This window comes from Phaenicophaeus curvirostris, chromosome 8 (assembly GCF_032191515.1).
Source record: "Phaenicophaeus curvirostris isolate KB17595 chromosome 8, BPBGC_Pcur_1.0, whole genome shotgun sequence".
Lineage (NCBI taxonomy): Eukaryota > Metazoa > Chordata > Aves > Cuculiformes > Cuculidae > Phaenicophaeus > Phaenicophaeus curvirostris.
This window is the reverse complement of record NC_091399.1, coordinates 39,679,191-39,823,369: the sequence shown is the minus strand read 5'-3', so window position 1 is coordinate 39,823,369 and position 144,179 is coordinate 39,679,191. Positions and strand designations below refer to the sequence as shown.

The following is a 144,179-nucleotide window of genomic DNA, read 5'->3' as shown; positions in this document are numbered from 1 at the left end:
GACTACTTACGCTTCCTGAGGATTTGCGCTTATATCCAAGGAGTCACCAGGAAACCCAACATCCCATCTTGTATTTTAGAAGTGCTGTCTTTAATGGCCCTGAATAGTCAGAACCTCAGCTGTGCCCTTGGGTGCATGACTGACTCAGTCCTGGCCCTGGGAGGAAATGCTGTCAGCTCAGCTGACTGTTCTCCTGCAGCGGTCAGGCGGTTTGGGAGGATCATTCTTCAAGACTGGCTGTTAATGAGCAAGAGCTGGAGTCAGTGAGATAGTCCGTGGTTCTTGATCCAAATGTAGGTACAAAAGTGTGCAGTGAAGTGTCCAAGGCAGTCACTATTAATTCAGAAAGATTAAACTGCTCTGGAATCATTTTTCTGTAGAATAAATAGCGTTTCCTGCCATTCACTTTTTTTGGGTCAGCATTTCTAATGTCTAGTGTTTTAAATATTGACCTTCATGCAGTCCAAGTCATACATCTTCGTAAATTATCCCAGAGAAAACTTGCAGGGAGTTTCTCATTTATTAGACAAACAATGAAATTCCATCCACCACACAGTGAATAAGTCAGGAGTGTCTTTTCCTTCTAGAACAGGGGTTTATTGCCCTCTAACATTTCTCCTCAATGGCTTTGTTAGATCCTGAGCTGACTTACATGCCTCTTGCTTGTCATAATGTACCAAGACTTCTCCATTTACTGCTAGTTTAAAATTAATTGCTTTATCTTCCTTACATTTGAGAGTCGTATTGTGCAAACTGTTTCTCGAATTAAATGGAAACGTTACTTTCACATTTTTGTTTCCCGGTGAATTAAATAAAGGTAATATAACTGTTTGTGAGAAGGTTGAGGCTGCAAGAAAGATGCAGTCTTTCTATAGAAATTCCAACAGAAATTCAAATGAGGTTTGAAAAATCCTTGCTTATAAAATCACTGCAGTGATCGAAAATAATCTTAATTTATATTTTCTTGTGATTGAACACAAACTGCCTATGATCTGCGATGAAATAGGAGTGATGATAGGAATGGTTGGACTCGATGATCTAAGAGATCTTTTTCAACCTAGTGACTCTGTGATTCTGTGTGATTCTGTGATCTTTTATTCCTTTTTCCTATTTGTTCATTTTTAGTATTTCCCCCTTTGTAATAATATCTTGTTGCGTTAACTTTTTTCCCCTAGCACTGAACAGAAGAGGTGGAAAGAAGGCATAAATAAGTGTGGACTTTTCCCAACTGAGACGTGATAATAAATTTATTAAAAGTGAGAATTTGTTGGTAATTTTGAGTGCAAGAGGATTGTGCACCTTGCAGAGTCTGGTAGTGGTGTCAGGACTAGCATAAGTAAGATGTCATTTCATAAGCAATTTAGTCCACAAGATGTGTTCATTTTAAGTGCAGGTTTGTTTTGCATCTACTCATGGAGTCAAGCACAGCACACAAAATGCGTCATTGATGTCCTCAGTGCTCCTTCCTGTGTGATGGAATTGATGTTGAGGGCCCTTGCAGATCCTCCAGCATCCAATGCTGTGCATGCAGAGCATGTGCTGAGGGCAGGGAACTGGTGTGAACTTAATTGTCCGCTGAGACAGGGTGTGGAAGTGTGATCCTGAGGTTGTAACAGATTGCAGCGAATCCAGCCTTGGTCTGTCCCCCTTTGGTGGCGTAGCTGTACTCATAGCGTGCATTCAAAGCAGCCCTGCTGCTATCTTTATATTCTGTTTCTAGCTCTCATCTGTGTTAAATCATGCTAGGCACATGAAAACTGTTCTGGGAGTTCCTTAGCTGTTCTATTTCTTAGCCCTAAAGCGTGACGTGTTTCCCATTGCTTTAAAACTGAGTTGCCATCTGGACTGGCGAGGCTTATACCTGGGTGCAATTTGCCAACTTTGTATAAGCGTAGTTACATAAACACCCTGTGACTTGATCTCTGCAGCTAGAGCCGTGTCCTGTCCAGAGGGACGTTTGCCAGTTTGATCTGGCAAAGTAGGTCTTCATGGGAAGCGTTACTGGGACATTGTGCTGTTGATAGTAACTTGTTTTCTCTTGGCTTGCAGGGGATAACAGAGCTGTGCTGTTTTTTAGATCTGTTACCTACAGAACCTACAGTTCTGTCCTAGAGACAAACACAAACCTATGACCACCTGGAGATTACCTGCGCCCTGTGTCTCTGTGGAATTTAACTTTAACTGCTGCTAGCTTCAACTTTCATCTCCTTGTAACCTGAAATTCCATGTGCTCCGTGCATTTACTGTGCCTTGAATTCATCTGCTGAGCCTTTGACCTGTACTTTTTTTTTAAGAACTCCCTTGCTTTCACTTGAGCTCGTGTGTTAGTATTGGTGGACCAAGATTTTAGACAGCAAGCTTTTGGGCATACACACTATGTTTTTGTGTTTTGTATCCGTAATCGGTGCACTAATCCACTTGTAATAGGTGAGTGCTGCTACGGTAGAACTGACTTGCTAATAGTAATAGGACCTGGATTTTTATAAGTATATGCTGTGGACAGATTCTGTTTCATCTTAGTTCAGTGTATCGTTACACTTGGTCAAGACTATCTGAGTTCATTAGGCCCCTTGGGTCAGTTCAGCACAGTTTTGGAATAATACTCAGGTGCCAAAGATGTTATTTTTGCATACAGTGTTATGAATCGGACATGAATCAAGACTGTATAAGACAGACTTTGGCATTCAGATCCCCGTAGGCCATAAGCAGGTGAATAAATTGGAAAGAATCACTGACAATTCCTGTAGTACAATATGTAAACTGCATATTTGAGTTGTTCTGTCACTGAACTTGCTTGTTTGTATGCTTCAGGAGTGATGGTGCTTTCTGGGAGTCTAAAGATACGTCTCATTAGAACAGAGGTGCAAAGCCAGTAAAAGCTGGAAGTGCCTGAGATTCGTAACTGGGTGTTGGCTGCCTGGTAATTTGTGCCTGAAATCCATTGCAACAGAGATCCTAGAGGATCCTGCATTGGGTACAACTAGTTATCCTTGCTGCCAGTCTCCATGATGATGATTAAATTAGAATGAGCGTATGCCTGATGACTTCCCCGGAGATGTAGCTTCTCCGCCCCACCACTGAAGTGTGCTGGGAGGTGCAGCTGTTTCTTTTTGCTACTTTTAAGGAAAATTGAGTTTTCTTGAACTGAAAGCCTGACATCTATACAAGGCAGTCCATTAGTTTAGAACTTCAGTTTCCATTGAAACACACCTTCTTTGTTCTTGTTTTAAAATTAATGGGAGTAGTTGTCATATTTTAGGGAAGTTTTAGCTTCCATATTTGATTTTTTTTTTTAAAAGCAGTCCTGCCAAGTTTTTCTAATACATTGCAGATGCAAACAATAATTTAAAATGCTGCAAAAAATGGCAATGAGCCTTCCTCAGATCCACAGAGGAAGAAGAGGCATAGAGGGTGGAAGACTGCAGCTGTAGGAATTCTGGGCCTGAATTCTGCCTCTGGCCTTTAGGCAGCAACGAATGCCAAGGAAAAATATAAAAGAAGGGCAAGAATACTGTGATGCTTCTGCACTGTGTCTTCCCACCCCTTTAATTAGCTGGTGTCCAGGGTGGTCTACCAATTTGGCCTAAGCAGATTTTCCTTCCTTGAGTTTGACTAATCTTTTCTTGAACCCATCTGAATGCTGGACACCAGCAGTGCTGTGTATCACTAAACTCTACTGTTCAGCCAAATGTTCGATGAAGAATATTGCGCTTTATTTTTTTCCTCGAATATTCCATTTATGAAATTCATATGATGGTCCCTGTATGTTTTTTAAGAGGAAAATGTAAAATTCATTTCCCCTGCACCTGAACACGAGACACCTGCTGTTACCAATGAAAATGTAAATGTAAATGTAAACGTTGGCAGAAATAATCAAAAAGCAGCAAAATCTTTGCCGACTTCTACAAGCTTCTCAGTCCAGAGCAGCCGCTGGTCTGAGCTCTCCTGTGGCCTGGCTCGGCAGAGCCCAGTGGCTCTTCCAGTCTCCACTTCTCCGAGTGCACGAAATGCCTCTAAGAACACAGCTGACTTCCCGAGCAGCCGTACGGCAGGGAGGAGGCTGAGGGGAGACCTCATTGCTCTCTACAACTACCTGAAAGGAGGTTGTGGAGAGGAGGGTGCTGGCCTCTTCTCCCAAGTGACGGGGGACAGGACAAGAGGGAATGGCCTCAAGCTCCACCAGGGGAGGTTCAGGCTGTACATTACGAAAAAAATTTTCACAGAAAGGGTCATTGGGCACTGGAACAGGCTGCCCAGGGAGGTGGTTGAGTCACCTTCCCTGGAGGTGTTTAAGGCACGGGTGGACGAGGCGCTGAGGGGCAGGGTTTAGTGATTGATGGGAATGGTTGGACTTGATGATCTGGTGGGTTTGTTCCAATCTGGTGATTCTATGATCCTATGAAACACTGCGTGGCCAAGCAGAACCAGATCCCCAGCCCTAACCAGGAGGGCAGTGTGCTGGCACGTGTGACATGCGGAGTGCCAGGTGGAGAGGCCAGGCTCCTTGCAGCCTCCTTCCACCACCAAGAAGGCAGAGGTGGAAAAAATTACCAGGTGGCAAGCTCTGAAAAACAAATGGAGACACTCTTCACACTGCATACAATTTTTCTGGAGAACTCATTGCCAGTGTGGCCCTGGGTGACAAATGCCTCCTTACAGGAGGGGCAGGAACAAGTTGATCCAGCAGAAAAACTCAGTAGATGCGTATTTCCTCTATGTACGTGTGGTTTAGGAATGATGCGTTCAACATCCTAAGAACGACCCTTCTGATTTTGCTGCTAGAGTCCAGGGAGATGCTCTAACAGTGCCACCACGCTGAGCAGCGACATCCTGGCCCCCACAGATCTCAGCCCCAGGTTGAGAAAGGGGATGGGAATGATCCATCCTGAGGTGCACGAAGCCCCTTTCTGTTCCTGCTGTACCCCCAGGAGGGAGCAGCGCCAGGCAGCACCACACCTGGAGATAGTGGGGCAGGAGATGTCAGGTCCCTGAGAGCCTGCATGCCTCCCTGCCCCTTCATTCCCATCAGTCCCACACCCCCATTGTCATCTCTCCCTCTCCTGCACACGGGCATCACAGAAGCATCAGCTCTTCATCAGGCAAAGCCATGGTGTGATTCCTTCATGTCGGGCTGGTCTTGAAAGCTCTTACCTATGGGAGTAATTTCAGTCTTCAAAGGGACTATTGGTATGAATAAAACCTGCTCCTCGGGATTTATAGGACAGGCCCCATATTTTGCAGTCCATTGATTCAGTATTATTCCTTTGTTCCCATAGAAACGTGGGGGTTTTAAGGAGTAGTTTGAAGCTAAGTCAATGAAAATAAACCAAAACAAAACCCTATCAAACCTTTGTATATACATACATTAGAGGAAGAAAATACAATCCTTGACTCCTTTCTGCATCCTGTAAGGCAGAATAATTTAGTTGGGGAAAAAAAACCAACACCAAACCCTCTCACAGATAGGATTCTTTTGAATTGTTTGCTTTTTTTCTGATGCAATTTCAGCAAAATGCTTAGCAACACATATAGAAGGAAGCTGCTAAATGTCTGTATTAATTCTAGAAAGCTTCATTTCTTATTAAGTCACAAGAGATAGCTCTTACTTTGTTTCCAGCAAAGGTAATTTGGGCTTTATTTTATTTAGAATGTTGCCCACCGCGCTGGAGAGGCGAGATTTCTTAATTGCTTTGTTGCAAAAACAATTTATGTGGGGTTTTTAATGAGTCTAATTTTCTTTCAAGTTTTCCATGTATAATTGTGACAGCATTTTGAAATCAAATAAATTATCCACATAGCTGCCTCAGTGCTCCCATCATTAAACTAAACACATGAAGATGCTTCCTCCACAAGGTTTATTGTACAGAAAATGTGTATACAAAGAGGGAGTTTGAGTTGGCATTTCAAAAAACCCACAATAAGCAAGAGAGAAAAGGAGGGAGTTTATTACCTGTATCGTAGAAGCTGTCCTCCTACTACAGAGCTGGGAACTGAAGACAAACATGGTGAGTTGAAACATAGAAATGAGTCTTTGAGAAGAGAGCAAAATGTCTGATCACGAGAGGAAATAATCACACTGTGCTTTTCCTGAGATCCACCTTTAAAGCAACTAATAAAACTAATGCTAGGCAGGAATGGTGCACTGGTAAAATGAATCTTGGTGGCCTACATCTGTATTTTCTTCCATTGCCGTGACCAAGAACGATGACAGTGAGAAACACACCAGATTATGCCTGTAAAATAAATAAACCAGCAGTGTGGGGCTCAGTTACTGAGGTCAACAGTTGCAAAACTGAATGCAAGCTGCAGCCCTGGGGCTGGCAAAATGCGGAATCACACTGCCCAGTTTGTGTTTGACTCTATGTACGAATATCAGCTTTTCTAGTAATTGAGTAAATATTTGTGGATATCATATTCTAAAATGATGGCTTGTCTGCAGTTTTGCCTCTCATCAGCACTCTGCTCTAAATACATGCTCTGTAGTAATGGTACCAATGGTGACAGTACAATTTGATCCTTGCTAGAAGGAACATTTTGTCTTCAGGTGGAGCAAGGGAGCAGGCGGTATCAGCAATTGAGGGGCAGAAGGCTCTCTGAGAGAGGACATGGGCAATGTGATCCTGTTCACAGTCCAGCTCAGCCAGAACTTCTGGATTGTTCTAACTCCTTCAGAACCTCAGTGGAAAAAGGAGATGAGAAATTGCTGACACTGATATCAGGTTCAGGTGGAAGAGAACCTCTCTCCTGATTCACCGGGTACTCTCACCAAAAGAGAGAAGAGGTTCATCACAAAAAAGAGGGAATATAAGCCACAAAGTGACGGAGGGTAGTGTAAAAGGAACTATTGCAAAAGAAGAGAAAGAACAGTGCTCCCAAGTGCACCAAGCTCATGGTGAGGGTCCAGGAGAATATGTCTCTCTATTATTTAGTGCTTGATGGTATATTGTAAAGAAAATATCAGCACCTCCCACTAGGATTCAAGTAAACAATATGTGTAACCTGGAGTGTCAGATGTAAAGGGCTATGAAGTAATTCCAGTGTTTCAGGGAGCAGTTATGACAGACTGCAGGAGGAACATTTATAAAATACGTATGTTAAAATCCATCACTGAAAGAATCCATAGAGATAACATTAGTGATGAATCCCTCAGTTGAGTTAGAACACGGCATATGAAGGACATGTTGAAGCACGCAGAGGTAAAAGGTAAGTCTGAAGGAGCAGTGGACTAATAGCAAGCAAGCAGGCAGTTATTTCTCTGCATCAAAAATCCCCACGAGACTTCATGAAGCTGAATTCTTCTCCAAACCAACAACAGCCTCACACCTGGATGCACAGCATGCCATGTCTTGGTGAGGTACCTGCCTGAACAGATGACTTATTAATTTTATTGAGCTCTGTGATGATCACAGCGGGTACCTGAGTGTTGTCCTTGAGGAAGGAGCCAAATCTAGGGCAGTTCCGCCTCTTCCCATGGGCTTCACCATTTAAATTTTTTGTCTGTCATCATGTGTAGGTGCCTTTGGCTTACTGTTGATGTATGGACCTGCTGCTATAACTGTATATCTCATGCCATATTTCAGTGAGGTAATGATTTATAACTTGCTATTGGGGCTCAACTGAACAAACAGTCAACTCTCCAAGCAGCTCTGGGACCAGCTACTGATGGTGGGCAGCATAAGAATGAAGCGTGAACACGAGCTTTCACTGCCTCTGCGGGTCTGAGTGCTCTCCTGCCACAGATGTGCAGGACAAGGAGGAACAGTGCCTTGAGGTTGAGGACAGAATTGCACTCACACAGCCCCAGGTGCAGGGCAGCAGGGGCAGAGCCTGTGGGTCTCCCCAGAGCCTCCAAATCCTGAACATCTTGCCGGCCCCAGGGTTTGATTAGGACAGCTGATATGTGTGTCACTCCTGGTCTGCATCCTGGAGTATGGCTGGACTCAACTATCTCCAGAGGTCCCTGTTAACCTCAACCAGTCTGGGAGGCTGTGATGTTTCACCTTAGTCTGTATCCCAGACTCTCAGAGGCCCAAGAGCACAACAAAGCATAGAATCATAGAATCATAGAATCATAGAATCATAGAATCATAGAGTCATAGAATCATAGAGTCATAGAATAGTTTGGGTTGGAAGGGACCTTAAAGATCATCTAGTTCCAACTCCCCTGCCATGGGCAGGGATACCTCCCACTGAATCAGGCTGCCCAAGGCCCCATCCAACCTGGCCTTTGAGACCTCCAAGGATGGAGTAGCCACAACTTCCCTGGGCAACCTTTTCCAGTGCCTCACTACTCTCACGGTGAAGAAATTCTTCTTTATGCCTAGTCTAAATCTGCCTCTCTCCAGTTTATACCCATTGGCCCTAGTCCTATCACTACAAGCCTTTGTGAACAGTCCCTCCCAGCTTTCTTGAAGACCCTTCAGGTGCTGAAAGGTTGCTATTTGGTCTCCTCAGAGCCTTCTCTTCTCGAGGCTGAACAAGCCCAACTCTCTCAGCCTGTCCTCACACAGGAGCTGCTCCAGCCCTCTGATCATCTTTGTAGCCCTCTTCTAGACTCATACCAACAGTTCCATATCCTTCTTATGTTGAGGGTTCCAGAACGGGACACAATACTCCAGGTGGCCTCTCACGAGAGAGGAACAGAGGGGCAGAATCACTTCTCTTGACATGCTGGCCATGCTTCTTTTGATGAAGCCCAGGATATGGTTGGACTTTTGGGCTGCGAGAGCACACTGCTGGCTCATGTCAAGCTTCTCATCAACCAGCACCCCCAAGTCCTTCTTTGCAGGGCAGCTCTCCGTCACATCATCCCCCATCCTGTATTGAAATCAGGGATTGCCCCAGCCCAGGTGTAGGACCTTGCATTTGGCTTTGTTGAACCTCATGAGGTTCTCGCAGGCCCATTTCTCCAATCTGTCCAGGTCCCTCTGGATGACATCCCGTAGTTCTGGTGTGGCAGCTGCGCTACTCAGCTTGGTGTCATCTGCAGACTTGCTGAGGGTGCACTTAATCTCGCTGTCAGTATCATTAATGAAGATATTGAACAGCACTGGTCCCAGTATGGACCCTGGAGGGACACCACTTGTCATGGGTCTCCATCTGGACTTCGAGCCATTGACCACTACTGTCTGAATACAACCATCCAACCAGTTTCTTAGCCACTGACCTGTCCACCCAACAAATCCTCATCTCTCTGATTTAGAGACAAGGATGTTGTGGGGGACCTATCAAAGGCAGAAGTCCAGATAGATCACATCTGTTGGTTTATCCATGTCCACTGCTGTGGTTACTCCATCATAGGAAGCATCTAAGTTGGTCATACAGGACTTGCCCCTGGTGAAGCCATGCTGGCTGCCATTAACCACCTCCATGTGCTTTAGCATGTCTTCCAGGAGGCTGTAACAACCCAAATCTACATCTATGTCTCCCCCATCCAGGTCCTAGGAGCCCACCTCAGCCCAGGACAGGGCCCTTGGTCCTGCCTGAGCTCCATGTCCCAGCCCAACTCAAGACCTGGCCTGTCACCTGCCTGGCCATTCCAACACTCAGAAACACCTGGTCCCACAGGGGCATATACAGCAAATGGTCTGAAAAGGTTACAGCTGAATGAAATTTTGTAGAGGCTTCAGGAAGAACAAACGATTCCAGCTAAAATCTCAAAAAGTGTCTACATTTCCTCACCTGGCTGTTGATCACAAGCTCTCAAAGGTGCAAGGTCTAACCATGAAATACACACACCACTCTCGTTTGTAAGCTGCAGGCACTAGTGGTTAATTTACATGATATATAAGTTCTAGCAATAAAAAATTCATGAAGCAAGGGTTGAATCCCTCTGCTGCCAAGCAAATGGGAACATTTCCACCACCGCAGGCTAATGATTAATTTATACACACGTACCGGGACAGCAGACAAAAAGTCCTGTTTATTGTCTAGACAAGAGCCGGTTCCACCTTTCTTACCCTAAAGAGCATTGCCACTTCTAAAAGTTGAGTAAAAATCATCAATAATTCTTCAGAAAGGGCATTAAAATTAACCTGCCTATTCAGTTATACAAGACAGGAAGGGAGGGAGGTTTAGCTGTATGCAGTCACATGTTTGTCTTATAACTTCAGGTATAAAGTTCATAATGACACTATCGCAATTCCAAAGGTGTAAAATCCTAAAAACCGTCCCCAGAGGAACAAGGATTAGTGACAAGAGGAGTTTTTGTCACTTCCTGGTCATCTCCATCCCTGAGAATTGTGTTGGCAATGTTTTGACACTAGTGAACTCCCTGTGCTCTTTCCTCTGTGGCGCTGGAGGTGGCAGCAAGCTCTCCCCATGCCCCTCTTCCCTTCCCAACGGCACAGCCACCCAGCCACCCCAAGCCCAGATCGCAGTGTTTGCTGGGTCCCCTGCCTTGGCTGGCAGAGTTCAGGGAGGCATCCCATGGGCCGGGGCACACAGCAGGGCATCAGGGAGCTGTTCTCTACCCTGAGGACTGGTGGCAGATGGGATTTCTCAAAAGATTTGGTCAGGTAGATTAGAAGAAATTTTCCTTTGTTATTGGAAGCCCAGTGCCTAAAGAAACTACATGCAGCAGTGAGAACTCTTGATCAAATAGCACACAGTTTTCAAGTCAATTTTCTTGCTCCCTTTCTGGTGACCTCTCATTCAAGCAATGGCTAGTATTGCACCTGCTTTATTTGTAGAGGTCTGAGAAGTCCACAGACCAAATTATAAACATTTCACTCTGACTGACTACACATTTCATAATTACTTTGAAGTCTGGCATTTCTGGTTTAGGGGAAATACGCAGAACCCTGGCTAAAGTATTGTTTGGGTAAAAAAGCCAGAAGATTTCACTTTAGAAAGGAGCAGGGAAAGGGGAATTAAAATTGTGTTTATTAGACTAAAAGTCACATTTTCCACCCACAATTTTGCAAGCAGCCTTCCACAGAAAAACAAGAAGAAGATCACCAATGCTGCGATTCTGTTGCTAATGCTAGTCAGCTGCCACCCCTTACTCATTTTTTATCCAGCACGGCAGTCCACAGAGCACATGTAGCATTTGGGCTCATGACTCACAACAGGATAAAAAGAACCCTGCACGCTGGCCTGTGAAGGAGGAAGCATTTTGTGGAGGAAGGAAACCAAAAGTCAGCAGGTTTCATGTTTTCTCATCTCTTCTCCAGCACAGCCAAACATTTCAATGGTAAAACAGCAGAAACAAGGTGTTCCTCTTGAGCTACTGCTTTCTCAGGTGCTTCTGCACACCAGCACCAACCCACGTCTTCCCGACAACAAGGGTACTCTGGCTGCTGATGCTTCACCTCCTCTCGGATGTGTCACCTCCATGAGATGACAACTCTAAGAGTAATGTGGCAGTGACAGCTTATTGGTGTTGTATGACTCTGTAACGGTGTCATTCCTGAAAGTACAGCTGTCCAAAAGGATGAATTAACATGATGGCTCTTGTATGGCAAGAGTCTAAATACTGACAGCTCGGTAGTCGCGCAGGTCACCACGTTAGACGCTCTGGTGCTCATTCTGTTCAGCAGTACCTCACTGTTTCAGAACAGTAGGGATCAATTTTTCATTCGTAATAAGTGAAGTTCAAAAGCCATGGAGTTTATCAGCCTGTCCGAGACAGCTGTGAGCATTGCCAGGTGTTTTACTTGTCAGGCTGTTACCCACAAAGTGTTTTTTCTGCATAACAATGTTACAGCTGGAAAAATGTTGTTTCCTAAGAGTCTATTTCCAGATGAAATGTTATTACTTATTTATATGCCCACGACATGTGCCTGGAAATTAAGAGGTATTCGCAGAAGTGATTCTCCAATGACCATCAAGTACATGATGCTGCCAGTGCTTATTCCTTACATTTGGCTTTCTCTTATCATGAGCAGTAAGTATGAATTTGATTCATTTCTTACATGGCTTCTGGTGATTCATCTGAACTTCCTTTCATTCCAATAATTCTGCACGATGCGCTACATGAACATGAACTGAGCGATCAACATAGGCTCTGCCTGACAGTGAGACCTCGTTTTGTCCACACATCAAAGCCACAGGGTAAAAGTTCATACATTTGTTTACACCTGAGACATGTACTGCAGAGAAACACCCTCTGCCCTCTACCCAAGCACAAGGATTGGCCAGAGCAGTGGTAGTAGGGCCACTGAGGTCATCCCTCGATGTCCTCTTCGTGGCAGCATGAGAAACGTCACAGCTCTTCTCCAAGTGCAGACAAATGATTTTATTTCCAGTCTGAGCAGTGTGTCAGGCTACAGCCAGCAGCAGGTTCAGTGCCACAAATGCTGCAGGAATGACCTCAGAAGGGTCTGAAGAAAATAAACTCATCCTAGGCTCCTCATGTTATTTCCCTTCCCCAGTTTTCAGGAACGCACAAGATGCACAGCCATGTCCTCTGGGATACGACAGCATCCATGGAGAGTCCAGCAGAGCTCAGCTGAGCAGAGAGGGATGCCTGGGCAGGGCGAGAAACAGCCCAGAGCATCTCCACTGCTCAGCCAGCAGTGTCCTGGCCAGGCAGCTGACACCCTCTGGCCCCACTGCGACAAGCGTACGGCTTGCTCACTCACTGCAGGCCATCCCTCACTCTGTCGAAGAGGAAGCTGGTTTTTTATCTCTTCCTTTGTGAGATAATAATGGGGTTTTTTAATTGAAACATGTTCAGCTTCTCCTTCTTCCTTCTTGTTTCAAGAAGTTCTGCCTCTGCCAGCAAAATAAGAGCCTGTGTTGCTGGGGTTTTTTTTCAGAAAATGAGAGTTTTCTCTTCCCCTCTTTTTTGCAAGATTTCAGCTCTTTGACTTTGGAAAAGAAATCATTGTGGTGAAAGTATTTCTTGAAACGATGACAGAAGCAAAATTATATTCCTTTGTAGAAAACAGGGACATTTGAAGACAGGCTTAACGTCTTTGTTCTTTGTTCCGGGAAGTATGAATTCTCAGGCTCCTGGACCATTAATCCTTCCTCGTTCTTAGTTTTTGAAGATGAACATTTCAGAGGATGAGGCATTGTGCTTGAAAGGTCTTTTCAGAAAATAACTTTTCCCTCCACAGTATGTTCCGGTTCTCTGATAATATGTAGGATAACTTGGCAATTTGTGGCTTTTCCTCATAAATATTTATTTTCCCAAGACACCACAGTGTGAATGGGCTCCCAGAGCTGCTGCAGCCTCTCCCTGTCATACACAGCAGAGCGGATTTAGCAACTGCCCCAACCCCAGTGCCTGTTGGGCTATCTCCTGAAAGCTCTGCTCTACTGGAGGATGCTCCGGCCACAGCCGTACTGCTGAGGGCTGGGGTACCGAGCATCTCCTCCTCCCTCTATGCCCCCAGTCTCCTGAAGGTGAAACCATAGAATCATAGAATTCTTTGGTTAGAAAAGACCTTTGAGATCATCAACTCCCACTGTACCTGTCCACTACTAAAACATATCTCTGAGCACCTCATCTATCTGTCTTCTAAATACCTTCAGGGATGGTGACTCAGCCACTTCCCTGGCTAACCCATTCCAGTGCCTGCTAACACTTTCCCCCTACTTGGGACAGGTCTTCTTTTCTCTGTAAATATTAGTTCTACGTCCATTTCTCACTATATTGCTGACTCCAACAATTTTCCATACAAATTTCCTAAATTTGCTATCATGAGGTTCAGAAACTTAATTTACTAACTCTCTTAGCATCTTAGCAGGAATGCCAGATGAAACTAAGTGTTTTCCGATTATTTCCTTTATCGTGTGCTGTTCTTAAGGTAACTTTAAAAATTAAACTTAAAAATTCTTCAAATACATTCATTTTAAGTCAGATCTTAAAGAGGACAGCAATATTTCATGACTTTTGAGTCAGTTTTAAGTTTAGTTGATCCCATTCTTCATTAGCACTGAATCTGCTTTTCTTTTCACAGTTTTTCAGTCCTGGTATATTAGTCCATGCTTTTTAAGATACTCATTCCGCAGTGTATTACCCACCAAAATTTTTAATGTCACCCATGTTGTTCAGACTAGATGTTGCTCCTGGTTAGAAAGAATTGATTCCCGCATGGAAAAACTCAGGCTCCCATGTCACAAATCCAATTTGTCCCTCTTTTATTCCCAGGCCTTCAGCAGGCTGAAGGAAAACTATCTGAGTCTCCACAGGGTTTTCAGCAAGTTCTGGCATCACCAAAAGCTTTCACAGAACTGTGTGTCACAGAAAGTAAAAGAAAAATGTAGGGAAATGTGCAGTGTTTGCAGAAAGCATGTGTTTAGACTTCATTCCTGCCTCTGGAACTTTTTCCTTTAAAACATATTATGCAATTTTTCTATCAGTTGGAAAAAAATATTGACTGTTCTCTGGAAAAAAAAAGAAAAAAAGACATTTGGCTGGATTTCTTTTTGGTGATCTTTACTTAAAATACCCGATACTTCTACGTACTGCTGCAGAGGCAGAAACCCATCTTCAGCAGAAACTTGAGTGTGTTGTACGTGCACAAGAAAATGAGAAAAGGTCAGAGCTGCAGTCACGGTGCCGAATGCCACACCAGAACCACAGGGTAGTCCCCAGGCCATCCTGGCACCACCGGGGCATGGAACTAGGAAAAGCATTGGGATGGGCCATGGTGAGCACCTGCTCATGGACTTTGCTCCAACTGCACCAAAAAGCCCTTCCTGCCACTTGCTGCCTATGCCAGGGTGCAGGAAAACCTGGTCTGCTTCTTCCCAGGGACAGAGAAACGTAACAGGGGGAAGAGCTGCCCAGAGACCAGAAGTAGCACCCACTTTACAGGCAGGTATAGGATTAGTCTTTCCTGAAGGCAAATTCTTCACTGCACAAGGTGCTGTGTCATCCTACTCCTCACTATGGATTTTATTTAAAAACAATAATCAATGAAATTGAAAGCATCCCTGGACTGACGAAAGAAGGCTGGTTGTGCTGTTGTGCAGGCGTACCTTGTTCAGCATACAATCCTGCACCAACAGCTCTGTGAGGTGGGCTCTTGGGCATGAGGGAAATGGCTTCTTTTGGAAAACTTATCTGCAGAAGAAGCAACAATTTCCCTGTGAGGATTTGCAGGATGATCTGAAACAACTTCAAGCTATTACTGAAATTACCTGCATCTCACATTCCCTCTTTCCTGCATTATTGTGTGTCTCTCGCTCCTTTACCTGCATTGATACTTTTGGTTAAAAATCATCCTTTATTCAAATTTTTTCAGGGCTTCCATGCCTACTGCTTCCTCTCCATATTAAAATTATGGTGAAACCATAATATTTACATTAAGATCTTCCCTGTGCCTATTAGAAACTTTTTTTGTTCCATCACTTAGAATATTCTTCTTGTGTAATTTGGTTGCATCTTTTTCTTGTCTGTATTTTCTTTTTTAATGGAAGGATTTAAGACACATTTTCCTTTTAGAGGAATTGTAAGGTTACATTTCGTTATGGAAGACTGTATTTTTACAGTTGCCTTTTCGACCTGGCTGTGCTGCACTGATGTCAAATATTTTCTCAAAAAAAAACCCCATTTCCAAAGTTTTCCGTACAGAATTTACCCAGAGTTGTTAGAAACATATTACAGGACACATCCAACTCAGGGTGATGGATCTGCAAGGTTCACAGTCCAAAAAACCCTGCTGGGATTTTTCTCTTGCCCCATTTAAAAAGGGAAAATGCCAACATCACAGACAAGCTTTACAAATGGAAGGAAGGTGCATGAAACGCAAGCACCATACACGTCTGGCTGAAGGGCCTTTTCTGCAGGTAATAAACTCTCTGGTGCTAGGGCAGCGCACTGGCAGCTTTTGCACTCTCTGTTGTTGCAAAGCTCTCCATCACTCTCAGCGAGGTGAGAACCCCCAAGACAAGCAAACAGCATGGACAGCATGGGAGAAATTGGCAGGGTTTGCTGCCCAGCCAGTACGTGTTCATGTTTTATGTTATTACTCAAAGTATATTAACACCAGACTATGACACATGTGGAAGTGTGAATCTGAGGACCATTCAATACTGTGAAGTTTCCCACTTTATCAGTTACAGAAGCATCTCTGCGAACTTTGTGCTGTGAAAATTCAGCATTTGAGACGCTTACAATTTCTCAGCTCTTAAATGCTGTGGAGTGGTCTCAATAAGGGTGTGCTGAGTGGGTACAACATACCCCTCGTGCTGCACCTGCGTGTGTGCATGTGCGCTGCCCATTGAGGGCTGGTTCAGCTCTCCCTCTCAGCAACGTTCGTGGACCAGACTGTGTATCTCCCTCTACAGAAGAACTAGCCTTGGGCTTCCTAATATCCCAGTTCTTCTCCTCTTCTGCTACTGGTATCAAGCCTCTCTGACAACAGTGCATGCTGTAGACTCTCAAAATGTCACTGACGATAACTAAAGCAAGTACAAAATATAGGGATAGTAACAAAAAAATGCAAACTAAACCCAACAAATCCAGGCAATTCTCTTTTACAGAACCACTTGAAACACCTGTGATGAAACAGTTACAATTAGATCAAGTTCTTTAGCAAAACCAAAGAGTTTCAGTGATTCATAGGACGAGTAGTGAAATTTGTAGGCAAGCATTATGTGTCTCTGCTCATTACAAAGAAAGAAAACTGGGAAATGTGACCAATTGAAAACTGAAAAGGATGCTTATAGAAGTATCAAAACCACTTCTGGAATAGTCATACAACTTAATTTTAGAAATTAAAATTAACAATGAGACACCAGCCTTGCTGGTCTGGTGAGATGTTGGTTTGGACATAGAGAAAGCTCCTCTAAAAGGAATTTCAGAGCCCTTGGGCAAGGTACTAGTCACAATATGGTTCATAGGTTTGATTCAGTTTTCATTCCAAAGTCAAATTATAACAAAATCCAAAACCTTGAAAGTTTTAACAGAACAAAACTAATATTTCTTGCAGCTTTGTGCAATGCTAATGAGTAGATGTTGAAAGTACCTTCCAGCTCCTGATGTTTCCCATTCTCTATTTCTTAACCTGAACAGAGTATGGATTTCAGGTTTCACACTCAGCACTACAATCCGAAGATTTTTCCCAGCCTTTTCCTGCATGTTAATGAACTCCCTCAAGGTCCCAGTTGCAGTGAGAGATAAAGATGACATTTGATGTCAAACTCAACTCAAATTTTTTTTTATGTAATTTTAAATAAAAGGCATCTGCACCTTGGCTGCATCCCCTGAATGCCAGGGAATTCTGGCATGAAAGTAAACCTGTGTCATGATGCCAGCACATGTTGGTGCTAGATGTAGCAGCAAAGCTGATTTCTGGGGTGGAATCCATATCTTGGTGTCATCACAGAAAAGGCAGTTGTCAGATTTTTTTCCTTCAAAATGTGGAAACAGAAAAATAAAATCTGTATGCCCCTAATCCTCCAATTTACACATGTGAAAAAAAATGAAGGCTGGAGCCTTCTGGAGTGTTAGCCATAGTCTACTCACAGCAGATGTCTTATTTATTTTATCACATGTTACCTGACTAGATAATCCAAGAACCAGAGTAGGTAAGACCACTAATGGTAGTGGAAAACCACGGAGGCTGGGCAGGACAACACATCATATAAAATCTATAGTTTAATAAACATATAAATCTATAAAAAGAATCAAGACACAAAGTATGCTTTAGCCTGCAAATTCCTCAAAATAATGATTAAGTCATACAGGATGTAATACAGCAGCAGAAATTATGAATAAGAATAATTAGGAGTGCATTTAGCTGCATTAATGCAGTTAAGATCAGAATTTTGCTCCAGACCTTTTTCTGTTTTCATCTGGACTTGCAGAGCCTCACAGCGCACTGCTGTCCAGGTCAACCAACGTCAACAGTCATTGTTTCACCAAATCCACCGTCTCACCAGCCTCATGGTCGATCTGACAAAAGTTAGATGTGAAACTGCAGGTAACATCTTGAGCACAGGGTGTGGGACAGAATCCCCAAGGTGTAGTGCTTGAAGCCCCAAGGGCACAGCGGCAGGAGCAGCCCTGTAGTTGGTAGGATGGCTTGGGCAGGTCAGACAAACACAGCCAGCACCAGCCTGGCCCCTCACACCTTGAACCAGCAGCAGAAGGCAGCAGACATCTTTGGAGGCTGCATGAGAGCATGGATGAGGAAACTCTTAAACTGACAATAAATAAAAGCACAAGGAAGCTTTCTTGTTAGACACTTCCCATACACTCCTAGAAAACCTCTCCGGGTCTGACCAAGACCAACGGCCAGGGCGGCTCACGTGGAAACTGCCCAGGAGGTGCAGCTCAATGATGGGATGTAGGAGCATCCTCTGATCTGGGAGAAGGCAGCAAGACCAGAAAGTGTCTTGCCCTAAACACAAGAGGAGAGACCTGGTCATTGTGGATGGTCTCAACAGAATATAAACCATACTGTTGCATTAATAAAAAAAAATAGAAATCATATTTGGTATATGCAAATTCTATAAATCAAATAGATATGGGCCTGGCTGCCTGAGAGTAAAGCCCCATTAATTACTTAGATAGTCTCAAACCAGATGTCTCAAATCCAGTATACACCTTTCATACACATCACTTCCCTTAGGGGCAGTAAAAAAAGTACATAAAATAAAACCCAACATAAAACGTACAAAGAGAAAACAAGTCAACATCATCTCTGAGGAAGAGCACAGACCAGCACACCACCTGAAGAACCAGCCAGAAAGATTATTTGGATTAGTCTTCCAATTATACAGCATAGAATGGGGAAAAAATGATTTTTATAAGGCAATGACTCCAAACTTGACCGACTTCTCCAAAGCTTTTCTGAAAAATCAAAACAACCTCATGATCAAATCTGTGCATTGCTGCCAAGTTTTGTTTGTTTCTCCTCCTGAAAGGATTCTTTAAACAGCAGCAAGGCAGGAAGCAAAGAGAAAGGCACCACACTGACATCTAAAGACATCAGTGTACATACAGCATTGTACGTAAAATCCCTGAATGAAAATAATCTGTTCATCCACCCGTTCATCTAAAGCAAATTCCTTCTTGCTCTGCCGATGAGAGCAGCAGTGGGTTATCCCAGAAGCAGGTTATCCTGGCAGCTGCTGCAGTTTGCAGCCACCTAGCATGCTCCTGCGGCTGCTTCAGGCAGGGGGTCTGGGTGCTGGGGCAGGGATGGGCACAGCAAACCTTGACACAGCAAAGCTTAGATCTAGTCACAGCCCGTACTCTGAGAGTCGTAACACCAGTATGGTTGTGACGCTGCTCTTGATTGGTCCAGCAGTTACGTACCTCATCATACTCCTCCAGAGGCCACAGGCTTCTAAAATGGTGTTTGGGCCTGCAGATCTCACTGTGGTCATAGCTCAACATCTTTTTCTATCCAGTTTTGAAAAATAAAATGAATCAAATATGATTTGCTAGAACATGGGTTTTACCAATGAGATTTTGCACATTGCTCATCCGCACGTCTTGGTCATAACAATCCCTACAAGTGGCATCATCAGCACCAAGTTGGGGTGAAGGCAGAGGGGACAGGGAGGGTGAAATCACTGCGTCTTCTCCATTCTCCCTGGGGCAGATACATTCTTCAGGGTTCCCCAAGGGCAACTGCTGCTGCAGGGGTCACTGAGCTCCCCAAGACAGAGAGCAATAATGAAGTTGCAGGAGTACAGGCTTGCACTCAGAATTTTGACACGGAAAGGGCTTCATCTGGCAGGCAGAGTCCACCTTGGTCTCCTCTGAAAGCACAGACAGAACCTAGCAGAGGAAAAAATTCTGAAGTCAACGCTCCTCAGGTTCTACCCATCTCTGTCCACACCTGAGAGGCAAGCTCAAATCAGAAGCAAAAAATTTACACAAATTTGCAAGAGTTTAAGGGAAAGTGACTATAAACAACGCTAAAACCCCAGTTACTTCAAGTACGGCATCCTGCAGGAACTGCTGAGGCAGATGGATTCTGAACAAAGATTATTTTATGATAATGCCACAAGGCCAAGGAGCTTAGCGCAATTCAGAGCTCTGTCTGAGCACTGATAAATTCAAAAGCAAAGCTCACGATATTCTCACTTAGCCCACTATGAAGGTGGAGCACTGAGAGGAGATGTCAGGGAGAAAACGGGCAGTATCAGAGACAGGCACGATGCAAAGGGACCCTTCTGTGAACCCGGGACCCTCTGGTTTTCCTCTCTTCTCCATCTTCTGGGGCAGAGATCCACGCTGCAGGAGGGATATACATGAAGTTAACCCCCGCTTCTGAAAATTTCTATATTGCAACCAGACTTCTATATTATTAACGTTCTAGATTTTTAATTTTTTGCATTTTACTTTGTTACATAAAAATAGGATGTGGGATGTAAAACCAACGTCCATGCATCACGTTCTACAGTCTCATTGAGGAAAATACAAACACCTGGTAGGTGCTGGTGATAGAGGCAGACCCTTCGCTGGATGGTGTGCTTTGCACTCAGATCCCAGTCGTTGCTTCAAGACCACATGTGGAAGAAGCACCTGCAGAAATCCCTCAGAGGCACTTTGTAAAGCTTTGCTTCCTCACCAACACACCCAGAGCCATGAATAGTAAACAGAGTTGTGCCACATAAGGTACCAGTTACAGTCACAGACTTCTTACACTTCAGTGTTAAATCCCCACAACAAACAGCTGCTGTGGCTCCTCTGCAAGGCAGAGTATCCCCCTTCACTCACAGCCACATGGAAAACGAACCAGCCCAGTGTGTTTCCAAGCCAGCTATTACTTATTACCTACCAAATCTGAAATCTAAATACAGGTTTATTTGCATAGCACTTACCAGCTCACCACTTGTCATCTTCCTAGCATTTCAGTACTCCTAACTTTGAAGGGCCAGTGTCAAAGCCTTTGAACTGGTTTGAATCTATAGCAGGCATCTGCGTGTATGTACAGAAATATATACAATGTTTTACAGAAGTATCTGACACTACCCTCTAGTTCAGAAACTGTGGAAAATTGTGCTACGAGCATGTGTTTTTTAAGGTTTGTGGCTTAACTTCCACAGTTATGCTAGATGAGACCTGACAGTTTATCAGCTTGGAACTGGTATTATATAGCCCCTCCCCATCCTCAGAGCAAACAACAGACTGTGTGTGCAGGACTATACAGAACATAATGCAGATATTTCTTACAGTGCAAACTCAAACAGGTGCACATTGCAGCACAGTGGTGCTGTGGACTGTAGCAGCTACAGAAGCTGGAGCAATTCACCGTGCCAGTACCCACTGCTCTCACCACTCATTCACAAATAGTCCTTGGCAATGGGAATGGCGTGAATGTTAGCCGCACAAAGGCTGTGCAACTCTGCTGCAGAGGCAACAGCAAAACCAAACAAGGAGTTCAGCTTTAAAAGAAGGAAAAGTGGTGTCTGGGTTGAGCAGAAGGGGGGATGTCACTCTCTGTGCCACTGAAACAGAAACGTTGTTACCGTGAATAAATAAGAAGTGATCGTTTTCTCCTGTGTCTTGGGCTCTAATTCTGGCATTAGATGGGCAATCTCCTATCACCATATCGCTCATAAAATCATTTTAATAATTACTTTCATGCTTGATCACACCCTCCTATCATTAATAGCACTGGCCGTGTGCAAATATAGCAAATAGTGAATGTCGGAGGTTATTTGAGCATGTTACTTTGAAGCTGAACTGCCACTTACCTATTGGGGGGGTGCATTTTTCTGGGGGAAAAAAAAGCCTATAGCGTTTTGTTTACGGAACATAAAAAGAACTGTGGTACTGAGGAAGAGAAAATGAACCATAAAATGCTGTTGTTTTGCCTGTTCTTTATTTCCTTCCTAGGGTAGCCAACCCCTCTTGCTTTCTATTGTATGCATCACATTGCGTTGTCTTTGTCATAAAGGGGCTTTCTACGTGTCACTCTGTTCTGGAGCTTCTTCCCCTCTGGACCTTGGCTGCACGACAGATATGGAAGCCACTTGTGAGGGCCCTCAGGCACTCCAGACACACTTGATATTTCACAATAAGTCTGTATTTATCTAAAAAAGAGCTCCCATGTACTTGCACCAAATTATTTACACCATGCTCGTGTATTTGGCTTCTATGCTCTGCATGAGCTGCAGTTTCAGGTTTCTGACAAAGAGTTTCTGACAAAGAGTTTCTGGAAAGTCCCTTTATATTTACATGGAGGTCCCAGCATAGCTCGTGTAAGATCCACTAAAAGCAAAATTGCACTGGAGGAGAAAGCCCTCTGCAGAAATAATGACAACCTGTAAATGTGAAGAATGAACTGACAGAAGTAGTAGCAAAAATTTTATCACATCCAGCCAGTACAGGCCCAGGGAAATTTATAGAATAAGGTTAATAAAAACAGGATGGAAAATAAATAGTGGAAGGCAGGCTCAAAGCAGCATTTATTTATTTATGTTGAGTGCCTCATTCACTGCTGACCTACTAAAGAGATATCCAGAGAAATACCAAAACTGTGCAGTGCTCATCCAGTGAAAATCGTGCAGGGCTACGGCAAGTTCCAGGTGCAAAGGCGCTGCTGATGTAAGCTCATCATCTGTCCAGGTTTTAAAGTCAACTGGTAATACTAACGTCATCTAAATGTTCACATTTTCCAAGCCCTCAAAACATTGTCTTTCCAAATACTATTCTTATCAAATATAATTCTTGCCATTCACGGCTTTTGCCTGGCAGTTTCAGATGACTAAAGAGTTTGCTAACAATGTTCTCACACCATCTTTTTGCTCAAAATATACTGAAATGTTCTGGCTATAAAAACTATGGTAGTTAAGATCAATTCATGGTTATTGCTACTTCTTCTAAATGCATTGTCAAGCTTCTTGAGACTGTGGGCTTTCAAGGTTACCACAAATCAAAGGCTATTTTGGCTTGCTCTTCAGAAGTCCAGCTAGAGTTGAGCCACACACAGTAAAACAATCCTTGAAACACATCTGCACAGCAAACAATATGTGGACATTTATTTGCTCCCATCAGCACCTCAACCTGGTGCGTGTCCCCCAGACAGACTCTCCTTGGTCAATAGTTGCTTTTCACAACCCAGCTAAGTGAACTGTAGTCGAACTGGATAGAGAACAAGGAGGAAAGTAAGAGATTCCCTATCAGACTCTTCTAGAAACTCATTTTTGTTCCTTAATAAGAAAAAGCGTCCAAGCACTGACGGAGGAAATACTTTCCACTTGTGCCAAAATAAAAATAAAGATTTTTCTCAAATGTTAGCACCTCAGGTCAAAAAAAATTACCCTTCAGGTGAAATATTGTAGAAGCTTGCTGTGGAAAAGGCACCAATCCAAATTCATTCTATGTGTACTGGCTTCAGCCCTTTTTCTTCTGCCATCTCTCATTGTTTCACATGCTCACCACGCTCAACTGAAGAAGTCTTTAAGGTGCATTCACGCCAGCTGGAGTTCAAGGAGTAACTGAAGGAAAATAGTGAATTAAAGAGGGTGAGGTTATTGTAAGTTACTTCTTCCTCTGACTCCTCATCTGGCAATTTAACCATCGTGGATGCCAGCAGAGTTCAGACAAGCTCTCCTGGGAATCCAGCAGCAGTCCACCCGTGCATTGCCTCCAAATGTAGCCCAGTGCACCAGCAGAAGTGGATAGCTGTGGGTAGGCTGGAGGTGGTTACATTTCAGATGACAAGAGATTCAGTTGTCCTTACAGCCATATTTAGTAATGGTTTGGTCACCTGAGGATCTTTCTCCGGCTCTCCAGGCACTGCAGTAGCATGGGTTTGCCTGCCAGCTGCCTGCAATGTCTCAAACACTTTTGGATGGGAGGAAGGTCCTCAGATGCCGATGTTTAGGTAGATGAGTCACAAGCCAAGTACCACCAATAGTGCCTCTTCCTAGACTTGCTGAGATTCACATCAGTATTTTGCCCTTTCTCTCTCATCATGATAAAGCTGTCAGAGTACTGCCCATAGCGTTGCTTTAGGAAACCAGTTTTCAGGACAAGGAACTAAGAAACCATTTATACAGCAAATTTTAAAATGCAGCAGCATCTTCTGCCATGATAGAATCTCTTATGTTCATTTTCAGTCTCATAACATGATCAACAGTCAAACAATTTTTTCGGCTCCAGCTCTCATGTACGTGTTAACTTGCAATTATGCTCACAGGGTGTAGGCGCAGAGTACAGCATTGATAAAAACTGAAATACCTTTCTAACCCTACTAAAATACCTTTCTAACCCTACTAAAATATTTGCCAACTTCCTGCTCGTTTCCTCTTCTTAAACTTGTTGAAATGTACACTTCATCTTTAAAATTATGCAACAAAAAAATCTGTACAATTTGTTAACCAAAAACCTGTACAAGGTAGTGAAAAATTTTTCTTTATCAAGCTGACATAAAAAGCAAGTAAACGTACGCCAAAATTCCTGTTCCTGCTCTCTGGACCTTCCAGCCTTTTAGTAATGAATCTGCAATATTAGAAAACAGTGTTTTCCTCAAACTTATCTTTCTTTTCTATTTCCACTTTACTCATTTCAGTGCTCTGCTGAGCAGCCTTGAGTATCCTGGGAATCCCAATCAGAATCCACTGTGCTGCCCCATTTTTGAACTTTGCTTTGAAAATCAACTTTAATTGTCATTGCGTTGGCTTCCAAGTCTGGATAGCCTACAGCTGTCCTGGCTGCAGTGGTCGGCATCACCAAGAGGGAAATCACCAGGCTGCAGGCAGCAGAAACCCGCTCAGCCTCTCTCTTGGCTGCAGTACTGCATCACCATCTTGCTGAACAGTTTTGGACTGTGTTAATGTGCTGGGCAAATTAGTCAGCCAATCCGTTGGTGTCACCCAGGGTCTTTCCATTAGTTTTAATGGGCTTTGGGTCAGACCCTTACACAGGAGTGGCTAGCAAATGACCAATCATAAAAACCCCTTCTGGTGACATGCTAAATATTCTCAAACATATAAAAATGTTCTCAACGGTTTATGACAAAGAGCAGCCACTCCTCATGACACTGTGCTTGCACAAAAACTCACCATAGACTAACACAGCCACCAGATTTTTATGTCATTCTGTGAACATTCTGCATGAGGAGTGCTGCAGCGACCATTTCAGAAGCTCACTCAGACATACCATTAATAGAAGCAGGTTTGAACCTTGGAATGCATTCAGACCCCAAAATATCCCATTTGAAAAGGACCAGCAGACAGGTAACAACTTGGCTGCTGTCTCCCACAAAATGTCTATGGCTTTGGATGAGAAATTAGAGCTGTGATGAATGAAGTGCCTAAAGTGACAATGATCTCCATCGAGATGAGGTTAAGTTTGTGAGAGAGACCTTCTGCACAGCAGCGTACCAACCACTGAGCTCAAGCAGAAAGTAACCGCAGCTGCTGCATCTTACCAGGAGCATGCAGGAACCCAAGACAGCATTGGCACTGCAAGGCAGACACAGCAAATGAAGCTCCTGAAAGGAGGGCAAGCAGGGACAGTACACAAGGATAGCATGATAGGATCATTGTAATGATGCTGTTTGGACAAAGCCTCTGCCCAGACAGGCTGCTGCTGAAGTGAGTCCTTTTGGCTTCCCCAGCACTACCTGGGGAGGGAGGTTTCTAAAAGCAGAGGCAGCACCGCTGGCTGAGAGAAACCCTGGCTCTCTCCACTGCTGAGACCAGGAGATGTCAAACTGGAACTGAAACACCAAAACCAGAGCTGTATTTCTCCTTTCTTGTCCTCCTCCTTGTGCATGTACGTAATTGACTTTAATTAAGCTCGCATAGCATCTAAACCGTGAAACCTAAATGTCTCTGGGATCAAACAGCAGCATCAGGAGAGAAATTACTGCAGCGTAACATATAAATATTATTTCACAAATGAGAAAATCATAGGCTGTTTTTCTTTTCCCTAGATCATTTTTTTAAACTTTCTGCCTGCTCACTCTTTTGCTTCCCCTTTGGTAAGAGATCACCAGCAACAGATAAATAGTACCCAGGAGAGAGCTGAAGTCAGTTTTAGAGGAAGCCAGGCTGCAGACAATATAAATATTGTATTAGTCCATTTCAGTAAAAGGTCTTCCCAGCTGCTGAGACTGAGTCACATCACCAGGAAACCAGAGAGCACTGTGCCATGATGACCCACTGCAAGCAAACAAACTATACTTAATGCATTTAACCAATAAAATACAGAGATTCTGGGATTTGCCAGGCTCTCTCAGCCACATACACATCCACACCTTGTTACTGACAGCAACAGTGCCTCTTCTGAACAGTTTCTCTTCCTTGTTTTGGATAGACACACAACCTTTACCAGAGACACCATTTCATTTAAATCCTCCAGGCTCTGCTCCTGGAGGAGCAAGGCAGGACAGTGGGCTGTTATTGCACGTATTTTCTGGTGCAATAATTAGTACTTTGAACCTTCTAGCTTGGAGTCGAGCCTCAACCCTTCCCTAGCCTGCTGTCTTTCCTCCTCTGCAGGAATATTTTCCCCTGCCAGGGTGCTGACTCTATACAGGTCACCCACACCCCATACCAGACCACGCTCCTGCCCTGTGCTTCTGCAGTGTCAGGATAACCTGGATGTCAGAAGTCTACATGGGGAAGCACGTGGAGAAGAAACCCTTTCAGCGTTACCCAGCAGGGACAGAGACAGTTTCTGCCTCCCTAACTGGCAGCTGGCAGGGCAGGGTGTCCAGAATAATGTGGCCAGAGCAGCACAGCACTCGCCTCTTCTGCCCTGGCATCCACCAGTTCTTGAGGCACTGGGTATTGCTGACCCTGCAGCACAGGAGCAACATAGACATGGATCTTGGTTCACCCCAAGCTTTAACTAAACTTCCTATACTCTGGCAAAAGCAAAAAACAGATGACTGGTTTCATAAATGCGGCTTTTTCCCAGAGTTTCTAGCTAGCTATAACCACACCAAACCCAAACCCAGTAATCCAACTGATTGCATACCTGCTGCAGCAAACAGCCACTAGACTTTTCATGTTTTCTTTTGTTAACTACAGAACCACTACTGCAATGACCACCTTTGGAATAATCAGGGCCAATGTTCAGATCCTCCTCATTAATCCCACACTCATGATCTTCCTTCTCTCCCACAACGAGCTCCTCCCACTATCAGAAACCTGATTAGCAAATGAATACCAACTATTTGTGCAAAAGGAGCCCTAACTCTCAATTAAGGATTTAATTTCTTCCATTTTTCATGGATTCCTTACTGTGTCAGATCCCTCCTTTCTTGCTGTGACCAGACTCCCACTGACTCATGATCAGTAATTACCTGAAGTTCACAAATATTTCATACAGCAGAAATGATGTGGACTAATTCACATCTCTTTTATGTTGCTAAAACACTAAGCAATTTCACCAATTTCAGCAGTAACCCTAGTTTACTTTCAGTGCAGGGATGATCAGATGTCAGCTGGTAATTAATATACACTAATTGCAAGCCCACTGTGTGAGATTCAGATATTTACCTGTCCCTCCTGACATCCTTAAAATATTTAGTAGAAGGTAGACACTAAGAACATTTCAAACTGTGCAGTTAAAATTAATCATAACTATGACAAATGCAAATAGAGGAGTTATACTTATTTGCTTGGTTCAGCTATGGGAGTCACTATATGCACATACAGAAGAACTGTATGCAAAAGAAAGTTATTATTTTGCTATATTTTGACCTTCCTCTGTTCAAAAAAGTCTTCAGAAACTCCAAGCAGAGGGTGTTAACAATTTCATCACGAGGACTAATTGCTGTGGAGCTAGTGCAGTGCAAATCCAGCAAGCAACTCAGGATCTTTCTTTTCTCCTTAGAAGGCATCATCTATACGTGCAGCTGTAAGCTTGTGGAATGCAAACAAATGAAGTATCAGTGTGATAGCTTCAATTTCAGTGAATGTAAATAACTAAATAATTAATCATTTAAAATATTAATGTTGATATCTGATGGTTTTTCATGTGTAGGTATTGCTGCTTGTAAGATGAGCAGGAACGTTGAAATTTAAAGGAAATGCTAAGTTTGGCATCAGCTTTTTGTTGGTTAGAAAGAGACAGTACCTGGAGGTAATTGCTTGAAGAAGCAGCACTAATTTTGTTTTCACATCCTGCTTACAGAGTAAAGACTTATTCTAATTTGTATATTTTACAAAGTCATAAAGTCTGATGCTGTAATCCTCATTGTATTTTAACATGGGCCATTAGGATAAACGGCAGAACTTGCATGCTGTGAATGCAATAAACAGCCCCAAATGTATCTTACCTATCTATATATTTTTTAATTATGTTTAATCTTTGGAATATGAACTATATAAAGGACAGGTGAGGGGAGAAATGAAAAGGAATATACATACTGTGTGACATCGTTAGTATTCCAGGGTGAGAAAGCAGCAAACAGATAGTTTACCATGTGCCCTTTCGTTAGAAAGGCCACCTGCCAACTCGTTCCCATTTTCCCTTTACTGAGTTATCAGATGCATATAAATGAAAGTATTCCTGGGATAGGCAGAAACGCTCATCTGTAGTAAGAGCGCGCTGCCGTTTGTGAATGAGCCTGGCTGCAGTAGCTGCTCTTCAATATATGCTAAATAGAGCACCTTTTAGAGCAAAACTTTGAACGTTTATTGTCTATGTGCTCTAAATTAAGCAGCCCATGAATTAAAAAAGCCCTTTTATTCCGACAGTAACAGCAGCCTTTGATATAGTTCTGAGTTTAACTTCTGGATGGTTCTTTGGCAGCAAGTGTTGCTCTCGTTACCTTGCAGGTGTGTAGACTTAGTCACAGCAAGGAGAAAGGATTTTGCTTACTCCAGTGAAGTCAAAGTAATACTGCTGCAGTTCTGGCCTGGGAGCCTTAACCTCCAGTGCCAACCTGGGGCTTCTGCAGAGAGGGCAGCCGGCCACCCGGGCTTTTGCTGGCAAAGTTGCAGAAAAGGCTTTCACTTCCTATCACACTACAAATAGCCAGAAACTGGATTATTCAGCATTGTTTATTCACTCCAAAACAGGGATTGGTTGTGTTTATGGCACAGAAATATAGAAGGGCTCAGAGAAATCCTACAGAAGCCACTGAGTCCCCCTGACACGCACCCACACACATGTATTTGCACATAAACTTACATGTGTGCACATACATGCTTGCAAGCACGTGATGCACATTCTTTGGTTCAGTAAAGCTCTGGAAGACTCTCCAGGGTAAGAGCAAAACACCCATCTCTCTTTGTCTTCCTGATCACTTTCTTTCTCTGTGTTTTTGGAGACATAACATATGAGGGTAACATATGAGTTACCCTTTTCTGATGACAGTAAATTACTGCACTTGTTTCTCCTGGGAAAATATCTTTGTGATAAAATATCATTTGGAGTGCCATAACTTCACTTCAGCTATTTGCAACAGGAAGAAAAACACATTCAGTGTTGGCCTCAGGTGTGACTTAAAAGCAATTCTAAAGCATATAAAAGTCATCACATCAAGGAAAATGTGGGTTTCTCTCAGAGGCGTGTGTTTGTGCATGCATATACCAAATATTTATCCCATACCTATTTGATAAATGCCTTACTTCTCAAATTGCAGGTAAGGGAGTTGATTCTATAGTAATTTTGTACTTTAATCATGACAAATTTTGCTTTTATACTAATAATATTGTCATCCCGTTGTTGTTGTTTCAATTTCTTTCTCTACTGCTGATAAATGAAAGTTAATTGAATTTAATAATGTAAACGGTAGGAGCAAGCCCATTAGCTACTCTGAGCTACTTGAATTGTACTCGTTGTTATCAATTAACTAACCAAACAATAAGATGCTGACTCAGCAACTGGAGACTAAGATCTCCTCCCCAGTTTTTTACCAGCTTCAGTCCCAGGATAGGGAGTCTTTGTCATTGGTACATTATTCATGAAATTAATGAAGCCTTGTCACTGAAAGATATAAATTTTTGGTACTCAATGTTCATGAGATATTTTGCCTCATGTTGTCGAGAACAGAGATGCCATGAAGGTTACTGTGGACTAATGAAGCAAAAGGGTCTGGATTTTCTGCAATTGCTGGAATTTATAACTTCCATTTCCATTAAACAGTATCTTCATGTGGGAGATCAGATTTTCAAGAAGGGAGGAGAGTGGGACCAATTTCCAAAATTTCCCCACGGTATCTGTAGCCTGTAATGCTTTTATTGTCTCCACTAAACAGGTACATGCTTATGACACACAGAAAGTTTTTTTTTTGAGAGTATTCTTTGAAACATTACCTTGAAAGGAACCAGCTCATGCCTGAAAACAAGGCTTTTGATTTCTTCCCTTATCTGTGGGCTGGAGAGTGGTTAGCACATGACAGGGTCCTTCATAGTAAAATCTTACAGAAAGAACAGAGTTTCTTGCAAGTCATGCTCTGTCTTGACAAGAATAGCATTTGGGCAGAGTGTTTGGATTTGAAATTTCAAGGGTGAAAAAAGGGTGTTAAAATTCTGAGCTAAAGCGTGTTTATTCTTCCAGCATAAATTACACAGTTGCTTAATATTGTTTACTAGTGTAAAAAATGCGCTTATAACATTCAGACAAATATAGCAAACACCCAAATGCACATATTTGATAGATCTCTCAAAGAAAACAAGGTAGGTACCAGTATCCACGACAACAAAGCCACTAAGATCCATGGGAATGTGAGCAAGATACTGTTTAGCATTATGTAAATTTAAGAAAAAAACAGTACTACGAAGGGCAGGGGGTGTTGTGCATACATGTTAAATTTATTACCTATCCCCACTCAGACGTCTTGATGTTTTGGGGCCGCAATGCTGGGGGGTTGTCAGGAGGTAGGAGAACCTGATCTCACTGCAGAAAGAGCAGCCCCAATACCTTATCAGGCAGCCTGGGAGAGCAGTGGGCAGTCCAGAGCGAGCTGTGGGGATGATGCCAGTGTGGGTCTGCATCCCCTGCATCCCACAGCGGCACGCAGGATCGAGGTGGGAGAGGAGTGGTGGTGGCACAGCTCTGGAGTTCTTCTGGTCACCTGCCCACCATGGGTGGTTTTGTTGGACATGCTCTAGAATGTGAAGTCCCATAAACTGCTATTTTCAGTGTTTGTTCTAGAGGATATGTCAGCCTTCATCAAAAGTTTGGCTATGCTCTACATCAGCATGAGAAAGACTGGAAGGCAGAATTCGTATAATCTGTTACTCAAGCAAGAAACTTCCGATACTGCTGAATACAGTTTTAAGGGTTAACAGTTCATTCTACTGCCTCAGTTTCATAATTCTTTATTTCTGACATAGCAAATTATCAAGAGCAAAAGTGACTAGAAAGTGGGTAACTTTGGGACAGCAATTATTTCATTTGAAATGAGGGTCACTGGATAATGCACAGTACAGTTTCTCTATGAAAGGTTTTTTGGTTTTGGGGCGGGGGTGGTATCCACAAATACCTTTATATTTCCTGAGAAAAAAGCTGTGTGAACCCAGAGTGCCAGCTGAAAAATCTGTTGTTATGTTTATGAACTATACAACTGGCCAGATTTTGTGACATGAGCAGCAATTTAGCAAAGGAACAAAACCAAAACAATTTGTGCCTGGGTGAAAACCATCTACACAAAATGTCAGCTCAGGGCAACTTCTTACAGATAGAATATAGTAATTATAACTCCTGAGAGCAAGTTCATAATGGAATCGTTGGCACAACCTTAACTACAGTGATAGGAACAAAATGGTGTTAGGCGTTTGCTACGGTGAATTAAGGAACACAAGGTTCTGTGCAAATCTGCCAGCTCTCCAGTGTCCGAGAGATGAGGGCGTGAATGCCAGTTGCCCATCAATAGCTGGAGGAGTGGAAGAGCCAGCTCTTGGAGTGCGGGGGCCACGCTCTCCATGGGCAGGGCTGGGCTGGGACCCCAAATCCAGAGAGGGTAGCAGCTCCCTGCCACAGTCCTGGCAGAACTAGTGGTCCCACGGAAGGATGAGAGCCAGAGACACAGCTGTTTACTTGGGCCACCAGCAGAGAGCTGGTAGTTGAATTCTCCTCCTCCTCCCCAACATTTTCCCGTCTTCACAGTGCGAGATTGGTACGGGGCCATTTTTCAATGGCTGTGAGTACCACACCTCAGTGCTCAGTGGCAGCACCTTGGATCACGGGGTAACATTTGTGTGTGAACATCACCTTGCTTTTATGCTACCACAAGAAAAAATCACATATGGGAACCGTAGGCTGATGGGGAGGCGCCAATTACCTGTGTAGTCCTCTCTGTGATGGGATCAGTGAAGGCTTACTGAATACACACAACAACCTTTTTGACTGAATCGATTGCCTCGAGGATTTTCCTCCTGCCTCCAACCCACTAACACAAACAGGAGCTCCGGCACGGCCCTGGCCAGACCCACCAGTCTGCTCGGTGTTGTGCTTTGGGTGGCTCACAGCCGTGCCAACATGAATCCCTGCCCTGACCCCACTCCACCCCCAGCATTGCCCTTCTCCCCAGCACATCAGCCTGCAGTTCTTCTGCATGCTTACTCTGTTCAATGAGAAGGGAAATCAACTGTTTCGCAGCCTGCTTCACTGCCTGGATAACACACCCTGCGCTTTTGTATCCAGCGGGGCTGAACATTTTCAGCTTGGCATAAATTAATTTAGCCTGCAGTAGTAAAGTGCATTACAGAGATGATTATATTCCTGTACTAAAGCGTGTGCACCTTAATAAAAGCCCAGCTAGGCTACATATGGAAAAGGCAACACTGCGGATTTATCTTTTTCTCTGCATTCTTTTATAGCCTCCATTTGCTTTTGTTCTCTTTTTTTATCCTTTTTGCTTTTATGTTTGCAAGTGATAAGTTTTTCCATGTTTTACATTTCATATGTAGTTTATCTCTTTATTTTGTACTCATTTTGCATTGAAAATGGAATGAGTCTTTAGAATAATACAGTCAATATTGAATTTTTTAAATTGCTGTTGAGTATATACTGCATAAGGTGGTTGTCTGATCTCTAACTTAATCATTTGAAAATATTGCTGTGGGGAAAGCTGGCTTGGTAACAATGAGACCCCTATGCTTTCATAAAATTTATTTAACTATAACCCATTATAAAGCATTAATATAGATTTCTTTTACTTTCTGTCGCATTCAGGTCAAATTCATTGTATCCCATTACTGAAATCACACCAAAAATGAATTTGGAAACATACACTTTCTATGCAGGATGTTATTTAAGCTTATCACAATATACTACTGCACTCTGGATTTCCTAGTTACTAAAGTCAGTAAAAATAAACAAAATGAGGGGTTTGTTGTAGTTCAAAAGTTGAGGCTCAGGGCCCAGATAGAACTTTATGTATTTGTTCTACTGGAAGTAATGGATGTCAAAAGCAGAAGGAAAGCCAGTTAAAACCCTAAACATTTCCAGTACCTTGGAAAACCCTTCCCACAGCACTGGAATTTCAAATGCCGCAGCCACATCTCACTCCTGTCTACTGTAGCTGTAACAAGAAGCACAGCACCTTTTCACAATAATAATCAGTTGCTGGTATACTATTAGTGTTGTTTTAATGCTTTGCATAAATATCTGTCTCACATTCTTTACTGGCAGTTCTGCAATGTTAGCACAGTGCCGTGCAGTGCACGGTCTTAACTCGGCGCACAAGCAGCAATCCTGCTGATGGAAACGCCCCATTCAGTGTCAGTCTGGATAGATCAGCCATTGCGTGGGGAAAGAGGTACCATACATCTACTAAACGCACTTCTGCCAACAGCCCGCATTGCTGCCACAACCCACGAAATTACTTCCCAGTCCCGGATTTGAAATCCAAGTGCATCGTGGTGACTGTAATGAGGAAAATCCAGAGTCACTCCACTGGCAGTAAGGCACCCATCTGGCCTCGCACCAGGCTGACTGGGCACAAAACTCTGCTGTGTGGGCTGGACTCACAATTCCCAAAAGTCTGTCCCCCCAAAGCAGCGATGCCTCGTGTAGATGCAGCAAAAGCAGTTCAGAAGAGAGAGTCCTGCGAGGTGAACCAGGGCCAGGGCTCTGCTCGGTCCCAGTCACGTCAGAGCTGACTATGTAAATGCCAACAGCAACTCAGGCCTGAGGCATCACAACTGTGCTGGCTTGGGCACCCATTGCTTATTGAGATGAGCTGCTGCTGAAGAGGTTTTCCTGCTGGACATGTTTCTGATTTTCACTGGACCGGATCTACCTACGTAGCATTCAGCCTGCAGGACAGTTTGGTACGGATGATAAATCATGACAAGGCGTGTTGCCCTTGCTTAACGTCTGCAGGCATGGATGCTTCAAAAAAGCTTGGAAGCTGCAGTCTTGGAGAGTTCCTTGTGTCACAACTGTGTTTTTACTACTACATTAATTCAGGCTGCTAAAGGGATCTAAATGGAATTATTTCTTCTAGAATTTTTACTCAGTGTTACAGTGATCACAATGCAGAATGAGGGCAATGTTAAATTGTAATCTCCACCAGAGCCGACCCTTGGAACAACATTCGGATCATACCATCTGCTGAGGATCGTGCCAAATCGGGCAGCTTTGGCCCTATCTGACTACGGTGGAAGTAGAGGAGAGGAAGCAGCTTCCATTGATAAGCACCCAGATGGACAAATCCAAATACCTACAGAATCAGGGAAAAGGAGAGAGTTTGACTTGAGATATTCTTACGTTGATTTCTCTTCACATTGCTAAATGTGAGATATTGTACCTCAAGGACTGTATATATGAAGTTAGAGAATTATATTTAAATAATGTGAATCTATAAAGTCCATTTTCCCATTCTTAACTCACCCCGAAACAAATTTTGGAGGCATTTATGTCAGACTGCAAAAGCAAGCAGGGATTCTTTATTTTCAGTGTAACCTAGTCATTCTGGTTTTTATGAGTTTATCTCTATAGGACCCACAGATTTTTCATGCTTTATAAGCAAATCCAACGCATCTGCTCCAGCTCCCCTTTCCTCTGGTGTTCAGCATCAGAGGTTTAACAGGGAAGGCGACAAACTTTCATAGCTGATAGCTAACAAATGCAAGATGCACAACAAAGCTGCTATAATGCCATGTTAATCTATGCTCTGAAGCTTCTAACTAATAAAATCAAATATTTTAAAATATTTTCTGTATTTTGCGTAGTTACAGTATGTGGAAGTTCTTAGTATTTATTATGAATATGACAGCTTTCAGCAAGTTGTTCATTGTTCATAGTTCAATAGTTGTTCATTGTTGATGTAAAGTAAGGGCAGTTTTAAGTTGGTTGCCGCCTCTTTTATGAGACATAAACTTGTGCCTGACTGTCCCTGGATCTTTGAATTTCTTACTCTACCAAAAGAGAAGGTGAATACTTCTCTTCCTTTTGATTTCAGGGGTCATTCTAGTCACCAGTGCAAGTTGCTAAACCTCTGACACCAAAGTCGACTGCAGCATAAATCAGTGGATGGATCTAGTCTGTTAGATTCTTTATGTATCTAGGGGAAGTAGATATCAGGTTTGATTTTTCAGGCAATTACATGCCTTTGATTTCAAAGGCATTTCTCTGGTATAAAACCAAGGTATCAGAGTGAAGAATTAGTCTGCCTGAAATTAATATCACTTTCCATACACTGATGTGAGGGTACAGGTGTTTCAGTAGAAAGTAAAGGATTAAAAAGATAGGATGCTGAGGAAAATGAATACTTGCACAAATGAAAAGCAAGTAAAGCAGACTTTGAATGTTAACTTTCCTTCAAGTGTAATTTTTCTTGCATTATAAAAATGGTTAACATAAAAGCATTTCATATTTGTTTTTCTGGAAATTCTTGAAGGAGTACATTGTGTATTCCAAATAGAGAAAAGCAGCACCGTACAATTGATGAAAACACTGCAGAGAGCCAGGCTCATTCAAGTTTCTGCAGCTGTGGTATACACTAGGATTTTCTGCACCTTATTTCCCTGTGCCAGGTGAGATCCACAGCTAAAGTTGCCTCCTGAATTCCTAGTTGGATCAGTATTAATTTGAGGAAGTTATACTGATTATAACTAGTGTAGCCAGCCACACTTTGGAACGTATTAGATCTTGTCCTGCACACTCAGCTGTGTCCAATGAAGCTGATTTCCTGCACAACCATGAAGTGAGGATTTGGTCCTTCATATTAATTCTAATTTGATCATTCCCAGATGAGTCCAAAAGGTCACCGAGTCTTTCCGAAAGGGATGAAGTGGTATGAAATCCCAAACTTCACAATGAGGATTCTCACCATCAGAGCTGCAGGAAAGCCTGACCAATGCCTTGCACACTTGACCTTTAAAGTAACGCATGTCTTGACTGCTTCTGCAATGTACCTCATCTCCAGAGTTTATTGGGTTTTCAAGCAGTGAGAAGAAGTAACCCACTACTGATAGAGGTAGGTGCTGCTTTTCTTATAGACAAGAATCAAATTACAGAACATTTAGCACAGAGTAGTTCTAATGTCACCCATCAGAAGAAATACAATATGTCCAAATTCAGATTTTTCTTTCAGGATTGTTAAAAATGGTATTGAGTAAAGTTTGCATGGGCCTCCACAGTGATGGACTGGAGGCATGACACCTTTCCCCACTGTTGCTCTGATGACCTTCCCAGGCTGTTGGGAACTCAGAAGGTTTAACACAGATTTTCTTATTCTGTAACCCTTCAGGAACATCAGATAAGGCTGTGGGTGTCTGTAGACTGACACACAGGCCCCAGGAATCACTGTGGGTAGGACATGCTTAGTGGCAATGTCAGCAAATTCAGACTGTGCAGCAGCCTGATGGAGAGACGTGGTATGTCTCAAACGTGGACCATGACCCATCAACGTGGCCTTAGGGAAAGGAAGCTTGAGCTACACCATGACGAGTGCTGACAGCACATCCTTCCCCTCTACCCAACACTGGTGAGGTTACATCTGGAGTGCTGGGTCCTGTGCTAGGCTCCTCACTGTAGGAGAGACATGGGCATACTGGGAAGAATCCAGCTAGGGGCTGCCAAGTTGCTGAAGCATCTCTTCCATGAGGAGAGACTGGGAGACCTGGGACTGCTCAGCTTGGAACACAGCAGGCTCAGGGGGATCTCTTTATTTATAAATAAAAATAAATTAAGTTACAAAGCAGGCAGATTAAATATAAATCATTATTTCAGCAATTCTCAGCAATATGCTTTCACTATTATTACCACAGGCACTACCAATACCCTTCAATCCTGATGATCTTGCCAACAAGACCTTTTTGGCCTCCTATATCTTGATTATATTAATTGGAGTTTAACTACTAAATATAAGAAAAGCAGCTACATTTGTAAATCAGTTTTCTTTGACTGTCCAGACCTGCATGTCTCTGGGAATTGTCTGTACATAGAGGCTAGGGATAAAATTAATAGAAATGTTCTAGTAACAATTTAAGAGGGAAAAAACGTCACAACTGAAAAACTTTAAAGGCAGCAGAATTCTTGCCGTTTTATTTAGCAGGCTGAGGAGTCAGCCCTTTGTATTTCTCAGCTTATTCATTTAGGACTGAACAGAATCTTGCTGAAAACCTCTACCATTAATGCCATGTTGCTGAGGTGCCCACATAGTCCAACCACATTCGCCTACCTATCACACATTTTTGATGATGCAGGTACCCGTATGGTGGGCATCATTGCCCTGCTTGGGATGGTCAGCCCCTTCCCTGGGGCCACATGCCACTCTCCCCTGGGAAACGGCACGCTCCTTGCAAGGAACACAACAGCTTCGCTCTGCACAGCAAAAACTGATGTTTCAGCCACGAGGAGGCTTGGATTGGGCTTTGGAAATCATGCTTATTCTTCTCAGTCTGAATTTCAGGTGCACCAAGCATCAATAGCTCCCACTGACAGATAAAATGCTGCCTGTCTGCAGAGTTTCTTAGAAACGAATAAGTGTTTTGTTTGGTTTTTTTTTAAAAACAACAACAACAACAACAAATTGCTGGTTAACTAGTGGTGGGATAGAAAGGGAAGAACTTTTCCAGCTTTCAGTCAACTGAAAAGTTAATGAGTGAACTAGATCCCCTGGCTCTGTTAAGCATACCTTGGCACAGATGTAGAATTCACCAAGGACTGTGGATCCATGGACCAGTCTTACCTAGAAAAGTCTGAGTGTTACATACTTTAAGATAAAAGACCATTCTATCTCCCACCTGTGCTCTCTGCCCTCACCTGCTATCAAGCAGCCACCCTGAGACTGGAGCTGGGCACGAGACTGCAAGCTCTTCATGCATGTCATTCCTTTTGTCTCCTCAACACCCTTGAAGAAGTCTGCGTGGCTTCAGTCACTTTTTGTTCAACAGGCTGTATGTAAGCAAAGCCGTACTTATCACATTTTTTATGGGTCTGAGTAGAGGCTAGTGCTCTACCTGCAACGTGGCTGCCATTAATGGCAATTACCCGTCTGCATCAGGAAGGGATATTCTCAAAGCCTATGATCAGATATTTCTCAAGTAAATCACACGAGATCAGAATTATGTATTGTTTGTCAATGAATCAAGTGAGATGCAAATTGAAACATAAGATTTTTCTCTGTAATGTACAATATAAATTCAATGGTTAGCAGTTGATATGAAGCATATAGATATGTTTTCAAACAGGTACAACAGCTATGAAATTAGGAATCGCTAAGTCATAATGCATTTCAGCACAATACTGATGAACCCATTTTTCTGGCACATGTGAAATGACTAGCTCATTTTAATTCTTTATAAATAACAGATAACAGCTTGAGAGGCATGCTCCATGTAATTCATTTTTATGACTCTGTTTCCTCCACACTTGATGCTTCTGTGACGTTGGGGTCAGGAGAAGAGGCTGTATTATACATTCTCTTCTTCCTTTCCTCCTCTTTGCTGCTTTATAATGTAGCTATCGTAAAAAAAAAAAAAAAAGGCAGCAATTTAGGGCATCAGAGTTCCGGTTGACTGATGTGGCCAGAGATCATGTCATCAGTAACTTTTCATTTATCTGTGCTTTATATCTCTACTGTTGCTTTCTAATCAGCACTCCCACTAGGTACTGGTTTTCTATTGAAACAGTGACTAAATGAGCTGAGAATTAGATCTATATTACATCAGCAGTGGGCATTGCAGATATTACCAACACATTAAAATAGACATTCAAATGAAACAAACAAGAACAAGTTCTTTCCTGTTCCAGAAATTGATCCTGATTCCACAGTTTAGTGGCTGAATAGCGTTCAGGAGAAAGCAATGAGTTCTGTCACAAACAAGCTATTATATGGGATCATTAACTGAAATAAGGTGACTGTTACTCTACAATTTCATGTTTCTTTGTTCTTAGAAGATTGACTAAGCTGGAAAAAGATGGGTACTTTGTTGTGACAACAGTTTAAGGCTCAAAACCACAAAATTCTTGGTTGTCAAGGGATTATAATTATGCATATAAGGAAGGCCAGAAAAAATAAACACTGACCCACTACTGATAAAGGTAGGCAGTGCTTTTCTTGTAGACAAAATGCTGTGTGTGCGCCCCCGTCCATTCAAGAGGTAGCACCACCTTAATGTGAAAACAAGACATTCCTCTCCCTCCTCTGGAAAGGCACTAGCCAAAGGAGATGTCAGAGCAGCTGTAGCCCCAGCAGTATCCACAGGGCTGCCTTTGCCATTTCTGCAGGGCAAGTTAAAAGGACACTTTTGAGCCTCCTGAGTCCTGTGGCGGTTTTTGGGCAGGAAGGAAGCTTCTGAGTGTCCTAATGAGGGTCTGACAAGGTCTAACTGAACATGATGAGCAGCACAGCTGAATGCAGAAGCCGAGTATCTTTATTTCCCCACAAGGAAACGTCTATAATAATTAAACCAGATCTTCATTCAGAAAGACCTGTGTGCCTATGTGGCAAAGATGGCCAATGGCATCTTGGCTTGTAGCAGAAACGGTGTGACCAGCAGGTCCAGGGAGGTTATTCTCCCTCTGTACTCAGCACTGGTGAGACCGCTCCTCGAATCCTGTGTTCAGTTCTGGGCCCCTCACCACAGGAAGGATGTTGAGGCTCTGGAACGAGTCCAGAGAAGAGTGACACAGCTGGTGAGGGGGCTGGAGAACAGGCCTTATGAGGAACAGCTGAGTGAGCTGGGGTTGTTTATCCTGGAGAAGAGGAGGCTGAGGGGAGACCTCATTGCTCTCTACAACTACCTGAAAGGAGGTTGTGGAGGGGACGATGCTGGCCTCTTCTTCCAAGTGACAGGGGACAGGACAAGAGGGAATGGCCTTGAGCTCCACCAGGAAAGGTTTAGCCTGGACATTAGGAAAATTTTTTTCACAGAAAGGGTCATTGGGCACTGGCAGAGGCTGCCCAGGGAGGTGGTTGAGTCACCTTCCCTGGAGGTGTTTAAGGCACGGGTGGATGAGGTGCTGAGGGTCATGGTTTAGTGATTGATGGGAATGGTTGGACTCAATGATCCGGTGGGTCCCTTCCAACCTGGTGATTCTATGATTCTATGATTCCAGCCTTTGCATTGTTGATATTTTGGTGAATCACAATATAATGTTTTTTTTTCCCTATGTGTTATCTGTTAAAAGATTTTGAGACAATCAGAATATTACTGCAAATATTTTAAAATGCAGCAATCAGGAGTTGAGGAAAAACACAACAAAATATTTGGGATAATGTTGGACATCATTCTTCTGTTTCAGAAGTTTCAGTCCCCCCGTCACAGGAGAAATAATATCATCTGAACTACTGCTTGCTGAAATAATGGGTAGTAGCTGATTATCAGCTCATCTGATGTGTAAATATTAGTCAACTAAATTTATATTTATCTGTGTACTTTCAGCAGAGTTTAGTCCATGTCCATATTTGCTTTGAGCTCCCTTCCCTTTACCACGCCCTTTGATCTCTCTTGCCTCTCCTCACTGTCTCTATGCCCTGGAGAGGAGGGAAGAGCCAGGAATCCCTGCCCCACCAAAACCTCAACATCCCTCACTCTGCCCATCAGAGCTGCTTTGTTTATCCTTTCACTAGGCAGCTTCTTTTTGCAGCCCTGAATATGTGAATTTCTATGTTGTATATTGCTCCTGGTCTCCCATTTGCAGTGAGCAAGAAGCCAAGGGCGAAGGAGCGGTGACACTTTGCTCTTGGTCTGTTCCCTGGACAAGAGCAAAACAACCTGCTTGTAGTGGCCTGAGGAGCAGCCTCCTGCCAACCTCCCCTGTCCCTTCAGTGCTCGTGTAATTCTGGAAATGTATAAAGGCTGCAGCCCAAAATCTCTGCAAATATTTGCTTTAATGTTTAATGAATTTGCTTCAGCAGTGTTTACCTTGCTTTTGTATTCACTTTCTCAAAACATTCATGCATGAAAGCCTCGTAAATGCAATCCAAGACTGAAGCAGTATTCAAAGTAAGAATTTCCTCCCCACTTTCATGCACAGCACTGCCACAGCATCGATGACCCCTCCAGTCACAGAAAGACACATTATTCAAACTTCAGAGGACTGATCGCTCCTTCCGGGAAGGAAGAGAATGGGATACAACACTGTTACCCATTGACACAACAGTTGTAAAAGCAAGATAGGTGACGTGGTGGCTCAGAGTGGCCATCTGCTCTACAGCCTCCCGTTCTGAGTTTCTTCAGTAACTAGCTAAGAGGAGCACTTTGCCACACATACCTCCCCAGAGTGAGGAGAAGCAGAGCTGGGCGAGGCTGGCATTCATGGTTTGCTCATGGCACGGCAGGCGCCACTGGAACCCCGCACAGGAGAGGGCTGCAGCAGTCAGTCCTCTCTGCTGCAGCTAACCTGGGCAGAAACTCCACACAACTCAGCTCACAGCTCACTGAGGGCTGTAAGAGTACCTACTCTCTGCAGAGCACTTGAGAGAAGGCAAATTCCTCTCTATTGTTAGTACCTTCCAGTGGACAAAACCAGGTGGTCACAGGAGACTTCATCTCCCCTTGGGCTGGGTTCCCCCACTTGTTTGTAGTCATCACTGAGGGTCATAGCATCTTCCCAACATAGACTAACCCAAAAGGGAACTTAATTATACAGGTAACATAGTTTGTATCACAACCAATCAGATTTCTTGTTACAAAAGAATCTCTTATGAAGTGAGAGGTTAAACACTTCTGTTTTTTCTGAATGGCAATATGCGCAGCTGCTGAGAGTAAAATTGTCTGAAGTGGGTGTTACACCCACTCCAGAAATCTTTTTTTTAAAGGAGCAAGTTAAATTGAACCACTGACATTCTCAGCTCTAGAAATGCAAAAAAACCAAATTATTTTTGCCTGGATTTATAAGCAAGGACAAAATCAAATTCATTGAACTTCAGTGTATTTGAAAGTGATTAGAATCCATATCTCATCACAAAAAAGGAGTCTACTACTTTTTCTAGCCAGAGGCGATTGTAATTCCATTGTTGCACTGCTGAGGATGATGGTGGCACATTGTATATTATTTTTAGCCACATTGACTTCCACCTCACCCCATTATAATCAATGTTAAAATTCAAATCAATAGGACTGCGTGTATGCGTCAAGTTGGGTTCGTGCATGAAGGTCACTCATGAATCATAGTATAACAGTGCAACCACAAATCTTCAAAAAGAAAATAAATGTTAAGGCATAACCGTCTGACCTAAATGTACTTTTTATAGCAAGCAATACCCATTCTCCATAAATACTGTGAAACCAAAAATGAAATTTCCACAATGGGGTACTTCTTCCCATTTGTTGTGCAGTTGGATCAAGGTAAAATAATGATTGGTTTCTGTAGTCAGAGGAACATGGGCACAGGACTCCCCTTCCCTTTAGTTACTCGTGTTTGGATTTCTTTGTATTAGATGGGATACTAAAAGTTTGATCTGTGTATTCCCATAGTGTTAATACACCATTTCCTTTAATAGAGGAAATAAAATATGAGTGGGTAGTGTGTCTTACGACAGATTAATTGTGAAGTTAACATTAGATGTTCTTTTAAAAACTCATAAAATTGACAAGTGGTGTGGCTTGATAAGTTGTAATAAAAAATCTTGTTTGGTCTGAACACTAGTCAGAAATAATGGTTATGTCTTCAGACTTACAACAAGAAAATGGTTTTAATATACTTTATAATTTACTTAAAGAAAAAGAGAGAGCGTGGTAGTGCACAGCAAGGCCAGAGGCTTGGAGATTGAAGGTGTCATGTTATGAAAGCTGCTTGCATCTGCTAACGCACAGGTGGTTAAACAACTGTTAAACCAGAGCTCTGCCCTTCCAACAGCTACATCCGCTCAGAGTCCTGTGGTTTCCACATTTAATCCCTGACTGCTCAGCAAGCAGTGTTTTGGGAACTTCCTTCCACAAGTTCCTAAAAGAGATGATGCTTGTGAGGATGCTGCTGTTCTGCACTCCCTGTGCTTTCCCAGGCAAGTGCCTTTCCACCCAGCACCATGGGATGTGCAGGCACGATTGTAAAGAAAGACCTACCATGCAGAACACTTTTATCTGTTTCAATAAAAAGGAGAGGTGCAGAAATAATGCTAACACAACAGCCATCGATGCCATGAGAAGAAACGTCAATTTCAAAATATTTTTATTTCTTTTAAAATTAGAACACCACACAATGGATATTACCTGGTACTTTATGATGAACAATTTTCTTGAATCTCTGTGCTCCTACTGATGAATTCAGAGATAAGCAGGAGTGGCAAAATAAGTTTTCAGTAGACGTTATGCTTCCTGGTGTCTGCAGGATGGAAGTAAATGGCACACAAATCTTTGTCAGGTTTGAAATAAACAATGCTTTTGTTTTCTTTAATGAAAGAAAATATCCTTTAAGCATATTATTATAATGAAAATCCACTCAAACTGTGGAGATATCTAAAGAGCACAGCAGTAATGCCCATATTCCCCCATGGAGAGAAAGAAGGGACAGAGTCCTGGAACAGGGATCCCCCAAGGCACCTTGCCCAATTCCTGGCATCAAGGCACCACAATCCGCACTTTCTCCTCACAATAACAGTACCACCCATACTGTTCTATTGCTTGTGAGAGCTGTAGCCCCATTGAAAGTCTAACAGAAATCTTGTTTTATCGTAAAATATTGTATTTTTAAAATGGCATATGCGGATTGTCTTATTTCAAGCTCTTCCTGCAAACCAGGGCTGTCACACTGAATATACATGTAAATCTTTGCCTGCTTGTATATATCAATATATACATATAAATGCATGCAACTTTGCATCACTTGCATGATAAAATTACAGAAGGATATGGAAACGCAGCAGGGAAATGATAGCTGCGCCTGAATTGTGGCGTGTGCATCCCAGCTACAGCGGAAAGAACAAACTTGAAGGCATGTGAAGCTGAAAGCTGCTTTTGTATCTCCTGTGTTGTACTTCAAGTGAAGCAGAGGGAGCCTGCACGCCAGCATTTGAAGGAAATAATAATTCTTGCTTGTGAGAGGAGGGAAGGCAGCATTTTACATTGCCAAGGGCCATTTTTAGCATAGAATGAGCAAGTTGTTTAAGCAGCCGTCTCACACTGAGTTCTAAGCTGTCAGTCTCCTGTCGTCACAAGGATGCAAGCAATGGATGACACGCAGAGAACTCCTGCGGCACCTGGAGGATCCTGCCACATGAGGGCAAGGCCAGTTTTCGGTCTGTGAAGCTTGGGACCATTCTCTGATACCTGATGATGTAGGCACCCACCAAACAGCTGGTTTGAGAGGGACCCTGCCCCTTCTAGGAGCTCAGGGGGCTGAAGAGGATTGTTTTTCCAACCAGCTTACTTTCCACACAATCACTGGACAGCCAAATTTCACAGGGATCACCTGATGTGCTGACTCTTTTAAAAACCTGTTACTCTGATTTGGTGGCCAAATGGAGGAGGAGTGCATTTGGAAGTCTAGACCTCGCACAAAGAGATGACTGTGTCTGCAACTGTATACAGGGCTGGAGAAGAGGATCTCCAAGGAGAACGCTCACAGCACACACTTCTAATGGTTAAATAAAATAGGCTTAGAGAAACACCAACACATTTTATAGACTGTGTGTATCTGTGCCAGACATGATAGAATGTTCAGGAGAGTGCTCTAAATATTTAAATATATTCTCCCCTTCATGTGGGCAAGAGCTTGCCACCTGGTAATTTTTTCCACCTCTGCCTTCTTGGTGGTGGAAGGAGGCTGCAAGGAGCCTGGCCTCTCCACCTGGCACTCCGCATGCCACGCGTGCCAGCACACTGCCCTCCTGGTTAGGGCTGGGGCTCTGGTTCTGCTTGGCCACGCAGCGTTTCATAGGATCATAGAATCACCAGATTGGAACAAACCCACCGGATCATCAAGTCCAACCACTCCCATCAATCACTAAACCCTGCCTCTCAGCACCTCATCCACCCGTGCCTTAAACACCTCCAGGGAAGGTGACTCAACCACCTCCCTGGGCAGCCTGTTCCAGTGCCCAATGACCCTTTCTGTGAAATTTTTTTTCCTAATGTCCAGCCTAAACCTCCCCTGGTGGAGCTTGAGGCCATTCCCTCTTGTCCTGTCCCCTGTCACTTGGGAGAAGAGGCCAGCACCCTCCTCTCTACAATCTCCTTTCAGGAGGAGAAGAGGAGGCTGAGGGGAGACCTCATTGCTCTCTACAACCTCCTTTCAGGTAGTTGTAGAGAGCAATGAGGTCTCCCCTCAGCCTCCTCCCTGCCGTACGGCTGCTCGGGAAGCCAGCTGTGTTCTTAGAGGCATTTCGTGCACTCGGAGAAGTGGAGACTGGAAGAGCCACTGGGCTCTGCCGAGCCAGGCCACAGGAGAGCTCAGACCAGCGGCTGCTCTGGACTGAGAAGCTTGTAGGAGTTGGCAAAGATTTTGCTGCTTTTTGATTATTTCTGCCAACGTTTACATTTACATTTACATTTTCATTGGTAACAGCAGGTGTCTCGTGTTCAGGTGCAGGGGAAATGAATTTTACATTTTCCTCTTAAAAAACATACAGGGACCATCATATGAATTTCATAAATGGAATATTCGAGGAAAAAAATAAAGCGCAATATTCTTCATCGAACATTTGGCTGAACAGTAGAGTTTAGTGATACACAGCACTGCTGGTGTCCAGCATTCAGATGGGTTCAAGAAAAGATTAGTCAAACTCAAGGAAGGAAAATCTGCTTAGGCCCAATTGGTAGACCACCCTGGACACCAGCTAATTAAAGGGGTGGGAAGACACAGTGCAGAAGCATCACAGTATTCTTGCCCTTCTTTTATATTTTTCCTTGGCATTCGTTGCTGCCTAAAGGCCAGAGGCAGAATTCAGGCCCAGAATTCCTACAGCTGCAGTCTTCCACCCTCTATGCCTCTTCTTCCTCTGTGGATCTGAGGAAGGCTCATTGCCATTTTTTGCAGCATTTTAAATTATTGTTTGCATCTGCAATGTATTAGAAAAACTTGGCAGGACTGCTTTTAAAAAAAAATCTCAAATATGGAAGCTAAAACTTCCCTAAAATATGACAACTACTCCCATTAATTTTAAAACAAGAACAAAGAAGGTGTGTTTCAATGGAAACTGAAGTTCTAAACTAATGGACTGCCTTGTATAGATGTCAGGCTTTCAGTTCAAGAAAACTCAATTTTCCTTAAAAGTAGCAAAAAGAAACAGCTGCACCTCCCAGCACACTTCAGTGGTGGGGCGGAGAAGCTACGTCTCCGGGGAAGAAATCAGGCATACGCTCATTCTAATTTAATCATCATCACGGAGACTGGCAGCAAGGATAACTAGTTGTACCCAATGCAGGATCCTCTAGGATCTCTGTTGCAATGGATTTCAGGCACAAATTACCAGGCAGCCAACACCCAGTTACGAATCTCAGGCACTTCCAGCTTTTACTGGCTTTGCACCTCTGTTCTGGTGAGACCATCACTCCTGAAGCATACAAACAAGCAAGTTCAGTGACAGAACAACTCAAATATGCAGTTTACATATTGTACTACAGGAATTGTCAGTGATTCTTTCCAATTTATTCACCTGCTTATGGCCTACGGGGATCTGAATGCCAAAGTCTGTCTTATACAGTCTTGATTCATGTCCGATTCATAACACTGTATGCAAAAATAACATCTTTGGCACCTGAGTATTATTCCAAAACTGTGCTGAACTGACCCAAGGGGCCTAATGAACTCAGATAGTCTTGACCAAGTGTAACGATACACTGAACTAAGATGAAACAGAATCTGTCCACAGCATATACTTATAAAACTCCAGGTCCTATTACTATTAGCAAGTCAGTTCTACCGTAGCAGCACTCACCTATTACAAGTGGATTAGTGCACCGATTACGGATACAAAACACAAAAACATAGTGTGTATGCCCAAAAGCTTGCTGTCTAAAATCTTGGTCCACCAATACTAACACACGAGCTCAAGTGAAAGCAAGGGAGTTCTTAAAAAAAAAGTACAGGTCAAAGGCTCAGCAGATGAATTCAAGGCACAGTAAATGCACGGAGCACATGGAATTTCAGGTTACAAGGAGATGAAAGTTGAAGCTAGCAGCAGTTAAAGTTAAATTCCACAGAGACACAGGGCGCAGGTAATCTCCAGGTGGTCATAGGTTTGTGTTTGTCTCTAGGACAGAACTGTAGGTTCTGTAGGTAACAGATCTAAAAAACAGCACAGCTCTGTTATCCCCTGCAAGCCAAGAGAAAACAAGTTACTATCAACAGCACAATGTCCCAGTAACGCTTCCCATGAAGACCTACTTTGCCAGATCAAACTAGCAAACGTCCCTCTGGACAGGACACGGCTCTAGCTGCAGAGATCAAGTCACAGGGTGTTTATGTAACTACGCTTATACAAAGTTGGCAAATCGCACCCAGGTATAAGCCTCGCCAGTCCAGATGGCAACTCAGTTTTAAAGCAATGGGAAACACGTCACGCTTTAGGGCTAAGGAATAGAACAGCTAAGGAACTCCCAGAACAGTTTTCATGTGCCTAGCATGATTTAACACAGATGAGAGCTAGAAACAGAATATAAAGATAGCAGCAGGGCTGCTTTGAATGCACGCTATGAGTACAGCTACGCCACCAAAGGGGGACAGACCAAGGCTGGATTCGCTGCAATCTGTTACAACCTCAGGATCACACTTCCACACCCTGTCTCAGCGGACAATTAAGTTCACACCAGTTCCCTGCCCTCAGCACATGCTCTGCATGCACAGCATTGGATGCTGGAGGATCTGCAAGGGGCCTCAACATCAATTCTATCACACAGGAAAGAGCACTGAGGACATCAATGACGCATTTTGTGTGCTGTGCTTGACTCCGTGAGTAGATGCAAAACAAACCTGCACTTAAAATGAACACATCTTGTGGACTAAATTGCTTATGAAGTGACATCTTAACATAAAAAGATATTATTACAAAGGGGGAAATATTAAAAATGAACAAATAGGAAAAAGGAATAAAAGATCACAGAATCACACAGAATCACAGAGTCACTAGGTTGAAAAAGATCTCTTAGATCATCGAGTCCAACCATTCCTATCATCACTCCTATTTCATCGCAGATCATAGGCAGTTTGTGTTCAATCACAAGAAAATATAAATTAAGATTATTTTCGATCACTGCAGTGATTTTATAAGCAAGGATTTTTCAAACCTCATTTGAATTTCTGTTGGATTTTATACTCTATAGAAAGACTGCATCTCTCTTGCAGCCTCAACCTTCTCACAAACAGTTATATTACCTTTATTTAATTCACCGGGAAACAAAAATGTGAATGTAACATTTCCATTTAACTCAAGAAACAGTTTGCACAATACGACTCTCAAATGTAAGGAAGATAAAGCAATTAATTTTAAACTAGCAGTAAATGGAGAAGTCTTGGTACATTATGACAAGCAAGAGGCATGTAAGTCAGCTCAGGATCTAACAAAGCCATTGAGGAGAAATGTTAGAGGGCAATAAAACCCTGTTCTAGAAGGAAAAGACACTCCTGACTTATTCACTGTGTGGTGGATGGAATTTCATTGTTTGTCTAATAAATGAGAAATTGCCTGCAAGTTTTCTCTGGGATAATTTATGAAGATGTATGACTTGGACTGCATGAAGGTCAATATTTAAAACACTAGACATTAGAAGTGCTGACCCAAAAAAAGTGAATGGCGGGAAACGCTATTTATTCTACAGAAAAATGATTCCAGAGCAGTTTAATCTTTCTGAATTAATAGTGACTGCCTTGGACACTTCACTGCACACTTTTGTACCTACATTTGGATCAAGAACCATGGACTATCTCACTGACTCCAGCTCTTGCTCATTAACAGCCAGTCTTGAAGAATGATCCTCCCAAACCGCCTGACCGCTGCAGGAGAACAGTCAGCTGAGCTGACAGCATTTCCTCCCAGGGCCAGGACTGAGTCAGTCATGCACCCAAGGGCACAGCTGAGGTTCTGACTATTCAGGGCCATTAAAGACAGCACTTCTAAAATACAAGATGGGATGTTGGGTTTCCTGGTGACTCCTTGGATATAAGCGCAAATCCTCAGGAAGCGTAAGTAGTCGCAGCTTCTCAGGTGTCAGTGACCATCGACCTGAAGTGCTGATCTGCCCCAAGTATTTAGAGCTAATTTTCTGACTGGCTCCATCTCCATTTCTGTAACTAAATAGTTCAGCAGGGCCTGCTGTGGACTGGCACATGCTTACATGGCCAGTGGGTTTGGCTGCATTTCAGTGACAGATGGCAGAATTAACAAGAACAGATAAAATGTCCATCTTTTACAAATTCAGTAGGAATTGCATGAGTTTCCTACACAGACTCAACATCCATACTGGACATGCACAAAATGTAAAGTATGCATTAGGTCAACTTCTCTAAGATTCATTATGAAAAAAACTAACCTTGTTTATCATCCTCTGACGCACTGTCACTTTCATCTTTCTCACTGTCAGAGGCCCACGTTGCCTTCTGTGATAAGTTACTCTCCTTTCCGTAGTCTAAATCAAGGTTTTTATCATCTGAAGATGACTTTGACACTCCATTCATCTCCTCGCTAGTTTGTTCCTCATCATTACCTTCTTCAGTTGCTTCAAAATCTTCCTCACACTCTAAAATAAAACAATCATTCTGTGAGACAGGAAATGGAATTCACAACTAATGAAGTTCTCTTTAAGCAAACAGAAGTTAGCTTCAGTAATCTCCTTTTGCCTTTGCATTTGCTCTTTTTAAAGGCATTAAAGAATCTAAGACTACAGACAGGAATCATAGGAGCACACTATCATCAAAAAGTACCATGTTCTTCACAGACAGAGTAGCAAAAATGTAATAAAGTTACTGAATGATGCATCAAGTATGATTAACACATTAAAAACAAACCAAACAAAATCAGTAGCCACTGAAAGGATCAGAAAAATTAAGAGCTGGGCAAAGTCAAAAGTAAAATGCAAGATATTTTCATTACAGCAGAAAAATCTGTTGTGATGAAAAAAAAATACAAGTAATGGAGAAAGCTGGAGAAAGCTAACATATTGTAGCACAAAGTAAGATAAATGTGGATTGACATGGCTAATTAGTAACAAAGTTGGGGGAGGGGGTTGAGCCCAGGCTAGACAGGAACGAGCCTGGACGTGGGGCAATGGTGATTGGGAGAGGGTGTGCGGGTGAGGACCACCAGTACCTCACCACAAAAAAACTGGGGGAGAACACACCTCGGGGTGCTAAGGGAGATGCAGGAACTCTGGTGTTAGCTACTCCAGTTACCAGGCAGTTGGGAACGAACTCTGTTCCCTCTAGGAGGGCTGAAGGCTCAGCAGCTCAGCTGAAGTGCATTCACACCAATGCACGCAGCATGGGGAATAAGAAGGAAGAGCTGGAAGCTGTCGTAGGGCAAGGAGCCTATGATGTCGTTGCCATCACGGAAATGTGGTGGGACGACTCATAGAACTGGAGTACGGCTATGGTGGGGTATAAGCTCTTCAGGTGGGACAGGAAGGGTAGGAGAGTAGGCGGGGTAGCCCTCTTTGTAAGGGGGGACTTGGACTCCATTGAGATGGATTGTGGCCATCAGGAGGTTGAGTGCCTGTGGGTCAAAATCAGAGGAGCCCATAAGAAGGTGGATTTTGTGATGGGAGTCTGTTACAGACCACCCAGCCAAGGAGAAGCAGCTGATGAGTTCTTTTATAAATGGCTGGAGTCAATCTCTAGATCAATGCCTCTCGTTCTTGTGGGAGACTTCAATCTGCCTGATATCTGCTGGGAGTACAGTACAGCAGAAAGGAAGCAGTCTAGGAGGTTCCTGGAGTGCGTGGGAGACAACTTCCTTGCACAGTTGGTGAATGAACCAACAAGGGAGGGTGCCCTCCTGGACCTGCTGTTTGTTAACAGAGAAGGCCTTGTGGGGGATGTGGCTGTAGGTGGATGCCTAGGACTAAGTGACCATGAGATGATAGGGTTTTCTGTTCTAGGTGAAGTGAAGAGGGTGGTTAGTAGGACGGTAGCATTAAATTTCCAGAGGGCAGACTTTGATCTCTTCAGAAGGCTGGTTGGCGAAGTCTCATGGGAGACAGTACTCAAGGGCAAGGGAGCCCATGAGGGCTGGGAGCTCTTCAAAAAGGAAATCCTAACAGCTCAGGAGAAAGCCATCCCCGTGGTCTGGAAAAAAAAGCCAACAGGGGAGAAAGCCAGCTTGGTTGAATAGAGAGATCTTGAGTGATATCAAGAAGAAGAGAAATGTTTATGGGCTCTGGAAGAAGGGAGAGGCCTCTTGGGTGGACTACAGGAGGGAAGTGAGATTGTGTAGGGAAAAAAATCAGAAGGGTTAAGGCTCAGCTAGAAATTGGATTGGCAAAGTCTGTGAAAGATAACAAAAAGTCTTCCTGGACTTCAGCAAAGCCTTTGACACAGTTTCTCACAGCGTTCTGCTTGAGAAGCTGTCAGCCTCTGGCCTGGACAGATGCACACTCTCCTGGGTGGAAAACTGGTTGGATGGCCGGGCCCAGAGAGTGGTGGTAAATGGTGCGAAATCCAGCTGGAGGCCAGTGACAAGTGGGGTTCCCCAGGGCTCAGTGCTGGGTCCAGCCCTGTTCAACATCTTCATCAATGATCTGGATGAAGGCATCGAGTGCACCCTTAGCAAGTTTGCGGACGACACTAAGCTGGGTGGAAGTGTCGATCTGCTGGAGGGTAGGGAGGCTCTGCAAAGGGATCTGAACAGGCTGGACCGCTGGGCAGAGTCCAATGGCATGAGGTTTAACAAGGCCAAATGCCGGGTCCTGCACTTGGGGCACAACAACCCTATGCAGTGCTACAGACTAGGAGAAGTCTGTCTAGAAAGCTGCCTGGAGGAGAGGGACCTGGGTGTGCTGGTTGACAGCCGACTGAATATGAGCCAGCAGTGTGCCCAGGTGGCCAAGAAGGCCAATGGCATCTTGGCTTGTATCAGAAACGGCGTGACCAGCAGGTCCAGGGAGGCTATTCTCCCTCTGTACTCGGCACTGGTGAGACCGCTCCTCGAATCCTGTGTTCAGTTCTGGGCCCCTCACCATAAGAAGGATGTTGAGGCTTGGAACGAGTCCAGAGAAGAGCAACAAAGCTGCTGAAGGGGCTGGAGAACAGGCCTTATGAGGAGCAGCTGAGAGAGCTGGGGTTGTTTAGCCTGGAGAAGAGGAGTCTGAGGGGAGACCTCATTGCTCTCTACAACTACCTGAAAGGACGTTGTAGAGAGGAGGGTGCTGGCCTCTTCTCCCAGGTGACAGGGGACAGGACAAGAGGGAATGGCCTCAAGCTCCGCCAGGGGAGGTTTAGGCTAGACGTTAGGAAAAAATTCTTTACAGAAAGGGTCATTGGGCACTGGCAGAGGCTGCCCAGGGAGGTGGTTGAGTCACCTTCCCTGGAGGTGTTTAAGGCACGGGTGGATGAGGTGCTGAGGGATATGGTTTAGTGTTTGATAGGAACGGTTGGACTCGATGATCCGGTGGGTCTCTTCCAACCTGGTTATTCTGTGATTCTGTGAAAAAATCTTTCTACAAATATATAAATAATAAAAGGGGGACTAGGGAGACCATACAGTCCCTATTGGACACAGAAGGAACAACAGTAACAGGGGATGAGGAAAAGGCTGAGCTACTTAATGCCTTCTTTGCCTCAGTCTTTAGTTGTAAGGAGGGTCGTTCCATCTGTGTACAAACCCAGGAGCTAGAGGAGCATAATGAGGCTCCCGTGATCCAAGAGGAGGTGGTCAGAGCCTTGCTAGCCCAACTAGACAGCCACAAGTCTATGGGGCCGGACGGGATTCACCCTAGGGTATTGAAGGAGCTGACGGATGTCCTGGCCAAACCCCTTTCCATCATCTTCCAACAGTCCTGGAAGACTGGGGAAGTCCCACTGGACTGGAGGCTGGCTGATGTTGTGCCCATCTACAAAAAGGGCCGCAGGGAGGATCCAGGGAACTACAGGCCTGTCAGTCTGACCTCAGTGCCAGGGAAAGTCATGGAGCAGGTGATCTTGAGTGCTCTCATGAGCCACATGCAAGAGAACCAGGTGATCAGGCCCAGTCAACATGGGTTCACAAAAGGCAGGTCTTGCCAAACTAACCTGATCGCCTCCTATGACAAAATGACTCGGCTGCTGGATGAGGGAAAGGCTGTGGATGTGGTCTTCCTGGACTTCAGCAAAGCCTTTGACACAGTTTCTCACAGCATTCTGCTTGAGAAACTGTCAGTCTCTGGGCTGGACAGGCGCACACTCTCCTGGGTGGAAAACTGGTTGGCTGGCCGGGCCCAGAGAGTGGTGGGAAATGGTGTGAAATCCAGCTGGAGGCCAGTGACAAGTGGGATCCCCCAGGGCTCAGTGCTGGGTCCAGCCCTGTTCAATGTCTTTATCAATGACCTGGATGAAGGCATCGAGTGCACCCTTAGCAAGTTTGCGGACGACACTAAGCTGGGTGGAAGTGTCGATCTGCTGGAGGGTCGGGAGGCTCTGCAAAGGGATCTGGACAGGCTGGACCACTGGGCAGAGTCCAATGGCATGAGGTTTAACAAGGCCAAATGCTGGGTCCTGCACTTGGGGCACAACAACCCTGTGCAGTGCTACAGACTAGAAGTCTGTCCAGAAAGCTGCCTGGAGGAGAGGGACCTGGGCGTGTTGGTTGACAACCGACTGAACATGAGCCAGCAGTGTGCCCAGGTGGCCAAGAAGGCCAATGGCATCTTGGCTTGTATCAGAAACGGCGTGACCAGCAGGTCCAGGGAGGTTATTCTCCCTCTGTACTCGGCACTGGTGAGACCGCTGCTCGAATCCTGTGTTCAGTTCTGGGCCCCTCACCACAAGAAGGATGTTGAGGCTCTGGAGCGAGTCCAGAGAAGAGCAACAAAGCTGGTGAGGGGGCTGGAGAACAGGTGTTACGAGGAACGGCTGAGAGAGATGGTTTTGTTTATCCTGGAGAAGAGGAGGCTGAGGGGAGACCTCATTGCTCTCTACAACGTCCTTTCAGGTAGTTGTAGAGAGCAATGAGGTCTCCCCTCAGCCTCCTCTTCTCCTCCTGAAAGGAGGTTGTAGAGAGGAGGGTGCTGGCCTCTTCTCCCAAGTGACAGGGGACAGGACAAGAGGGAATGGCCTCAAGCTCCGCCAGGGGAGGTTTAGGCTGGACATTAGGAAAAAGTTTTTCACAGAAAGGGTGATTGGGCACTGGAACAGGCTGCCCAGGGAGGTAGTTGAGTCACCTTCCCTGGAGGTGTTTAAGGCACGGGTGGACAAGGTGCTAAGGGGCATGGTTTATTGATTCATGGGAATGGTTGGACTCGATGATCCGGTGGGTCTTTTCCAACCTGGTTATTCTATGATTCTATGATTCTATCCTGGCACATATCTCCCTCACTTCTCTGGGTCTCACTTCACCTCCCCTCATAGCGCCTCACCCCAGCATGCCTCACATTGCCAGTCTTTACCTCACCTTTATGCTCCGTGCTCCACCTCACCTGTGCTTGCTTTTCCTTTAGCTGCTGTTAGAAGCCTTCTCCCCGATTTTCTCCCTGCAGGCAGTGCCACAGCAGCTGAGGGAGGGGGCAGCGGTGCTGCCTGTGGCCTGGGGGTTGGCACAGCTCTTCCCTGAGTGTTGGCAGCAGCCGTGCCATTTACCCCAGAGGCTGCAGAAGCTGCAGCACCAAAGCAAGACAGAAAAGGGGTGGCTCCCTGAGCTGTCATGGGCCTATTTCAGGTTATCCCATGGATTTTACTTCAACTGACAAACTTCCAGTTTGGCTTGTTCTGTGCATCCAAGCCCCCAGGAGACATCAGATTGAAGCCAAGTCCTTCTGAAATCGCAACATGCATGGAATAGGTAAGCCACGCCCTGGCAAGCCCCCACCTTGGTCAGGGTACTTGACTGCTCCGCTGTTCCCCAGGTCTCCCTCCACACAGCCCAAGCTGAGCCAGCAGCAAGGAGCCTTAGCTGCTCCCTGGGGACAAGCCCAGTGAGGACAGAGAAGCATGTGCAAATCAAGCTACAAGGTCCATCTCGGTATGTTCAGGGGCTCAGAGGGGAGAGGGTTCAATTTTTACAGCCTTAATCATAAGGGTTTATTTCATAAATCTCATGAATTTTACAAAAAAAGGACAATGTTATTACATGCTTTATTAACACTCCAGAGAAAACTGAAGTGGTTTTACCCAGATCACGTGACACAGTAGTGAAAAGTGAAAAATAAAACATGCATCTCCTGCCTTTGGAGCTGTCATATGATTGATCCACATGCGACTCACCGTCCCAGGAGGGGCTGGTCTCTGTTGCAGCAAGAGGCTTCCAGCAGCTACCCTGGTCGAACCTGCACTGCCTTCACCGCAGCAGCTGCAGATGAGCTTTGCTGAGGACAGGCAATGGCACAAAGGAGCCTCCCAGAAACTTCTGTGTCTCTGGTGTGAGTAGCGTGGAGGATTGCCACGTTCTGAGTGGGTGTCTGGAAGCTGAGTGGCATGAGTGAGAAGCACGGCATTCCCGAAGGCAGAGCCATTCCAGGTGATGGGTGCTGGTGCAGCTTTCCTGCTGCTCTCCCACCAGGCAGCTGACATGGGAGGTGTGGAGCAAAGGCCGTGATGCTGGCTTCCTTATGAGGAGGAGAAAACTGAGTCCCAGAGGCCTGGAAACTGATAGATTTGGGTTGGCAACATCTGCAGCAGATGTGCAAACACTTGTGCAAGCGCTACCCTGCTCTGGCAGTCACTGAGACACCCTGTGTAGAGCCAGCAACTCCACCTGGTCCAGCCACAGACCTTGCCAGCAGAGCAGCTCCTTGAAGTACAAGTTATGAAAACAAATGCTGATCTATCTTGTTTGACAATCAAAGGTAAAAAGCCTCAAGGTTAACAGTCTCCTGCATGAATAGATGAGAAAACGTTTAGAAAGTTCCACTGCTATAAAAGACCAAATGCATCTGTCGCTGAGATCGTGATGTTGTCTGGGCTGCAGAGGGAGGGGTGTGCTGAAGCCAGCATATCCTGACAGTCCTCTTTACCCCAGTGCTCTCCAGCAGGTGGGAGATACAGCCAAATAACTTGTGTTTGGCTGCACAGCCAAGGCTGTGTTTTACACATTTGAAGAAAAATAAAGAGTGCTTAGCTAATAAAAGCAGTGAGAGATGAGATACCCATCTCCTTGGTGCATTTCCAGCTCTTCCAGTTGCTTGGCAACTGGATGTGGAGGATGAGTTCTGAGGCTGGTGGCTTTTTGCAAATATTTGGTTGAATATCACAGGGCGTATTGTCAAAACAGTTCAAAATCTCCTGAAATACATCCTTGGTTTTATGTGTAAATCAGTTCAAATAAATGGATGAGCTCATGCTGTGTCAGGAGGAGTGCAAGTTTGTTTACAGTGGGATGCAGCATGTTGAAGATTTTATGTATGTGTGTTATATTTACATATCTTCTTGCCTGAAATCCTTAACTGAGAAAAATAAGAACTTATACAGGACAGCTGCCAAGGTCAATCAACACTCTTTAAGTATATAAATATATGCTAAATATATGTCAAATATATGTTAAATATGTGTGTGTGTGTTTGTGTGTATTTATACACACATATATACCAAATAAAAAATAAACCACAAACAATAAAAGGAGGAAAAGAGACCTATACAGAAACCAGCATCAACCCCATCATTGGCTGGGACAGTATGTGTAAAATAGTTCCATCTGATAGAAGACACTGGGAAATGGATATGAAAAGGGGAGACAGTAGATAGGCAGATATGTACAAAACAGATTACTGAGGATGTTCAGTATGTGCAAGTGAAACGCGGTGTTGTGTTGCTGTTAACCAATCTGTCACCGTTCTTCAGCACAGACTCTTACAGGAATGCATCTCTGTACTCATTCTGGATTAATTTTGTCGTGATTTATTTGCAAGTATGTGTGCACACACAGAGCCCTGTTTGCTTGATTCACCCTTCCCGCTAGCCAGTTCAGGGGGTGGGTGGGAGGTGGGGTGTTACTGTGTTACTGTGGTGCTGGGTCCAAGATAAAATACTAACAAACAGGACAACTTAGATTGAGTACAGGATTTAGTCATGTATCCGTGTAGATCCTGGTCCTCAGCTGTCTTGAATGTGGTCTGCTGATTGATTTTGTCCTAATTCATGTCTTGAGGAATTCTGCCTAGAGCAGGAGCAAAATGACTTCAAGAGTCTCCTCCTTTCATTGTAAATCTGTAAGGGCTGCTCAGACCAGCTTCCACCTGGTCATGTCCTTCGTTAGCTCTGATGGCCGGTTTAGCCAGCTAGGCTGCTGCTGCCTGGTGGGGCCCAGAGGGAGATTCTCTGGGGTGGTTCTGTATGTGCCCATAGCAGAATTCAGAGTAATCATACTGAACTCCTGTCAGCCAGCTCATTTCCTCATCTAATTCAGTGGGACTTCCTTGGCCTACCAACAGGTACAGCTATTACTGAACTGTAAAAAATCAGTACTCTCTGATGCGATGCAATTTGCACTTCCAAAGTAAAATGACCAGATGCTCCAAAGCCATCCCCTGTGGTTGGACACGCTTTAATGTTATGAGCTGAGATCACCTCTGGTCTCCCCGAAATGGGGACCTCCAGCACTCCTTGGGGATCCTGAAAGTATGCTGGGAATTCAGCTTCTTAAATTCTTTTCTGTACCGAGTTGGTAGCAAGCTGCCAAATGACCCGCTTCCTGCCAATTTTAGGTATTCCACAGATGAAAGCACATGTTTCTATTGAAACAGACAGTAGATTTTTAAGCAAGCTGAGTAGGTACCTTTATTATTTTTTTATAGTTGACAGCACAGACTGTTTTGCTCCGTGTCATTGTTGGATGACATTCCATGTGGCACAGGGTTTATTTTTAGGCAGAGACTATCACAAGTATTTTTCGGTAGGTCTGTCGATGCTCTTGAACAAGGAATCATATTACTGCAAGAACTTGCTGAAACAAAGAAGATACATTGGACAAATGGGAAATTATAAATCTAGACCAACCCAAACTTGCACTGGTAATTAATATTGCTTTTTTAAATGTGATATACCATATATCCGTCTACAGGATCCAAATGAAGTTTCAGGAAATAACTCATTGCTATTTGAGTTCAGGATAAGGTATTGTATTGTTCTTGGTTTACAAGAAGAACGGCTTAATCCAAATCGCATCTACATTCTGTAAAAGAAAATGAAAGGCTCGTTATCTAAATTTCTTTGTACAATCATGTAAGATCATATTAACCCAGATTATTATACTGATGTAACTTGTACTTCATTAGAAAAAAACTTTAAACTTCCAGTCTTTGTATGCTGTGTGTCTATGCTGAGATTTAAGAAAGAAGAGCTAACAAATGCAACCTAAGATTTAAGTTTTTTTCTTATTGAAGTTAAAAATATTTCCGATAAGGGTTCGTATGTGCAAGCTGTCCGTAAGTCAGCACATATGTGTTTCTTGGTTGCAGCAAAACTGGTTTAATAGCTGAAATATTTTAAACATTCATACTTTAATAAAAAATATATTAAACATTACAGCTGCATTTTTAAAAATCAAATGCTTTGGTTGCTGAGACGCTTTGATTTGAGCTCCTGGGTTTCATATGTTTTGAAGTGTTTTAAAAATTGGTTTTTTTTCTTGGTAGATGAATGGAAGAAGAAAGTTAGTGAATCATATGCTATAATCATAGAACATTTAGAAGATGACCTGCAAATCAAAGAAAAGGAGCTGACAGAACTAAAGCATGTTTTTAGGTAAAATATTCTGGAAATATGTTCATTAATTTCTTTCAAATGACTATTTGCTATTAAACAGTTTCAGGTGTTCTCTTATGGAAGGAGTTTGTCATGACTGGAATGCATGTTCTTTAATGTCTGTTTCTGAGAATATGTCATTGTTGTTCTAGGCCAGAGTCTCACAGCCTAGTAGCAAACTTAGTGGCTGTTAATTAATAACGCCAATATTTTACAACAAACACCTATGTGCTTTTGTAAATTAATCAACTTTAATGGGATGTCTATTTTTTTTTGTGTACTTTTAAGTTTTGCTAATGCGTTTCTTCAAACAGGAATATTACCAAAGGAACAAATTTTAAAGAAACACAAAAGCAGTTTGTCTTCTGAAAGTGGATTTCAAATTCATATCATAATCACTCTCTCAGGACAGCACATGGTAACAACCAAGTTCACCCAACTGAGTAACATACTTACAGGTTCATTATCTGAAAAGCTCAAATACAGAAAACACCCAGCTCATCGCCTGTGCATAAAGAAAACGATCAGGTAGATAATTTCAGACATCAAAACCACTTGAATAAAATAGGGGATTCCAATCGGAAAGAACTCATGAGCTCAAAAAGCCAAACTGGTCATATAAATAATTCATCATGCTCACTTTCAGCCAGCATAATTATCACTGTTTGAGCCTGTTAAGTGAAAGACGACACTGGGCTTTCACTGCAATATCCTGACCACTTTGCCTGTGATCCAGTAAAGTGCTTTAGTACTTGTCTCATTTTAAGTCTATTTAATATTAAAACTAACTATCCTAACAAATTAGAGCGGGAGAGGACCATTTTAGACGAGCGAGACAACAGAGTATGTGGCGAAAGTGCTTAATTCCTGCATTAGGCACAATAATAAGGAAAAATACAACTTCAAGATTGTCAGACCTTTGGCAGTTCAGCTTATCAGTCTATCTTGCTGCCTCATGCAAGCCTGAGAAGATGTCAGCCAAACTCTTTTTTTTTCACTCAGGCTTGAGGAATCAGCCAGTGAGGTTCTTTTCAAAAGCTGCCTTCGCCCACGGATAACGAAGTCAGTCAGGTTTTGTACATGTTTAAAATCCAAGGATGGCCTGTGTGAAAAATCAGTCTTGACTATGCAAAAAATGTTTCTACAGAAGCAGTCGTTATTTTTGAAGACTTCTTATCTCTGAAGTAGCAGAGGAATTAATAGTTTTTTTCCAACTGTTAAAACAAATCAATTTATATCAAAACTAAGAACTAAGGAACTGGATGGTTGTTGGAAGCTAAGGTAAGGAAGGTAATTTGTCAGATGGAAATTACATAAGTAGCTGTTAAAATCCCTGCTGTGAAGGATTTGGAACATAAATATGAGAAAAGTGACACAGCCTAGCAGAGGAAAGAATTGCCAACACCCCATTGTTGGGGAACCCATGTGCGGGTCAAAGGGTAAATTGTCCAATGCCTTGGGAAAAAAAAAAAAGAGTAGCTGCAATAGTGAAAAGTAAATGTATCCATAGTGCAGTACCTGTCACTCCTTGGATAAAAGTTGTCCCCATTCTGTTGCTGTATCTCAGAACTACTAGTGCAATGGTTTCCTAAAAAGACCACCCTAAAAATAAAAAGTCAGAATTTCATTTCCCTAAAAGAAGCAATTATGTCTTCAGAAAGAAATTAAGAGGACAAGTATATAAAACTAGGCCCTGAGCATTGTCATGTGAGCTAGTTTTCATTTTCAATGTAGGCCTTTTAATCACAGCTTTTAATATATAAAAATTCCCTTGCAATATTTTCCTGCAAAAACATCTAAATTTTGCCATTTTGTAAGAATTCAAATAATATTAGAAGTAAATATCATTAACAAAACAAACTGAAACTTTTAATTATTACTTTTCAAACTGGGAGAAGATGAAAATTGAAGTATATAGCTATAATCATAGAATCAACAGGTTAGAAAAGACCCACCAGATCATCCAGTCCAACCATTCCTATCAATCACTAAATGGTAATAATGGTAATCCGTGGGTTCCTAAACACACATTAAGTGCTAGGAATATGAACTTTCAATGTATTCTGGAAGACAGAAATTGAAGCAGGAGACATGACTTTACAGCACGATAATATGCTGTGATTTTGAGACTTACTGAATTCATCCTTCAAGCAAAACAATCAACTGCAGTTACTGCAGTGCACCAATGTGTACAGTGTGTACTTTCCTGCATACCTAACGTGCTACAGCAAAGAAAAGACATCTAAAAGGATTTGTTCCCCATAACCTGGAATTTATTTTCCCCTCAATTGACCCTGAAGGAAAACCTGAAAAACAGATGAGCTATCATTAATCATAGTAATCACTATCACTGTCATTAATCACAGTAAGTCAGAGAACAATTGCACAAAGAGAAAACATATTTGAAGAATGAGATTTTATTTTTACTGAGCAAAATATTTTCCAAATGGTAAAATGGCAGTGGCAGATGAAGGGCTGTCACCAGACAAAGGTAAATGTGAATACATGTGACAAAAATGTTCCATGCGGAAGCAGTTAACATTTCAGACATTAAAAAATGAGCTTCCTTAACACATGATACCCGTCTTCTAAGGAATGCGTATGTAAATCTAGACTTATGTAAGAATTAATGCCACTGAGGCACACAGGTTTCACAAAATAAATCCAATTTTTGCATTTATAAATAAATCCTGTGCTCTGTCTTTATCAGGCCCATATCTGTTTGAAACCATACACTGAGAGAGCTGGGGTTGTTTATCCTGGAGAAGAGGAGGCTGAGGGGAGACCTCATTGCTCTCTACAACTACCTGAAAGGAGGTTGTGGAGAGGAGGGAGCTGGCCTCTTCTCCCAAGTGACAGGGGACAGGACAAGAGGGAAGGGCCTCAAGCTCTGCCAGGGGAGGTTCAGACTCGACATAAGGAAAAAAATTCTTCACTGAAAGGGTCATTAGGCAATGGAACGGTCTGCCCAGGGAGGTGGTTGACTCGCCTTCCCTGGAGGCGTTTAAGGTGTGGGTGGATGAGGTACTGAGGGGCATGGTTCAGAGATTGATGGGAATGGTTGGACTCAATGATCTGGTGGGTCTCTTCCAACCTGGTGATTCTATGATTCTATGATTATAAAACATTCAGTACTGATAACAGGCAGTCAGGAGTTTTCATCAGAAAAAGAAGTGTTTTCGCAAAAGCCAGTTTTTATAAGGAAAAAAAAGTCAAATTTTCTCACAAGGAAAATATTTAATTTTTATATATGTAATATTTAATTACTATTTAATTTCATTTTTATTAGAGCCACTGAATTATTTACTTACATAAATACAATGCTTTCATAGAATCATGGAATAGTTTGAGTTGGAAGGGACCATAAGGGTCATCCAGTTCCAACCCCCTGCCATGGGCAGGGACACCTCCCACCAGACCAAGGCGCATCCAACCTGGCCTTGAACACCTCCAGGGATGGGGCAGCCACAGCTTCCCTGGGCAACCTGTGCTGGTGCCTCACCACTCTCAGAGTGAGGAAATTTCTCCTTATGTCTAGTCCAAATCTGCCCCTCCCCAGTTCCTACCCATTGCCCCTAGTCCTATCACTACAAGCCTTTGTAAAGAGTCCCTCCCCAAATACTTTACACATTTGCAATTCATACCACCATTTTCTTCTGTGAACAGCAATTCCTGGAGGAGCAGTACAGGTGCTCCTCCTTTTGCCCAGTCCCTAGGTGATTGCAGTTGTTATGGCACTGGATGTCTCAGCATACACTGTCCCGGAGAGTCCAGGCTACAGCTTCTGTAATGTGTCGCTTCATAATTTAATAGCTCTCAAACTGCTTCACTAAACATTTCACATCTGAAAGTTAAAATTATTTCTTCCAAAACAAACCCCAGAAAAATGCGGTAGTTTATAATTTCCAAATGAATTTTACCATACTTCATGAAAAATAATTTGAAAACATAAGGTTTATTCATGGTTTAGAATGATGACACATATTGAACAAGCAGAATTACTTTTAGTATAGACTTAACTAAGGTAACAAAAACCAAGACAAATCTCTGGTTTCATCTGCCCTTTAAATTCCTTTTGAAGAGTAAATTATTGAAATATTTATTGAAAGGTAAGGCCTGAGTGTCACTTTGCTTGACAGGGGTCATGTTGCTAAGAGGAGATTTGCATAGGTTTATGTTTTAAAAGGAGAGAGAAGTATTAAATCCTTATTTTTATTTGTAACTACATTACATATGTTTAATAGTGCTACTCACTCAGGATGGATTTATAGACACAAAAATCTTAGTGTTCTGCTAAACCTTGATCGTTGGCACACTGATACTGAACAGATTAAAACCCAAACACCTAATGAAAGATCAAAATTTACACTCTCCACAAAAATATTAATTACTATATGTATTTAGTTTTCCACAAATGTAATTACTAAGGGTGTTTAACTGAGCAGTAACGAATCAATCTGCACTAAAAGAAACTGTGAGTCTTGACAACAAAAGCTAAAATATTCAAGTACACCAATTGTTTAACAATCAAAGTAACAACAGAGTGAACATTCTCCTTCACCCTTTTTGGAGGCTTTCTTCCCTGTTTAAAAAATAGAGGTGACACTTCAGGCATTCAGGAACTTTTCAAATAAACTGTAATGCAAATTTAGGTAGGACTTCCAGATGGAGGTGGGTGTAGCTCCAGCCATGGAGAGGTTACTGCTCTCTAATAATGTAGGGAGCATTCACTCCGTGAAGGGAGAGTGTCCAGTCACATTGTCCACAATATTACACGAAGATGTCCTTCATGTTTCTTTGTGAAACTAGAATCATCTTTAGGTTACCATCCGTCCCCTTGCCAGTGTTTCTACCATTGTTTTATGAAATACTCTATTTTTATGTACTTTTTTTTTTTAAATAAAAAGAACAGAGCATCAAATACAAATGCTGAACATCTCTAATGAGTCAGATTTGGTATGCATCCCATTTAAGAGTTATTGTATTACAAATGTACAAATAATAATTACTTTCTTGTAATTATCCATTTAATTTCAGCCTTGTGTGGCCTAAACACTATGAAATCATTAAGCTATGTAAAAATGTAATACCAAAAATGTGGAAGAAAATTACATATTAAATATATGTTATGTGTTATGTGTTATGTGTTATGTGTTGTATGTTATGTGTTATATGTTATGTATTTATTATATGTTATATGAAGCTTCATTTTGCCAGTGTTACAATATGTGAGTGACATGTAGTTGTCCGAGAATTTTAAGTGCAAACATGCTTTTCCTTAGTAGGATATGAGTACAAACAGTAATATTTTTTTTATATATATATCAAAACCAGAAATACTTGAGTACTAGTTAATGAAAAGTTGGACTGATGCTCTACAAATGATTTTAAAATTCTGTTTTAATATATCTCATGCCAGTGCAACAAATTAAATTAGAAAAACAGCACTATAAGATTACACCAGTCTGCTGAGCAATGCAGGTGCCTGCTCTTCCTGGTGCCTCAAAGTAACACTCACAGATCTTTGGACTTTATGTGCTACTGAAACTGCAAATCGCACCCAGAAATGTCACTTTTGGAAAGACTAGTTCATTCCTGCAAAATGCTTTAGAAACATTTTCCCTTTAATCACCACCAAATTTCTATCTGGGCTTTGGTTACTTCCCTTTCATGGGTGCACTTCTGTAGTCTTTCCATATAAATTTTTCCACATATTGATTGTGTAGTGTTGCTACGATCTCATTTGGAGAACATAAACACAGTTTAGGAAAGGCTTTTTCTGGTTATTGTTTTCACTTACCTTGTTTGCCTCTAATTCTCTGTGTGTTGTGTTCATCACTTCAGAATAAACACATAGGTTTTTAAAATATTTCTTATTTATTATTGCACAAATAGAAAAAACTGATTTTGTATGGATTATTTATGTTCCTAATGAGCCTTTCCTCTTTTTTTTCCTCTAAATTAGCTGAACTTAGAATGCAGATTCTGTGACTGAATAGCAGGATTGTACAAAAAATGAAAAACCCGGACTACTCACTTACTATCAGTAAACTATTTCTAGATTAAGTGAGTATGAACGGGTATAAATTTGGCCCTGTGTCTCAGAAAAAAATAAATATATATTAAGAGTTCTCTTTTAAATTTTTTCCAAATGAAAGAAACTGTGCTAAAGGGTGAAAACAGTAATAATCTGTAAAATCTCTTTTTTAGCTCTGATGAAGCCTTCTGCAAAGTCTATTTAAATTACCGCACAGAAAATGGGCTGTCTCTTCTTCATTTATGTTGCATATGTGGGGGTATGTATTTGAAATGTAATGTTCTTAAAACATTTTATTTACATGGCTACTGATTTGTTCTGTCTAGTAACTCTCAGGAAGATTGTATCTTTAGTTAATTCTATGCTGTGTTGTCATTGTTGACGGCTGATAAGCATCTCTAAGCATTACTCTAAACTCTAGTGCTGAGGGGTTGAGTCAAGTTATGCCAAACGCCATTATAGCTTATTCTTCAGTCCACAAAACATTTTGAGTGATAGTGTACTATGTTGTACAATAGTTGTTTAACTGATTCAAAAGTACTTTCTATATGCACTAGTTAATCAATCCATATTCATCACATAGTACTGCTTTACATTTCTGTATTGTGTATAGGGTATAGACTTCAGGATAGGGAGAAGATTTTAGCAATACTTTGCCATCTGTTCAACGTCTATTTTTCCAGTATAATGGTAACACCAGTATTTTATTTTATGGTGATTAAAAAAATAATAACTTAAATGCTTCAGTGAAAAATATCATCTGATAGGATTTTTGCAGATAGCAAATCAGAGTACACAAGAAAAGACTGCGAGATGTCTTCTGGGATGTGCATAAAAATGCAGTAATGGTGGAATTATCTGTTCTGATCCACATTGCTGCTCTGTTATCCACATAGTGAGTCATTGATTCATGTGCATACTTTGATCTAGTGGGATGTCCCTGGGGGGGGTTGTAACTAGATGTCACTAGAGGTCACTTCCAACCCTAACGATTCCATGATTCTATGATACCATGATTCACTTGTTATACAATTTTCCACAGAAATTGGCTGAGAGAGGCAAAGAATTTTACCCTACGGCTTCAGCTCTGCAAAGTACTTAATAATAACATGCATAAACTATTTTCTCCATCTTAGATGCTATCATGAAGGAGGAGATGATCCTACACTGCTGAAAGCTGAGTAGAACTTTACTCTTAATTTCAGAGAGTGCAAGATCATATCCAAAGATGGCGTTGACACCTGGTAACATTAAAGCAATTGGTGGGATGGTAGAGAAGATGTTTAAGAAAATATACAATGTTAATTAATTAGGTATGATATGTGAACACCTGAAAGAGAGACAGAAGCTCTTAGGTCCAACAATGTCCTTGATTACTATCTAAGTATTAGGAAAATAGATATGTTTTTTGAGATCATTTCTGTGCATCAGAAAGGTAGGAGTAAAGCTGCTTGCCCATGCTGACATTCACTAGCACCCCTCAAAACGACTGCCCCTGGAATAATGTTGTATAAAGGAGTGCAGTGCTTCTGTTTTGAATGGACAAAAGAGTTAAGTGTCTGAGAAAGCCAAGATTCTGGAGGCGTTTGCTAGTTACTGGAGTTCTTTTCAGCAAGGTCTGGACCTTAAAGGAGGAGTTTGGTTCTCTAGATGTTCAACTGTCTTTAACAAATTCATATTAAAGTGTGAACTAACAGTGAGCCGGTACATGGCCAGATCTGCGACTGTCCCAGTGGGTAAGGAGATGATGCCTAATTCCACTTTGAGGCTTTGCAAGGTGTATTTTATGACTTGCCTCGGATCAGCAGATGAGCTACCTATTTCACTTTGCTTTCAGACTCTCACAGAAGTTTTTTACATCATCTGCATATTTTTTCCTGCAAATATCACTGTTTTCTAACTTTTTCTTTTCCTAAAGGTAACAAATCACATATTAGAACTCTTATGCTGAAAGGACTGCACCCATCCAGATTAACAAGAAATGGATTTACAGCTCTGCACTTGGCAGCTTATAAGGTAAATTATTTTTAAAATAATTGATGGAAAGAAATCAGAACTGCGCAGCTTGTTTGTTTGAGCTGTCTAGTTGAACGCTCTAGTTGCTGTTTCTGGTGAAAATGTAAATTTCGCATTTACAGTGCGTGGGGATGTAAGGAAATTAGCACGTGCCTTCTGCAATGTCATCCACGAGGATGGAAGTATTGATTAAATCATGCAATGATACTCAAGGTAGAGGTGTGTTCTTTTTATTATTACAGCTATTAACATAAACAATCTCAAAGGGCTTTATTTTACAATTAGTCTCTTTTTTTGCTTCCTTTTTGTTGAGCCTCCTGAGGTTCCACATTCAGCTTCAGTATTAGTTTTCTTCACTATTGTATTTATCTTTTATGACTCAACAATAACAGTAGGAAGGAATAAAGTGGACAAAGACAGCATTGTCCTAAAGAACTATTATGATTCTTATCTTGAGTTGGAGCATCTTACAAATTTCATCCATGTATAGAATAGCTCCAAAACCACTTAACTTTTTAGAAGGACCTCAGATCAAATTTAGGATTTTCTATTCTAGACTGTGATGTTTAATCCTTTTATGTCCCATGGTTGCCACAAGGCCATAACAGCCTCTTCTGAAAAGCTCTCATGACAGACAGCATTATGATTTGCTGTATATTCAAAGCTGATGGAAGGTTAAGTAGGTTGGCACTTGTGTGTCACTCTTGATCCATCAGTGGTGTTCCTCAGTCTGTTGCAAGAGGACACAGATATGGTAGATGGTCTTTAATGCAAATATCCCATTCCAAATGCATCAGGAATCATCAGTCACAGTCATTCTCCTCCAAAAGCTCACCTGTGGAAAAGGACGCAGCTTGACTTCTATTAGGTAATAATCTGATAATTAGAATATTTGCACAGAGAGAAGATCAAAGTCTGCATTGGAGAGAAGTCAAACTGGCATTTCCAGAAGAGCAACAAAGCTGGTGAAAGGGCTGGAGAACAGGCCTTATGAGGAGCGGCTGAGAGAGCTGGGGTTGTTTAGCCTGGAGAAGAGGAGGCTGAGGGGAGACCTCATTGCTCTCTCCAACTACCTGAAAGGACGTTGTAGAGAGGAGGGTGCTGGCCTCTTCTCCCAGGTGACAGGGGACAGGACAAGAGGGAATGGCCTCAAGCTCCGCCAGGGGAGGTTTAGGCTAGACGTTAGGAAAAAATTCTTTACAGAAAGGGTCATTGGGCACTGGCAGAGGCTGCCCAGGGAGGTGGTTGAGTCACCTTCCCTGGAGGTGTTTAAGGCACGGGTGGACGAGGTGCTAAGGGGCATGGTTTAGTGATTGATGGGAATGGTTGGACTCGATGATCCGGTGGGTCTTTTCCAACCTGGTTATTCTATGATTCTATGATTCTATGATTCTCCTGGGGTCATGGTCAGTCATTTTTCTTGAAATGCAGCAGTGTAGTAGCTGAGAGGACCTAGACACGGGCATCTCTTTGGCTGCTTTCCTGTAATGTTAGCACTATGTCCCAGAAATAAATAACATGTTTTAAACTCATGCCTTTCAGGACAACACAGAACTGCTAACCGCACTGCTGCATGGTGGAGCTGACATTCAGCAAGTTGGGTATGGAGCTTTGACAGCCCTTCACATTGCCACAATCGCTGGTCATCATAAGGTCTGTTTCCCTTTTTCTGTACAGGAAATTATAATAAGTGAGTGCTAATATCAGCAGGTCATTTAATTTTAGATTCATGCATTTCAAAACAAAACTCACAACTGGTTTAGTACACCTAAATTTTATTTAGTTTTGTGTACAAATGAGTGTTTTGACATTGAAGAAACATGCACAAAGGACATAGATCCGTTTGTCACTCTCTTACCTTTATATAAATGTCTTTTAAGTCTTGGCAAAAAAAAATGTTATTGTTTTCTACATATCAGAAGTGTTAACTGATAGTTATGTGATGAAACGTGCTCACTCATGTATGTCAGGATTTCTGAACCTGGTCATGGAGTAAGGCTTCCAAATGCTGTTTTTCTGAGTGCGAAGAACACACAGTAAGAGAGTTTTATTCCCTCTTCTAGCTGTCACAGGCTCTGCTTCACAGCTCTGTGGTTTTCACTTCAGAAAGGCGCAGAGGTTCTCAGTTTAGAGCTCTTCTATACTTCAGATTAGTGCAGAGAAAACTTGTCAGGGTAAGTCTAACGTAAATCTCAAACATCCATATTGGTAAGTCTTCTATGGGTTGGAGGCTTATCGCTATGGGGAGCAGAGGAAGGAAGAGAGGAATGAGGTTCCCTAAATGCCCCTAATCAGGTCCTTCCCTTTCTAGACCTGTTGTCAGTCATGAATCTGTTTTCCTAGCATTTATCACCTCGGTTCTGTCATTTCACGCTTCATCTCATTTCTGTCACCCTGGCAACAGCTCACTCAGTGTAATTTATTTATTTTTTTTAATCTCTTAAAGTACTGGGTGTGCAAAATTACCTTGGTAATGAAGGGTTTATGACTGTAAACGCACTCATGAATTCAGGTGCTTTGCTTCTTATCTCCTTTGGGTCCATTAAGCAAGCAAAGATTTTGTCCTCTGCTTGAGTAAAAGTCTTAACTTTTACAGAGTGCTGGACTAATTTATGGAGACAGAAACATCAGAATTCTTTAAAGCGAGATAATCAGGAAGAAATGGGGAAAAAAGTACAAAGGAGGCAAAATAGATTATATTAATACTTGCCTTTAAGCTGTGAATTTAATTGTGAATTTTAGACTTATAAATTCACTTCAAATATAGAGTGTGACTGGATGAGTAGAACAAAGCCTATGTGCAGTTTTCAACAGAAAAGGACAACTTCTGTGTATGTACATGGCAAGAGAGACTTACGAACTCCCAAGTTAAAACAGTCACTGAGCTTATATATGTAAAGAAAGCTTTCTCTTCTGCCACAATTTCAGTCAACCAGCTTATTCACGCACACACACAAAGAATTTACTATACTTATGCACATAGGAATAGTTAGGTAATAATACGTCAAAAGAGAGAGACTTCTATCTTTTCAAACATGCTGTATTGTTGGTGAAATAATCTCTTTAAAATTTAAGTTAATTACACATCTGAATTACTTTGAAGCTTCTGAAATTTGCAATAGGCACTCTTTGCAAATTTTTGCACTTAATACTTTTGAGTGTTTCACTTTGTGTGTTAGCTGCACATATCCATGCATAGAGACAGTACCGAACATCACAGCAGTCATTGCAAGGCTCCAAGTTCTTTGGAGTCCTTGGACACTGATGCAAATAATCCCATCAGGAAAGTAGTCACTGGGAGAAACAAGCCAAGCTTTGCAAATCCAGCTCTGTACAGCTGACATACCAACACTTTTGCAAGTGCAAGTGAGAACTGTACTCCCTTAGGAAATCTTCTCACATAGCTTGGCTGCAAAAGGCTGCCTGATTGTGAGAGTAAAGGAGGCAGAGACTTACTGGAGCAGTTTTAATGTTACTTAGTATACTGAGTACACGGTAAGTCACGTGAAAGGAAGTTGTGTCAATGTAAAGGTACCTCCCATTTCTAATGGAAATAAATGTTATCTTCTTTCACCCTCTTATGGATTATATATATATAGGTTATACGTATGTGGAGATTGAGATTCATGGGCGTGGGATTATGCATACTTTGTCTGCTGAGAACTTTATCAGACATGAGGGCCACCAGGAGTAACTCAGGATACTGGTGAATTTAGCTTTATGTTGCAGCCTTCAAACTGGTTCCAAAATTATTTAAATTCAATAGGTGTGCACTTCTTCTTGAAGACAGGATACGTAAAAATACAGTTGGTGTCATCCTTGAAATACCTAGAGAGTCTGTGTGTGTGAAGAAGGTGAAATTAAAGAAGGTTAAAATAATTTACGGGTGGTCATATGAAGGCAATCAACTAAAAAGCTCTTAGTCTTCAGTGTTTCAGTCAGCAACTCCAACAGCAATCAGGGGACAAATCAGTCTGTGGCACCTGTTAAAGCCAGAGAGTGAGGCAGCATCCTAGCGGAGCAGGCTAACTATTTATAATTTGAAGGTCAACTCTCTAGGTGGAAGAATGAGGCTCGTCAGTATGTCTGTGCACGTGTGAGGCTGATAGGAATGGTTGGAGTCGATGATCCGGTGGGTCTCTTCCAACCTGGTGATTCTATGATTCTATGAGTGTGAGTGGGGATTGGGGACTGCATTGTAGCATCACATGTCTCAGCTCACAGGGCATCATGGCATTCACTTCAAGTACACATACAGCCTTTTTATTAGCTTAATGGAAATCCTTCCTTGTGTATCCTATTACTAAAAAACACTGGATCTAATTGTTCTGTGCAAGAATTATAATGGAGATATTAGCCAGAGTCTTAAGACTTTAATGATCTTTTTCACTTTTATGGAGTATGTATTTAATGTTTTCTCTGTGGGATATACAAAGTACTCTTCTCTACATTGGGGCTTCAAGTAATTTTTTAAATGTCTGGGCCTTATCCTGCAAATGTCAAAAGGAGGCCCGCTATTCGTCTCGTGTCATTAGCTGATACTGAGGTTATTGAAAAATACCGGTGCTCAGCATTCGACAAGGAAAAGGCCATTAACTTGCTAAGAAATGCCTTAATGTGAGTGGTTTTGAATAGTTCTTTATTTCTTCCTTGGGAATTATTAGACCTTTATCAGAAGCGTTCTCCATAAATGAAGTGGGACTCTATAAATCTTCTTTGGTTCATCTGCTGGTCTGGGGACCAAAGACTTATAGTCAAAGTGCAGGCTTTTTTTTTTTTTTTCCTTCTTTATATAACTTTGGAATCTTCAGTCAGCTGAGAATCTCCTCTGGTAGATTAAACAGCTTATTTTGTCCACAAATTCATTACTATACATGGAAATATGGAATTATTTTCTCAACTTTCCTAAAAACAGAATAAATCTAAGAAAGAGAAAATAGATTTTTTTTCATTTATTCCAGTAAGAAAAATAATTATTTATACCATCAAATAAATAAAGAGGAGAGGTATATACAACAATCTCTACAATATAGTCTTTAACTACAGAAGAGGACCAACTACATTTAAGAGAAAAATAGAGAGGACTGGGAGGGAAAATGGCTTTTTTCCTCCATTCCCTGAACAGTAAGTCTGTGGCTTTTGCTCTACCCCACACCTGAAACCAGTTCTATGAAATTAGGATATTGAAGGCCATCAGTGTCAATAAGATGCTCCATCTCATCTAAGTCAGTATGGTGTATAAATATTTCATGTGCTCTGTGACTCAGTGATGTGTTTTATTTCCCCAATACTATGCTGTTTGCTTATTTTATCTATTAATAGCAGTTACAGGTCTCAATGGGAAGAATGAAAAATTAATGAAAAAATATTAAATAAGTTGATGACCATGTTAGAAACATCACCAAATAAGTTTAATTAATCACTCATTAAGTCTGCTACTTTGAAAATATTAAATGCTTCCAGCCCAAGGAAGTCATGGCTGAATAAACAATGCATGTGCCTCGTACTCATTTCTGTGTTGTCCAGTACTACTGTGTTGGAAAATGAGCATCATTTTCTATTTCAAATTTTAAGTCAAAGTTTTCATTCTGAGATTAAAAGATCTACAGATGCATTAACTAGACTGAGGACTGCAGGCAGGATGAACCACTGAGACTTAATTTTTGCAATCTGCAAACCTGAGAATCCGAAGTGTGAATGCGTCTGTAGCAGGGACCTCTTGGGGAAAAGGGATTTAGACTTTCTACAGTAATAAATCCCTTTTCATTTGCAAGTCCTATGTTACATCAGCATGTTTGTCACCTCCTGCATTCACTGGAATTTTACTCGTAATAGGAGTGCATCCAAATGTTTAAAGAAGCCTTGAAAAATTAAATTTATTTGAGCCTATTTAAATGTTTCACAATGTTCCAATTCTCTTCTGTTATTCCCTGAATTTTATGCCAATGCTGCATCTTCCCAGCTCTTTGTTTCATCCGACACCAATTTTTCAGAACTTTTCAGAAGCAATCTAGAACCAGGAATGCAGAACTGGTATTCACACAGCATCAGTACTGATGGCTACACCAGCTGCAAGGGAACGGGGAATCAAAGAGTCTCAGAATTTGTTTCTCTCTGAGGACCTGGCCAGTGACAAAGAGGACTGCAACTCATGAGTTTTGAATTCAACAGCTGTTTTTATTAGCAGGCAATGAACTGTCCAGATTGAATGAAGTGCAAAAAGCCTTTCATAGCCCACAAGTTGAAGACCAAGGTGTTTGGCAAACATGAGTATAAATGCTTTGAGTTGTGGCTCAGTAAAGGAGCTTAACTTAACCTGATAATGCTAACTTGTCTGAAACCCGTGGCAAACTTGACAACACTGTTCTCTAGCTGTGCTTTCTTCCCTAGAATGTCCTAGGCAACATGTTTCAGCTAGAAGTCAAAGTAAATGCAAACTTTTAAAACTATGATATTGTTGAATTTACAGTGATCTCTTTGCCCACATTTAAAATATGTTGTGTCTAGCATCTACCAATACCTGTAGAATATTTTCAAAATCCCATTCTCTGGCTCCCCCTTTGGAAAAGCAATCCCAGGGAGAGCACTTTATTTCAAGACACCAGTACCTGCATCTTTCATTAATGATTTATCTGTGACCTGTGTTTCATCTGACTGGAACAGCTGAGATAAAAGAATGTATGAAAGCTTATTGCTGGTCTGATGTCTGTCCTCGTGTCTTGCAGAAGAGCATATATTAAATATTTCAGTAGATTTTTTCCTAAGGAAGACAATTAATTGTACATTCATCAGCAAACTCTATTTAAAACATTCAGAAACTCCTTTAACGGTTTTTTAATTCAGTCTGATAGAATTTGTTCTAAAATTCTTACAGATGCCTGAAGAGTTAGGAGTTGTAATAATTTAATGCAGAGACACTTTGCAGTACATGACTGATCATATCTACATTACCTAAAGTGGAGGGAATTTGGCAAATTCTCGCCACTAATTGTTGAAGTTGACTTCTCATTTAAATTTTGACTGGTAAGAAGACAATAATAATTGATTTTATTTTCTTAGAGGATTTCTTATCCCTTGCCCTTATCCAAAAGACAAAATCCTTATGTAGTCTGTCTTATGTTTTATTTTGTTGACTTCTAACCTTCAGAGTAGCTCAATTAATTATCTTTGAAGTGAAAATAATTGACTTCAACTTTCAAAAAGCTGCTGAACAAACTTTTCATAAGAGAATCTTAAGAAACATAGAATCACTAGGTTGGAAAGGACCCACTGGATCATCAAGTCCAACCATTCCTATCAATCACTAAACCACGTCCCTCAGCACCTCATCCACCCGTCCCTTAAACACCTCCAGGGAAGGTGACTCAACCACCTCCCTGGGCAGCCTGTTCCAGTGCCCAATGACCCTTTCCATGAAAAGTTTTTTCCTAATGTTCAGCCTGAACCTCCCCTGGCAGAGCTTGAGGCCGTTCCCTCTTGTGCTGTCCCCTGTCACTTGGGAGAAGAGGCCAGCACCCTCCTGTCCACAACAAGTTGTAGAGAGCAATAAGGTCTCCCTTCAGCCTCCTCTTCTCCAGGCTAAACAACCCCAGCTCTCTCAGCCACTCGTCGACAAAGTAAGAGTATTGTTCAAAGTATTGTTCAAATGGCATTTTTAATTTAAAATTGGTTGTGTGGAAAAGGGGAGCAGTTGCTTCCCTCATTGTCCAGGCCGTGACACTGCGAGTGCACCCCAGGAAGCTGCCAACTGCTGTTGCGGCTCGTGTTCAGCCTGCTGTCAACCACGATCTCAAGGTCCTTTCCAGCAAAACTGCTCCTAGTCAGGCAACCACAGCCTGTGCTGTCACCATACAGGATTTTGTGTTTGTCATTGCCAAACTTTGCATGGGTCATGTTGGTCCATTCCTCCAGTCTGGGTCCCTCTGGATGGCAGCCCCACCTCTGGTCTACTGAGGACTTTATTTGTTGTGCCCTGCTAACATGAAGAGAGTGCACTTCATTGCTGCCTTCAGGACCCCTGCTAAAGGAATTACAAAGAGCAGGTCCCAGCATAGACCTCTGTAGTACTCAACTTGATACTTAGCCTCAAGGCAGAATGCAACTTTTTACCTGCTACCCTCCAAGCCCTGTCACCAAACCACTTTTTCACCTGCCTACTTTTGCACCCATTCAGACCACAAGATCTCAAATTTGCTACAAGAATATTAGGGAGACTGTTGAAAACGGTGAAGAAGTCAAAGTAAATATCATCCACTGTCCTCCCTTCAGCCAAAAATTCAGTTATCCTGTGGTAGAGGACAATCAGGCTGGTCAGGCAAGACTTACCCTTCGTACATCTATGCTGACTGTACCTGCTCACGCTGAGGTGTTGAGAACTGCTTTCTCTTCAGCTTGAAAATTTTCCCTAGTTTATATACCGCACCTTGAGTCATAGTCTTTCTCCCAGGATTAAAATCTTTTCCTGGTCTTTCTACAAGAATTCAAAGCTCTTTTTGCATCATAAATTTTGCCTCCACTTTCTGAAGTAGTTTCACCCTTACACATCACTCCAGCATATCCACCTACTTGTAATGCCTAGCAAAACTTTCACTGTTTTCTAAGATTCCTTTCTTCTTTCTTAGAAAGGTAGTTTGTCTGTGGAACTATCAAGATTGTCTCTGCACCCCTCTCATCATTTACAGTTGAGTGGAGTTTGCTTAATATGACTCACAAAATTCTTTTTATCAGGAAATCACAAAGTAACCAGCATGGCAGCCATTTCTACAGCCTGGAAAAATGTGTCAAAATCCATCTAGTTCTATGTTTATCATCAAAGCTGGATCCACATTGCTCAATGCAGTTTTTTTCATCTTGAAGAGCCACAGTGAAGCTTGTAGATGTATCTAAATTTTGAATTTCAGCTTTCGAAGAAATTAAGAAGTGGAGTTGTGGTCATGTCCCTGAACAAGTTATAGCTTCACAGTTGCATGCCTCAATTAAAACTAAACTAATACAAAGAATTTTTGACCATATTCATGTAAAACCTACAGGTTCAAACTTCTCTTTTTAGAGTCAATACCTACAACTTCAGTTTTATAATAGCAGTTTGCTGAAGAATGTCTAAGATTAATCACTCAAAAGCCATCAAACCATTAAATCACAGACTAGCTGGGTATGTGTTCCTCACCTCTGGTCAACCAAGCTACCTAGTATACTGGAAACTGTCTGGACATGAGAAGTCCTCCTAAATGGAGGGAGCCAGTAGCATTAACCAACCAGTAGCTGAGTGTGTTCTTTATCTTACTACATGAACTTATTAACACTCATCCAGCAGGCAGATGTGCTAAGGCTGTTTCTTTTATAGTCTTCAGCTGATATAAGGGTAGGCAGCTTCTCTCAAGATCTCAGGGGATCTTTCATGGATTTTTTTTTTTTTTTTATGGAGTCAAACTGTCATGCTCCATAGCAAAAGGATGTGCAACGAAAGGATGTCAATGCACACGATATTTAGTAAGGGAAACTCTGACTATATAAATGGGGCGAGGGGATCACAATGAGAGTGGTACAGCACTGAAAACTTTCCAGAGAGGATGCAGGACCTCTATCCTTGGAACTAATCAAAATTCAATTGGGCAAGGCCCTAAGCAAACCAGTCTTTGAAATTAGTCCTTCCTTTGATCAGGAAGGTGGACTAGGCACCTCCAGAGGACCCTTCCAGTGTAAATAATTCTATGATTCATTGTCTCTATTTCTTTCAAATGTGAACTCTATTTTTCCTGGGGGCTGCCCAGCTGGAAGGCAGAAATGGACCTAGGAATCCTGGTCATCAACAAGTTGAATATGAAATAGCAACATGTCCTTGCAGTTAAAGACATCCTGGGCTGCATTAGAAAGAGTGCTGCCAGCAGGAGTATTCCTGGCAGGTGAGGTGATTATTCCCCCATGTTCAGCACTGGGGAGATGGTATCTGGAGAACAGTCCCCAGTGCTGGGCTCACAGAGAAGAGATGTATGAACATATATGAGTGAGTGCACCAAAGGACTGTGAAAACAGTTCATGGATTGAAACGTCTGACGTATGAGGAGAAGCTGGCAGAGCTGGGATGGTTCGGCCTGGAGCAGAGACGACTGTAGTGGGATCTTATCAATGTGTACAATTACCTCTGGGGGGATGGGAAATAAAGAAGAGGGAGACAGGCTCTTCTCCAAGGTGACCTATGACAGGAAGGATGTCGACGGGCGCAAATTGAAATTCAGGAAATTCCATTTAAGCAGAAGAAATGGCTTTTATACTGTGGCAGTGCTCAAACACTGGAATATGTATCCAGGGAGGTTGTGGAGCCTTCATCCTTAGAGACTGAACAATATTAAAAAACCTGACTGGATGTGGCCCTGAGAGATCCGCTCTGGGAAACACTGCTTTATGTAGGGATATTGGGCTGGACAATCTCCAGATCTGCCTTCCAAGCTCTGTATTATCTGTATTATCCACAGAGTCTGGCTATGGCTGCTTGGAATGCTTTTCATCCCCAGGATTACCTTTATTCAGGAGTCCTCTCACTCCTGCCAGCTCCCACCTTCTCCCTTGCCACACGCTCAGAACTCACTACAGGTATAAATAGCATAATGTAGAAGCTTGCATTCCCCCTTCTTTCTCATTTCTTCCAGTTGCCAGGGAGGTGTTTCCCAGTTGCTCACTGTACTGTGGGTGATTCATGGTCCAGCATCTGTCATCATTGTTACACTCAAAAATTAACATTCATCAAAGTGATATATAGAAATACTCGATCCATGGTACAAGCTGCTTAGTGTGTCAAAATTCTTCTTTGTGCTTCAAAAAAAATTAGCAGCCCTTGGGCTTTGATGTACAATCCGAAGTTGGATGCAGACTTCTATTTTGACAGTTGTTCAGAAAGTCAGTGTTTGATAATTCATGGCTGTCCAGGAAAACACTGGCTCCCCGAAACTCCAAAAAAAAGTAGCAATTTGAAAGAAAGCACTTAAGTTTATTTGTTGAAGCCAAAAGGCTATTGTCTTCTGAAACACACAGAAATCTTTACACCTTGAGAGAATTACGCTTGAGGATTTACCTTCATACATTTACATTTTAAAAGATCTTTCTCTTTGGTTGGATTTTGTTCTTTTACTTCTAAAAACTCTGATATTTTTGTTGGTCTTTGCTCATGATGGCTAAAAGAAAATCAAAGGTTATTTTGAGCAACTCCAGACGGTCATTTCTGCACCTCTTACTTCATAAATCAATCTATTTACTAGCAAACACATTTGCAGGCTTATTTATAAAGCATCAGTGACATTCAGTGTTCAGTTAAAGTACTGTAAGTTAATCACTTTGCCATGTTGTACACAGTTTCTCACCTTTTTAGCTTGCTTGTTTGGGGATTTTTTCCTTTTTTTTAAATTGGTGATGTAAGGTTTTGAAATCTTGTTTTACTAGTTGACAATGCATGTATATATATTGTTTCTAACAGGAATTTTTTGTTTCCTTCTTTCTAGGCTGTTGAGATTCTTTTGCAACACGGAGCTTATGTAAATGTTCAGGATGCAGTTTTTTTCACCCCATTGCATATTGCTGCATATTATGGCCATGAACAGGTAACTGAACAGGGAATGTCAGAAGGCTGAGAAGTGAAACACTGAGGCAACTATGAGTTTAGTGTTAGATATCTTTGCTTTACAGTCCAAAGGATCTTCCCCTGAAAATGTCTCACATACTGAATTTACACTTTTAAGTCAATCTCTGGTTCCTCTGAAAGTCTGAACATCAACATTTCTTCACTTTAATGCTCTGTGCTATGTCGTAGTATGCCCTCCTCTAGACCCCTCGAAACAAACGATTGTCTCACTAGATTCGATAGCCAACAGACAGACTTGGACCCAGATACATGTTTCACTTAGATATTTGTTTATCCCATGTTTCAAAGACTGCGTGAAGAATGTGAGCACACTATCATAAACCTCTCCAAGGAAGTGAACATCACTTCCCAGTAATAATTGCATGGCAATTCTACTGGTTTTCCTTGGAATCCACAAACTAAATTGCGGCAATGTTTAAGTTACTAGAAAAAATGATCATTCAGAGAGCAGGATTTTTCCATGAGGTACTGTGCACATGACTAGTCCAACCATGCTTGCTTCATTCATACAAATCACAGACTTATTGAAACATAATCTGAAGTTCTGACCAAAGCTGGCATCAAACCTCCGAGTCCTCTTTCTTTTACTGAAGTATAATTGACATACAATTAATCTAGCATTACAGTCATTTGCTCAAAATAGTCCTTCTGTGTGAGCTGTAGTAATGGGTCTATTTCAGCTCATGCGAGTCATTCCTTATCCCTTCCTTTGGCTAAAAGCATGTATTTGGGGATATTTTCAAGTTTCAAAGGATGACTTCTAGATAGAGTGTATTTTTCATTTCAGTGACATGTTACTTCAAGTTCATTGAGGAGTTGTGGTAGGAAAAGCTTTTGAAAGGGCAGAGTTGAGATACACAGATGATTGAAAATACTTTTGTGGCTGAGTGGCAGCAAGGGTGTGAGCCATAGATGTGTTTCTGAGATACTTTCTTTCAAATATATGCACCTCATCATCCAGTAACATTAAGAAACTCCCTGCCTGTTAGGCTGAGAGATTAGTTTCCTTTTTTTTCCATAAGCCACTTCTGAACAAATAGTCACAGTCTTGTGAAACTGTGCTGAAAGTGTGTATGGTGCCCTTGTGATAAGGGACTGTTCAGAAAGGAGGTTAAGTCTCAGGCATTTGTGGGTTTTGAAGGTATTTACTTTATTATGCAGACTGGGCAGTTAAACAAATACATGTGTCTTGTGTCTAGCCTCTTGACCAGATACAACATTTTAGAGAATGAACGAGCACTTGCTTTTGAGAATTTTAATATTTTCATAGATATGTAACTTAGAAATTATTTTTCTACTGCATCTCCTCTCCGTGTTTGAATTTTAAAGAGATGCCCACATATATTATTGGCCAATGCATTACTTTATCTGATTTTTTCGTGTGATAATGTAATTACCTTTGATGAAATATTCAGGTAACCCACCTCTTACTGAAGTTCGGGGCTGATGTGAATGCAAGTGGTGAAGTGGGAGACAGGCCTCTCCATTTGGCTTCTGCCAAAGGCTTTCTCAACATTACAAAGCTCTTGATGGAAGAGGGGAGCAAAGCTGATAGTAAGAAAATATATTTTAAATAATCAACTTTAACACTGTATTTTATAAACAGAGTCAGGCCTTGAATCTTGAATTTAGCTTCCTAACACATACTCTATATGTTTGTGTATCATCTTTGAGCAACTAAAACATAAAAGAGCAGTTGTAGAGTTCTCTTCTTGGTATGCCTGGTTTGTCATCTCACTTGTATTCCATTCCCATTAATAAGTTAGGGGTGAAAAATAGCAGAAAACAAAATAAAGATTAATGTACAGAAGTAACTCACTACTGAGACACTCCTATCCAGAACACAGAGCCCTGTGGTATCTATCTCAGATCAAAATTACTTCAATGCACACTGAACTCCTAGTGAATGAGGTACAGATGAAGGACTTTAAGTCAAAATTATACAGCAGGTAATTTAAAATAATTCAGATGAGAAATTGCAAATGGTTCACAATTCCACAGAAAATGGAATGCTTCATGCTTCATTATGCTACACAAGCTTCATTGTGGGACATCTTCTGTAAAAGAAAGTGCACGTGAGAGACATAAGTGGTTGGAGAGATAGAAAAGCCTGTTAGCATGCTTTTGGTATTCTATGAGAATTCAGAATCTGTGCATTCTTTTTACAGGTGATCTGACACTGTAAGACTATAATGTTACAGTTCAATGCTGTATATTTCACATATGCCACAATTTAACATATTTTCTATTGTAATTAATATTGGCATGCAGCCAGTAGTACTACTGAATTCTTGCGCTTGCTCTTTCATTCCCTTTCCTTATGCTGTTTCAGCAGTGTAGAAGGCACAGAACATAACACACTCCAGTCTTACTTTTACATTGTTCTGACACTTGCATCACAGATGTGCACACACACTTGTGGCCACATCTTGCCATCATAAATGTTATCTTATCTTCCACTTACATGAAGGAAGATAAACTTTACTATAGAAAATAAAGAGCTGTATTTTTTTTCCTGTTGTATTATCAGCTGGCCTGGATGGCCACACTTCTGCTGGTGTCCCAACACCCCAGCAGAAAAACGAATGTGGAAATCGAGAGTGGGATTTAAAAAAAAACAACATTAAAAGTACCTCAAAATTATCAATATGTTCCACTCTTCCTTATGTTCCATTTCTCTGAAATCAGGGAGGGCCTGGAAACAGTTGATTCTCAAATGCTTGAATATAGAAACCAGACTTCTAATGCAGATGTTTGCATGACTTCAAAAACTGTTCCTTTCAAAACAAAAGAAAAAAAAACATGTTTCAAAAACTGTTTTATAGCCTGATGTGGTGACTAAGAAACAAAATATCTACAAACCTGTAGAACTAGTGGGTGGCCAGAAAGCAAGCATTTCCTTGGCATCCCATAAGCTAAGGGATATTTTTTATTATTCTTCAAAACAGGGGTCCTGGAGATTTCTTTCAGGGACCACACAATATATTCTTTGTCATTATAATTCTGATGGTCTTTTAATAAAATTTGTCTGCTTTCAGGACTACTGGCCTGCCTAGAGTTACAAATGACTTTGAAAGTAACTTTGAAAATCAGTGTAATGGCTGCCAAATCCAATAAATTTTAAAATTAAAACCAGAATTTGACTTTAAATATCACAACACATTCAGTCATGCTTCATCTAGTATTAAACAGTTATCATTCACAGGGACTTGGGAAATTTCTTTTTTTTTTTTTTTTAAACAGACTTACACTGTCTTTTTTCATCCTTTTACTTACCAAAATGATTTCACCTGTTAGTTTTTACCTAAGTAAAGTCTTAGTCCTAAGAGTTATTTCTACTGTACTCCATTTGGTTCCAAACAAGAACTTACCATTTGCCTGATCTGACTGTTTACTGACTAGGCAACCTGAATTTTTAGTCTCTGATTGCCATGACAGTTGTGCTATTTACTCAATTTGCTGTAAAATATTTTAAGACCACTGTTTGAAGATCTCTCCTGTATTTGTCTTTAATAATTCCTGAATCAATATGAGGTACTGTTTTGTGACAACTCTCTTCTGAATTGTATTTGACTGATTTTGTCTTGTTTTGACTCTGAACTTCTCCTTTTTAAGACAATATCCCATCTTAGCTGTCGTGCTCCATTTAGAAAACAAAAAGCTATCAATTAAAATAAAAAACATCATCCTGTGTTGCGGTTATACATCCTTCCAGAAGCAAAGAAAATCATTTTCAAGTATTTGACATCATTTCCAACTGCATAAACAAAGCAGAAGTTTCTTTCCTTGCTCCACCTTACACCTTATTGTTGCAGAAGCTCATGGCCCTGATACCCCTAGTGTCCTTCAGGCCCTTCAGTGGGTACATATTCTAAAAAGCAGACATTTATTATAATAAAACTTTGACATTTATTTCCCTCTTAGTTATTGAACTTCATAATAAATCAATTTCTGGTACCATGTCATAATAAAAATAAAAGATAATATGTCACATGAATCTATAAATTGAAGAATGATTTTAAAATAGAGAAATAAAACAGTTTACCTTTCTTTACTCCTTTTAATACAGGGCTGCTAGGAAGGTTAAGAGGGAAGTTGCAGGCCATAAACTTAATACATGTTACAGGAATTCTTTTCTGAGGGCCTGAAATAAATTTCATCTTTGGAACTGTCTCTGAACATCAGTGAAGTTACAGGTTCATCTCATTTCAAAGGATTGGCCATTTCTGTCAGCATTCAGCATTACTTTAGTAAGGCTTTAAAACAGGGATTTAAACCTCAGAATGTGTATGGTTTACCTTCTGTCCCCAGCTACAGGGAAGAATTGTTCCTGAGAGATGTTTGTCAAAGTTTTGCTTAAGACCTTTGGAGTACAAGTTTGAGTACCTCTAATGGACAGATTATTCCTTAGTAGTCTATTAATTTCCTTTATACTGTCTCTAAGATCTGGTCCTTAATACTGCTACTCAATATGATAACATAAACCTTAAAACCAACTGGATTTTCCTTTCCAAAAATCAACAGTGAAACATGTTTTGTCTTAGTATTTCTAATTAACAACTACTGTTCCATGCATTTGGAACAACTGAGTGGATCTCTTTCTTACATAGAGTGACTACATAACATAATTTTCCTTCAAATTGTGGTATACTGACAGAAATTGTTCCTTCTAAGGGTTGTTTATAACTTGTGGTTCATTCATGGAAAACTACATCAAATCATTCAATTCATCTGCTACTGGAAGAAAGCAATTATACCCTAAGTCCAAAAATTGTCTTGACATTGCACTATAGATGACACCGAATAATGTAGTTTTGATGTATGAAAGCCCACGGGAGTTTCAATTTTAAAGAAACAGGACCATAAATATTTTAGCAGAAGATTTCATAACATGTCTGCACAGCATAAAGCATTACTGAATATCCAAACCAAGCTGTATTAAGTATAAAATTCTTTCTATTGTCTCTTTCTGGGTCAAATGGCAGTGAATGCCCAAGACAATGAAGATCACGTTCCTCTGCACTTCTGCTGTCGATTTGGACACCATGAAATTGTGAAGTTCTTACTCCAGAGCAGCTTTGAAGTCCAGCCCCATGTGGTGAATATCTACGGAGACACACCTTTGCACCTGTGAGTCCTGTAGAGAAGATCTGGAGAACAGGCCTTATGAGGAGCGGCTGAGAGAGCTGGGGTTGTTTAGTCTGGAGAAGAGGAGGCTGAGGGGTGACCTCATTGCTCTCTACAACTACCTGAAAGGACGTTGTAGAGAGGAGGGTGCTGGCCTCTTCTTCCAAGTGACAGGGGACAGGACAAGAGGGAATGGCCTCAAGCTCCGCCAGGGGAGGTTTAGGCTAGACGTTAGGAAAAAATTCTTTACAGAAAGGGTCATTGAGCACTGGAACAGGCTGCCCAGGGAGGTGGTTGAGTCACCTTCCCTGGAGGTGTTTAAGGCACGGGTGGATGAGGTGCTGAGGGATATGGTTTAGTGTTTGATGGGAACGGTTGGACTCGATGATCCGGTGGGTCTCTTCCAACCTGGTTATTCTGTGATTCTGTGATTCTGTGATCTGTTTTACAGGGTTTGGGCCTGACTGGGAAGCCGATGTTGTTAACAATGCCATTATCAATAGAATTCTGCTTACACATGCATGCAACACAACACCCAAACTAACAGACGTCTCACCAACAGCCAGGTGAGGAACAAAGCAAGCAATGAGCTTAGCCTGGATGTTCGATTTTTATCTTGAGATACAGGACAGGACATGAAGTAAAAGATAGAACCTAATAATGGAGAGAGAAAAAGCAAGCAAGAGAGAGAAAGGTAGGAAAGGCATCAGGTTTATCAGCATCTATATGAATAATGACTACTCTTACTGTCCAGTTTGAAAGCTGACTTTAGAGTCTGTCCCACCTAGAAACCTGCTGGAGTCTGGATATTCTAAATTAGAAATGAGGTGACAGAATGACGTTTGTTCATGGTGCTGTAACTCTGTAAAGTGTTATTTAAAAGGCACTTTGCAAAACAGATTTTATTAATTTTACATAGCTATGCAAAATTAATTCATACAAGAATAACTAGGCCAGGTCGGATGGGGCTTTGGCCAGCCTGATCTAGTGGGACGTGTCCCTGCCCATGGCAGGGGGGTGGGAACTGGATGATCTTTAAGATCCCTTCCAATCCAAACTATACTATGATTCTATAGTTAGAATGTTTCTGAAATGACAGAAATGAACATACTTTGGTGGATTGTTCATGTGATCACACATGTCTAAAGCTCTTTTTTTCTGTTACTACATTCTTATCTCCATGTAATTATTTTTAAACTTTTGGCTACCAAAATTGTTTGTCCTTTAACGGACTATAGCATTCACTTTTCTCTTTCTTTTTGCAGTGCTTGCACTTAGGGAAAGAACATAGAACTTGTAAAATTTCTTCTTGACCAGAACGTTGTAAGCATTAATCACCAGGGAAGAGATGGACATACAGGTAACATTGTCATCCTTATCAGCACCAAAATATTTCGAAGCCATATACACTATCAGGATTTCCAGGGTACTTCCCATGACAATTAGATGTTTAGCATCCAATTGCTTTTTGCACAACTCTTAACTTTTTTGATATAGATTTGGAGGCAGGCATAGAAGTGACAAGAGTTTAATGAGGATGTGTCAGGGACCTTAGCTTGTGTATGAGTAAGCAAACCTCATGTAAACTGATCATCCCATAGTTAGGTTTCTAAGCAATTTTGAGAACTGGGCCCAAGTATTACTCTTCTAGAGACTGGGCGTATGGGATACAGTGTCTGAAGGGCTGCACACCTCGATGTCTCTACTACAGACAATGAAAAAGAGTCTTCTTTGTTTCTACTTGCTTTTCCTTGTGTACGAAGTTGTTAAATATGATTTGCAGGTGGTACAGTAAATTCTGACATGTGTAGCAGGCGGTAGATTGATTCTTGCAACCTTAATATTTTATTTTCACCCATTGCCTCAGGTATTTTTTTCAATAATATATTCTTTTATTGAGGAAATCAATTTGTGGTTTATAGTTGTTGCTGCAAGTCCAATTACAATGTTCTGAGCGTTCTGCTTACAATGCTTTCCTGATGTTCTAGGATTGCACTGTGCTTGCTACCATGGTCATATTCGACTTGTACAGTTTTTACTGGATAATGGAGCTGATATGAATCTCGTAGCTTGTGATCCCAGCAGGTCCAGTGGCGAAAAGGATGAGCAGACCTGTTTGATGTGGGCTTATGAGAAAGGTATTTCAATATTGTAATTTCCATTACCAAATCCATAATAACAGTACTGGAAGGAGAGAACAGTACAAAAAAACCCTCAGTCCCTCTACACTGGAGCTCTCACCATCTGCTTTCCATTTCATGGCGCACAGGGTTATAGAGGACAGCCTTTCCATTTATCTTCTCGATACTCTGTTAAACATCAGTTTAATTTGACACAAACTCAAGGACAGGAGTATTTATGTGCTGCTAAAATAGAAAACATACAGCCTGTCCAGAGAACTCTCTGCCTTTCTCCGGTAGCATTATGAGGAGCAATGAATCAGAGTTAGTAATCTTAAATTCTTGCAAATATGCATCAAAGCAAGGCATTTGTCCTGGTTCCTATGATACTGTCCTACATGTACAGCAATGCGTCTATTTTCTGTCCTATTTTGACTCCATGACTTCTAGGACACTCTTGCCTCTTCCAGAGGCATTAAAGTACCAATTATTATGAGAGTGACTGAAATGGAGTAAAAGTATCAATTTCAAAGGCCTTTCAAAGACCTGATATTTTCAAAACACTTTTTGAAATTACTGAGTGAAAACACATCTTTGAAAGGTTTAGAAAAGAGCTTTGAATGTTGCCAAGCAGAACCTCGTGCATCAAACATCTGAGCGTGTGAGCATGTTGTGCATATGCCTCTCTTTTCTGCTTCCTTGCAAAGGAGCACAAAGAGTGTAGCGACTCTCTGCATTAGGATAGTGTACAGATTTTGTTCAGTTTAGGACACCAGAACTGAAATACTTCAGTTCCTCGTTAGGCCTATTGAAGACTATAGTCAAATTCAGCTTCAGGAGTTCTGTAGCAGGGTTTTTTTCTGTTGCCATATGTCACACTTTAGTATTAGGTGGGCTTGTGAAAATAACATGCTTGATTTTATTAACAGGTATTGCCCTATATTTCTGTAGGTAAGAATCCAAGTATGTTTCAGATTAGCACAGCTATATCTTTGTTTACACGTTTTATAGGCAGATTGCACATTTTTTAAAAATACACTTATTTTGTATAAATCAATTTAAAATAAAAAAGGCTATTGTGTTTACCTGAAATCCTTTTATTTCCCCTTTCTTTTTTAGGTCATGATGCCATTGTTACCCTTCTGAAGCATTATAAGAGACCTCAAGATGAATCACCCTGTAATGAATACTCACAGCCTGGAGGAGGTATGGTCTGAGAAATCACTTTATTCTCTAACTCAAGGGTCTGACCCAAAGATGGCTGAAGTCTCTGGGAATGTTCCATGGATGTCAGGGAGCTTTGGATCAATTCTGCCTGGCAGAAAGAAAATTAGTGTCATGAGAATCTTCATGTTCCAGGTACACTCTATTTATGTCAAAAGTCTTCCTTGATCTTAAAATAGGGTTTTCACTTTGTATTACTCACTAGAAATAAAAGCTAAAAGCTCTGAGATGGAGATCAATCCTTGGTAATCATTACGGATACCTTTTTATATCGTTAACACCTTGTTTAGTCATTCTCTTTGTGTTATGCAGCTCTGATGTTTCTTTGATTGCTGACATTCAGTGTATTTCTATACTCACTCCCTTCCCTAATTTTTGATATCTTCAGATATCTAATTCCCCCTTGGGAAGAATTAATTACCCTTTTTGCTACAAAAAATACTCTTTTGTATTCTCTGATTGTTAAAAGAACTCAGCTCCCACTTAAGCAGAGAAACGAGAGATGAAATTTTGTCATGCGGAGAAAGCTGAAGTCTTTTGAAAAATCTAGCCAGTAAATGAAACTGTGTGATGTGCTTGCAGCTCACCTGCCAGAATATGTGGCTCTGACCTGAGTTCCTTTGCAGGGTCCAGCTGATGTAAAATTCTGCATTGGCTGCCTTTAATGCCAGAGAAACCCAGTGTCCTTCCACAGAGTTTTGTGGGAATACACATAACACCCACCACTACCAAGAACACAGCAATGTAACATCACGATCATAGTGTTTGTGTGCTTATGTACATTTTTCAACCCTTTATTTTTCATTCTTTAAGCAGTCTTTGCCTCATTAATTTGTTAGTACAGATGCTTATACTGTCTTTGAATTCCATAAGATTAATTTTGTTCTTTTATTTCAGATGGTTCCTATGTGTCAGTTCCATCCCCTCTAGGAAAGATTAAAAGCATGACTAAAGGTATTCTCAATGGCAAGGGAAAACTTGAACTTTCATACTTCTTTTATGTGTTTGCCAGACTCAATATACCGCACAAGATTCTTTATTCCTGGAATTTTCATTGTGCAGGAATTTAATGATGTGCAGAAGCAGCAGCTATACTTCCCTAGGATAATTTTAGGATACCAGCTGTGTTGTTCAGCATCATAATAGGTCCTGTATTTTTCTGATTTACATTTCTTTTAAAAATATATTTACTTTAATTTCCTAGAGAAAAGGATATGATTGTGAATTAGTACTAACGGAATACACACATATCCATGAATGCAAACACATATTGTATTGAAATCCACTGTAAAATGTCTGGATTATCTTTACAAGAAAAATCCTGTCTGAAAATAATTTATGTTAAACGGAAACACATATAGATAAAACATTCAGATGAGTATTTGTACTTCAAAATACTTCAATTTTTGACGTGCTTTCAATTTGCCCCTTCAAATATATCGTCTGGATATAATCAAAACCTTACATCCTTTATAGAAAGACACTGAAATATTCTATTCTATATTTTGAAATATTCTAAAGATCAACAAGGTAGAGAAGTTTGCCAACTAAATTAAGTTGCAAATTTTAGATTCCACCTGTCACTAAAGAGTCAGTCAGATCTGTAACAACATCCTCAGCATCAGCAGTGAGCACTGGCTATACAGAAAAAAGGAACTAATTCTCCATATAAAGAGTTTTATGCAACCATGACATGATACAGGCAGGGTATGATTATGGGACAGTGCTCATCATTGATAAGATTTTAAAGCCAAGAAAGCCCGAGGCAACAGTGTCGTTTCAAGTATTTTTCTTTCACTGGGGTTTACTGCTGTTACTGAAAGGAGAGGGGATAGGATTATCAGTCAACCAATTTACAGAGGAAAATCAGCTTTTATTGTGCAACAATTTTGTGAAGTTAAATGCTTTATCCTGTCCTTCCCCATGGCCCTGCATTTTACAAATAGACTAGGTGTTTTCTTTTGCAGAAAAGGCAGATGTTCTCCTCCTCCGCGCTGGTTTGCCATCACATTTTCATCTTCAGTTCTCTGAAATAGAGTTCCATGAGAGTATTGGCTCAGGTACCAGAAATAAGAATGCGTCCATTTAAAATATCTGATGTTCATGATAAATATCTTTGTCCTTATTTATTTTAAACCATTTTAGGGTCTTTTGGAAAAGTATATAAGGGACGATGCAGAAATAAAATTGTCGCAATCAAACGGTAAGTTTATCAGACTTTTCTTTGGTTAACAACCTAGTTTGAAGAATTAAAAAAAACTTGTATTTTATTCTATTTTTTACCTTATTTTTTTCTTTCACATAAATTCTAAGCTATCGAGCCAATACCTACTGCTCCAAATCTGATGTGGACATGTTCTGCCGTGAAGTTTCCATTCTCTGCCGACTGAATCATCCCTGTGTCATCCGGTTTGTGGGAGCTTGCTTAGATGACCCAAGTCAGTTTGCTATTGTCACTCAGTATATTTCTGGAGGATCGCTCTTCTCACTGCTTCATGAACAGAAGAGGTAGTCCACTCATTCTGCGCTTGGGATTGTGGTACAGAATTCAGAAGATCAGTAAACTTATGCTGGTAGATATGTTATTCATTTCAGTATAAAACAGCAGAAAAAGTAACACACTAGAAAATGTTAGCTTTGATTCAAATTGTTTGGTGTATAAGGGCAATTAATAAGTAATCACAAAATTGTTATTTAGTCATTATTTTACATTATATACATTTACATTACATAGATTACATAACATTATTTTGTACTTAAAACTATTTCAAAGGTTCTGTGTTTTACAGATAAAAATAATGTACAGATCATTCTTGTCTGTTTATCAACACTGAGTAATACTATATTTTTTTCAAAATATAGAAATCTTGATCTGCAGTCTAAGTTAATCATTGCTGTAGATGTTGCCAAAGGCATGGAATACCTCCACAATCTCACACAACCAATCATATATCGTGATTTGAACAGGTAAGTTCCTTCCTCTACCCTAAAAATTCAGGGAATATTAACCCTCAAATCAACAGCCATGGTCTCCAGTTTCGTCTGTGTTTGCAGACCCTTGTAACTGCTGGGATCTCATTAACACTGGTGAAGCTTGGAGGAAGATCTACTTGCATTAGTTGGACTGGGGAACTGGGACACTATGCTTTCACATTCATTGGAGCCTTTAATCCATTTTAGTTGAATAACTTGACAGATGGTAGTCAGCTTCATGCTTATGATGATTTCATTGACAGACATCGAAAATATACAAAATATTTCTACCCTATTTGCGTATATTATTCCTGTCTGCTAGCCTTTTTACAACTGATGTGATGCAGTATATTTCCCCAGTATATTTTTTTAATCCAAAACATTGATTAATACATTTCACCTACTTTTACTACTCTAAGAATTAAGCGCTTGATTTAAACTAGTCCTTAGCCCCCGTAAGTCTGATGTGCAAAAGACTTCCAGACAGCAATCCCTCCTGTTCATTCTAGGTTCTTGTCTTGAAAAGGGAGGAACCTTGGCTGAGCTTGTCCTTGTTGCAGGCAGGGGAGCAGCCATCTAGTTTAGACTAAGTGCCTAATGTTGACAGCCAGTGAGGTACAGGACATAAATCCCAGCTCAGGTTTCAACTGTAAATGCCACAGGCAAAGAAGTAGGAAAAAGTCTACGTGAGCTGGTGATCCAGACTTCCCTCAGGAAATGAAACAGGATTGAAAAAAACCTCGGTTTTTATACAAACCGCTATGAGTCACATGCACTGAACTGCACTTGTCTAAAGACATTTCATTTTGTTTATATCTCAAGTGACCAGACGTATAGAGTTGTGGTGATAAAATAAATAACATTTTCCTGAGTCTTGCTGTAAGTTTTCATTTCCTAGTGACACTGATAACTGCAATGAAAGATTCCTTGTGAAAGATACTCATTCATTTGGGAAAAGGAGCTGGGTTTTTCCCTTTGCTAGGCAAAGAAGTAAACTGCTTGTGAGACTATGTCTCAAATTCGCTCTCAGTACCCAAGAATTTAGGGTTCAAAAGGGTACTTTCAAAAATGAGTACCTGCTCTTAAAGTTGTTTTTAAGGGAACTAATAACTCTACTGGTGGTTACAGAGGAAAAAATATCCTTTCAAATAAAGAAGAAATTCCAATCACTAGTGCAAAAGAAGCTGTATATTTCTTCATTTTAGTCTGAAAGATGCAGTCTACAAACCATATCACTTCAAACCAGTCTTCTCGTATTTAAGTACCCTGGGTTAGCAATATTGGCACAAATATTGCTTTATACTCAGACTGCCAGTTTCAGATCACTTTGCTTTATTCATCTACTCCAAAGTACAAGTGCATCCACCTGCTCGTATTAAAACTACTACAAACACATAAAAATGACTGCTAACTGCTGCCAATTACTCATCCAATTACTTCATTTCAATGTGCAAATATGGTAATTCTGGATAGATGTGATAAATGTATGATGTTTAGCAGAATATTGCTGACATGACATATGCATCCATGTATATTGACTATATGGAGGGTTAATCTAAGTATATTAAGATAAGCCACATTCTGCAATTTTACTGTAGCAGAGCTACCTAAAATACATTGCGTCAAAGAGTATTTTAAATGCACTTTGGATTGGCTAAATACTTTCAAGAAGTACATCACTTTTCAAAATTCTTTTAGCCTAAAAAAGGCTGAAGCCACATTTCAGAGACTATTGAAATGCTTCATTTGGACATTTTAAATTATGTTGAAATGCTTCATTTTGACATTTTAAATTATGTTTTCTGTTCTTCCTAGTTTTTTTTTGTTTTAATTCTAATTCAGATTCCAAGGTTTTAAAACATAATGCTACTTACCAAATAAATCTCAAAATAAAAGAAAAATTGAATGTTTTGTCTTCATATGAGCAAATAAGATTTTATTGACAAGAAATGATGTTGCCCACTTTTAATTCAATAATGTTAAGCTCTATAAAATAGTCAGACTCGATGCAAAATTATACAGTCCATTAAAACCACTTACTCAGACAGTTCCACTAAGTAGCAGGAGACATTAGGACAGTCAAACTCTTAAGTGCAGTTCAACTCTCTCTTGATACATTCCAAACTAATTACAATTCATTATCAAGCAATTTGACTGCAAAGCTCTGCAGTAACCAGTTCTAAGAAATTTGAGAAGAATTTGAGGTTCAGGGCAATCTTGGCAGGGAAAACACAAGGTGTGTATTCCTGACTGCATTTGTGGGGGATACCTGCTGCAGCACAAGCTGCCAGCTCAACACCGGTCGTGTGGGAATCCTCCCCTGGAGCAGCAGTAGAGCTCTCTGCAGCAAGGTCAAGCAGATGAGGATGGCTCAGCTCTAGCTTGGGCCTGCAGAGCCATGGCAGGCAGCCAGCACTCCAGAAACTCCCTACTCTCCACTCTGCTGCACCTCCCAGCCCTGCAGCAGCAGCCACTGGGATCCCCAGAGATCAGTGTGTGGGCACATCACCGTTCCCGAGCAGGTGGTGCTTTGCTACGCAGATGTGGCACCTTTTTATCCCCTTACGAGCTCCAAGCGCTCTTTCCACGGTGTCTGGTCTCAAATTCCCTGGTGTGTGACTTGCACCTTACGCTGTTGTTTTATAGTTTTTAGGGATACGTTGGGAATTAAGTCAGCTTTTGACAAGGTCAGCCAAGGCCTCTCCAGGTTCTGTCTCCCTCAGTGCAGAGCATGCTAAGTCCTGACATCTTGTCATGAAGACTCTAATTTTTCTATAACTGAAATTATGAAATGCTGAACACTTAATTCATTGGTTTCTGTCCTTGCTGACTGGATTTCCCACACAGTGGAATACTTTCTTCTACTGTTCTGGAAGGATGGATACAAATACTTGTTTAACCGTTTTAGGTTTTTTTAATTTTCCATTTGAGAATTCTCGGTTTATTTTCAGCACAGTGCTGTGCTTTCAGATGACACCTTTTTTTAGCTCTCATGACTTATTTTCCTTTTATTTGTTTGGTTTATCTTTTTTAGATTAAATATTCCCCATAACCAGTTTCTTGGTTTGTTTGGCCCATTTGTTTCCAGTAAAAGCATTTCTGATTTAGGCTGAACATTAGGAAAAAAATTTTCATGGAAAGGGTCATTGGTCACTGGAACAGGCTGCCCAGGGAGGTGGTTGAGTCACCTTCCCTGGAGGTGTTTAAGGGACGGGTGGATGAGGCGCTGAGGGGCATGGTTTAGTGGTTGATAGGAAAGGTTGGACTTGATGATCCAGTGGGTCTTTTCCAAACTGGTGATTCTATGATTCTATGATTCTATGATTGGATCGCCTCTAAGAGCTAAAATCTAGTGCAGGGCAGTGCAGTCATTGGGTTTGTTTGATGATACTTGAGGGGAAGTGCTGAGTCCTCAGTGTATGCAGAGGAAATCTGTTCTTGCTTTTCTAGGTGTGAAAATAGTCTCGGGGTGTGCATATTACAGTACTGAAATACCTCACTGTATGGGATTGTGAGATTTGAGATGAAAATTCCTCCTTTGGCTAGAGACAAAAGATGGTTCTTGGTTCTGTCAACTCTTCAAAGCAGAAGGTGCACTATTCAGACTGTGGATAGTTGACTCTCCTCTTACACAGCAGAGCTGTGCGCTGCTTTGGACAGGCCACTTTCTGCCTTTGACTGTCATCTCTTCTCTTCTACATGGCTTCCCTTGTAAGTGCTGAGCACTGACATGGATGCAGTTCTGCAGTTTTGGCCCAGATCAGGACTGCTAACAATTTCTATAGAGATGCTTTTACTCTTTTGGCAAAGGGATCTTAGCCCATCTTGTATGACAAAGTCTGGATTAAAAATAAATAGAAACTCACGATATTACAAAGTTTCAGTAGATTAAATTGTTTGGAACTAGGCAGAGCTGTTTTATATTAACCTTTCTTTCTCAAAAAAAATAAAATAAAAAAAGCTATTGGTAACAGTGATATGGCTCCACCAGTCCTGGAGTCTTTAATAAATGTTACAGGAAAAAAAAAAGGTGGTTTAGGCCAGACCTTATTAGTGAGTGTCGAGTTTTTTAAGATTTATTCACTACGATTAGCTGTGCATAAAGCAACATGGATCTCTATCTACACTAACGACAATCTGGAAGAATGTCTTCTTACTACCTTTTTTTTTCATGACTGTACTTGACTCTTTTCTCCATTGCATGTCCATGTCCATCACCTTTTCTCCTCCTTACAGTTAGGGTTCCCTTCTCCTCAGTCTACTGGCTCTGACTTTACATGTCCTCCACTTTCTCGCTGAGTCTCCTTCATATACCTGCATCCTTTCACAGGTTCCTTTCAGGTCACCAAACTGTGGAGCTCAGAGGAAGATGCTTTCTGTTAAGGCTGTAGTTCTTGCCTCAGTCATGACTCAAGCCAAAAATCCCATGTCTGAATGCTGCAGTGTGTAACTGTTTTAAGACAAGATCCAGACCTTTAGGTTCAGCTTTGTGCCTTTTCACCACCAACTGTTAAAAAATATCTAGTTCTGCACTGAAGGATTTAAATAATGTTTTCCACAAAAGAAAAGCCAAAATAGTATCTTAGTACCTCACTACAGAGCCAAAAAGCATATCATTGCTTCACACAGCTTTTACAGGATCGTATTTGTGAGGGTCAAAAGATAATTTACTGTAAGACATCAGTGTCGTTGATGTGCAGTGCTGAAAGCAGCTTAACTTCTGAGAATTTTTAGTGAAAGCAGGAGCTGTGTTTTCAGCATGAATACCAGTCAGCCCACTGGCACAATTACTGGATTAAAATCTTTACAGCAGCTGAAGAGGAAGAGCAAGAGTGAAAGTCTGACCCTCTGGTGTTAAATTTTGCCAGTGGCTTCACAGGAGCCTTAAATTTTTTACCTTAAATTTTCACATAGCTTGTAACCCTCTTTGTGATTTCTGAAATCTATTGCAATGCACAAAATGCATTAAATAAATCTGCAATATGAATTGACAGAACAGAGAAGAAAATTAATCTTTCGTGTCTCTACCGTGGAAAAGGGGTTATCCTTCCATTTTGAGGATAATTGGGAGTTTTATTTTGCTTTCCAGTTCTGGAAAATGAAGTTCTAACAGCTATTAGCCATGGTGACATGTATCAGCTTATTACTACTTATACCATGGTGAGGGATTGTAGCCACAATGATTATAGCACTTTAATAAAAATGAGACCATTTTAGTATCAATTTAATTTAAGCCATAACAGCTGAACATGGCTGGAATGAGCCTTTGAGTGGCTAACCTTCATTTGATCGCTCTAAATATCTGTAAAAGTTTCTGAGAGGTGGCTTAGTGAGGAAGATGAAAGGCAGGATGGAAGCCTGGTGGTAACGGGGATGGTGTCTGCAACTTCTCTTTGTTATAAAGTCCCTTATGAAATTTTAAAATAGCAGTCGCCTTTCATTAGAGCCACAGCATGTTAAAGGTAGAGGGAGCTTTTCATGACCCTATTCTCTGGGTAAGGGACATTCACTGAATGTGCTTTGCCTGTCTCCTGCCCTGAGCAGGAGAAGCCCTTGCAACTGGCAGGCCTGCAGAACTCCTTGCCTTTGTAAAAGCCAGGATGATTACACACTTCTGATTCTTTTCTCTTTTTTTTCATTCCATGGTATCTTGAAGAGAATGATGCTTGGTCTCACAATTTCAAACTGTGTGGGGCCTTATAGAAGATAATTAATTTCTGATTCTGCTGAACTCATTATTAACCTTCTGTCAGTTCAGCTCGGATCAGATTTATCTTGCTGTATTTCTCCAAACAGAGGCTTAAGAGTTCCTTTCTCATCTGTAGTTTTCAAATTTCAAAGTGCCATTGAGGCAGTAATAGCATTTTTGAGTCATACCTTCCAAGCTTTATTTCTGAGGGTTGTATTTTTCAGTTTAGAAAAGAAAAATCATTAACTGTAGTGTTCACTGATGGTACCAGATTGACAATACCCTTCCGGAGACTTTCTCCTGCTTTCGGATATATCCATGAACTCAGCACCAAGATGGGCATTTTGGCACTGTTTTGTCAGAAATATTTAGGCATCCCATGCCAAGAAAGGGTCTGGTTATTGATTTTTTCAGCTTCTCCATAAAAACTCTTAACCCAGGGCTTGGCTATGTGTATCATCAAGTTGGGTTTATTTAACTTCTATACAATCCTTAAGTAGATTGAAGTTGAAGCTAGGGGTCACTACATTTTATTCACATTAAGAAATGGTGACAATTTGAAAGGGTCAAATTTGAATCAAGACCACAGAAATGTCTGCAGGTATTTATGATTCACGTGTCTATATTCAACCCAGGATACAGCCTTCAAGAATCCCTCTAGTTTATCTTTCCATTTGATTTAAATTTTCATTTGACATCTGGTGGTGGTCTCAGAACAATATTGTATTCAAATCACTTAAATAGTTGAATGAAAAGTATATACAAGCGCTAAAATTATATCAAATATAAACTAATAGTATATACAAGAGCTAAAATTATATCAAATATAAACTAATAGTCTCATGGCTCTTTTAGTTTAGAATCATACATTGTATAAACCCTCTGCACCCTTATGATGAAATTTATCATCCCAAGGTTTGGGTTCAGGTGAAGGTAGAAATCTTTAAGACAGTGATTTGTAGGAGTCCTGATTCTAAGAGCTTAATTTTTTTCTGTCCTAAAAACTGGTCTCTGGTGAAATTTGTGTTCCTCACTTGATGGTTCTTCCTCATATCTACAGCTCTAATACAGGCAAGTAATGCTTTTTTGTTGAGACCATTAGCATTACATCCATTTTTTGCTTCCTCAAAAGCCATTGCCAGCTTTTTTATATACTTTTTTATATACTCTTCACTGTCCTGAATTTACCTGGATAAGCCAGCACTTTGATAAACAGCATGTAAGCATTATTGTGTCCACATTCATACACTTTCATGCTGTAATTTACTCAGCCCTTCAAAAGCCGAGTGCCATGACGGCATAGGGACTGCTGTTTGTAAACTTTGATCTTCAGAGTTACTGAAAGCTTTTGACCTAGCTAAAGCATTTTGTGGCTCTTTCCCCACATGCCCAGCTTGTTTGAAAATCTGTGTTTGTGATGCAAATTTCGAAAAGCCTTGCTCTTTATTTGTTCTATGCAACTGGTATTTTTCTGCTTCCTCTGGTGTGTCCTTTTCTGAAAAATAAATCAATTGCAATAGCTTCTTTAAATCAGTAAATCAATTTTCAATAGATTATATAGACAGTTTTCCTGCTAAATAACATTTCACCTACATAGTCATCATCTATATTCTGGTACTGCATCTTGGATATAGTACGTCTTCCACTAGCAAACATTTAAATAGGAAGTATTTTGTCTTTGTCCCTAAGCTTGGTTCTTTCCAAATTTTCTAAAGCTATAAAAGATTGTAAATGTGGCAGTAGCTCACTTTTCCAGTTATTTTTAAAGGTTTCCTCACTCATCAAGTTTCTGTACCAGGTACAGAACCTCCTCTTTTCTCTAGCAAGTATGACAGTAATTGAACAGTATCTTGCTGTTTCAGACAGATATCCAGCTAGACCTAGTTAAGTGCAGAAGTGAGGAGATGTTATTGACGCTCTTTTCAGCTTTTCTGGTTGCTAGCATCTATCGTAGATGTCTTGTGCCTGCAGCAATATGTATTTGCATTCTATGATAGTATCAGAGTGGCTTGAAAAATAATGAATTTATGTGTAAAAACACAGCCTTTTCTTTTTCTCCTAGAAAAAGTTATCCTTTCCACACTTCAGCCTATTTCTGAGCTGCCCAGAAAAGTATGGCTGATTCCTAATTTGTGGATCTGTTAGGATAAACACCTACTGCAGCTGCAGTATGCAGGATATGAGGGATCGCATCCTTGTGCAGAGCTGATCCTGCTCAGGGCAGCCTGTGCACTAAAATGTGCTAATGGATGGCTCTCACTGTCCTAACCCCCTCAGATTTAAAGATGTTCTGTTTTAACTCCTCTTAGGCATGCAGATCCTTCCCTGCTGATTAGTGTCACAGATGATACCTTCTAAATAATCCTAATTTGTGCTGCATCACTACCTCTGTATTACTGACTTCACAAAATCTTGACATACTTGAGTTGATCTTTCCAAATTGGGTTAAATGTAATGTTTTGTTTAGAACACAGACACTGAGTTCCTTTTTCACTTGGCTGCTGGCTGTGCTTCATCTTGATCAAATGTAGAAACAAGCAAAGAAAAACAATCAAAGCTTCAGTTTTGTTAATTCCTTGTATCTGCTCTTCACAAGTTTGCCTTCCATTTTCTATTTTATGTACTTACTACAAAGTCTCACCCAGGAAACTGTGATCCATAAAGCTTTTCTCAAAGCCTGAAAGAAAAGCTTACATCTTCAGACACCCCTCTAGCATAATAATGAATTTTGATCCATTGTTACAGTTCTGTCACAATCAATGGATTTTACTGAGCCCTTTTAGAGTACCCAGAAATAAATATTAACTCTGCAATACAGCCTGAACTGTAACCACGCTCCTTTCTTCCTTTCTTCCCTGCCTTGTGTTGCATTGAGATTAGAGAGTGCACCCCAGCTTCAGGATGTCTTGGCTGGGGTGTCTTTCATATTAGGAAGTTAAATAAAACCAAACACCAAAAAACCCAGCCATGAAGTACTCACATCTTCATGACAGCTGCAGGCACCTCTTCCCTTTGCTGTGTCTCCTTACAAAGATAAGGGGTATATAACCACCCATTGAAATGCTGCCTTCCAGATTTGATCACAGCCACATGTCCATCTGGAATAAAAATTAGTGAAGGAGTCAAAAAGGCAGAAGGGTATAAAGAGGAGCAATTCCATTCCCTACAGATGCATGAAAGAGAAGCAGCCTCTGTGTTTCTGGCTAGCGCAGGTTCTCCAGGTCAAACAGGAGAGCAGGCAGCAGGAAAAGAGGGAGGGTCAAGAGACAGGAGGAAAATATGACCCTGTTGTGGAAGGCAGGAAAATGAAGAGCCGCTTTGGAAACATGTCAGACATGTCTCCCTGTAGGTGTAGATAGGCATGACTTCGTCTCTGTGTTGCAGCTGCTGGAAATGAATAATGCCTGTGGTGCTGTTTGAGCTAAGTGGTTTACTGACAGGGCAGAACATGCTGAACACAGCATTGTACTGACATACACATGGCCCAGCACTGGCCCATCTCCACATGGAAAATAACTCCATCTGCCCGGAGAGGTGCTGCTCTGGAGCAGACTGACAGAGGCACTTGCCAAGGGCTCCCCTCTGTGGGCCCTCTGAGCCACTCTGCCAGGGCATCCCTAATTGAGGCACATCCTTAGCCTCAAGTCCTGAATGCACCTGAGGAATCACCACTCATCTCAGGCCTTATCTCAGCATTTTGAGAAATTACATTTACACTTACAGTGCATCAGTCTTCTGGGGTTTACATTTACATAACCAGAAGAGAGAGCAGGGAATCATGCCAAGGGTTTTAGGCCAGGATATGTTGTGTTAAACCATTAAATTTGAGTTTCTGCACCTGAGCAACACCACAGTTAGGGGAGGTGTCGAAAACCTCAGTTTGTAGGGAGCTCGTTGTCACTCCTGTGCATGAGTCAAAGGACAGGTACTGGCTTGTGATTTACTCAGCCTGCTTTCTCTGCTGCATACGGTCCGGTAACATGGTTCAGAAATGCAGCTCAGGGTTTGGAAGGGCAGCATGGAAAAGTTTTTAACTGTTTTGCAAGCCAGACTCTACTGCAAAGACTGTTCTGCTCACATGCATATGCTTTTGCAGAAAAAAGGTCAATATTACAGGAAAAGTAATTTGGACACTGATGAAATCAATAAATCTTCTGGCTCATGTCAGAAGTCTGTATAGAGGAATATCCCCCTGGGATCAACGGCTGTTGCAGGATACAACCATTAATAATTTCACGCTGATACTGCAATGATCCACTGCAAGGTTAAGAATAAAGGACCTCAGAAGCTGTAAATAGAGTGAAGTGAATCAGATCACCTTTTAGTCTAACTAGTAGCTATCCTTACTTGAAAACTATTACCCTTATTTTTTGCAATTTACTGAGCTCAAACTATGGTTTCCCAACCCCTCATATCTTACAGTTCAATTTCTTTTCTACAAAACCTTCAATTGAGAGTGTCATGTTGAACAAGACACAAACCTGAACTAATTCTAAAGACTGGAAAACAAACTTAGATTCAAAATATTCTGTTCCCACACAGACAGGAGTTAAAGCACAGCATTTTTCTCACACGGGGGATTATTTTTCCACCATCATGCTTAGTATCTTGTTCATTCTAGTCTGCAGATAATAAAACAAAGAAACATTTTAGTCACCATTCAGCTTAGGACTGAGACCTTACATGAGTCTACAAACACAGTCCTCTGCTGTTAGAACCAACCAGTTCAGAGTCTGCCATGTATAACATGGGCTATTACTTTGGCACTAGCACATAGATTGCAGTTGAAACACCCCTATATATTAATGACTTTAAGGAACAGGTAATCTTTCCATCTTTTCATAGCTTACCTTCACTTTAAATGCTGCAACTGATACCAATATCTACCAACATCTACCATCTTCACTCTTCACCTTCTCTCTTGGATTATCATAGGACTTTTATTCTCTCTTAATATGAAGTAGGTGCCTTCCAAAACAGCTATGTTCTCTCTCTTTAGACAAGCCTTGCATTTTTTCACCTCATGACCACAGTGTAGATGCTCACCTTAGTTTTTAGCCACTGTAAACCCTAATTCCAATTTGAAGTCAAACAGTGTATGGATTATGTTCCTAACTGCTTAGTGATCCCTTTTTTTTTCTTATATTAAGTGTTAGGTGGTTGTGTTCAGCTTTCCATGTTATAAACAACTCCATCAAACCTTGTGAGCATGAGTCACTTCAGTTTTCCCACGTGAAAGTCCTATAGTTCACATGGAAGGCAGTGTGAAAATTGCACAATCCTAAGAATGCAACTGTCTCTCTTTACGGTGTGCAAGAAAACTACAGTTATGGAACATCTTAAGCAGTAGTGCAGAGACTGCACCAAGATTATTACACTGAATGCATCCTCTCGGTTCTGAGAAAGACCTCCAAAATCACTGGCCTGGCCTTTCCAGCCTGCAGAACCAAGACAGAGATGCTGCTTCATTGTTGTCCATTAGCTGTCATCTGCAAAAAGCGCTCATATTTACTGTATAAGAAAAGACAAGTCTTTCTATAGCTAGTTCTGGGAGTGAGTAGCTAGAATTTATTTGTATATGGGGAGGCAGCTCTCAGTTCTGATAACTATATGCTGTCAAATGTGTCAGCATTATGATAAAACGACACATCATTTTGTATACTCGGTTATATGAAGAAGAGGAACAGGAAGTAAGTGCATTTGAAAGGCATTTATGGATCCATAGAATAGCAAAAGCCCATATGTGTATAAATATGCATATAGGTATTTACTCAATATTCAGGGAAGTAACGAATTCCCTTAGCAGATCTCTATGCAGTTTGTTGCATGAAAGGCTGCTTGCATGCTAAGATATTAAAGGGAGATCCCTAGAAAGCTACAGTTAATGAAAAGATAAAACAGTTAAGCTGGGAGGGAACTCGAGTATTCTCTAATCCAAAACCTTCCTCCAAGCTGGACTGTCTTCAAAATTAAATGCCTGTATGAAATCAAGTAACAGTATACAAAGCTAGCTTCAAACCTTATCTCTGGCAGAATATTTCAATTTGCATGGCAAAACCTACCAGTCGATTAGACTAAGCCCCTTACAAAATACAGAAGAGAAGGCATTTTGGACTACATTCAATTTTGGTCATTTTGATGGACAGCGCTTCAATCTTTTACTTCCCTAACCCTCAGAAAGGAAGCATCGCGGAAACGGAAGGACTGCTGCCAATAGCTTTAATTTCAAGTTCCACAGCCCAGTGAAAGGCCATGAAATGGGGACTGGTATTAGGAGGAAGATGTATTTTCAAGATTAAGGGTTTGAAGATTCACTAAGTGCATTCACAGTGTCACAGTGCTCATCAAATCAGTAGTGTCTTCCTAATGCCCAGGGAATGTGTCTATCTTTGACAGATGTAACCAAGAATGTCAAAGAGACCAATTTGATTTAACGCTTACTGCCATTCACTGGGGATAAAAAGACAAAACCAATCTTTTCTTTTTCGTGTTCCCTTTTTTGGTACATTAAGGATTGAGCACATAAAAAATAAAATAAGATTTTTTTTTTTTAAAAAGCCTGTATACCTGATAAAGCCTATTAGTCCCAAATGGTTTAGTTCCACAACATATTGACAAGCATAAGCAACTTACAAAACTGCCTTAATTTGTAGTGCTACGTAAGATAACAGAGTTGGCATAAAAGAAAGTATTATCTCCTCCAACACTTCCTGTGCTTCGTAACTGTTTGCTCTTTTTCTCTACACATTTGGCAAAGTAAATATTATTTGAATTATCTCTCCGGAATTAACATGCATTTAAGCTAAAACAATTGTTGCTAATGGGTCTAATTGACCCATTTCACAGAGCCCGACAGTGGAAGACAATTCGGAGAGAAGGTGGCTCGCTCTCCAGCGGTGCATTGCATCCCCCTCTAGTGACCGCTCTGCAGATAAACCTCGGTAGCGCCGCCGGGAAGTTTGGGGTTGTTTTCAGGAACCAATGCAGTTCACGGAAATTATCCCCAGGAATTGTCAAAATTTCCTTATTGCACGCATTTGACTAATATATGAAGACTATAGGCTCCTAGGATTTATCATTATTTATAATGTTGGCCAGCTTAGAGGATAAATTCAGAATGGGACAGTTCAGTCAGGTTGTTTAATTACTTACAGGGGGGAAATGTTGTTTTCGTTGCACAGCACTTTATGAGACGCCTGCCTTCCATCTTAATTCAGGAAAAAATCAGAGGTTGCAATTTTGAAAATTACCATAAATACCTGGGCTTATTTCCCAACCCACTCTAATAAACTAGTTCATTTCCAAGACCTTTGAGGTTTAGTTTTTCTGCGGACATTAACCTAGTCTCTGTTTGTATATTATCAATTTTCTGCAAATACCTCCATTCCAGTGCCCTTTTGTTAATAATTCGAACACTTGTGCACATGCATCTTATGGATAAATCTGAGTGGATAGCAGAAACTCAGAAAAAAAGACCTTTACTTCTTGCTGTTGTGTCCTTCTTCCAAAGTAGAGTTGAGATACTGAGGTTTGAGAAGACACAAAATGTCTGGAGTATTTATAAAATATGTGTAAGTAGAAGATCATCTGGAAGACTGTATGAGCTTTTTAGAATTTCTGACCAGGGCTGATGAGAAGAATTTTGTTTTGTCGATCACTGTGGTGACGTGGCAGTTGTACATTCATTATGTTACAAATTTAATGCAGCTAAAAGCCTTCCAGAGATGGCTACGTATAAATAGTGTAGGTTATGCTATAACTGTTCAGAAGGTTACACCAGTGCATTGGAACAACCCTTTGACTCCTTGACCATCAGAGCAGGGTAACTATCTCAACAATGAGGAACAAGTTGTCTTTTTCTAAAACATATGATCCAGTTTAGCCACAACTCTTAAAATGGAGTGAGAACTTAGAGGAATTGCATGTCCTGTGTTACATGGGAGTTCAGGTCAGATCAATGCTGTGGACCTTCATCTGTAAATCCACCTGCTAGTAGCCATTGCAGATTTGTTCCTCGTTGTCTTTTTTACTAAATCCTCATCCAGTCTTGTTCTAAATGTCCCTCATTCAAGAGGGAACTCATCAGAGTGGCCACTCTGGCATGGGACCTTGTCCTTCACACCCAGTCTCTGCCCAGGAACCTGAGACAGCTGGTAGGAGGCTCTGTCATGCAAAAGACTGTCAGAAAGAGGCAGGTTGGTGATGTGTTTCTGTGTACTTGACTGCTTTATTGCACAGCCACCAATTCTGTCAAATGCCAAGATTCTAGCCAGGAGTGCTACACCAATGTTTCTGGAGAACTGGAAGCCAAATTACATCTGAGGTGGCCCCCACATCCCCCAGGCTGCTCTGCCTGGCTCTGTGAACAAGGATAAGGCATAGCCATTATTAAGTGGCAGGGGATTATTTCAGTTCTCAGCTCCAGGTGCTGGCTTCAGCCTTGTTTTGTCCAACTGTCTGTGCCACTCTGAGAGACAAAAAGATGGGAAAACGCAGTCAAGGGCTGGGTTGGGTGGATGGACAACAGAGCCAGCAGGTGCATGTTCACCCTCTGGTGCCACAGCTTGCTACCCACAGCCATTGGACCTGGAGTGCTGGGAACAGGCACTGGTGCCAGAGAACTCATGAGTTCAAAGGAACCACTGCTTTAACCAAGGGTACACTGAACCAGGATGACTCTGCTTGAATGTTTCTCCGCGTGTGGAGGAAGAAAGCAGCATCTGACACTACCCAAGTCCTCAACGAAAGCGCTACAGAGCTGCTAAGCACTCAGTTCTCAACTCCTGATTACCTTTCTTTATATATGTACCTATTTTTGTGACTGGCTTTCTGCATTACCTTACAGGGCTTTTGAAGGGAGTTTGCTTGTGAGCCAAATGCCGTTAAGCTGGCTGTCTCTCTCCAGGACACTGATGACAACCCTCCAGCACAGCCAGGGCTGCCCAGCCAGGGGCTCCAGCAGCCAGAAGGGTGACAGGGCGAAAGGGCCCCTGTGCACTGGCGGCAGCCCCAGTGCTGGGCAGTGAAGAGCAGGGCATGAAAGCCCCTCTGCCACAGTGCAGGGGAGATGAGCACGATATAAAAAGGATAAGAAATATTTACAGTCTTGTGTGGCAGTATTTTTGTAGTTGTTTTGTTCATACTTGGAAGCTTATTTTTTAAAATCCTTCAATTAATAGAATGGACACATACGTAGGGTTAGATTTCCTCTCAGATGTTATCCATATCCCTCACTGTCTTTGAACAAATCATATGTAAAAAAAGCTGAGTTTTCTTCGCATTACCTTCAATAAACAGGTTTAAACCACCGCGCAAATCCATAACTCACCTCTTTGGTTCAAGTAGTTTTAGGATAAATCCAGCAGGTTTAACTTTAAGCCTCCAAATACCTGTGCTGACAATCTGAGGTGACATTGTGGTTATTCAGTTCTTTACATTCACCGAGGCTTGCAGTTGCTATGGTTTCAAAGATTTCCCTGAAACCAAAACACTTCTACAGGTGTCCATACAAGTAATTATATTTGGTAAATAATTTCTCTGATCTCTAGATGTCCTGACAAGAGATTGCCCCAAATATGACTGACCAAACAGGGTTTTTCCTTCCTAACTCCAGATACCATATCTGGGGCAAAGATGAAGACTTTGTATTGAAATAAACACCTAACAAATGCATCAGGCATGAATTTTCCATTTCCCTGTGATTTCTTGCTGTCTGCTGTTCAGTTAGAAGCCACGAGCCTGAGCCTCACACCAGCTGCAGGGCACCTGAGATCCAGGCCATTTCCTATGGTGCACAGGCAGTTCCAGCTATAGCAGCTGGAGTTAGGATGAGCAGGGGTAGGGAACAGACACAGGGAAGCTCTGCAGCCTTCACATGATAACTCCAGCATTTCCCATTCCTGTCTGCAAAATTCTGCTTGGACAAACCACAGCTCCAGCCACAGACCTGCGCAGCACAGGCTCAGCCCTCCACAGAGCAATTGTTTCCATCAAGTAATGACAAGAAGTGTGTATTTCACTGACAATAAGAGGAAACATTAAAAATTCTCTAAGCGTTCCTGACTCTTGAAGCAGATGCAAGTCTGGCACTTTAGCTGAGACCCAGTTCAGGTCCAGAGTGACTTGGCATGCATCATCAGTTGCACCCTATGAGGTCTCAAAGATGTGATGAAAACCAACATTGTAGGAGTGGAGCAAGACTGAAATCCTGTCTCCAGCAATGCCAAGAGACCAATCTCCATTAGTGCAAGCAGGGAGAAGTTTTCATCCTAGATGCTGCAGTAAGATACAGGATGGATGACGTGTCTTTTTGTTGTAAAGAAATTTAGATATTTAAGAAATGAAGTACCTTTGCCTCTTGAAAGAAACACTTCCATTAATAAGTGTGGTCATTCAACTGAATAGGACTCCACATTGCATCATTATTTTTTCCCCCAGCTTAATGGATTTTTTATGTCTCCAGTGATCCATTCTATTTGGACTCTTCAGATCATTTCCTTCCTTCCTATGTATCAGCATAAGTTAGGAATTACCACTATGAATTTACACTTACGCAAGCCTTAAAAGAGAAAAGAGTCAGTCCATGTATTTTTATTGAACAGTCACCACTGTGTTTACATTCAAACATCATCCTTTTCACCTCATCACTGCGATTCAGTGTGCTTATTGAATAAAGCTGCTATACTTGATCTAGAAATAATTACAGGAATTGTTGCAATCTAGTAGTGATTAGAAAATGACATTCTCATTTATGAGGCTGTTGCATTTGCCTTCTCAGAGTTAATGTGTACTTTCTAACAATATGTATGAGATGTAGTTACAAGTGTTTTATGTATAGACGTTTAACTGCTTAAGCAGGTGATCCTAACTCCTCAAGAGTTTACCTATGAACAGAAAACTGTAAAGTTTTCACCATCTTTAAGGAACTGCATAACAATTACCTTTATTTTTTTCCCTCAGTCACAATATTCTTCTGTACGAGGATGGTCATGCAGTTGTTGCTGATTTTGGAGGTAAGGGGTCGTCAAGAAATATTCATAAACAAACTTCAAATTCACTAACACTAAACGTGTTTACTAGAAAATGACATGTATCTCAAAGCGTAGCGTATAACACCTTCAGTACATTCATGCAAGGACTTCTCATTCTTAGATGGGCTGCTTTTCTGACATTAAATAAGACTGGCAGGCTTCTGTGGGACTGTATTTTAAAGCAGGGCTCAGTGACTGTGGTGACTCCAGATACAGTTACAAATAACCACACGGTCACAAATTCTGGGCTGGATCCTCAGCTTTTGTAAACAGCTACTAAAGTCAATGGAGCTTTGTAGATTTATGCCAGTGCTGAATTTAGCAGGCAAGTTTCAGAATCTTCATTGTCTGTACACACTCTTGTTGAAAAAGAGCTATCACAGTTCATCTGCACTTTCCAAACACCAGGGATAGTTAAAAAAAGAAAACCAACAAACTTTTTATCAAGATTTATGTATAATGAGGTGGGTATCAGTGTTGGCTTAACAGTAATCTTTTTGTTGTTCTGTGTGTTTCAGAATCTAGATTTTTGCAATCCCTGGATGAAGACAATATGACAAAACAACCTGGGGTTTGTTTCTTGTTTTGTTCTACATAATTAGTATAAAACATACAGCAAAGTTAAGAGTATAGAATTTCATCTCTTGTAATGTTTCTCTGTGACGTTTTCTTTTCCTTTAAGCCTTTTCAATAGAAGAGATGAGTGAATATATAATATATGCAAGAGAAAATAATAATTTTTAAAGTTGTCTTTGGAGCTCTATTGCGCCCCATCCTCATACACAGTTTGCTGGCATGTGGTTCCTATTTCTAGTAGGGAATTGATTGTTAGACAGTGATTCTCTTTCAGAGTTATTTTCTCCATTACAAGCCCATCACTCACAGAGAGTCAACTTTGCAAGACAGTACCGTTGTCTTCATAAGTTTTAATCCAGATGGATTCTGTGTTTTCACTCCATGGTCATGACAGTTTGCATCACCTTAATTGCTAGTTGTGGAATAGGGTGGGTGATGCCAAAACAGGGTTGGTCAATCTCCTTTCTAACAATCTCCTTTCTAACAAATTATAACGCACACTCACTGTGTGAGGAGTGACTACTGCTGCTGCAGACGTGGGTCCTGCAGGATTTGATGACATCTCAGTGGGAAAGACTGTCTTGTAAAGAATGTAGATTATGTTAATGAGGTAAAAGGAATCTGCAAAAACACCTTGAACTCATCACTCCAGTGAGAGGCTGGTTGTTTGTGAAGCAGCCTCAGAACTGGGCTTCTGCAGGAAGCGGCGAGGTCCAAGAGAAAAGGTGCCAGCCCAGTGCAGTTGTCAATTTTTTCCGCCTGCTAGCTGGACTGTTAATTAATTGGTGTTAGAAGGCATGCTTGGTCCTGATGACATGGTATCCAGACCTTGAAGCTGGGTGTTCTGATTTTGTTCTAGTATTGCTCTCATGTTTAAAGTCTGGTCAGGTGGGCTTTACAGGGCTGAGACAGCTACCATACTAATGTTGTTATGTATAGTGTGCAATAATACACTGCCTAGATTTTGCAAGCTAAGGGAAAAAATTCCTGGCAACTTTACCAGTTATTTTGTGGTGCCACGGAGGAAAGGGAATAGGAAAAGAAGAAAAAACAAATAAACTAATGCAGGAAAATGTGCATAAGTGAGGAAGCAAACACTGTTAATGTATTCTTTATGTTTCCTGACATGCAGAACCTACGCTGGATGGCCCCTGAGGTGTTCACCCAGTGTACCAGGTACACTATAAAAGCCGATGTTTTCAGCTATGCTTTGTGCCTCTGGGAGCTATTAACAGGTGAAATTCCATTTGCTCACCTGAAACCAGGTAAGATACTCAATGAGTTAATACTTAAACTTCTCTGAATGTAGAGAAGTAGCTACATTGTATGTACATTTTCACATTTGTGTTCCTTTTTCACCGGTCCTTGTTTCACGGCCACTTAACTGAAGATCAAAACTTACATTCCTGGGAGCAGTTCCAGTACAGCATCACCTACATTACCTAAACTTTCTGCAAGATTACTGTTTCTAATATCAGCTGCAGTTAATTTTGAATTAGCCAGTTTACTCTGTTCATACTGTGGTCTAAGTAGACCTAGAAGACTCGAGAGTAGTTAAAGCTCACTTGGAGCATCACAAATTAAATAAAAGGGATAAAAAGTTATACAGGAGTACTGTTTCTCCCCCTGCTTCTCCCCTCATTTCTTTTAAATATATTACATCGACTGAATTACAGGGTCCCTTTTCCTGAATTCTCGGGCTTGTTGCAGCTTTAGAGACAAGCATTTTATGTCCCTTCTTTCTCTGCTGAGACACTGTGCCTAGGGAAGGGCTCTTTCCTTGTCCTCCACTGGAGTGATGAGTCCTTCCTTACCTCCAGAGCACCAACAGTTTATTCGAATCCTATCATAAAACATATTTCCAAAGATTGTGTCGGTGCCCACAAACATGGGGATGCAGTTTTCCCAAATGCTCACATTTGATCTAGGCTATTCTCCTTAATGTTTTTGGTCCTCTCAGTGGCCTAAGTAAGTGTAATTTTCCCTCTTCCATGGATAAGTAAGCTGAGACTTTGTACAAGGTAGTTTTACATACTTTTTATGTACACAGGTGATTTTTCAGATGTAAGAGTCATGATTCACAGCTAGTTCCTCGTCTTCTGTGGTACCTCCAACTACTGCTCATAAAAGATACATTTACACACACAACAAAACCCAGATACTGAATGTGCACATCTGAATTATATATAATTCTGCAAAAAGCAGCTTTGGGGGTGTTGTATGTCTTATAGTCTATGTATAAGCCCTGAATTTATGATATATGCTCACATTATGACTATTCAATTAAATACAAATCTCATCTTTTTCTCAAAGTAATGTATTGCAGGGCAAAGGGTTTTCTTTATGAAAATTTTGTATGTTATCTGCAGAACACTAATTATGCATCACTGACATTTTTTTTCTGGTTTACAGTCACCTCTGTGCTGGCTTAGATGTCTAAGAAGCCATTCTGGTGAAGTTCATTGAAATAATTAGGTGTTGAAAAGAATATCTGAGTATAAAATTTGATTATAATGACAACTAGATATTGTCCATTGAAATAAAAGTAGTTACCTTATTAAAAGCAATTTTGTGTTTTCTACTGAATCTAGTACAGTACCCAATTATATAAGGATATGCTCTATACTAAGATATCCATTCATCAAATTTCTATTTGATGAACATTAATAAACATTTTTATAGGTATTGAATCAAAGTCACTACTTAATTTATCAAATAGAATATCTATTAAAACAGGTGGTGTCTCAATTAAATGACTTCAAATCCTTAAGTCAAACATGATGCTTGTTGAGGTCCGCATCATGCACTCATATGGAACCAAACCCTGCAGCGTATCTTCTAGTTAGCAAGAAAATCTACTGAATGTGCCCAATGATCACCTGTAAAATAGACAAGGTGAAAAAGACATAAAGAATGGTGGTTCTGAGAAGTCACTGGAGAATGTAAAATTTAATATTTATGAACCATAGACTTTACTTCTTTGCTGAAGGTTTTACAGTCAGAGAGTTTGCATATACTTCAAATACAGCAATTAGGCAACAGGTTGATACTTAATTTTATTAGCAGATCATTATACTATTAAGGCTCAGGCCACACAGCAAGTGTCATTCAGGTTTGTAGACAGTTTAGGAAACAGTTGGGATTAACAACCAAGCTGAGACTGTGTAAGTGTGGAGCACAAATACATGTGCACAGAAGGCACAGGAGCTCTATTTCATAAACACTGTGTCATCTCAGCACAGTTGTGCTTACAAAAGCAAAGAAAGAGTGTTTTTGCAGATAGGTGCATTGGATTATTTGTTTGATCTGCCTTTGTTGTCACTGTTTTCTTTTGGGGTCTGCATATATGTGATGCAAGTTCTTCAGCAGATGTGCTGATGTGTTCGTTGCTTGAGCTGTAGGTGAGATGTGTGGGTCTGTCATCAAGTTAGAAAGCCATGAATGGTTTCCAGACCAATCCCATCCTGTTTTCCTGAGAACTGTGGCTCAGTTCTCTACTTGTGTGCTATGTATCCCATGCACGCTTGCACAAGGCCTGAGTGCAAAGGCATCCTTCTGTGCTCTAGGCACAGTCTGCATGCAAAAGTGGACATTGGCAGTTACCTGGTGAGCAATCTTCCATTTAAAATATGTTTTGCAAGGCCCAGGGAGCAAGAGGGAACTCTCTGACATCTGAAGATCCTTTGAAGCTATTTTTCACAGATGATATTCAGTTCACACCCAGAAAAGTGTTGGCATGTGTGCTTTGGATAGAGTTTTGTGAGGAAAGACAGGGGTATAGATGTCTAGGGATTATAGACATGAAACTAGATTTAGAAAATGAACCAATGCATCCTGCATAGAAAAACAATGCAAAGATGACACTTGCATGAAGAAATGGCGTGTTATGATTATGAACACCCAGGTATCAAATACAGGAGATGTTGACTGGCATTCTGCAGTTTACTATTGTTGCCCTGATCCATAAACAAGAACAAATGGATAGAATATTTTTGTAGGTAGATTGCCATTGATTCCTCTCATGGCTTATAGTTGCTCTGACCCAGAGGAAAGGCAGAATATGACCAACCAGTCAAAACACAAAATATTTGGAATTTCAAGGATATCACACAATAGCGATGGAAAGCATCACCAAGTTCAGAGTTTTGGGGAGAACCCAAACCCTTTTTTGTTTTACTCATTTTTGAGAAGAATGGATTGTCATTGTTCTATTCTGCCATTGTAAAGTACTTTTAAACAGATTTATATTTTTAGATTAAGAAAAAGCCCATTGACAGTGAAAGGAAAGCCCAAACCGTATTGACACAAACTTTATAAAGTATTATAGAAGTATACAGAGGCACGCTGTGTTTCTCCCTTTCTTTGTATAAGCCTGACCCAATTAAACTGGTGGAATAAATCCTATTAACCTTGGTAAGATGAGATTTTGCCAATAGGTCATACATCACTTGCATTACCTTTGGCAGAAAAACATAGAGTGCTTTTCATTGTTATCTTAATTTGATTTGCATTTGTCTTCTATTCTTGGTGTCAGCTAGGCAAAAGATGAATCTAGTAGTGTCTGATTCATGCTTCCAAAACCTTGTTGGAGTGGAATCAAAATTAGGCAAACTGTGTTTGCCCCTCCTATCCACAGGCAGTTACAATATCAGAGAATCTGATATTAACATTCTGAAACATCATTACGCAGACAAAAGCTGCAATGAGGACAGATGATGGCTGAAATTAATCTTTTCTTATGATGAATACTGTGATGAGAACAGGATATGGTTAAAAAAATTAGACAGTTCTTGTCACAATCTCGTGGTTGCAATCTTACAGTTCCCTGCCTATTCCATATTCACATCATTTTTAAAGTGTCGGGCAAACCAAGGATTTTACTTAGCTATTGATAGGAGTTCAAAATACATTTGTTTTGACTTGAAAAACTTTTGCTCAAAAAGAATGAGAGATTAATCATGGGTTCACTAAACCTGTAAAGTCAATTAGGAAACCACGTGGCAATTTAGTCTTAGTCAGTAGTGTCTTGCACTTATCGAAAGGCACTTACTAGATTTTTTACTAAAGAAACATTTACTATTAATTTTTGTAACAGAAACAGATGTGGGTTATTTTAAGACGTCTGAGTCTGTTACCACCTTCTCTACAACTCAAGTATACCTATCATCCTCTTAATTTTTTCTTAAAAGTGAGTGGAAAGTTAACTTATTCCCCACCCCATTCCCCCATCCACCACCCGCCAAGCCTTGTTTTTAGGGTTTAAACTGAGTTAGATTGTTTTCATCTATGCTCAGCCTTAACAGTAATGTGTTTCTGTTGGTTGTTCATTTGCAGCGGCGGCAGCAGCCGACATGGCGTATCACCACATCCGCCCACCCATCGGATACTCCATCCCCAAGCCCATCTCTACCCTGCTGATGAGGGGCTGGAATGCCTGTCCCGAGGTGAGTGTCCTGCTTCGCACAGCCAGAAAGGCAAGACAGCAGGAAAGTGGGTGTTTCTGCTTTGACTAGCCAATCTGACTTCATGAGGCTTCGCTAAAAACCCCACCTACCGGTGCAGCAAACCCTAAGACAGGGAAATCATATGTCAAAAAATCCAGAAGAGTTGGTCAGCTTTGGAGGAAAGTAAATTAAGGTTTAGCCATGCAACCAAGCTTTATGTAGTTATGTAACTTCGATTGTGTCTTGAGTTATTATTGAATGAGTAGAAAAATGCTTGCTGCTTTCAGATATTTGTAGGTATTTTCCACAAATTCTTTTTTATTTCCATATAAAAATGGAATCTCTACCACTACAAAGTGAGCCAAATTACCCTGGAGTGTGTAAACTTCTGACTATTTATTTATATTTACTTGTCTCTGTGTTTATTGCTTTTAAATAAATATATTTTTCTCCTCTCAAACACAGAGTAGATAAGACCAATGAGGACACGTTGCCTGGTCCAAGAGACTAGTCCTGATAAGATGATCTTTTAGTGATTCCAAACCAACAGTTTGGAAGTTTAAGAAATAAAGAATTAGGAATTTTTTGAATCTGCCCAGAACTCCTTCTGTGTTTACATTTAGTTCCTGAACAGCAGCCCTAGTTAAGTGTTTGGAAAGCATGCAGTGATCGATTATCAGATTGCCACAAAGGCATCTAAAAGTAGTCTATCAGGGTGTGAGGGGAAGGGCAACTGTCCTGGAGAAAGCCAAACATGAGGCCTTGCCACCAGGAACTTAACAGGTGCCTGTGCTTTATTAGGGAAAGAGGACCAGAAAACTTAGTGAGCAATGTGGATTGGAGATAGAATTTAATAGAGACTGGAAGATTTTGTACTTTCCATCAAGCAAACAGTAGTAAGCCAAGCACTGAAACGTTTTAAGTACTGCAACTTGTACATTACAGAGAGCAGACTTGGTTTTGAGAACTGTAAATGTAAATTTTTACATTTAATTCATGAGATACGTTCCAGGTCATGAACACCACTGGCTGCTCTGATCAGCGAACGTTTCTTGAGTTGTCTTTCTCTCACTTATATTCAGTGCGGTTCTGTTTGGCTCCAAGATGACCAGATGTGGTTTCTGTCTGATTCTTCCCATTACCAAAACCACAATTCAGATAATTGAGTAAAATTGAGGTGAATTACTTTTAATTTTTTAGAATATTTTAATCACAAGCTATTTTCTGAGTTTGAGCTTGTTGAACTCTTCCAACACAATGATGCTAGTAACTTTCAGGAAAGCTGTGGTAACTTATCTGCAGTTTTGCAGAAAGGAAAAGAAGAGTCATAACTGTTTTTTCCTCACTTTCTTTTACCTCTAAAGGTGAAGCATTAGCATATTCCACAGATGGTAGGTACAATATAGCATTAGTAGTAGAGTTTTCATCTTCATTTTTTCTGCAAGGAATTAAAGGCATTTCACTTTCTGTCTAAAAACTACCATTTCTAATTCTAGCAAACAAGCCTCTTCCTGTTCCTCCAGTGGCACTTCACCTTCTTTGAGTATGTGGTAGTTTTGATAAGGTGGATAGTTTTGGAAGCCTTGCAAATCCTACATATCTTCTTTATGCATAGAACTGTTAATCTGAAGACTGGTATAACTGCCTAGTAATATATTTCCATTTTCTGCAGAACTGAGGATACTGGGTAGACCAGGTGTAAATTATCAATTTTTTATAGTTTTGGCACGTTTTGCACTTCCTAACATCCACAATTTATAGCATATTTTTTGTTTTGATATCTGTGATTATTTGTGTGTCCAAAAAGTCCTTCCTGAATCCTTGACATTTCTACTATAGTTAAGTTTTTGTTCTGGATTTTGCATTCTTGTCTTTGGCTGAAGCATTGTGCTGTATTTTCAAAACCTCACTCTTCACACAGTTCAATTCCAGAACGTTTTCTTCCATCTGATAAGGGTTGCTTTTCATCATACTGTACTCTTCTGTTATTCTGCTCCTGACTTTTCTTCTTACCTTTCTCCACCTTTATGGTTTGTGGTTTTTTCTTGTAGAATAATTCTGGAACTTAGTACACTTTCTGTGTTTGCAGGTAAGACTGTTTCCTGGTAACAGAGAAACATTTTTGCCTTCTTCTGGCAATCCACATGGATCACCAGTTTATGGTCTGTAAAATGGTACCATCTTTTGCACATCACACTCCTTTAATTCTGGCAGTGGCTTCCAATGAAATGCCTATTCTTATGGAGTTTTAAGCTGCCTTCTGTTTTTGATGAAGACTGCCATGCTTTGATTGTTAAATACTTTTAAAGCAACTCCTTTGTAAGGATTTCATACATTCTGCTAAATGTGTCATTCCCAATGTCTTCTAAATGACAAAATGGAATTTATCACAATGAGGAATATTATTATTATTATTATTATTATATAGATTAAATAGCTGTTTGGGATGTTTATCTAGGTGGTACAAAATAGCCTTTCTAGTTGCAGCATAACATCAACCATTTAGGTAATATCTGAACCCAGGAATGATAAGACATTATCACCTTAGACCACTACGACGATGACACTCTGATGTTATGGCCACATTTAATAACATCCAATAAAATTAACCGATTGCATTTGAAAGCCCTTCCTGCAGTACAGAGATATCAACATCATCAAGAGCCAGGACTGGGGATGAAGGGAGTATAGAAATGCAGCATTTTGAAGATACAAGCTTTTAAGAAAGGTTTAAGATTGGTACAATTTTATTAAGGTGACTTTCAGGGGGATTTGCTCAAAGAAGACAATCCCTGTCTTGGGAGCAGAAGAGTAGACCTACAGAGAGACATTGGAAGAAGGATGTGGGATAGTAGAAACTCTTGCCTCTGAGAGGGTGATACAAAACAAATTCTTTTATCAGGTAGAATTTATTTAAACCAACATAAACTATTGCTTTTTAAACTGTCTTCAAATGCAAAGGAACATCATTCAGTGCATTAGTTCAAAAACACTTTAAAAATCATAGACTCATAGAATCACCAGGTTGGAAAAGAGACACTGGATCATCGAGTCCAACCATTCCTATCAGTCACTGAACCATGCCCCTCAGCACCTCATCCACCTGTCCTTTAAACACCTCCAGGGAAGGTGACTCAACCACCTCCCTGGGCAGCCTGTTCAAGTGTCCAATGACCCTTTCCATGAATTTTTTTTTTCTAATGTCCAGCTTGAACCTCCCCTGGCAGTGCTTGAGGCCATTCCCTCTTGTCCTGTCCCCTGTCACTTGGGAGAAGTGACAAAAAAAAAAAAGCTTTTGCATCTCTGGCAGAAGTTTCCAAATCTACTCCATCACAGTTACAAAACCATGGTATGTTTCTTGCTTTGATTCTTAAAGTGGCAGAGGATCCCCTTTGTGACTCCTTCCACAGAGAGCATTTCAGAATGCTGCTCTGGTACTGTATTATTCTAAAAATAACCTCTCGCTGTTAAAGTTATTCAAATGCCACTCTATCAATAGCATTCTCATACTCAGGAGTGCTGTGAATGTATGAGTAATTTGAGGGAGTGTAAGGGTGTTCTTTAAAGGCAATTTTCTTGCCGATTAAAAATATCCATCAGCTTTCAGAAGACAGAGTAGGAAAATCTTGAAGTTTGTACTGTTCCTCTGCTTTCTTTTTATAAGCAGAGAAATGTACTAATATGCTACTTTCCTGTCCCTGTCTTATATTAGTCCAATATAATCCACTATAGGTTTTCATTTTAGCCTGACTGCAAGGTTAGGAATCCATGGCTACCACCTACTTAGACTTGCTCATGAATACTTTGATATTTTTATAGCCACATATGCCAGTGTACAGGAGGTATAACATGTCCCTGAATTTTGCTAATGACCACTGATTCACTCAGGTATGTCCTCAATAAATGCACGATGATGGAAAATCAAACTCTATTTTTACTTCTGTGTTTTGAGTTTCATTCTGATTCTTACCTTACAGTTCTTTCTTTTCCTTCTAAAAAGAATCCACCGTTATCAATCTTTGAAAGGTCATGCAGTGCTGTAGTCTGTAAATCTCCCCACTGCCTCTGATTGCTTGTGTTAGTAGCAGGTCTGTAGAAATCCTCTTTCAGGGCCTCTGCTTCATCATTCACAGGCACGTTTCTGAAAAGCTCTTGAGAGAACAACTCTATCAATATGCCCTTGAAGCTTGAGATTGAGCCACTCCTTTTGTGATCAGTGTACTTCTGAACACGCCTTAGTGATGTCTGTAGGCATATGGACATTTTATTCGCAGTTAACATTGCACGAAGCCTATAATCTTGTAGAAAGTGCCATTTTTCTTTGTCAGATCCAACAATAGATATGGCTACAACTTCACTACCTGAGCTAAGCAGTGGTTAGTGGATTCCATAGTAAGATAATGTTCACACTGGGCTGCATCTGGAGTTTTTTGATGTGAGTTCATTTGCTCGACCTTGTTCAAGTTTCCAGTTAAAAAGGCCAAGACTAAACAAGAGAGACTAACATCTCCTGTGACAAATAGGAAATTTAAAAGGCAAAATTGCATACATAAGCATATTGTTAGGAAAATACAAACTTGAAAATACTCTGGTGGTCTCCTTGTAACATACAGTGGCTGAAAATTGAGAGTGGATAATAAAATCAATTACAGCCTTCTGCTGTATCATCTCACAGGCAGCAAACGCACACATATCCACTTGCAACACTGGATAAGATTTTTCAGCCAGCCTATCAGATGCAAGGCAGTGGCAGCTCTGCAGGCATATTCTGCAACAGTGCAGAGATCCCATTAGTCCCTACAGCTAATCACCCAACAACAGTCCCTCAGACTTTATCCAGATAATGCATTCTGAGTAACAGCATATGAGTACAATTTGTTCACATGTAATTCGGGCCATGTAGACCCTACAGAGCTTCGCACTTAACATTGAGCTGAGTTTATCAGGCATTTATCACTAATGCATCTCAGCCTCCTGGCAGGGCTGCTAGCATTGTAAATGACACAATAGTGGACCAGAATTTCCCTGCTCTTTTGAAGAATTGCTCCACCAGACAATTTCTTCACTGCCTTGTAGAACTGATAGTTCCACTTGCTGGCACGTGGCTTAGTAAAACTGGTGTAGCCAAAGACAAGGAAGTCTCATCCGCAAAAGAAAGCTCACTGGAAACACATGATGATGGTCTAGGAGGTGAAAGAGAAAATACTGTGCCTTTTGAAAACTTGGAACAGACCTTGCAGTCTGTAGCGAGAGAGGGAGCAAGACTCTGAGGTCAAAGGCTGCATGAGTAGCAATAACAGATGCAAAGCCACGATTAGCCTAAGCAATAGGAATACTTGAAGCTAAGAAAACAACCATTGGGCTCCAAGATGGGCTGTCACATTTTGCTTTGCTTCCTCAGCAGCTTTTGTCCAAGCATGGAGTATACCGAACCTTCCTGAGCCTGATTGCTTACATGGGATCTCAGCCTTGGGTGATTTGACTGCAGGCAGTGATATGGCTGCAGGCAAAATTTTAAACTGTCAGATGAAAGAGCATGTTCAAAGATGGCTTTTGGCAGGTGTAGAGAAACGAGAGTTAGCCCACAGGAACAAGTGTTCCCTCACTACAGTGGGAGAGGGAAATGTAGGTGACAAGTGTGAAGTGTTGTATGGGACTTCAGGAGATAAAACACCACAACTACCTTAAGAAGCTAAAAGATGTGACAGCTACGTGTGTTACCTTGGGTCTCCCATTCAAAACTAATGCTGAATGCTCACCAGTGGCTCAGGTTGTTAATGCACTGACCAAGAAGCCACACTGATCTCCAAGCAAGGAAACCATCTCTGCAGGACCCCAGCCCTTTTTCTTCATCCTGTGGGGTCTTTCAATTTCCTGGAATTGCTCCTTTTGACTGGGGCACAGAACATCTTAAAAGCACTTCTGACTTGTCCTAAGCATCCCCTAAGGGATGCTGAAGGTGTCAGGTTTTACAGGAGCAGCTGTAAAAGAGGAATAGGAACACAATTTACAAGTTGTAGAAGTATTCTTGTTCTTGATCTCCATTTCCTAATGTAGCTTTAATCCTAAAAAGATCATATTTGTGAACTTTGGAGCTGGGAAATCTTTTTTTTTTCACTTGTTCCAATACAAAGAAAGTGGTTCTCTTGTATTATTGAGGGCAAAAAATAATTACTCGTTGCTTTTTACTCTCTGAAATTCCAGGAAGGTGCCTGTTCCTTTAATATTGATTTATTCAAAGAGTACTCTCACTATGTTGGCTATTCGCTAAATATCAAGTGTTAAATATATTTTGGTACTAAAAAAGAACAAATAGATTCAGCTGTAAATCTTTCCCCTTCTGCTTTGCAGAAATCACATTCTGGTGTCCTCTGGCTCTTCCCTCAGTGTCTGCAGAGACAGATGAGGGGTCACTTACAGGACCTCTCTGTAGCAAGGCCATTCCAGCTGTTGCCTGGAGAATGTAGGACATCAGCTCATGTGCATGTGGAGGGTCTCTTGGATAATCACCTATGAAAGCATTAACAGTTCCAGAGGTGACACCAATTTTTGCATTTCCCCTTGAAACCTGCCAATAGCAGTGATTGATAATGGTGTAGCCAACTCCCAGCGTAAGACTTCGTGAATACATGGCAAGACTCCAACCAATGATAAGGGAAGTTCTGTGATGAGGATACTATGGGAAGTATGGGAAGATGAGAAAGGTTGGCAGTGACAACCACACTCTTCCTTGCCAGCCTCAGGTGGCAAAAATGCTGAAATTTCGTAGAATCACAAAATCACCAGTTTGGAAAAGACCTCTTGGATCATTGAGTCCAATGATTCCTATCTGCCACTAAACTGTGTCCCTAAGCACCTCATCTACCTGTCTTTTAAATACCTCCAGGGATGGTGACTCTACCACCTCCCTGGGCAGCCTGATGACCCTTTCTGTGAAAAATTTCATTCTGATATCTAGTCTGAACCTCCCCTGGTGTAGCTTGAGGCCATTCCCCCTTGTCCTGTCCGCTGTCACTTAGGACAGAAAGAGAGTCTGGGAGTTAATGGTGATGCCGAGTGGCTCCCTCTCTCCACTCTGAACTGCATTCTCTCTGTCAGTGCCCAGTTCTGTTGGTCTGTCCACGTGCATTGCCCAGCTCACTACCATCATCTCTGCCTCCCAGCCCTCCACCAGCCTCCTGTTTCATCCAGGCACTTGATGGCTTTTCAGAATCATCATGTAATTCTCCTGTTTCTCCTGTGCATCTAATTACCAGACTTTTTTTTTTTTCCTATGCCATGACATGACATATTTGTTCAAAAAACTGAAAGCCATCTGTTCTATTATATTTCAAAATTACTACATTTCTTATTATTATTATTGCTGCTGGTTTGGGATGCATTTTTCATTGCTTAGGGAAGTAAGAAAGCAATAAAACTTCAAGGCAGGCAAGGCACGAGCCAATAACGTATGCATTCCACATGCATAGATTGCTCAGAGTGGTTCATTCCCATCAGCAATGTCACCGCTGATCTTAAAATGGGCCTCTCTGATTCCAGCTCCCTAAACTCTTTATGAGTCTTCCTACTATTCTGATTTTCCCACTGCATGATATGGAATCCAATTTTCAGAGTCTTTAAATAGTAAGAACAATGAATATTCCTTTCCTAGCTGATATCCTGGGAATTTTCATGTGGAGCTCTGATTAGTGCTGATAAAGACAATCCTCAGATATGTGTTACAATTAATTAACTCTTCTTTAGGATAGAAAGCAACTGTACTGCAAATATCAAAAATGTGTGTTGCATCTGCTGCAATTACTGTCTCATGTTTGCAGGTCAGGAGTCAGTTTAACAATGAGTTATTGCAGTGCAGTTGTTGCTGCAGCACCTTTCTAACGAGCTGTAATTGTGACTAGTTTGTAAGGACCAGACAAGTCAGTCTGATTGTGCCAATGAACTCCATAGCAACAGCATTTAACCAAATACAGTGCACAACTGTCCTCTTGTGCTGTTAAAAAATGGTGGTTAATGAAAGATTGTTTGATGTGGGCTTTTGCAGTTTGTTGCTACGTCTGCTTTAGAGAGAACGTGAACTAACTAAGGCAAGATTGCACAACCACCATCATCCTCACACTGATAGCCTTCAGGGCCATAGACAGGTTTAATGGTGCTTGACATGATCCAAGGTAAGGGACACCAGTGACTTTCTCCTAACTGGTCTATATAGCTCTTTCCTTATATTGAGGGTCAAAGCTTCCAAAGTAGGTTTGACAACCAGCTATTTCTAGATGTTATGTGCCAGCTGTATCTCCTGACTGGGTGGATTAGATACAGACCTGTCTATTTGCACATGAAAATGCAGCAATAGATATGTATGTGGGCACTTGTGCTAGTTGAGATGAGTCAAGGCTGTCTCACTAATAATCTTACTGCTCTGGCAGTCAAAGAATCACAGAATCACAGAATAACCAGGTTAGAAGAGACCCACCGGATCATCGAGTCCAACCATTCCCATCAATCACTAAACCATGCCCCTTAGCACCTCGTCCACCCGTGCCTTAAACACCTCCAGGGAAGGTGACTCAACCACCTCCCTGGGCAGCCTGTTCCAGTGCCCAATGACCCTTTCTGTAAAGAATTCTTTCCTAACGTCTAGCCTAAACCTCCCCTGGCGGCGCTTAAGGCCATTCCCTCTTGTCCTGTCCCCTGTCACTTGGAAGAAGAGGCCAGCACCCTCCTCTCTACAACGTCCTTTCAGGTAGTTGTAGAGAGCAATGAGGTCTCCCCTCAGCCTCCTCTTCTCCAGGCTAAACAACCCCAGCTCTCTCAGCCGCTCCTCATAAGGCCTGTTCTCCAGCCCCTTCACCAGCTTTATTGCTCTTCTCTGGACTCGTTCCAGAGCCTCAACATCCTTCTTATGGTGAGGGGCCCAGAACTGAACACAGGATTCGAGGAGCGGTCTCACCAGTGCCGAGTACAGAGGGAGAATAACCTCCCTGGACCTGCTGGTCACGCTGTTTCTGATACAAGCCAAGATGCCATTGGCCTTCTTGGCCACCTGGGCACACTGCTGGCTCATATTCAGTCGGTTGTCAACCAACACCCCCAGGTCCCTCTCCTCCAGGCAGCTTTCTAGACAGACTTCTCTTAGTCTGTAGCACTGCATAGGGTTGTTGTGCCCCAAGTGCAGGACCCAGCATTTGGCCTTGTTAAACCTCATGCCATTGGACTCAGCCCAGTGGTCCAGCCTGTTCAGATCCCTTTGCAGAGCCTCCCGACCCTCCAGCAGATCGACACTTCCACCCAGCTTAGTGTCATCCGCAAACTTGCTAAGGGTGCACTCGATGCCTTCATCCAGATCATTGATGAAGACATTGAACAGGGCTGGACCCAGCACTGAGCCCTGGGGGACCCCACTTGTCACTGGCCTCCAGCTGGATTTCACACCATTTCCCACCACTCTCTGGGCCCGGCCAGCCAACCAGTTTTCCACCCAGGAGAGTGTGCGCCTGTCCAGGCCAGAGGCTGACAGTTTCTCAAGCAGAATGCTGTGAGAAACTGTGTCAAAGGCTTTGCTGAAGTCCAGGAAGACCACATCCACAGCCTTTCCCTCATCCAGCAGCCGAGTCACTTTGTCATAGAAGGCGATCAGGTTAGTCTGGCAAGACCTGCCTTTTGTGAACCCATGTTGACTGGGCCTGATCACCCGGTTCTCTTGCATGTGCCTCATGAGAGCACTCAAGATCACCTGCTCCATGACTTTCCCTGGCACTGAGGTCAGACTGACAGGCCTATAGTTTCCTGGGTCCTCCCTGCGGCCCTTTTTGTAGATGGGCACAACATCAGCCAGCCTCCAGTCCAGTGGGACTTCCCCAGTCTTCCAGGACTGTTGGAAGATGATGGAAAGGGGTTTGGCCAGCACATCCGCCAGCTCCTTCAGTATCCTAGGGTGAATCCCGTCCGGCCCCATAGACTTGTAGCTGTCCAGTCGGGCTAGCAAAGCTCTGACCACCTCCTCTTGGATCACGGGAGCCTCATTGTGCTCCTCTAGCTCCTGGGAACACAAGAATTCGGGGTTTGTTCATAACTTCCATGCATTGACAGTGTTCCTTGGTGACAGAAAATAGAAAGCAGCCAGATGAATATCATCTCTATGAAGCATTTCTCACACAGGTGACTATAGAGATGGGAAGGTCCTTTATATGCTCCTGAGCAGGCATGCTTCTCAGCCAGGCAAGAGGTTCTGTGTGCTCTATGAAGCCATCTCTAAATCTGCCACTGCAGCAGTTGCATGACTGTTTTTGCACATGGCTCCAAACTGCCTGAAAAGTCAAGTAGCATACTCCAGAGGTCGGGAATTCAATTCGCTTGGAAAATGTTCCACAAAGTGGGTTAGCTGCTTTAGAAGATGCATTACAGGGATAGACTTCAGGTTTGGAAACTTTGGCCTAGTCGGTTGATTTATTGGTACTATTCTGGAATTCAAGGTTTTAACTGAACAATGTGGAAGCTTCTGTTCTGATGAATGGGAGCAGATTTTGGAGCCTGTGTAGTTTTCTGGTGTTACGGGAGGCCTTGTTTCATATTAAAGCTTTGTATTACTGAACCAGGTACTCTGACTTTGAATATCCTACCAGAAACAGTGTCCTGGATTTGTGCCCTGGAGTCCCTTTTCGGTTTGGACTAGCTTAGGAAGACAGATTATGTGCCTAAACCTGTCCTTGTCCTGGATACCCAAGAGCTTTCTTACCTGGTTTAGTGAACTAAAGCACATGCTTGGTGTTCCACCAAGACAGCATACGGGGGAGGTTTGTGTGACTTTGGTGAATGATTTGCCACTTTTGGTGAGCTTTGCCCCTTACTGTGCTCCTTACTCATCATGTACGTATATCAAGGTGAGAACAGTGAATAATGGATAAAGTATATTTGCAGCACAGGGTGTAGCTAATTTATTTGTTGTTATTAGTGTTTCCTGGATTCTTGAATATGCTCTTGTCTTTGCACTTATGAGCTAATGTGGGAGGTGGGGATGTTTGATTTGTTTTCCATGTAGCTATAAAGTAGCTGCTAATAATCATCAGCGTGTAACTTGAATTCTGTTTAAATTTATTAATAAGATGTCATATTAAAATGTTGACTTAAGTGAGCGCTATGTAATGAATATAGTCACTGTCTCTTGTTAGCATTTCTACAGCTCATTTAGCCCAAATGAAAAAAAATCTTTTCCGAATCCTAATGCACCGTCTTTCTCATCAGTATCAGCCCAACATCATTTAATCTTGCTAATGTTTTAGAATTGTGTGTCAGAATCATAAGGCAATTGATAGTTCAACCAGCCAGTGGATGGATTGAACTTTACACAGGATGTGGGCTAAAACTTTTTAAAATGATCTGTATTAAAGGTGTTTTGCTACCATTCTTGGTAACAAAGGTTTTGAGTTATTTTTGGGAGCCTTGGAATAGTCTCTGGAGGGCCACTGCATAGAGAAAAATAAAGTAGTGTTATCACCCTCTCATCATGGAAGGTTTGTTGTGCAACCAACAGCCTACCCAAACCACCAACACAAATCTGCAGTACTGATGTAAATTCATCAAAGAGATTAATGATCAGTTCTTTCAGCGTCTCTCTTAGCTCTCTGGTGTCTATAATAACCCTCAACACAGTGATGGCTCCTGGGCATACCATTCAAGAGGATGGACCGTATGCTATTTTTTTAAATTGAGCAAACCTTCTGACCTGTGAATCCTTGCTGAGACCCAGTAAAAACTGAAAAAAAAAAAAAAATACAGAGTGATAGAAAATGGAGCATATCTGCATGGATTTTACTGGATGTCTATGAAATGATTCCGAATGTGAAAATGTATCTTTTCTTTGCCTTTAATTTCATTCAAGGATCATCCCAACTGAAAACTAGCTCCCATCTGTCATGTCATTCTTATGATTTATCAGGTACTAGAACATCTGCTTTCCAGAAACTTTTGGCAGCAGTTGCTTCCAAAGGCATACTGACAACCAGAAAATTAGATAGTGTCTCTTATGCAGAGTTTTGCAGTAGCTGTTTTCATTTGTAAGCTTTAGAGTACCTGGGGCTTAGTTCCATATAGTAAATAAACATTGTTTTACTTTTATTAAGTACAACTCTTATGTTACAGTCAGTTCTTCCATGGGCTCTGATGGGCTCTGATCAAGTTCCATTGAAGGTGATAGAGCTTATCACGTGCAATAAATGCAGCATTTCTTGAATATTTTATAGACTAGAGCTCAGGGATACTCTAATGTGCTCATATACTGCTCTGTAACATAGTTCTTTATAAAAGGAACTACTGAAATCATCTCACAAAAAAAGTTTCTGAGTTTCTGTCCAGTCACTTGGTGAGATCTCCCTTCTTTCCACTGGTCTTCACTCAGCTAAAGAAGGGCCAACTCTGAGGACTCCTTGTTCCTGTGAAGGACTCTGTTCAGAGGATGGGTTTTGCCATGGTAATTTTCCCCAGTGTTTCCCTAGGCATAAGTTACTTGGAGCGGTGCTTCCTGGAGCCTGAGATTCTTGTGGGAACAGTGTCTTTCCAAGGGGCTTTTTCAAGTGGAGCATTTCAATGTGGCTGTTGGCATTGTGCAGCAGAAAGATTAAAGCAGTCAGAAGAGCAGAAGGCTTTATAGACCAGCTGAGAAGGGAAGCATCCAGGGGACTGTCAAATGTTGGTGAAATTCCCCTCTCTGACAGCTCATCCTTCGCAGAAAGGCCAGTAGGAAAAGTTAGGACGAATGGGCTGAGGTCTGTGCCCCGGGTTTCTGCAGCCCAGCTCATCACAGCTCTTCTTCACCAGCCAGCCCACCACAGCTGGCCTGCAGGGACACACAAGAAGCAACACTGCAGCTCCACCAGAGATATGCTGGCCGGGGCAGCAGAGGAATGTGGACTGTCTCACTGCCTTCAGCCACAACCACAGGGAGAATATATCATGCAGGACACTGCTGATGACACCAGTAAACATCCTTTCCTCTCTCCTTTTCCAGTGTAACTGCAGACAAGGACAAGTCTATGGAACTTAAAATGGACTGATTATTTTCTTTCTTATCATTTTGATAAAGAAAAGAATTTAACACCCATTGTGTTGCTATACTTTCTCACAGAGGGCTAAAACCTGAAGTCTTATTTGTGTATATTATCTCTTTGCTGTCACCTGTAGACGTGAGGGCTGCAGGACTTTGTCCTAAAGCTCTTAAAATATGCCTACCTCTTGTGAGCAATTTTGTTAAGGATGATGTGGCAATGGTAATGAGGAGCTTGTTTAACAGTTATTTAATTAAGCTATTTACAGTACCTCTCTGTCAAATACTATTGTGTGAAATGCTTTCATTAAGCCCAGATTTCCCTGGGAAGGCCGTGTTCTAAACTGCAACAGAACATTGACCAGAAATAGTAAGAAGGAGATTTATTTACTATTCCCCTCAGATACCTGATCCTGTCCCTAGCATGGCCTCCACAAACCCTTGTGCCACATAAAGCTCACAGAGTTGGAGACATGTCCGGGAATGGGTTGAGCAACCTGGGGGAACAGCGCGTAGAGCGGTGCCCATGGAGCGATGCCAGTACACCCACAAGAGAAGGAGGAGGGCAGTTGTAAGTGCAACTGTCGGTCAGGAGCTTGTCCACTGCTCTTCATAGCTCTTGCTGTGCTCAAAGTCTTCTTCATGGGAAAAGAGGAAGATTATATGATGTATAAGTAGAGCCAATAATTTATTGTTAGCATTTTTGTATTCTCATGGTCTACTCATTATTAGCTAAATTCTAATTGTTACAGAAGAGAATAAAAATGCAGTTAGAGTTGTTATATGCACACGTTTTAGTTTTGTAGCCTAGTACTGAACTTGCAATTCCCATCAGATTCCCGAGCAAACTGAAGGCAATGCTATGAAATTCAGAGAAAGGGAAATGGAGGGGAGCTGTGACTCATCGCCTACCTGTGAGTCAGTTTAATCACTGCAGATATGCCCCACTTCTGTTATTAACACAGCTGTGCCTTTCCTGTTGTGTTCACAGGGAAGACCAGAATTTTCAGAAGTAGTCACCAAACTAGAAGAATGTCTGTGCAATATTGAGGTAAGACACTGCAGTGTCTGCGTGTGTGCTGTGTGGCTGGGACTACAAGTGAGGAGAGCAGCAGCAGCTGAGGAAAGCAGTGGCTTTGGAGCCTGCAAGCTGCTTGTGCTGCTTTGTCCTATTATTAGCCAATGCATTATGTTTATAAGGCATGTAGTCAATAAGGTTTATATGGGAGGCAAGGACGAGATGTTGCTGGGAGCATCAGGAGCTACTCAGAGGTATACACTGAATGAGGAGCTCGACATGAGGTGTCTATGCACGCTCACAGCCCAGAAGGCCAATCATATCCTGGGCCACATCAAAAGAAGTGTGGCCAGTAGGCCAAGGGAGGTGATTCTGCCCTCTATTCCACTCTTGTGAGACCCCACTTGGAGTACTGTGTCTAGTTCTGGAATCCCCAATATAAGAAGGATATGGAACTGCTGGAACAAGTCCAGAGGAGGGCTTCAAAGATGATCAGAGGGCTGGAGCACCTCTGCTATGAGGACAGGCTGAGAGAACTGGGGTTGTTCAGCCTCGAGTAGAGAAGGCTCCGAAGACACCATATAATAGCCTTCCAGTACCTAAAGGAGACATACAAGAAAGATAGGGAGGGACATTTTACAAGGGCATGTAGTGATAGGCCGAGGGGGAACGGCTTTAATTTGGAGGGGGGAAGACAGACTTTAAGAAGAAATTCTTCACATTGAGAGTGGTGAGGTGCTGGCACAGGTTCCCAGGGAAGCTGTGGCTGTCCCATCCCTGGAGGTGTTCAAGGCCAGGCTGGATGGGGCCTTGGGCAGCCTGATCTAATGGGTGGTGTCCCTGGACATGGCAGTGACGCTGGAACTGGATGATCTTCTCAATCTCTTCCAACTCAAACCATTCTATAATTCTATGTAATAACAGTGCCTTTTTTTAAAAATCTAGTTAATGTCTCCAGCTTCCAGCAACAGCAGCGGTTCTCTGTCTCCCTCTTCATCTTCAGACTGTCTTGTTGCACGAGGAGGTCCTGGCCGTAGCCACGTTGCAGCACTGCGTAGTCGGTTTGAGTTGGAATATGCCTTGAATGCACGAGCTTATGCTGTCTGGTCACAGAGGTATGTACCAGTCATGGTAGGGCTAAGGAGAGCATGATTCGGAAAGGGACAGAAAGAGTCCTCCCCAAGACTGCATAGCTCATGTGCCACCAACAGAAAGCCCCTGCAGCAGGGATTGTGGCCGGCTGGGGGATGTGGCTGCATGGGAAGCTAGCAGTAGAAACACACCCTGGGGCTGATCCACTGCCAGAGCCAGCGAAGAAAAGCACTTCTGCAGTCTTGTCCTCTCCTGTAACTGCTGTAGCACATGGCATTTGGATTATCTGAATGCTGTGTGAGCCATCCGACTGCCAAGAAAACAGCTAAGAATTTTCATTTTTTACTATGAGTAACATAAAAATAGCAGACAGTCAAGTCCTACTGTGTATGAGCTCTATATGCAGTACCACTGTTTTATCATGTGAAACAGCAGACTGATGACTGCCTATCCGAGAGGACAGTCATTCACTGTTTTATTGCTTCAGTCTCTGACTATATAGTGTTTTCACAAAATAGACCTTATTATTTTCCTCTGCCTGAAGAAGTGCTTCTTGTCCTTAATAATGGATGACCTTCAATAATGCAAGTGGTACAGTAAATGTATACATGATCCATACCATTGCAGGTCAATCCTCAAAGGGCTTTCCATTTCCAGAAAGGTGGGCAAGAGGTCAGGGGAGTGGATATGTGGATGGGTGGTGGAGAAGCCCTGCAATGCAGAGGAGTAACAGCAGAAAGAATTAGGGAAAGAGGTGAGTGGTCCAGTGAGAGGGAAGTCAGGAGCATTGTGGAGGTGGGTGGGATAGTGAAAGGTGGGTAGAAACAATATTCCAGAGGCATCAGCTGAGCTGGAGGAAGCTTTGCCTGCTCCTTCAGGATATGCCTGATCCACATTAAACTATCTCCAGCCTGCCAGGCAGCTCTCCTGCCTCCTCCCACACGTCATACTGTCTGTCCAGGCATCGACAAGCAGCATCTCTATAGGGAACATGAATCCATCCATCCTTCTTAAAGATGTGTCTTAAAGAAGCTGGGAAATTCAGTGGCACAGACCTATCCTGTGCCTCCCAGCTCTTGCATCGGTGGTAGAGTAATAATTGTGTCCCAAGAGAGCCTGAAACAACCAGTCTGTGTCCTGCTGTTGTCAGCTGGTATCAATGTTTCATGTTCTGCTGCATGGACAATTCACTGAACTGCCCTTTCCACTTCATGACTTCACTTTACAGGTTGAAAAGCTAGATTGATCAGTTTTTCCAGCGAAAAAAACTTGAAGAGTAAGTGAAGCTGATAGTATGTGACTTTGCAGTAGTGTAATTCAGTAAACCTAGTCCTATATCCTCCCAAACCTGCACAGACAGACAACGAAAAGACTGCCTTAGTCTCTCCTCAATAAAAGCCAGAAGCCATGAATACACGCATTAAGTTTAGATAGTCTAGTGGTAACAGACCTTTGGGGGAGTTATATATATCCACAGCATCTAATTAAGTTGATATAAAGTTCTATTTAGTACTGTGCCTTCTACTTGGACCATGAAAAGTGTCAAAGCCTGAGAACTGTGGCAAGTGGTATTTTCAATTAAAAGCCTTCTCATGCACACTCCACGAAGGTAGGCCAAAGGAAAGAACCTCTTTTTAAAGCACAGCACTGAGCTGTTATTCTCATGAAGTACTTAAATCCAGAAGGTCCTTTTCAGTCCTCCACTCAAGTATCAGATACGGTCTGATAGATCTGAGCTCTCCTTCGTATCAAAACTGTCCTGAAGCACCTCTATGGGCTGCACGGCTTCCCTGTGCTGTTGGCAGCATCACTGTAACCATTGCCTTGTCCTTTTAACAGCTCATTGGAAATAAATGGACTAAGGACTAAAGAAGAACAATTTGGGCTTCTTGGGTTTGTGTGTGCTTGGTTTCGGTCCATCAGTAATCTGAGAAGGGCTGGCAGAGGGCAGTCCTGTACGTGATAGCTCCTTAGGATCAGGAATAAACAATGTGTTGGCAGGACAATGGTTTTGGTCAATGATGGGAAGAAAATTCAGTACTATTCTTTCCCAGTGAAACTAATTTGTGGGAATCTGTTAGCATTGATGCACCAAATAAATTACAATGATCCTAGATTGATGCCTAGAGTCGCTTCTAAAATAGTAACGTGCAGATAATTGTGAAGCCCCAAACAGTGTGTTTGAGGGAAGCTACTTTGAGAATGGATGAAATGTAAGCATGCGATTCATGTTCTCGCTTCACAACTTTTTCTTGGCTTTTGTTTACTGCAAATGCCAATGGCTGGGCATCAGGTTGATACATTTCATGTTGCTGCCTTTTCCTTCCAATTCTGTGGAAAAAGGTCTCATGGTCTGGAGATGTGACCTTTATCAGTCTTATCTAAACTGACACCTCCGATTTCATTTGCAGCACTGGCCAACACCCTTCTCAGGGTCCGTCTTTGGATGATATGAGAAGAAACTTCCAGTACCCACCAATTGACAAAAATGGTGAGTAAATGCAGACTCTCAATCTAACCTTCATGCCAATCTTTGCTTGTACCAGACTCAGCTGATGCATCCTAGAAGGACCTGGTGGCTGGCATGAAGCCACTTTCAGTATGTGCTTGTCAGGGTGTTACAGGCTTTATCTGAAGGCGTGAAGCAGAAGCAGACCCCAGCTCATTCACCTTCCAGGCCACAATACTACAGTGGGACTACACCTGCTGAGCATGTGATTTTTGGAAAGCCTCCCGCTGCTGTCCCACGGTGCTGCTCCTGCTGCCAGTACCAGCTGATCTCTTTGCCCGAATGTCCTCAGCTGCTCCAGGGCCATGTCACCTCCGCATTTCAGCCCTGACATGTGACCAGGGCTAGTCACAGAGGCTGCTGTGTTTGCTGAACAAACAACAGCACAGCACACATCATCACCTTTGCCTGGTGGCAGCACCACAGACTGTGCTAACACCATTTGCCCAGAGCCACGCAGATATCCTAGATCTCCTTCCCCCCACCCAGTACAAGTGTGAAAATCCAAGAGATGTTTTCTGAAACCATTGCTAGAGGGATCACTATCCCAGAGCACAGCAGTACACCTGGACACAGCAGATGCAAACCCAAATTCACCACCCCTGGAGGTGACGTGTTGATGTGGCTCTTAGGGACATGGTTTAGTGGTGGAGATGCCAGTGTTAGGTTTACAGTTGGACTTAATGATCTTAAAGGCCTTTTCCAACCTAAATGATTCTGTGATTCCATAATTCTGACACACTCTAACAAAAGCACCAGCGAGCAGGCAGGAATCAAGGCTTTGGCACTGCTTGTGCCAGTCATTTCTGCTCTGAATGCTAGGTAGAGGGGTTTTCATAAATGTTTATATCAGACTTGGAGATGTGATGACAAAAGGAGGCAAACAAAACTGGCAGGAGCCATGAGGCTGACATGACAGAGCACCGTATCAACATCTTCTGTACCAAGGAGTGAGACTGGGTTCTGACAGACAACATGGACTCCTAAGTAGAGGCATACACCACAGTCACTGCTGGTCAATGCCCAACAGGAAGGTCTCTCTGCTGAGAGCAGAGGTGTTCCATGCTACGTTAAGTTTGTTTCTGTGAGGCACACTTGCTAAGTATGCACGAGGAAAACATCGGGTTTTCTTCTGTATGCTTTATGCTCACAGACATTTTTATGCATGTTCAAATGGCAACTGTGTTGAATGGATCCATTGACTCTACGGTGTTGCTGTCCCCTGCCCTGGGGCTTTCTGACCCCACTCCTGGCACCTGCTCTCTTTTCTGACACTTTCCTACCTGTTTTCTCACCAGGAAAACACAGTATTCTGTTCTGCCTGAGGCATATCTCAGAAGCTCGTGATCTTTGCCACTTTTCACAGCCCTCAGCATGACTCTTACACTCCCTCCCCTCCTCTAAACTGAGCACATTGGGTGAGGAAAAAAAGAAAACCCGGTCATGCAAATATTTACCGAGTACAACACTAACATCAGCGTTGCTGTCATAACAAGTAGTGAGGCAACAACATTCAAAGCTGAAAAAAGAACAAAAATTTTGTTATTATTTGCTGTATGTGGATTCCCTTGGGACACAACTTTTATCAGGTACCCGGAAACTAGAAATCTTGAGGAGGAAGAAAACAAGAACAAATCAGAAATATTTAGTGAACTCATAAAGTAGGACCATCCAGGCAAAACTGGAGAGGGTTCCTCAGGTCTGTATTTAAAAGGGACACAAGGGAATGAAGTGGAGAAAAGACTCTCCATGGCTGCATTTAAGAAGTGATTTCAGACTCCACTCATGGAACCTCGAGATGTATTTTCAAATGTACCTGTTCTTTGAATCATAGTTTCCATAGAAGGGAACCAAAGCATGTCCACGGGAAGGAAGGTGGCCCCAGCCAGATTTCCACGTTCCAGGTCAGGATAGCAGACCTGTGGTGCAGCATAGCTTGATCACAGCCAAGAGGTGGTCAAGCTGAGCCTTGTGCTAACTCAGCTAACAATGGAAAAATGCAGACTGGTACAGAGGAAAGTGGAGATCCTGCCTGCTAAACACAGCAGGAATGAAAAGCCACTCCTTGCCACATACTCCATTTAAGCAGGCTTATGCATCTCAAAGTTGGGTCCTACAGTGTCTCTAGGATATGTATTAATAACTCAAGAAGCAGCTGAATCACCATACCTTGTTGCCAAGACCAGCCTCAGCTGCTTTGGAGGCCCACGACAGTACTCTGCCGCCCAGCCATCACTTGCTCTGACTACATCCCAGTCTTCGAGATCTTGTTAGAGTGATCAAGCCAGTGCCATGCAGAGCAGCACACCAGAAGACAAAACTCTGAGCCCCTTTTTATGAGAGTGCCTGATCTAATGACTGCAAATATTTGCACCCGTTATTTATGCCACATAAACTGATTTCACAGCTGTCTTTCCCCATTCATGTCCATTTTTATCTTTTTTCCTCTATTTGCTTTTTGCGCAATGTTTTCCATTATCCTCGTTTGCACTTGCAGTCCATAAACAGTAGAGAATACATTCACTTTATTTCTTTCTCAGTAAAAGACCCCTAAGCACTCTGCTTCTGTTTCTGCAAGAGCCTTCGTGATAGTAAACAATTTTCTTCATTAAGTGTATCTGAAAATAGAAATTCCACAAGTAAACACAGCCATGACTTCAGAGAAAGCAAAGCATCTGCTCTTCATGGGAAGCATCACAAATCGTGAGTTAAAACAGTGCCAGGCAAGCAGTGAAATCACATAGGGCAGATGCACGCTGCCCAAAGAAAACTGTTTATCCTCTAAAATCTAAGACTGATGTAAACACAGAGTTTAATTTTTACTTTACTTTCCGCCTTGCTCACTGCACCTCTCAGATGCTGGCAGATGAGCTCATCATGCTGCTGCAACAGTTACCAGAGTTTCCTGGCTGCAGAGAAGGCCCTGGCAAGGCTTGTGGCACAGAGGCTGTCCTGCAGGCAGGGAAGTGTCTGTACTCACTGAGTAGTTGTGCAACAGGGCAATCCCAGGCTGTGGCGTAACACAGCATCATCCCTCTTGGCACCGGGAAAGGGCACCTGTCTTCCTTGGCAGGGAAGACAGGAACCCTGGGATCGAAGCCAAGCATCCCCACGCTCTTGATTCTGACTGATAGGAAACTCTCAGGCACTGCAAGGGGGGAAAAATCCACACAGGATGTGGTCAAGGGGGCTGGACACATGAAAGCATGTATTAAAGAGAAGGTTCCCCACCGTGTGGCAGCAGGAAGGCAAATGGAAGTGGCAGGGGAGCAATGGATGGTCTCCCACCCAGTGTGACCCATGTACCATGGCACAGTGCAAAGTATTGTCATCATAGCTCAAACGTATGTCCTGCTCTTGTGATGGCACAGACTGTCGTTCCTCATGTACACAGTGCTGCCCCATAGCTTTGGCTTCAGCGATGACACATGCTGCCTTCACCTCCCAATATTCAGGGCACATCCAGCATGGGCAAGAACATTGAGGCACGGGACATCTAGTACATACGTGAGATTTCTGCCACACTTCAAAGCATAGTGTGTCATGATTAGGAGATAAACCAAGGTTGCTTGATCACAGTTTAGGGATGCCATGGCCAGTTCTGCTGTAATTACCAGAGTCTTAATTTTGTGTGGCTATGTGTCTTTTCTGTTTGGCAGCAGGAATTTGGCATGCAGGAGCCTTACCAATGTTTTCTAACCCTTCTCCAGCCCCACCTTGTGACCCAGAAAGTTTTTCTGTTCTAGCTTCTCTGTTCTCTTGTTTCCCAAGCATCTGAATATCTCTGTACAATGTCCAGTTATCAAGATATTTGAGTTGGCGCTTGTGGATTTTTAATGCTTGTACAGTAAAATGTGAAACATGAGATTGATGACACTGTGTAAAGGGAAAAATGGTTTCTTTGACATTGTTGGAGCAGCTCATTCCAAATACAGCGCTGGCAAGAGCAGCTGCTTTCTGTTTTGTAGCGTTAAGATTCAAAATATTTTAAGGACACTTATCAGACTATTTATTTCGAGCTCTTTGAAGCTCTAGCTGAAAGGGTATAAAGGTATTTCTTTTAATGGCAAACTTCCACTGTGTTATTGAAACATTGAGCTTCATGTTTTTATTTCAGCCACCAAAGTTGCTTTGCACTTGTCCTTATGAGTTCACTGCATGAAGGACAGGGTCTATTTGCTTGCAATTGAAATTTTCTCTCAGCAGGTGATGGAAATCTGCAGACAGTAACAAGGTATCAGCATGATCTGTGCCTATTTATCTCAAAATTATGTGCCCATTATTTCATTGACATTCTCAGTGCAGGAAAGTGTGAGGAGGAATCACTGTTACGTGGAGCCACACATAAACTTCTCTCTGCATCTTGCAGGCTACGTGTCAGATCCCATGAGTACCATGAGATTCCATTCCTGCAGCAGCAGTGGCAGCTTTGAAGAAAGCAGCTGAAAGCCTCAGCCCTCCACCTGCGGAGAGACTTGCCACCAACCAGAAGTAACAGTTCTCTTCAATAATCCTGGCTCCTGGGCACCCTGTGTAACACCAAGTGTTCCTAAACTGAACAGCTTTATTCATTCACGGCAAATATATATCTGTTATATCTTCTGCTCTAGCACCTTTCTCTGCTTTCCTGCTTGAGGGTGTGGGGTTTTTTGGCGGTGCGCATATGTTCTTTAACAAAGCGGACGTCCACAAGGAATGCTGCACTTACATCTGGAGCATTAATAATATGATGAGATGAAATTAAAATGCATCTATTATAGTTTCAGAGCTCTGAGGCAAGGTGCTGCTACCTTGGACAGCACGAAGGCGTGGGGCTATCGGCACCTCCTGACTGGTGGGTGCCAGACAGCTGCCAGCCCAGATACATCAAGAAGAGGAGCAACCTGTTGCTCCCCACCACTATCCAGGCTGCTGTGGAGGCAAAGCTGTTCCTGCTCCCAGCTTCTGAATAGCTCGACTTTCTTTTGTGAGTTCCCTGAAGTCCCAGTTGTGTCCCATGTCTCATTTTCTGCACCACGGGCTCAGGCAGCTCCCCAGCACAGCAGCCCATGGCTACAGCTCTTCAGAGCCCTGATCTGTGGAAGCTTTCCTGCTTGCTGAAAATAAAGAGATGTTTGGATGGCTGTTTTAACTGTATTCTTCCAGACATTTGTGTTTTCTTATCCACTTTCTTGTTTTGGTTTGAGTGATTGTTTTCCCTGAAGAGTGTAAGCTTTCATTCAGTCATTTCCTCACAAAAAAAAAGCGCAGCACAGTTACTGCAAACCAAACTTTTAACCAGAAGGAAAATATGCAAAACTAAATCCTGGTCCATAAATGTTCAATGCAGACAGGTAGAATTGCATCACAGATGTGACAGTCTTAACGTAGTGCAAAGCTGCGGTTTTGACTCAAAGCAAACCTGCAGCAGGAGGCCATTAGGCACAAGCTGAGCTCCAAGGGCTGTGAGAAAATGACCAGGCTTTGCAGCAGCAAAGCTGATCTCTAGAAAGTAAAAAGAATATAAAAAGGGCTGGGGGGAACTCAAACTCTCCTCTTTGAAGCAATTACAGTTAATTGTACTGCTATTTTCTGTAATCTTTTCTCAAATTAGAAAAAAAACTAACTGCAAGCAATCCTGCTGTAATATTATTCCCTACCTGGATTCAAAGACACAACTGTCGTATTGGCCAGGTGCAAACCAGTGCTGCCACGTGTTACTCTGCGGATACTTTTCAGGATGTTGGTCTCTTAGAACTATGATCCCTGAACCGAGGTCTTTGATGAGGCATCCTGCAGTGTGACACAGATGAACTAGAAAAGTGTAGACTTTCCCAACTAACATCTCCCATGCCCACCATAACTTTCACAATCCTGAAGCGATGAAAATGGGGAAGATTTCACTTAGCAAGGGTCAGAGATGGTTTTTTATTTGTTTTGTTTCACTTGCTGAAAAATGCTGTGGGAGGAAAGGGAAATAACTACATCTCACTGTAAGTGAATTGTTGCTGTCAGCCCCTGGTAGCACCCAGCAGTTACCTTCTCCTGTGTTTGGTCCTTGTTTCAGTTGTGGTCTCAACTGCATGAGCAGTCACTGGGCTAATGCAAACAATACAATAAATACACAGACGGCCCTGGGATGCAGCTCACTAGGGGACATGTTGGACCCTTTGTCAAATTCCCCAGCCTCCATAAGAAGTGCAGCTGGGAAAAACATCCCATTGGTGCAAGTGGCCCTCAGCGAGCCTCCCATCCAGCTCCCGACCGCAGGAGCCAACGAGCCTCAGCACCTGACCCTGACAGCACCAGCACTGCCTGCTCCGGCACCAGTCCCTGTGCCCTCATGGGCTGTGGGTTGAGGCAGAGCCACTTCTTCCAGCCTACAGAAACATATTTGTACCTTGAGCTTCGCATGAGGGGCCCAGCCCTCTCTTTCCAGCTCACACTTGTGCTTCCTTTTAGCACGGACAGAAAGCTCTGACTCTCCCATCCTTACAAAATGTCTCCATAAACTCAAAATCACACCCATGGCAGCCTCTTCACTCTGCAGTTGAGCCAGGTTTTCATGACCTGATAGCCCTCTCAGTTTAACACCTAATCATTGTGAAACTGAGGAATTCAGTGCAGCAAAATGAAGAAAACATTAGTGCAGCCTCTGAAATGGTGATTTGTAAATGGTGAGATGGAATGTCAACTGCAATGTGTTAAAACAAGATTAACAACTAAGATAACAATATATAGTTCTCTGAAATCCCTTTTGGCCAGAAACACTCTGAGGACAAATCCTGATGCTTCTCCAGCGCTGAATAAAGAATAACTGCCTTAATAGTTAAATTAATTATTGACTGTAAATTTTTTTGTTTCACCTCCTGACTGCAGTGCAGTGTTTCAGAGGATCAAATACTGCTCACCACTGGAAGGGTACTTCTCCTGATGCTTTCACAGCTTTCAGAGACAGTAAGTCTTTGGTCTGAGCAGGCCTCTGGACAAACCTGTAGAGCTCTCCACCCCATCTTTGCAAAGCTTTAGCAATAAGTCAGTGTCACAACGTGGGCAATGCTCTCTTAAGAGCTTTAATGAAAAGGAGCAAGAGGAAGCTTCAGTCTTTCCCATAGATCAAAGGAGATCATCTATCATCATGACAACTTTTCAGAACAATGATTAGCATTGTTATGTTGCAAATGCCTCACCTAGCAGGAGTATGGCTATAGAATTTGTGGTCCTTAAGTCTTGAAAGAGCATTAGCCAATGAGAGAGGAAACAGCTGTGCACAAGGACCCCACCCTGCAGCATCAGAGCTGAGAATAGGCACATCTGCATGACTCAATGCGAACAGCCAGAATTTGTTCTGCTTAAAAACATCCTCCTTGATCATTTCCCATTTTTAGTTCCTGAAAGCAGAAAAAGAGGGTAAAACACACTGAAATCAGCATTCTTCCTCCCTCAGATAAATCACGGTGGGGAGAAAGAGATGTCCCCTGAGCCAATTCCAGTTCATTGCTAACAAACAATTCCAAGCTTGCTGCTAACACCCTCCCAGTCAAACACAACATTACCAACACAGGCTGAACTCTGTCCTCGTTGCCCTGAAGTCCTCAGCACAGGAAAGACATGGACCTTTTGGAGTGGGTCCACGAGAGGCCACAAAAATGAGGGCTGAAGCACCTTTCCCTATGAGGTCAGGCTGAGGAGTTGGCGTTGTTCAGCCGGGAGAAAAGAAGGCTCCGGGGAGACCCTACTGTGTGTTGCCTTTCAGTACTTAAAGGAGGCTTAAAAGAAATATGGGGAGAAACTTTTTAGCAGAACATCTTGTGACAGGACAAGGGGTAATGTCTTTAAACTAAAAAAGGGAAGATTCATACGAGGTATAAAGAAGAATTTTTTTTTACTGTAGGGGTGGTGGGGCACTGGAACAGGTTGCCCAGAGAGACGGTGAATGCCCCATCCCTGGTAACGTTCTGGGTCGACTTGCACGGAGCTCTGAGCAATCTGATCTGGTTGAAGATGTCTCTGTTCACTGCAGGGGACTGGTCGGGGTGGGCTTTAAGGATCCCTTCCAGCCCAAACCGTTCTGTGATCCTATGATTGCAAACCGTGACAAAACAACATCCAGATTCCTCTGCAACTAGGGAAAATCTGTTGTATTCTTTCTAGAAGTAAAAGCAACATCGGAACAACTGGCAAGTTTTGAGGAAACCTATGCAGAGCAGACGGGAGAAGGTGCGTTTAGGGTGCTGATGAAAATTCCCTATGTGACTCTCTAATTGACCAGATGTTTCACACATAGAGCTCCCAAAGCACAGGTAGGCACCAAGCTGAAGAATGCTGAGGCAGACAGAGATTCGATCTCATTCCTCAGAGTTTGTACTGCCCAGTGTATGAGACATCAACAGGACAGAAAGTATTAATGATCTTATCTGAAAAAATTAGTACCAACATTAAATTTCTGTTTCAACATGAATTTGTTGTTACAAATACCTCTGCATTAAGTCTCTTTCCCTTGCTTAAAACAATCATACAGTGACATGCAGCCACTGTACCTGAAAACCAGAAACTAAACTGGATTAGTGAGCAGAAAATAGAGCAAGGAAAGCAAACTGCATTTGCAGTAATGCCTCTGTGTACTCACTGTTACCAGAGCTGCACGGTATGATCTCTCAGCCCTTCCTTGGAAATGCCAGAAGTGGACACATGGAAGCAACAACAACAAACAATCAAAAAGTTTTTGAAGGCAAAAATGCTGTAGTTTAGAGGGCTCTTTACAAGGCCAACTGCTATTTTTCAACAGGTGAAAAGCATCTCTTTAACCTGTGGACTGTCACAAGGAATTACTTCAGCTGTGTAAATCAGTAAAGATACATTTGAGGCACAACCATCAGTACTCAGTGACAAGCTACTGAGAATACCTGGCAGTTTAGGGAGTTAAAAGAGGCCTTTCTGATCAGCCAAAAATGAGTTTTGCCAGTGGCAAGACTGTTGCATAGTTTGCTTTTCTCACATATGCTTTGTTCAATAAATAGTATTTTTTCGGGAGAGGGGTTGGGGAAGGGCACACCTTGATTTTTCCCTAAGTGCCGCCTACATTTTATCACTTTGAAGTTAATTTTTAACTAGCCATGGGAAGAAGAGCAGAAATTACCATGGGTAGCCTTTCAAAACTGTAAAATTAATAAAATTATCCATTAGTGTTTGGTAGGAACGGTTGGACTCGGTGATCCGGTGGGTCTCTTCCAACCTGGTTATTCTGTGATTTCAATAGGTTTGCTTCTTACCAATTTCCCCATTTTCAGATCACAAATATACTTGTGTTTTGAAAGGGAAGGAACAGTACATCTTTCATAGCCACACCTAGAGTTCCCTGAAGATGAAATGGCCAAGTTCAGCTCAATTCCGTAAGTGTCTCAAGTCCTCCGTCCACCTTAGGAATCAGTTGCCTTAAAGGACTCAGAGACATGAAGAGTAATGCAATGTCCCAGGTATAAAGCTGGCTTGTGCCATCCCACAGGTGTGCCAGGGAGCTGTGTGTGGCACTGCCAGCATGCAGAACAAGGGAGGGAAAGTGGGGTGTATGAGCAGGGGAAACCAACCCGTACTCTGTGGGGAGAGCTGTTGGGATGGGCAAAGGGGCATTTCCTTATCACAGGCCAAAGTTCACGGGTTTCTTTCCTGTAAATACAGCTGTCAGAGAAAAAGTGCGAGAGAAAAGAGATGATTCCACTAATATGATAGGAGACCAGAAACTGTGGAGTGGCTTTGGGAAATGTGATTTTTTTTTAATCAGTATATAAACCCAGAGTATTTGAAGTGAGGGATTTTCAGAGCAATAAGAGAACTTGTACGAGTTGGCATGTCCCTAACCAAAGGATCCAGTTCCCTAACTGTTACAGTCATATGCACAAGAGCCATTTATAAATATTTTAAGTGTTTTAAATAATTAATTATTAGTTTTCCAATAACTTACAACCACTACTGCATAGTTCATCTGGGACGTTCCTGATGTCCCAGGTCTTGTGGGAGCCCAAGAGTATCTTGGAAGTTCAGCTACCTCTTGATACCAACTGTTGCCTTATTTTCTAGAAGGCTGAAGTGGATCTAGTCTGCTCTCCTACTGCTGCTGCAAACTCATACTGCCACTTAATCATCTTCAGCATGTTCCAAAATCTGGATCTCTTTAAAGGAAGCTTCTATCCATACAAAAAGAGCAGTAAGTACTGGAAGTGTAGGTTGGCAGCTGGTGAGAGGCTGCACCAAGAGGAGAAATCTGCTTCAGAGACACCTTCCATCTTGAGGACTACCTGCCCCGGAGTGGCCCCAGTGCCACTGCTGCCTGCCCTGTCATCACTAAACGTATGCTTTAGAACCACCCCTGGAAAGGGAGAGCTTAGCAGGGCCATAGCACAGAGGGGACGAGTCCCTCAGCCAGAATAGGGCTGCTCTGGCTCCTGTGTGGCTGCAGCTCCCATAAGAGTTCTCCCATAAGAGCTCTCAATTTGCAGACTGAGTATTATTAATGAGTATTTTGCAATGGTTGGCAGATCACGCTGGCACTTGCCTACAACAAATGAATCAAACCTCTTCTCTTTCGCATTTTCACTACTCAGTAAAGCAGTTAGGTGTCAAATAAGCACTGTGTGGATCATGACCTATCCGAGTACAGCCTTAGTTTTAACCCTGACCCTTCCAGGGTATCACTGCCATGGCAAAAGCCTGCACTCCTCCCTCTGCCTTTGTTCGTCTGTAATGCTGGAAGTGCAACCCATGTGGATGAATAAGCATTTGTAAATGGCTTGAGTACAGCCATGCTCATGGGCTGCAGGCATTTCCTTTCCATGGGGATCTGCAAGGCACAGTTTTAGTGGCACAAATATTTGGCCCAACATTAGTCATGGAGTTAGAAAGCAGAGATAAATATTGCAGACCAGGCCCTACTTGACTGGCAAGTATGATCTTTAGAGTGAAAGAACTGGCAAAATATCAAGGAACTACACAAATTGGTACAGAGGTTTTTATGCACCCAAGTAAATGGGCAGGTGTGCATATGTACAAAAACAAGGTCATTAGCATTAATTTAAATTCTGGCTACTTTGCATACCAGATCTATTCAACTGTAGAGTACGCAAACACAGTTTATCTATTTACTGCTCTTATTTTATATTCAACAAAACTGAAAATGTCTTGGTCCAATGAATAAGCCACCTCTGATTTTATGGACATACCCTGGTTAAAAGGAAATTGTTGAATGGTCAAACCATTGTTGAATGGTGAAAAGTCAAAAACATGCTTTGTAAGCAAACTGCTCACACCTTGCACAGAATACACATTTCAACCACACTGCTCAGCATCACTTGATGCAATGCTTTCATTTAAACTGCTGAGGACTGTATAACTATTATTAGTGGGTTTTGCCTCCTTTTCTCGTTCAAAGCTGTTCCTGGTATCCACGTTGACCAAACAAATGCAACCATCTTCAGTACAGGAGGGAACATGAATTACTTGGTCCCATTTAAATTTCCTATCTGATGTATATCAATCTTACATTAACTTACATTAAGTGACTTACATTAAGTGACTTACTTTAACAATCCATTCAAAACCCTGCTCATTTCAATTCTAGATCGCAATCTGAGAACAGAGTCACAATCCCCTTGTGTAGGAGCTGAGCATCCTGCACCCCACCGAGCGATGCCTGCCGAGCTGCTGCACGTACAGCACTGTACACCATGGCCTGGCAGCCTCTCAGGAAGCTCTCTGAGGTGCAGCAGAGCTGGAAGGGAGATGTTTGCAGCAGAGATCCTCAGTCAGCACTGATCCACCACCAGCGCTGGGCTGAAACAGCTGCAGTTATAACACAGCTTCCACAGGCCCAAGGGTTACTACTGACTGACACCACCAAAAACAAAAAGCCAGGCTTTATTCATTTCAAAAGACACATTAGAATTGTTCTGATTTAATAATTTCCAACAACATTTCAAAGTCCCAAGAATGCCACACAGTATGGCCAGTGAGAAACCAGGATCCCCATGGAGCAAGAAGCCACCTACACAGACCCACCTGGCACACACAGTACCTGAGCACATGGCAGGGCTCACTTGCCTGTGACATGCAGTGGAGACAGCCCCTCATGTTGAAAAACTCAGTGTGAGGATACTATTCCTTGTGATCCTGCCATTCCACATCTCTGCTGAGCACCCCCAGATGCTCTCATCAGAATCAAAGCATTAATGTGCGCCAGTGTCCCATGCACAACTGAAGATACAGTGAAGATTCTGCAGTTCAGAAAGGGAAGGGGCACACAGGCAAATGCAGTCAGAACACTGACACAGGTGAAAACATGGGCAGCTCTGCACAGACACACTTCTTGTCCTGTAGAAATATACAGAACAGCTGCCCTCAGCCCTCCCTCCTGCCAGTAGTGCCTAGGGGAGGAGAGGTTTAGTCAGAACAGTATTTATCTGTGTTTTGTGAAAAACAAGCACAGCAGCTGTGGAACAATCCTTGCATTTATTGCCTTCCTAAATACAAAGGCGTGCTGTTTCCTGGCTGGTGTGTACAGGTTTATTTCAGTTGTCTGCTGAACACTGAGAAGCTGCTTGAGGAAAACATGACAGGTAGTTGTGGTACCCATGGAGTAAATAAAGGAGGAGTGAACATCCCAACCAGCAGTGGTGTAAATGTTTCAGGAAACAGCACCGAAGAAGCTGCAGGAAAAGCTTAGAGGAGAGTTTCTTCCCCATCCTGAGGCTGAACGGAAGGCACAACAACTGCATCTGGGTTTGCAACGTCCTAGGAAACAATAACAAAAACATTAGCTTTACAGAAAATGTGCTAAACTTTGAGCTACTGAGATACCGCTGTAACAGAAGCAGATGCCAGAGTGACCAGAGAAGTGAAGTGCTGCCACTGACCTGGAGCGTCCCAGCCAGCAATGCTATGGAGGCTCAGCCACTGCCACCAGTGCAGGCAGAGGAGTGGTATGCGGGGTGATCAGAGCTGCACCACATGGCCAAGGGTAACACAACTGAGGGGCCAGAAGCCTTAGGACCAGGGCAAAGGCATTTGCAATGAAGGTTCAGAAACAGGAAAGAATGCAGAAGCTAACACCAAGAAGGATTTACCACCCTTCATCCCACTTCCAGCAGCAGATGCTTAAGGTAAGTGTAAGAAACAGGATGAAGTGATGCATCCTCTGCTTATGGCAGGGACCAGTCTGGGGACTCAAACAGGCACAGGGTACAGTGGCCAACACATGCAGGACTCACCTCACAGGGATCACGGCTTCCTTCACGCACATCAGTGGCTCCTGGAGCATCAGGTCTCTCTCCAACAGGACTGCACCCTGACTTCAGTGCTCTGTGTACTCTCCAAGACATCCATTCACACACACAGAATCACACACAGAATAACCAGGTTGGAAGAGACCCACCGGATCACCGAGTCCAACCGTTCCTACCAAACACTAAACCATATCCCTCAGCACCTCATCCACCCGTGCCTTAAACACCTCCAGGGAAGGTGACTCAACCACCTCCCTGGGCAGCCTATTCCAGTGCCCAATGACCCTTTCTGTAAAGAATTTTTTCCTAACGTCTAGCCTAAACCTCCCCTGGCGGAGCTTGAGGCCATTCCCTCTTGTCCTGTCCCCTGTCAC

At 41.9% G+C, this 144,179-nt stretch overlaps 1 pseudogene; it reads left to right on the top strand.

Moving 5' to 3' along the window:
• Positions 1–58,219: 58,219 nt before the first annotated feature.
• LOC138723114 (serine/threonine-protein kinase TNNI3K-like) lies at positions 58,220–135,129 on the top strand (annotated as a pseudogene).
• The last annotated feature ends 9,050 nt before the right edge of the window (positions 135,130–144,179 follow it).